Raw genomic sequence first — 144,179 nt, 5'->3', positions numbered from 1 at the left:
ATGGGGACTTTGCCACTTAACACAGGCTTTGGCCAAACCAGTGCCTTATTAATTATACTGTGACCATACCAGTGTTTTGGAACTTATTCCATGTGCAGCAGTAAGATCATCACAGGCTATTGGCATTCATATAGATTCTCACTAGTCTGATTAGACAATGCACTTCTGTAATGCACAGATCAGTCTATAAGCAATGCAAAGCAGAGAACATTCTAGCCAGACCCAAAGGATCATTTAGTTTATGATAAGAAGACTTGAGGAAATGAGATATTAAAGGATTTAAATCTCCTGCAGGGTTACTGCACAGCTGTAAACACCATCTTATTGATGAACTGAAAAGCAGCTTCTATCAATACTTTTCTATTATGAGGAGTAAAATAATGCTCATGTCCAGACACGTCCCGCTATATTACACACACTATTCCTCAGAACATCAGTAGAGTACCATACGGTGTACGTGTACATATGTAGCTAGATAGGTGCACAGCTTATTTACTTTTAATATTAACTATATAGGTGTCCACAGGAGGAAAAACTGCAAGGTACAATACAGAAAAATATAGTTCTCACAACTTATTCCATAAAGAGTAATGTTAAAAGTCACAATAAAATGATGCAGACAGCTGAGAATATTCTGATACATCCAACTACTACTTGTGATGAGAAGTAAAACATTTTGTAAAGATGTTCTTTTCTAATTCTTCACATTTGGAAGAAGACTGTCATTATCATTACCACAGGACTAATGCTACTCAAACGCATTCAGAAATGTAGCTTTGTACCACAAAGATTAATTTATAAGCACTTGGAAAATAAGCAACACCCCTTAATGAACTTAGGTGCAGAAGGAAGAATCCCACTTATTCAAATCACACCCATTATGCAGAACACTGCAATGAGATGCTGAGCACAATAAACCTTATATAGCAAGTTTAGAAGAAATGGCAAACATTACCCAACTTACACCTCACAGCAAGAAGGCAGTGTATATGTTGATAGTTCAAAAGAGTGCAGTTTTCTCCCTTCATATTCTTTAGAAAAGTGAAAAGGGCCTCAGAGTGCAAAGTAAGAACTTAAAACTGGGTGGAGGGTAGTTTTAAAGTGTGTGTAGAAGCAAGAAGAACATAAACAAAACAGTCCCTTCAAAAGGGCAGATTAGAATTTTTCAACAAATTGTCACTGAGCATAGCTTGGTTCTTAGCCTCCTAGTCATCAATAGTTCTGCTGGGGAATGTGGAAAATCCACAGTTGATGTTCTATAGTTCAGAAGAGCTGAATGTGGATACCCAATTGATGCTGCATTATTTTAACTGTTTACAATTTGCAATCCTTTTTCTGCTAGATTGTTTGGCTACAGAAGAGCAAAGTTGGTGGCTACAGGCTTGAAACTGTTTGCTACTCTGATTGTGTTAAAATAGAAGTTATGTTCTTACCATAACGTTCCATGTTAGTTGTCTTCTTCTCGCCTTCTTCTTGCTGGATGGGTTCGGAGCCGACCTCGGCTCCGACTCGGCCACTCTAAAAGCTCGAGAGTTGGTTCCACCGGCTCGAGGCTCCCCTTATATCCCACAATGCTAGGCGAGAGTTACCTCAGATCTCGTTTGTAAGCTAACCCAGCTTATATCAATAACAGTATAACTGTAAATAGAATCCACCTCTAACAGCAGGAAGAAAAGGGTGACCTACATCCTGAAATAAGAAATATGCACAAAAGCATATGACTAAGAAAGAGGTGGTAGAAAGAGAGGTCACGATCACAACTCCTCTAGGTCTGTCCAGGGCAGGGGGAAGGAGGGTGGGAAGAAGAAGAAGAAGAGAACTAACATGGAACGTTATGGTAAGAACATAACTTCTATATGTTAAGTTGTCTATCTCGCCTTCATTCTTGCTGGATGGGACCGCCCCTAGCACCTTGTCCTGGGTGGCCTAACGGAACAGACTCCTGAGAACAGTGGAACCAAAATTAGCTCTATGCCTAGAAGCTAAATCCAACTTATAATGGGAAATAAAAGTGTGAGGAGTAGCCCAAGTAGCCGCTGCACAAATGGTGTCAATAGGCAGTCTGTCTTGGAAGGCTAAAGAAGTAGCCAAAGCTCTGGTGGAATGGGCTTTAGGTTTATTAGGCAGTTTTTGGTGTCTAATCTCATAAACAAGGGTAATCAGAGACGTTAGCCATCTGGATAATGATACCTTTGAAACTGGAAGTCCTTTTCTGCGCATAGGAGACAAACAGCTGATCAGATTTTCTGAATTGTTTCGTCCTGTCCAAGTAGCACCTTAATTGACGATGAACATCCAGGCAGTGTAATTTTTGTTCAGACCTATTTGAATACTCTGGGAAAAAGACAGGGAGGGCAATGCTTTGGTTTAGATTTGATGTTGAAACCACCTTAGGCAAAAAGGACGGGTTAGTTCAGAAGGAAACTCTGTCCTTATGGAACAAAAGATAAGGAGAACGACAACTGAGTGCTTGAAGTTCTGAAATTCTTCTAGCTGATGTGATAGCCACCAGAAAGAGAGTTTTCCATGATAATAATTTCAAGGAACATGAAGCTGCAGGTTCGAAAGGGGAAAGAATCAAAGAAGCAAGAACTAAATTTAGGTCCCAAGGAGAAGGAGGATTTCTTATAGGAGGTCTGAGAAGAAAAACTCCTTTCAAAAAGGCTTTGCAAAGTTTGTGGGACATTAGGGCAGATTCAGAAATGCCCACATGAAAATTAGAAATAGCTGCCAATTGAACCTTAAGAGTAGATGGAGATGAACCTGCATGGAAGAGTTCAGCTAGAAAATCAAGGACTAGTTGGATGGAAGCGGTGAAAGGATCTATGTCCTTTCCTTGTGCCCAATATGAGAAGCGATTCCACTTACTCAAATAAATCTTTCGAGTGGAAGATTTATGGGAAGCTATCAATATATCTCTAACCGAGTGAGATAATTGAGGAAGCCTGGCTACGGTTGGAACTGGAGGAACCAAGCAGTGAGGTTCAGAGAGGGGAGGGAGCGATGAAACTGACCCGACTGGTGGATCAAAAGATCTGGAACTAGGTCCAGATGCCACGGTCGCTCCAAGAGAAAACGATGTAGAAAGGGGAACCACACTTGTCGAGGCCAGAAGGAGCAATGAGGATCAATGAGGCCTTCTGAGCGATAGCTTTCTGTATTACTTGAGAGATCAGAGTGAAAGGAGGAAATGCATACAGAAGTCCCCGGGGCCAAACTTGGACTAGAGCGTCTCTGCTGGGTTGGCCTGGTAAAGGGAATAGAGTGAAGTATTCTCTGCACTTGCTGTTTTGGGGAGTAGCAAAAAGATCGCAGCAAGGCTGACCCCACTTGAGAAATATCTCTCTCACTACAGAGTCTTTCAGAGACCACTCGTGAGGCATGAGTATAGCTCTGCTCAACTTGTCCGCAATGTGATTGGACTTCCCGGGGATGTGCGTTGCTATCAGAAAACGCTGAGAAGAAATCGCCCATTGCCACAGTCTGAGTGCTTCTCGACACAGGGGTATGATCTGGTTCCGCCTTGTTTGTTGATGTACCACACTACAGACATATTGTCTGTCTGGATTGCAATCGCTCCCAAGGGAAGAGAGTCTTGAAGGGCTTGCAACGCTAAAAGCACTGCTCTCATCTCCAGAACATTTATGTGCAAGTGGCATTCGTTTGGTTGCCATGTGCCCTGGACTGTCCTGCCCTGATAATGCCCCCACCCGATCAGGGAGGCATCCGTTGTCAGAGTAGCAACCGGAGGAGGTGGAACAAATGGTCTTCCGACAGGAGCTGGGGAAGACATCCACCACCTGAGATGCTTTTGCACGCTTGCGTGATCATAATGGTGTGAGACATTGGAAGTTCCTGGTATGACCATTGAGAAAAAGCATCCACTGAAGGATCCGCATGTGGTATCTGGCCAATGGGAGGAGAGGTATGGCGCTGCCATGATTCCCAACACCTTTAGAACTAACCTGGCTTTGGCTCTGTTGTTGTTGAGAAGAAGTGACACCAATTTGTGAATGTCTGATATCCTTTGGTTCGTTAGCGTTGCAGACATGTTTATAGTATCTAAATTTGCCTATGTAGGTAATAGTACGACAAGGCGACAAAACAGACTTTTCGCAATTTATTGAAATACCCAGTTTTTGACAAACGCGAAAAGTATAATCTCTGGCCATCAGAAGGAGATGCTTGGTGGGAGCTGTGAGAAGCCAGTCGTCCAAATATGGAAACACCTGGAATCCTTGTCGCCTCAGGTGAGAAGCTACCACTGCCATGCATTTGGTAAACACCCGGGGCAGTGGTGAGACCAAAGGGCAGGGCCCTGAATTGAAAATGACTGGTTCCCAGCCTGAAGCGGAGGAATCTTCTGGAGCGTCTGTTCATTTTTTTGTGATAGTACGCATCCTGAAGGTCTATAGAGCACATCCAGTTTCCTTTTCCCAATAGGGGAAGAATGGATTGCAGCGTGACCATCCGAAATCTTGTTTTCTTGACTGATCTGTTCAAGATACTGAGATCCAAAATTGGTCTCCAGTCCCCTGTTTTCTTTGGAACTAAAAGAACCTTGAGTAGATTCCGGATCCTTGTTGGTCTGCTGACACTGGCTGAATTGCTCTTTTGCAAGCAGTTTTGAAATTTCCAAAGCTGCTATATCCCTTTGAGCAGGTGGAACATCTGGAAGGGATTTTTGACTGATTTGGAAAACGAAGAAAGGGGATAGAATAGCCTTCGAAATGATGGACTGTACCCATTTGTCTTGAGTCAGGGATAGCCAGGCTTCTGGGTACAGTGACAATCTTCCCGACTGCCTCCGAAGATGGGCAGTCGGGCAACACCTCAGGGATGCTGAAAGGGCTTGTCAGGAAAGGCTTCCCGATTGCCCTGGTTCTATGGACCCCCTGCCCCTAGGGTGACGCCTACCATTGTTATTCCCACCTCTGCCTCTGGTAGGAAAACGACTCTGTCAGGCCAGGCTAAGTCCCTTGAGATTGTTTACGGAACCACATCTTTCCACCCTTCTGGCCTTTGGGGTAAGGCCTAGAAGGAGTCGAAAACGGACTCCGACGGCAGAAAGGGTCTTGCCATCAGTCTCGCACCTAGTCAGGGTTTCTTTCACTTGAGGACCAAGAAGAGATGATCCATCAAAGGGGAGTTCGTGAAAGACGCCTTGAAAGGTTCATAAAGTTGCATAGCCGCATCCAGGCGTGCCTACGTAAGGCTACCCCTGTTCCTGCGGCTCTGCTCGCTCCATCGGCCACATAAGAGAGGAGGCATGGAGGAGTTGGAAATGGAATTAGGATAGCCAGCTGCGTGTTCATTTTCTCTTGAAACCCGCAGCTGTAGGGTCCTTCAACATTTCACTCGCTTCCTTGATCAAGTCCCTTTGAAGACGAGTGAAATGGCACAGGTAATTCAGCTTAACGCATGGTAAATGTCGCTGAGGAGAACATCCGCTTCCGCACCTATCCATGGACCTAGATTCCTTGTTAGGTGGATGGACAGGCACTGAAGGATCAGCCAGTTCCTTCTTTGTGGCGGCAGCTACCACCATAGCATCCACAGAAACTCCTTTTGATAAAAATTGCTTGTTTGATGGAGCTGTGATGAATTTGGAGGGTCTCCTGGGAGTGGGGTCCACTGAATCAGGAGCCGCCCATGCCTTCTTAGCAACCACCTGCATGAGGGGGTCAAGGGGGACACCCAGGAGGTGGAAGGACGAGAGCCAAACGCCTCAAGATACACAGATTCGTCCTCCGAAGGGTTGAGGGCTGGCCAATTTCCCTCTGTTTAAGGATCTCCAGAATGTCTGCAAATGAGACATCTTCAGAAGGGGAACGGGGAACCCTCAGAATCATCCAGATCTGTGTCCGACGTGATAGACTCAGGTGAGTCAATGTGCTTCCTCTTGCACTTCCTCTTCCGAGGGGCTCTTCTGCCAAATCAGGAGAGGCCTCGAAGAGGATGAAATCCCAAAGGGGCTCCTGAGGAGCTGGCTCTCTGCGGTCCGGGATGAGGGAGTGAGTCGACTTACCCTGAGGCAGCATAGAGGGAGGGGCTGACGGAGCCGACTGTGGAGTAGAGCCAGGCTCTAACACACTCCGCATGACCTCGAATGCACCCCTGTCAGGCAGAGCCAGAGGTCCCCGCCCGAGGAGTTAAGGACCCCTCGGCACCGACAGTGATGGCTCGAGGCCGATGTCGGAGCCGAACTCACCAGCGCCAAGCACCGAGAGGGAGAGGGGGGTCGGACAAGGGTCCGATGCCACTCACCCCTCGAGCCGACGAGGGAGGTCCGCGCCGAGATTCCTCCACGGAAGAAAACGGAGCGACGACGGAGCCGAAGACAATTGTCTCGGCCCGGTGACCACAGTCTCGGTTCCGACGACCCGGCTCGAACTCAAAAGAGTCAAGGAGGAAAGAGTTGATGGACGGGGCAGGCACCGACTGATGAGTCGGGCTCTGTTGCATCTGGGCTAGTGCCTCGGGCTTAAGTAGTCGACTGACCTCCCTCCGCAGGTCATGCTCGGAAAGCCTCGATGACCTAGAGGAATGAGACCTTTGGCCCGTTCAGACAGCAGGGGAGATCCTGGAGCCGAATGAACGGAGCCAAGAGAAGGTGACCTAGACCTCTTTCTGGTTGTCGGCTCAAGATCTTGTCGGAGCCGACACGGGTACTCGATAACCTCGGCTCCGCCGAGCCGAGGAAGCCACAGAAACTGTGGACTGAGTCTTATCGGCTCCAGCCGGAGCCGATAAAGGCAAAGGTTGAACAACCTGAGGTCTCGGCTCAGAAGCCGGAGCCGAAGACCTCGATGCCTTAGAGGGCTTCCCTGTTGAAACTGACAGGGAATCCTCTGGTTTTAACAAGCCTCTCAGAATCAACTTGTTCTTTCTCTCCTGCAGGACCCTGGGGCTGAAGCCATGGCACACAGCACAGGAGTCCTGCAGGTGCAAAGGCCCCAGACAATAGACACAAGAAGTGTGAGCGCCTGTCAGAGACATTTTCTGACAGCACGCATCACACTTCTTGAATCCAGAGACCTTTGCTTCCTTTGACATTTTCCTAACTGACAGGTGTACACTAACACACACCCAAACACACAGTTATACCCTGTCAGAAAAAATTATTAATACTAAAAATAATAACAATTTTAGTAAAATACTAATAATTAAGCACAAAAAAGTTAAAGTAACTACACAAACACACCCTAGGGAAGGGAAGGCCAAAGGCCCAAGGGAAGAACCAACGGTTCTTTTAATAAGAAAACGGGGAAAAAATAGGGTCGGGGATAAAGATCTATATCCTACACTAATTTAGGAAGAATTAAAGTTAAAAGGGGAAAAAAAGAGTAACTTTTGTATAAAAAGCTAACACTCACCAGGAACCGGTAGAAGCAACCAACCTCGAAGCTGTAGCGGCAAACGAGATCTGAGGTAACTCTCGCCTAGCATTGTGGGATATAAGGGGAGCCTCGAGCCGGTGGAACCAACTCTCGAGCTTTTAGAGTGGCCGAGTCGGAGCCGAGGTCGGTTCCGAACCCATCCAGCAAGAATGAAGGCGAGATAGACAACTTAACATCATTCGATTGCTGAACTATGGTCAATTACTACAACTCCTGGTCTAGCACGAACCCTTCTTTTTGACCTAAGGTGACTTCCGAATCCAACATAAATCAGGTCATCAATTTACCTGTGTTCTTCCAAAATTCTCAAAGGAGAATACATGCTGCATCTTTTTGACGTACATCAGCAGCTTCAATTTTATCTGCACAGAACTTAAGATTTCAGGAAAACTAACCAACTGTTTGTATTTTTCTCCAAGAACAAATTGAGTAAACCAGTTTCTAAAGTGACCCTGGCTAAATGGTTAATTGATTGTATATCTTTTGTTATAAAGAAAGGTTTACCTTTATCCAAGCCTCCCCAAAGCACATTCCATGAGGTCTGTAGCCACTTCATCTGCCTTTTGATCAAGAGCGTCTATAGATGATATTTGCGCAGATGACACTGACTCCTCTGTTCATACATTTATTGCTCATTACAAGTTAGACATACTATATAGAAATAGGTCGGGATTTGGCTCCACTGTACTTCGGAATATCCTTCCATGAGGACCTCCTAGGTTCATCTAGACGGGGACTCTGTACCATCAGTTGAGGAACGAAAGAAAATGACAACAGATACAAAAGTTATGTACTTACCATAACGATGCATCTGTGCTGTCCATTTTCATTCTTCCTCAACTCTCCATCCTTCAACCCCCTTTTCCTCTCTTCCTAGTAAGGCCTAAGGGATGTCCTTCTGGGAACTCACGTTCCTTGTTTTGAGCTCCAGCCTTTCTGTACGTCTTTATCTTGTTTCTTCATCATATATGAAGGCATGTATATGTTAATGCTGGGGCATCAAACTCAGTCTGAGGTATAACAGGATACTGGGGCATTATGAGTAAAGGGAGGAGCTTGAAAGGTGGATTCATGACTCTAGTAATAGCGGCTGAGTTGATCCAAGACTCATCAGCTGAAGAATGAAAATGGACATCACAGCTGCATCACTGTGGTGAGTATATAACTTTTGTTTTTAACCAAAGCAGTGGGAAATGTGCCACTAGGTATATAGTTGCCTATCATTACCCATCCAAAATATGACTTAATTTTTTCAGTGCACTCCAGGCAAGTATCTGATGGTAGTAGACACCTTCCAGAATGAGTTTGCCTGATAGAGGGGAACGTACATCAGAGCAAGATGTTCCGATGTGTGTGTGAATTGTGTTACGGCATTGACTTCTTTGTCTACACAAACATGGACACAAATAGAAAAAGCAAATGGCAGACCTACAACAGGTCATAAAATCTCCTGTTTATTCAAAGATTTCTGGCAAAGCTGTAGCAATACTTTAAAGGAAAGATGTCAGTAGATGGAGGATTTCTCAAGAAGGGTACAGAGATAATAATCCTCATAGTTATAGGTTCACAGATGGTCAGGCTCATTCATGAGGGTTTTTTTTTTTTTTTGTAGTCCAAAAACTAAGCCAATGGTAATATGCATTATCCTGACAGGAATATAATAGACATTGAGGTAGTTGTCAAGCATTGTACAACACACTGGAAAAGTAGATGCCGAAAAACAAAAGAACCAGTGATAGTATATTCAGAATCCGAAGAACATTAGAGAACAGCAGAAGAAGATACAAGGTTAAGACTTTTCAGGCATTATCATCTGTCGGTCCTTATCATCTAAGTGTCCCGAGTTTCTCCATTATTGGAAACACGGCAGCACAAAAAACCTGTCAGAGCTCTCGTACTGGTTGGCAGACCTGAAATAAAAGTGAGGACTATGAATTATCCCTTTTCTCTAATGTAGGGGTGACTTGGATAAGCTTTCAGCTAAAGGGCTCTTACCCACTAGAGATAGACACGGAGAGAGATAAACTTAATAGTACAGCTTGAAAAGCTCACCCAGACTCTGCTACAACTTGCTGTGAGGGAAAGGTTAGTCTGCTTTTATTTTCTTGTGTTTTGCATTACTTTACTGTCTTCTTCTATTTTGTATATTGTGATTTGTTTTCTTTACACAATGGTTTACTTGTATTCTGCTTGTAATTGCAAATTAAAACTAGGAAAGAAACCACAGCTGTCTCGAGAGTCACAAAGAAAATATTTGTTTTCTTAAACTCAACTGTCTTTCTAGTTGCCTGCCCTTACTTTACTTTGACCACATACCTCCTTCTCTCCCCTTTCATTTGCTGTTGTGAGGAAGCACAAAATTATCATTTTGTGAAATCACTCCCCTTTAACTACTTAACTTTATTGGCCATCTCACTGTATTCCATAGAACCAGAATACAAAGTGACGACTCCCTTTCAATCTACCTTTCTCTTTTAAAATTAATGGCTCTCCACTTAGACAGCTAAAACTTAAGTCACCCACTCTTTCATATCTAATTGCTTAATGCATACTGCAGTACTTAGTATATTACTGTCTTTTTCCATCTTATGTTTAAAATCTGTAACATCTATTGCAAGACCACCAATTACTGGAGAGCCCACATTCTGCCACTCAGTAGTCATCTTGGGATTAGTGCTTCTGTTTTTTTTTCCTGGTGAGAAAAGGAGCACAAGGACATTATTTCCTGGAGACTGCTAATCATCAGAAAGCCTAATAAGTGCTTCATAAGTGACAGCTTGGAATTTGTACTTATATTTTGCTCCTAGTGACAGAAGTACATTGATTCCCGACTATTTCTGGTTGGGCAGTGAGCATCTGTGCTTGCCGTTCCTGATTTGTCTAGTTGCTATTCAAGGCATTAACCAGGAAAAGGCTACAACAAGCATACAGACCCCCTTTCATCATCTGGGACAAGACTGTCAATCATCAAAGAGGCTGTTCTCTGCTTCTCATCTTGGGACTGGTGCTAATATTTTGCTTCTGGTGAGAGAAGAAGCAAAGGAGCATTGTATCCCAGCAAAGTGAAGCTGTGGTAAGACCAAAACTAGTATTAGCCAGGCAGTAGCCATTCATGCAACTCACCCATTTTTATCATTCTTGATCAGCTAAGTCTTTGTTTTCAGTAAGTACTGCTTGATTTGTTTCTAACTTCAGACTCTCTCTCTAAATACTTCATTCTTAAATTCTCAGGGTCTCCTTATTAGTTTTAAGTGTTTGGCAGTGCCCTGTATAGACAAAGACACCTTGAGTGACATTTTTCTTGTTAAAGCACAACTGAAATTTCACCAATATCTAGTTGCACACAGGACAACTAGACTGCAGTGACAAGCACTGTCCCCAGAGTTGCAAACCAGGTACTCTTGACAGTGCAGGTCTATATTATATAAACGACGCATTAAAATAGCCACTTACCTTTGATTGACCCCTATTTCTCGAAACTGCACAACACTGAACCATCAAATCATCGATTTCTTTCCAAGGAAAAGAAATCGGTAGCCCAAATACATGCACACCACATTACAACAAACACTATTAAAGTGGGGGGCTTCGCCCCCCACACCCCTCAATGTGGAGGGCTGTGCCCCCCCCCCAACAAAATATACTAACTCCGAGATCACACTACAGTTGGGAAAAGGGCAGATTTAAAAGAACCGCCAAACAATTTCTTTGCCTTGGAAAGAAATCGATGATTTGGCTGTTCGAGTTTGTGCAGCTTTGAGAAATAGGGGTTGATCAAAGAAGAGTTGACATTTTAATGCTTTGTTCATATAATATAGACCCAACAGTGCTTCATATTCTCACTCCAACTGTCTAATCAATAGAAAAGGTCTGTTGACATGGATATGAACTTTTCCACAATCTCTGTTACCAGCTTAGTGGATATGGGCATCATAAGGCAATGAAGTAATTGCCTCATGTTTACTGACAACCATTTAATTCTCAAACAAACTTATATGGGATGTGAAATTTGTATTTAGACAATGTCACTGGAGGCAAAACTCTCACATAAAAGTACTCCTAATATCAATAAGGTTGTCAGTAGTACACATGCTGCACCCATCACATACAATTCAAAGCAGACATATAGACTCACATATGCTGAGGCTTAAATGTAACCGTCCTAAACCCCAAAGACCTAAATAAATTACACATAACAAATACCCTCAGCAGCCCCAAATGCACTCTTTCAAAACACCCCCCACATCAACATATACAGTCATATCTCAGGGACACACTACTTCTAAGTCCATAAAGCAAGCCACCACACAATCTAATTCTTTGTTCAAATATTTTTATTTGAAAAATGTTTTAAAAAACAAACAGTTAATAACTTTTACACACACTCTAACATTTGGAGACTCCACCACATTACACTCAGGTCATTGGACTACAAGTACATGTATGACTCAGTCATAGTCCATGTGGGTGTAAATAACATGCACCTCCCTAGACTATATGAAGAGAGACATCATGGAACTCTCGGAATATGTGTCCACACATTTAGACCAGTTAATACACATAGTAACCAAATAACAACAGCAACAAAAATACGAAGAAGTGAGAAGGAAGACCTCTGTTGCACCAAAACTGTAGCTTTATTAAGTTAAGCGCTTTCATCTGTATATGAAACAAGACCTCATCAGAACAAATTACATCACAACCACACTTCCTTTTATACCCTCATTAAAAATGATTAAGTTAACTGTTTAAATAATTAAAGATTTAAAGAACCAGTGTAAAAACTAGTTAAAATGTATCTATACTACATGTAATTCATGTGTAAAATCACAATCCTTCACTAACAGATCACAAAAAACAACATTTTTTTTCATCTTTAAAATACTTAAAATGCTAGTACATTCATTCAGATCTGGGAATTCAGTGGCATTAAGCCTCAATTGCCAAAGTAATTCACTAGCCTCAAGCTGTTCAGGGAACACCCTCCCTTGTGAATCATTAATGATCTCTTGCACTACCAAAAATCTAAAACTGTGGTCCCTGAATCTCTCAATGTGTCTACTCAATGCATTAGTTTTAACTGTTTTCAGAATATCAGATGTATGTTCTTAAATCCTATTCTTGAACAACCTGGCAGTCTTGCCCACATACAATGCGGGACAAGATAAACATTTAGCAATGTATACAACATTTTTAGAAACACAATTAAAGTGTGAATGAAAGTTTATCCTAAAATTGTTCATAAATGAATAAATGATTAGTCTCAAAAATATGTGGACATTGACTGCATCTGCCACATTTAAAATTGCCTAGTCTAATGTTGACTAGTGTTGAATTACTATTAATTTGACTCCTTTCCAATAAATCCTTAAAATTTAAATCTCTCCTAAACACAGAATGTGGAGTATTACCAGTCTTAGCAAATCATAATCTGAAGTTAACAAAGACCAATTCTTCCTTATTATAGCACAAATATTTGGAGTATTCAAATTATATGTGCAAATAAATGCAAAATGGCCATCCAACATATTTTTGATGGTATTGTTAAATACCACAGGTTGAACACTGTTTTCTCCATCTCTTGCTAAAATAGGTGAATCACAAAATCAATTGGCTGTATAACAGAAAGAAGAAAATCACAGCAAAATCTAGGAGATGTAGCACCCAGCAGGATAAAAGCACTCTTATCAAACTAAACAAACAACTCAGAGGACAAATAAAGTCTACCTAAGCCAAATTTTAAGTAAATTTGGCCTCCCAGGCCAAGAACAACCACAAAGCATTCTTTAGCTACGTCCATAACCACACAATTATGTGCAGAGCTCATTGTAAATGGGGGCCACATATACTGAGCCAAAAGATACAGCAAACCTACTGGCCAACAAATTCAGCTCCAACTTTACCCCCCTCTCCCCCTTCAATCTTCCCTCAGGAAATACCATCAAATATAAATCCCCCTGCTATCACTAGGGATCAGGTCCTTAACACTCACTCTAAGACCAAGAAAACTGCATCAATGGGCCTAGAAAATATCCCAGGATGCCTTCTAAATAGCATTAAACATGACCTATCATGTCCTCTGGAATTGCTATTTAACTGTAGCCTCCAAAAATGCTTTGTACCTGTTGAATGGAGAACAACAGTAGTCACCCCTCTGAACAAAGGTGGGCCATCTATCGACCCTGAAACTAAAGTCTCGTAAGTCTCACTAGTCTTGTATGCAAAGCCATGGAAGAATTATCATGGAAATGATCAATAATGATACAGTAAACATCCAGTCACTGGACCCAATCTAGTTCGGTTTCATCAAGGGCAGATCATGCCTACTGAACCTGGTGGACTTCTTTGAGAAGGTCACCAAAGCAATGGATGAGGGCAAAATGGTTCAAACTGCCTACCTTGACCTGGCCATGGCATTTGATACAAAACCCCACTCGGGCATTGTCGACAAACTTAAGAGGTTAGGTACAAACAAGTATATCACCCAGACAGCCAATTGGCTCACAGACAGGACCCAGGAAGTTAAAAATGGGGAGTCTACCTCTACAAACAGGCCAGTCACAAGGGGAGTCCACAGGGATCAGTCCTTGGACCACTCCTTTTTGGCATTTACTTCTCTGAAGTCAAAGCCAATGTCAATGGTCTCTGGCTGACTAAATTTGCAGATAATTGCAAATTAGGAGCTGTCACTGAATCCTACACCGACACAAATGATCTCCAGGAACAGCTGACTCAGACAAACAACTGATGTAAGAGCCATAGACTAAAACTAAATGCCAAGCAATGCATAATAGTATCCTTTGGGATGTCATCCACCCCCAGTAACTATCATAATGACAACACACCTCTTAGAGATGACCCAGTAGTAGGCAGGGACATGGGGGACAGACAGTAAACTAGCTTTTGACCATCACGTCTTCAGTAGTGAGAAATCATTCTATGTTGCCCAACTTATAAACAAAGGTATGGCATCTAGGTCCGAGGAAGTCACTATTCCACTGTATTTGGCATTCATCAGACCTATCATTACGTACAACGCCCTCTTTGATATGTACCTAACCAGGTATATCCAACAAATGGAACGTCCACAGAGGATCCTCACTAAAAGAATACAGGGCGTAAATAAAATGTCCTATGCAGACCGCCTGAAGGCCCAATCCATGTATTCTGTCACCTACAGGCTGTTGAAGGGAGATCTATGCCTGGCATAGAGGGCACTGTCAGACCCCACTCTGATGGACCTCCTGCATATGAGCACAACAAGCACCACCAGGATTACCCATCCTAAAGACTTAAACCTTACCTGTGACATAAACAGGACCTGCTGGAGACACAGGTATGTATCCCATAGACTACCCTGCCTCTGGAACAGGCTCCTCCATCCTGGTGATAATCTTAGTATACTGGAGAACATCCTACACCACCTCTCACAGACCATCCTTAATGAAACCATCATTCTAGGGGGCGTAAACATAGATTGGCTTACAAATCAAACTCCCCAAACTACCTCTTGTATCAACCTACATGGATTTGAGCAACTAATCAGTTTCCCTACCCATATTAGCAAGTCACACCTGCCACAGTCTCTCCTGGACTGGATTTTGGTGTCTCATCCCCAAAATAACCACAACTCCCACACTCTACCAAATTCCCTTAGTGACCACTGCCCTATCATAGTAAATAGACACACTTCCCATTTCACCAGACCTTTCAGGTTTATCACCTCCCGCAAAACCTCATCCTTTAGTCCAGACTCTTTCATAGACCAACTCTCTAATATTAACTGGTCCCATCTCACTACACTCCCCTTAGATGAGGCTGTCCACTCTGTCAACTCTACTATTCTAAACATCCTCAACTCCCTAACTCCCCTCCATACTATCAGAATCAAAGCAAACACCACTCCTTTGCTGACCAAACATACTAGAGCCTTGATAAAAAGATGCGACAAGATATGGAAATTATGGACCAAAACAAAGACCCCTTCTCTCCTACAGACTTACAAAGAATTTAGAAATCAAATAAAAAAATTATCAACAAAGACAGGATCAACTCCTATGCAAAACCTCCCACTAACCTAAAATCTAACCCTAAAAAATTGTGGAACTCAATCAATCATATACTGCATCCAGGAAACACTTCCCCTCCCGACCCATGCCCAAATAAAACTTTTGAAGAAACTGTCACTGAATTTATTAATCATTTTATTAATTCAATAACAACCATAATTAATGACCTCCCCATTAGTAAAAATACTAAAAACCTCACTTTCTCATCTTCCCCTCCTTCTCCTTCTAACTTTTTCTCTCTTACATCTGTCTCAACTAAATATATTAAATCTCTAGTCTCTAAACTCAAACCCTGCTCCCCCTCAGCTTATAACCTACCCTCTTACTTCCTACATATAGCTGCTGAACCCCTAGCCTATCCAGTATCCATCATGATCAACCAATCTATCTCTGAATCATACGTTCCATCAATATGGAAACCTTTCTACACATTACCCATACATAAAGGAGGTAACTGTTCTGATATATCAAACTTCAGACCAACTGCTATACTGTCTCCCCTCTCCAAGATTCTTGAGAAATGCATTCACAAGCAGATAATGCAATACCTTCTCCAACAGAACCTTCTAACACACACACAACATGGATTTCGTCCCAAACACAGCACTACAACTGCACTAATATCCTTCATTAATAATGTATCACTGGCCCATGACAATAATAAACTAGTCTCATGTCTGTTCCTCGACCTGTCCAAAGCCTTTGAAACTGTCTCCCATCCCCTCCTCCTAGACAAACTCTCTCACCTAAGATCCTCTCCTCCCACCATATCCTGGTTTTCCAGCTATCTCTCTAACCGCCAACAAGCTGTTAAATGGCACTCTGCTCCTTCTCCCCCCTAAGCGTCCCAATGGGTGTCCCCCAAGGATCCATACTGGGGCCACTGCTCTTCAATTTTTCACCAACCTACTTTACACTTCTTGTCCAACTCCACACTTGTACAATATGCTGATGATTCTACAGTTATCACCATTGCTGACAATCCATCTGACCTCCACTCTACTACCCAAGCATCATTCAACACCATAGAGACATGGCTTTGTGACAACAAATTAATTCTCAACCCTAAGAAAACTAAGCTCCTACTCTTCCTCCCAAAAAAAGTCATCAATCTCAAAACAACATTTTCCATCCTATCTAGCAATAACACTGTCATTACCTCTGACCCTAGCACTAAACTGCTAGGAGTCTAATAGATGATCAGCTTAAATTTGATCTCCAAATCACCACCGCTATCAAAAAGACTCACCAGAAACTTGGACTCCTTTACCGAAACAAAAGACATTTAACCAACTCAGCCAGAATAACTCTCTCCCATGCATTTCTTCTTCCCATCCTTCTTTATAGCTCTCAATTATACACAAATCTTAACACCACACTCATAACCAGACTTGAAACTACATATAATAAAGTTGCCAGATTTGCTGCAAACCAAACCTACAAATCACACCATTGCCTGTCTCTTAAACAGTTGCAGTGGCTTGAATTCCCTCATTTGCTGCTATTACAACTATTAATTATCCACTCCATCCTCTATCTACCATCTTTCTGCCCTAGCCTTCAATCAATTATAACTAAATATTCCCCAACCAGGATATTACTTACCTCAGACCAAGACTTCCTACAGATCTATAAACCCAAAACCAAATCAGGGTGTTTACTTTATAACTATAACCCTGCTACAACTTGGAACCAACTACACCTAGAAATTAGGTCCCTTAACCAAACAAATCATTTCAAACTAGCCACTCGGGAATATCTAATAAATAAATGGTCCTGCCATTGTAGTCATCCTCCCTGAAACTACCTCACCGTAGCTTGTCTCTCATCCCTCCTTTATCTTCCACTGTCTTAATATCCATCTACCTCTCTGTCCTGTTGCTTAACCTCTACATTACCTTACTACTCCATCTGTACCTATACTGTATATAACTACTTAGAAATAATGAAAACTGTTTTCCCTACATTGACATTGTACCTAAGTTTTTGTTGTAAAAATTCTGACATTGTACTCTACTGCTTTTCTGTATGATTTGTTGTAAATGCTTTTTGCAGTTTGATCTCTAACATTTGTACCCAACTGTTTTCTGTAAAATGTTATTTCTCTAATTATTTTAGCTGCCACTGCAATTTTCTTGCTGACGTTATGTAAAATGTTAATACTGATTGCGGAGCTTTTCTCCTCGGGTCTCCACTGAAAATGAGCTAATGCTCAGCTGGACTAACCCGGTTAACAAATGTAAAATAAATAATAATGAATAAATGTGAAGCAGAGTTCCTCACTAACCCAATTCAAGTGTAACTTGGACATTTGGATGAGAAACAGGAAATTCATCCCTGGCTCTGCACCTATGTCTCTAATGTAAACAAGCAACCTGTAAATGCTTCATCTCCCAAGCCCCTGCTTACACTTATCAAGAGTACCAGAACTTAGCAGAGATTTGGGATGAATGGCTAGGCCTAAAAAGGTCTTTGTGGTTGTTAGCCTAGTAAACACCTATGATGAGGACAATGTTACAGGCTGCAAGCTTTAATAACCTGAATCCATCTGTGGTGGAATATAAGATGACTAGGACAATTAAAGCATCTTTTGAGGATCTGCTTAAAATATAAGGAAGAATAATTATTTTGGGGAATCTTGAGAAGTTTATTTGATTTACTTAATTTTTGTCCACTAGACTGGAGGGTTCATTCAAATAACCCTTTCTGGTGACAGCCATGGCTAAAAAGATTACAGTGCAACTCAAACCACTTATATAATGGGTTACAAAATGTGCAGAACAGTACACTGTCAGTAAGTGCAGTATGGCTTAACTAAGCAATGTGGAACAAGGAAGGTATGAGCAGTACAAGACACAGGAATATTTCAGGAGAGCTCATACAATACAACATGCATAACCCATGCAGAATGCACAAGATCATTAGATACACATGGATAAATTACTCAATAAATACATACAGTAAAACATCTATAGCACACATATGTAAAGGCAATATTTTGAGCTTGGGAAGAAAAGATTAAGCAATCAACCAAGACAGTTTCAGAAAAGCAAGGACACCTAAAATAATTATAAATGCAAGTTTGTGGTTGCTTGGTTGAAATACAGATGACTAGATGAGCAAAAACACAAAGCCTTCTTTAGTGACAATGGTAATAAGTATCCTTTTGTTATTAGCACTAAATATCCATGGTGAATATATGCTCTTACACAGACAATGAACAGGTTTCAAACAGTGACATAAACTCCTGTTCTCTGCTTTCTTTCCAGTAAGACTGACCTCTACTTACTAGACAGAATGTCAAACAAGGGAATGGAAAATGAGCAGTTATAAGAATCAGGGATTTTACAGAAAAATGTAGAACACAAGGGTCAAATGAAAAGAAGAGACAACAGTTCAGTCAAGCATCAAAGCAAAAACAATGGTTTAACATGTAAATCAGATGATTTCGAAGCAAAAGAAATGGTTACCATAATTAAACTGTGATTTGTCACTGGGTAGAAGAAACCCCCCAAACTGAACAATGTCAAAACTTATGCACAAATAAGATCATTTTCCCTTGAGAACTTTCCCTGGTAATTAGAGACCTCAAAACCATAGCTTGCAAAGTTCTGTCGCCATGGAAACTTGATTAGTTAAAAATATCTTTGCTGCAGATCAAAGTCTTATATTTCACTATGTATGGATACACACAGATATATTCAAATAGAACAGCTCCCACATTTCACCACTACACTCTGTGAAAGACAATACTACACCACAGACAAAGTATATTTAATTTATTTCAAGTCAGAATTTCATCTTCCCACAAAACACCTCTCACATGAAAGAGGGCTTCTGCAACATCTCAGAATGTTAAACAGAGTTCTCCTTGTTGAAATATTAGACAGTATTAGTTAGGAAAATAACCTAAAAGGAATGCTATTATAGTTTATTATACTGAATGGGTAGGCACATTTGATCATATTTTATTAAATAGGTAGATCTAATAGGCATTTCATTTTTGCAAGGAGTGAGCCATGCTTATATTTGTAGTTAGGGTAGGAAATTAGGACAGATAACCATGGCAATTGCTCTGCTCACATATATGCAAACTCCTAGGCTCTACAGAGATGGTCCACTTCCTAAGAGAGACTAGAGAACTTGTAAGACTTAGGAGTTGTCGAACTATGTTCCAAGATAAAAATTCAGGTTTCTGAGATGACATATAAATGTACACAGACCACCTGGAAATTATACAGATACTCCCTATACATGGAATCTATATGCCACAGCAGTTCTACATGTAATGCAATAATTAAAGTATGCAAAGAGAATCTGTCATATTGTAGGTCCTGTGCATGCTGTATACAGAGCAGGGGACAGTAGTCAAAGCATTCAAAGCAGAACCAGAATATAAAAGAAAAATGTACATGTGTGTGTGTGTGTGTGTGTGTGTGTGTGTGTGTGTGTGTGTGTGTATAGAGGAAAATGGTGACACAGGAAGTCCAAGGACAGAGAATGAAGGGGCAGCTGCGTGGCGTAACATAAAATCCTTTGGAGAGCAAGTGTCAGGAAAAGTGCCTAAAATGCAATGAAAAAAGGAAGACTAGATATGATGTTAAGCATAGGAGTTGAGGATGCAGATTTATCAAGAGACAGCAGGTGCAGAATAGGTTCATAGGACGATACTAGACTACTGGCTCAGAAGCCCTTATAAGCCTAGCCAAGAATTTCACCTATGTTCCCACAAAGTCAGCATCTGTTTTCCCTGTGCAGCAGGGACACAAGTGGGATCCCAGGGGTATATTTTCAGTTTCCTGTTCAGTCGTCCAGGTTCCTCTTAGGGAGGGCTAGTGAGGTACTCTGCTTGACATGGAGAGAAAGTCTATTCCACAGATGGGGGAGTCATTGGGATACAAATCTATCCCGCCAACAAGTTCTATTAATGTCACACACAAGCTTGAGACCATGCGTGCGAGTTGCGTGGGTGATGTTTGATTTATGGATATGCAGCAACTCCATCAAAGCTGAGTCTCTGACGGCCTTGTATGCCAGACACAGGTCACCTCTGAGCAGTCTGTACGAGACTGAGTAGAGGGACAGGGCATTTAGCCTATCTGTATAGGATAACTGTTTGAGACCCTGGATTTTCCTGATCAGAAACCTCTGTGGTCTCTCCAACTGCTGCATGTGCTTGGCATGGTATGGTACTCGATAATGGGTATGATAAGGGAGGAGTACAGGGATGTTATGACCTCTTTTTCCTGGATGAAATACCCTTACTTATGAGGTGAGCCATGTAGAAAGCTTTCCGTACAAAGGAGGCAACATGGTGGTCAAAAGTCAGGTATCAACCGGGGTGTCCAAGTCCCTCACAACTGATAGCGTGCTTAGTACAATGTTATTAATGTGATAATTAGTGAGGGCACCATTTTCCCCAAAAGGGATAATGATGCATTTCTTGGCATTCAGTTTGAGGACATGGTTATGGCACCAGTCATTAGTTTGGTTAAGGCCCTCTCGGAAGATGTTCACATTACTAGAAGAATTTACGACAGTGCCCAGCTTGCAGTCATCTGCAAACTTGGTCAGCCACAGACCACTGGTTTTGGCTTGCACCTCAGAAAAGTATATCCCAAACAGGAGAAGCCCCAGGACCGATCCTTGGGGTATGCCACTTGTTACGGGTCTACTACTAGAGGTGCCTTCTCCTATTTTGACTGAGTAGGTTCTATCAATGAGGCAGTTAGCTACCCATCTGGTAACATATGGATTGATGCCTAGCTGGGAGAGTTTATCTATTATGCCCGAGTGGGTAATAGCGTTGAAGGCTTTAGCTAGGTCAGGGTAGTAGGTGTGCATTGTCTTGCCCTCATCCACGGCTTTGGTGACTGTTTCGAAGAAGGCAACCAAGTTTAACAGGCATGATCTCCCTTTGACAACACAAAACTGTGTGTGATCAAGCCCTTGGATGTTGTCAATGTCCTTGTTTATAAGGTCCATGATAATGCGTTCCATGGCCTTGCAAATCAGGCTAGTTAGGCTGATGGGCCTTTAAATGCCTGGGTCGGTGGACGCTCCACCTTTGTGCAGAGGGATGACTGTGGCTGTCCTCCATTCTGCTGGGATGAAGCCGATGCACAGGCTTTGGTTAAACAGAGTGCCTTGTGGTGCTGAGAGCTTTTGCCTGAGTTCATGTAGGACACAACCAGGGATGTTGTCGGGTCCCATACAGGCTGTATTTTTTATGAGTGGGCATTAATAACCTGCTCCCTGGTGATGAGGGGAGGGGGTCAGGTGCTGGAGATGTCCTGGTCTACTGATGGGGGGGTGGGGCAGGGTGGTGAAGTTTTCACTGAACTTGTCTGCCAGCAGGTTGGCTATATCTATGGCATTTGTGTATGTGGTATTCCTGACCACCAATTCAGAACAGATTTGGGAGTTACCTTTGAGATTGAAGACATATGCGAAGAAGGCCTTGTAATTGTCCTTAGTGGATGTGGCCAATTTGGACGAAGTTAGCCTTAGAGGATGTCATCAGTGACTTTATTTACTTGTTCAGACAAAGGAGAGATTGCTTCCAACTTGGCACCTGCTCCTTCTTGGTACTGGACAGCAATTTTTTTCTTTTATTATAGAGTCTGTTTATTGCTGCTGTCCACCAGACAGGTTTACTCTTCCTTGAGGAAGATGATTTGGTTCAGTTAGGTATTGCCAATCCGATTAAGTACAGGAAAGTAAGTGTGCCAACAAAGAGGTGTATCTAGATCAACAGCAGATGTGTGTGTGTGTGGGGGGTAGTGGTGGGGGCTACATGACAAAATGAAAAGCAAATAAAATATGGGTAGCACAGTAGCTGACACACTGGTGACTATATCCTGGCATGTAGTACTTTCAACATAGCACTTGTTTTAAGTTAAACTCAGGTACTTACTTTAATGGATACATTTCATTTCGGGTGGCACCAAGGTGCAGCAAGTGATATTGGTACATAACCCCTTATTTTTTAGTTCAGTTCCCAGTCTGCATGCCCTTCATCTGTGTGGATTTTGCTGAGGGCTCTGACTTATACATTCATAGTTATTCCAAAGGCAAAAAGTCTTAAGACCATTCTTGAATTGCCAGTAGCTTCCCCCAAGCAGCACCTTCTTTATCCAGGAGGGCCAATCCCAGAGTAAATTTGTGGACACCTGTCCAGTCCATCTGTTCATATTTACAGAAAGATACTGTGTTGCACTGCTTAACATATAGGGAAAGTTTATTCCAGTGGTTTACGAAGTGGTATGTTATAAAGCCGCCCCTTCACTGTGTTTTATCTATCTGTTGGTTACTAGTTAGATTCCAGGCTCTAGTATTGGTAGAAATATTGGACTTGCAGAGATCCAGGACAATCAGGTCTCTTATGTCTTGATAATCGAGAAAGATATTTCCCATCAAAAGTCTAAAGAACACAGAACAACAAATTAGAGCTTCGTGCATCTACTGGTAGCTCAGGGACTTTAGGCATGTGATCTGTTTGGAACATTTGTAGCCTTTCTTATAGCTTGATATGTTTAGTGAGATACATCCCAAAAGGGGAACTGTATTCTATAGTTCATTCTAGTTTATTTTATTTGACATTTATTTACCAGAAAAGTCTGACTGGGCTGTTTCCCATTTTCAGCAGAGGCCCAGGTAGAAAAACTTCCAAAAGCTAAGCAATGTAACAACAGTATTTTCTTACACACTGCTTCTCCTTGGATCATTGTTCTAGTAATGTCGTCAAATGTTTGCCTCCCCTCCACAAAACCACACTGATCCACATCTATCAGTTTGGCAACACATTTGCCATTCTTTTAGTTATTCTAGACAAACAATTTGCAATCATGGTTTAAAATGAAAATGGGCCTATATGAAGCTGGGTCTGATGGGTCTTTACCATCTTTAGGTATTACAGCCACCACACCTTTCTTCCAGGATGTTGGTGCTTCCTCTCCCATTAAAATATTGTTAAACAAAACCTTTCAGATCTTGACCACTTTCTTCCATCCTAGCATCCAAACCTCCATAGGAATACCATCTATTCATGGAGAATTTCCTGCAGTTTGATTGTACATCATCGTTTTTATTATCTCACTGCCTCCTTCCTGTTTTACCAGTTAATTGTTCAGCCTCACCTACCTCTACACTTGGCATACTTAAGGTAAATATTATTTATGCTTTTTCTTGATTTCCTTATTTCTCTGCTTTATAAAAATGTTCATAAAATGCCTGAGCTATCTCTAATACCGCTACAGAATCTCGGATTATTTTTCTTGTTACAGGCTCCCTACATTTAGCAACAGTCTTTCTTAACTCATGCATATTATCCAGATACTCCCTTATTTTTTCTTTAGCAATGTAGTTTGCTCTTGTTCTCTTTGATTCCCCTTATTCTGCAATACTTAAAACATTGTCAACCCCCCTAAATAATTCATTTTACTTCTACCCTATTTTTAAATTCGACTTTCATTTTATCCTACTCACTAGATATAACTTCTGAAGAAATGTCTGTCTTTCTTAACTCTCAACTAAGTTCCAATACTCACCATTAAATTCTTCTGTTTTTAACAGATGGGTGGAAACGTGCCATTGTCTTATTTCTACTTCATAATCATGCATATTTATCATAGTTATTACTGGTAAATGATTTGAAATGCTTATTGGATGTGTGTCAAAGCTTTCAATTAAAATGCACATGTTCCTGTGGAATATAACTTTTGTGTAGTCTAGCAAAGTTATTTTACCTTGGGGAATAATATATAAATTCTCTTAAGAGTTCATACTACTGAATTCATGTCTTCCATACCAAATATTTTCATAAATTTCTTCAGAAATCTATTCTGTTTTGCTTTTTTCCCTTCTAGGTTTCCCAGTTACATCCTGTTGCAAATCAAACTTTACTCTCCACCTACAAGTAATATTCCCTGTTGAAAGTGGATTATTTTTCTTAGCATTTTCTTAAGCTTCATAACAGCAGTTTTAGGTGGAATATAAATACATGCCAGCATACTACTCCTCCACTGTCAGTAGCCCCTTACTATGAAAAATCTACCATTATCTTATTTATACTCTTTTACCATTATTGGAGCTCCAATAGCACTTACTATAAGTACTCACCTTTTCCTTTGTCCCTGATACTCTGCTGAATATCCATCCTGAAATCCTCTCTCTATCAAATTCACATGCTCACTTCTTTCCAAATATCTCTCCTACAGCATTGCTATTTGCACATCTGCATTTCTTAACATAATTCAGCACTCTCATTTTTATATATGCCTGTGTAACTATTGACATGACAAAATAATACTGATAGTGCTGCCATTATGATAAGAAGTTATTACTTCCCCCTTTTATTTATGACAGCTTTTTTAAATTTCTGTTTCCAGATTTTGGGCTATATGCATCCACATATGTTTGGCAGGCTGCTCTTTTATACAGTTGCTCATTGTCATATCCATTTGAACCTATGTCACATTTCATAAGACTTTTTATTTTAATGCAAACCATCAAACAAAAAACAAAACAAAAAATCATCCCCTAGAACATCCCCATAACCCATTAAATTAAACACACAAAACTATGCACATCTTCAAATAATGAAGTTTAGCCATCCTGACAGGAAATGTCCCAAATCAAAAGCTGTAAATACAGGCATTTCCTAACCTAAAATTAAGGTTATCCATGCTAAGACGCATGTTACAGCCTCTGTTCCCACTTAAATTTATTGCCGCCTGATCTAGTCTTACCTTATTCCCCATTCCCAGATTTGAAAAACAGCTTGTATGCTTTCAGAACCTTTTAACCATCAGAATGTGGTCTGGCTTTTATTGCCTGCTCCTGTAGTCAGCTTGCCAACATGGAAACATAAAATGTATGGCTGCGCTCAGCTGCAGACTTCTCAACTCACACTGAACATTTATTTGTAAAAGGAAAACTTTTCATTACATTACACTAAAAACTTATCAGATGAAATTAAAAACCCTAATCCACACATTCATCTATGCAAAAGTAAGATTATAAGCTGTGCACTATTTCATCTCACTCCTCTTCAACAACCCAAGATTACAGCCTATTACCTTAAAAACACTCTTTTTGACATTTCTTATAACTAAAAAAAGAAAAGGTGGCACGTGTTTACTTTAGGATCTTTATCACAAAATAAATGAAAATGCTTTATTATATAACATGCAATTTATATCATGAAATGTTTTATACAAATACCATTGAGAACAAAAACTGTTTTACTTACATTTACATTTTACATTTTTCTTCTCTTCCCCATAGTGTCCTTCCAAACATTAATGACAAAGTGGGGCATATGCTTTTCAGTCCCCCACAATTTTAACAAAGTCAACAAAAGCCCAATCTTTCCACTCTTTTCTGTAGAGCAATTAATGATTTATAATCTCACATTTACTCACTAATTTCAGTGTTGCTGGTCTTCTTCCTGTTTATCTCCATCTCCCAACCCTAGACTCTGATTCAAGAACAAGGTACTCCCTGATTCTTGTAGTCAACCCCTGTACTTTTTTTTTGTCTTTCAAGAATGTTCCTATAGAACACTGAAAAAGGTTTCACGGGCAGTGTCTATGAGCTTTATTATCAGAATAATGAGACGGATAGTCATCTGTTTGATGACCCACTTTTTGTTGGACAAACGTTAGCATTTTATCCTTAGACTGCTCTGCATCAAAAATGAGTTTGATCCTCCAAGAAATAAAATTCTGAAGAAAGCTGGATATAGCAGCTTGAATCTCACACCTGCCTCTCAACATTCTCGGATTGCTGGGATACATTTGCTTCTCTTCTGCCTGCTGTAGAGTAAATAATCACTTCCCACAAGCACTTTCCTATTTACAGTTTTTAATTAATTATTTATTTAACATTTTGTTAACCAGGAAAGTCAGACTTGGAACAAAGCCAATTTTCTGCAGAGGCCCGGGGAGAAACGTTCCAGACGCATGTCTTTTAATATGTTGCCCTTCTGCCACAGTTTTTCCTGGTCACCTCTTTCTGCTCATATGGATGCATCTTTAGTAATATAGGTTTTGGCTGTTTTCTCATGGCCAGGTTTGGAACATACAAATGATGTGCCCTTTCTGTTAACAAATCTTGCTGTGGAATACAAATCCAACTGCTTATTTGTAATATCTTAAAATGAATACAGTGTGTTCCTCCTTCCAGTTTCTCTTGTACAGCAGAAATGTTCAGGTTTTCCCTGCACGTTCTGGCCTCTAACTGAACCATTTTTTTGAACTTCTCTTCTTGAGCAGTCTCACACTAAGCCAGCCTTTTCTTCATTTCAACCTCTGATTTTTGGAGTTTTATCAGTTCATTTGAATAGCTGTTAAAGCGTCTTCCATTTTTTTCCCAGCCTTTTGTTATTTGAGTCAATATACTCCTTTAATGTGTCATTTATTTTAATCAGCTCTAATGAAAATTGACTTGTTTTTTCATCTAGATTACCGGACGCCATGTCTTGCATGAAACTTGGAGCTTGAACTGCTTTTTACTGAACAGCTGCAGAATTCTTCCCAGTCAGTGTTTTCTCTTCACCTTCGCGGGTTGATTTTCTTTAAGGCTCTGTAATTTTCTTCTTTACTGATCTCCAGCCAGTAACTGAATTTACTAAAACAGGCAGAATTTCTTCACACTGGGTGAGCAGAAATTAAGCTGTTGACCAGTGGACAGCAATTTTGGAAGCCTCCCATTGCTCTAATATTTTTGGAGTGAGAGGATAAGATTGCTATGGATCTAAAGTTTGTAACATGTGTTGAAGTGCCACCTTTCTGGAGAGGGATGATAAAAGACATTTTCCAGAGGAAATGGACATGGAATTTCTGAATGGAGCTATTTATAAGGAAGAAAACTGGGTAGGTAATATCATTAGCTGCCAATTTAAATTAGTAACTTGGTAGGTTATCAGCAGAGGTGAAGCATAGTTTGAGTTTGCTGAAGAGTCATTTTATTCAGGCTGCAGGGACAGGTTTTAAGGTGAATGTAGAGTTACTGGTTTGTAGCTGCTTGGAAGGGATGGGAATTAGGGTGTGGGAATGTTTATTAGTGCAGGCTATATTGTCTCTAAAGTAAGACACACACACTACACATCACAGAGCCAGACAGTTGGGGTCAAGTCTAACAAGATGAGGCTTGTAAGACTGACAGGTTTGTAAATACACTGGTCGGTTGTAAGACTGCCATAGGAAGGAACATCACCACTGCAGTGAGCTACTCATCAGGGACAGTCAGTAGCAAAACACAAGATAGTTTAAAAAGTGTGCCTGTAAGGACCTGTTTACCACTATTCATTAAGCAAACAGGTATACTGTCACGTCCTGGGTGGGGGGGGGGGGGGCAGACAGTATTTTTTTCTTGGCTAGGACTTTCAGTAAATGATCAGCAGTCATTATTATGAGTAAGTCTGTAGTTTTTTTTTTTTTTTTTTTTTTTTTTTTTTAAGTTTTCAAACTTAGTTAAGCAAGGCTTTATCATTATCTTTGGCTGCAGATGCTAACCTAAGTTCAAGGGCTCCTTTACCTTGATCTGATACTGTTCTTCAATTATTTTTGCAATGCTTTTATTATTATCCTTAAGAAGAGGGATTTGGGATCTATTAAAATAATTTAAGGAGATTATTTTGTTGTGTAGTTTATCTATCTGTGAACCTCTAGGGTTGTTTATTTTTGAATTTCCCATGATACTTGGTTCTGGTGGAAACTGCTGACTCTATGCATTTTTCTAAATAAGTGCAGAATTCCTTACTATTGTATTAAGGCCAGGGAAGGTGCTATCATAACTGAATTTTGATATTTCATCATTGAATAGGTTGAAGTTGGCATGTTTGTAGTCCTCCTATACAGGACGGTTTTGTTGAAGAAGCTTTTGAAAGTTTAAAGGTGAAGATTACAGGTTTATGGTCAGATGTTACTGGGAAAGGAGCTATTACAGGAGTATTATGCAGGTGCCCATTTTTTTAAGAATCAAGTCAAGAATGCTGTGTCCTCTAGTAAGTTTTGTTTGATTCTATGAATTTTTGGCCATAACCTACACTGGAGATATAGTTGTCCCAGTTTACTGAAGGGTAGTTAAAGTAATCCAAAATAAGAGAGATTAAATAAAAAGGGAAATCATTTACAGCACTGAGGATTTTACATGGTCATAAAAATACAAAGAAGGTGTCCTGTAACAAGCTAATAGTTGATAACTAATCATGTGTAGAGAACTCTATAGTTCAGTAAGTTCAGTTTGTGAGCCTATAGGAATCTGTCTGGCGATAATATGTTCCTTGACAAATATGGAGACCATCAAAGGTGCCATTGGGTCTGAATGCATGAAGAGGACACAACCCAAGTATAAAGGGCATATTCTCCTTACATTTAAAACCACAAAATTCCCTCCAGATGTCACAGCAAATCACAACAATAATAAACCCAAATAATGCTGGCCCAGGCAGAGCAAGGCCCAAATGAATTCACCACCACATGGTAGTGAATTCATTTGTTCCTTGCTCCGCCTGGGTCAGCATTATTTGGGTCTCTTTACATTTAAACAGAGTTTCGTTAACTGTACAGACACTGATGTTTTCAAAATGCAGAGATGCCTTAAGATCAGTAGATTTATTGTTTAGATTTTTAGCATTAAGGACAACCACCTGAATGTCATCTGATTTTGGGACTAAAATTTTAGTTATGTTTGGAATGTCCATCAACTGGACTTTGCCTCAAAAAAGCACTATGGGGGCAGCAAGGCTTTAGCCAGTATGTAAACGCCTTCATATGAGAAGTTTAAGTCATCCTTAGTGAAGTAAACTAGACAGCCGAGGAACTCATCCCATGGTGACACATACTAGGTTCCCTTAGAATTTTACCAGCTATTTAACCAATTACTGAAACCAATGATCTTGTCTTTGTATCCAAGCATCACTCAAATTGATGGAAAGATTCCACTTAGGACTAGGGTCTTACCTGCATTTCTAACATGCAGGAAAAGTTCTGCCATGTCTCTGCAATCTAACCAGGGTTTTACACCCCAAGTCATTCACCTCCCATGTACCACTATTATGACGTAGTCATATTTGTCAACAGTTAGGGTCCATATTGCTCTTGTTAATGTCAGAGATCCTAGTGCCTGAAAGAAAACTCGCTGTGACCCTCTCCTTGTCCAGCCTTGTGAGTGACTTCCTTCAAAAACCCAAAGATGTTCCTGTGTTAAACTAATAGTTCTCCAAACTGCCCATAGAAAAAAAAAGAGGAAAAGAGACTCGGGGTGTGTGTGTGTGTGTGTGGGTATGAGCACATGTGTACACCCACAAGCTGTAACGGACTGCCATCTTATCCAGAATTTGTTCCATGCTTTAGTCTACTGCTTGCTGGCACATGCTGTAGATCCCTAAAATGAGAAATGATAGAGTGAGTATCAGAAATTGAATTAAAGAATATTTAATTTTATACCTGCACATTTTATTTTAATTCTACCCACGTGAATGCATACAAGCAGTACATGTAAACTTTAATGCATCTCTGTTATCACAGATAATATGGATAGGAGATGTATCAGAAGATAACGTATGTAGGGTACAGAAAAAATGATGCTACTGACAGACACTGGCAGCATTCTAAAGGTTATTACATGGCTTTGAGCAAGTCTGTGATCATGCATAAACTGTGACACAACATTTCATGTAAACAACCCATAACCCAGGATGGGTAACCTTCTCAAATGTTTCTTAAAAGATTTTTAAGGAGTACTCTGAAGAAAGCCAAAAGCACTAAAAAGATCCAGTTCTGGTAGAGCACCATGTAAGCTCTTACTACAGTCCCTGTGAACAGAGGTTAATTAATGGCCTGGACACCTGACAATAACAGCAGGGGAGGAGTGTCATGCCCATTCTGTGAATGGGGACGAGACAACTGGCTGTGCAGTGGAACAATCGAACAATCTCTCAGAGGAGGAGCAATGATGTAAATGCATGACCTGGGGGCACATGTTAAACACATCAAATCATTACTGGGTGGTAGTTTTTAATGTGGGTGTTCAGATGCAATCACTCATGTGGAAGGCATTCTGGGCCTACAAAGTATCATGGATTGCATATTCCCTGCCTCCCCCCCCCCATCCAGGTGTAGCATTATAACATTACAGTTATCCTCATTGCTGTGATCCAAGAGGGTAGGGAGAGTACCCCCATGGCTGCCAGAATGACAACTTCCATCCAGAAAGGTCCTGTTATGATCCCCAGTGAAATTCCAATGCAAGGAAAGGAATGTGTTGTGACTCATTGTGAGGTTTGATGGTCAGCAGACACAAGGGCAAAAGCCACATAGAAAAAAGATGCACCATCATGACCTCAGCAATTAGTGATTTAAAAGCTAAGAGGCAGGAAATAACAGCTCTTGTTCTTCTACACAGTGTGTAAGTGAACCTAAGAGACTTTTACAGTATCATTTCTGTCATTTTTGATAAAAGTGTTTAGGTACTAGAGGATTTGGCCAGATAAGAACTATGTAACCAATGCCAGCTCATCCATCCTAGCAGGTGGGAAGGTTGCCTGGTACACTATACTGGTGACCATTAGAGAAGGATCAAACACAGCAGGTAGCAAGGACTTCCAAGATGGCTGCACACTGAGTAACAGCTTAATTCTGGCTCTCCCAGTCTGAAAACAGAAACTTGGCAAAGGTAGCCAGTGGACCTAGATTTCTGGGTAAATTTCAGTAACTGGCTAGTAAGTGCACTGCCTAGATGCCAGATCCTTGGTTGGAGGAACCATAATGCTGAAATATGGACAGCATTGAAGTATCAAATGTCGAAAATGGTTTGCTGAAAAACCATTTCTTACATCTGATCCATGTGTTTGAATGGGAAAAAGGCATTCACTTGTTTGCCATTCAAACACATGGTGAATCGGCATTGTGGTTCTTAGCAGCCATACTTTTGACGTTGTGCACGTCGCACATACGGCTTTCACAAAATATAGGTAAACCACTAATAACAGTAAGCTAAGATGCACGCTTACTTATGCTATTGATAATCAGCAATATGTAATGTGATCAAGAAATATTGGCCTGTCTTAACATCTGCTCACAAAATCAAGTAACTAGTGGGAGAGAGTCCGGGCTTTGTTTACAAAAATAAAAAGAACCTCAAAAGACTGTTATGTCAGAAAGATGGGAAGGATGAAAAGTAGATCAAAGGAAGTAAGTGTTTCTCAGAAAACAAGTAAGGGTACCCATAAATGTGGTTTTTGCAAGACATGTCCCTTGATTAATACAAGTAATGTTTTTGTGCACCCGGAACTAACAGGGGATTATTGTTTCCATGGGTTGGTAAACTGCAATAGTAAAAACATTACATATGTCGCAACCTGCACACTCTGCAAGGCCTTTTATATAGGCAAGACCAATAGGATCCTAAAAGAACACATCCTTAGACATGCTTCAGATATATGAAATAAAGTAGAAAGTAATGCTCTTTTTTAGCATGTTTCCGAATTTAGTAATCATTCATTCAGATTCATGGCTCTATTGCACATCAAAGAATCTATACAAGGTGGAGATTTGTGTAACAAAACAGGAGCTGAAGAAACAAGATGGATAATGGATCTAAGGGCAGATCATCCACCAGGGCTAAATGGAGTAGTACCCTTAAAGCCCATTCTCAGAGAGCGAAGCCTTAAATATATGAGCTAGTAATGCACAAAAGCTTTACCACTTTAAAGTGATGTCATCCAGATGGGAGTGTCAGCTGCCCTTAGACTAGTTAAAAAGGGTTGATTTTATTAAGAAAACAGGATCTGAAGAAGGTTTGAATAACCAAAAGCGCTTATTCTGTTCTTGATTACACGTCAGTTTTTAAGTATTTATTTTTAATAAAGGGAAATTTTAGCTACTTTTGCCTATACTATACTACTGAGAAGGTGGCACGTTCGTCTACATTTGCAGTTGGTTCTTTTGTTTGAACTGCCTTTGGTGGAATGTTTTTTTGACTTGGTAGCAGAGAAGTTGGAAGGAACAGACTGCATTAATTTTATGAAAGCACAAAAAAGCGATTGGACTGGTATTCCACAGCAGGAGTTGTTAACTGAAAGAGCACAGCATGTGTATGCTCTAAACCTGGTTATGAGAAAGCAACCTAGACCTATAATAGTAAAGATGCAATCCTATGAGCAGAAGGAATTGATCCTGGCAAAACTGAGACAAAAGAATAAAGTGCTACAAGTGGGAGACAGAAGAGTGTTTGTGGAGAATGATTATTCAGTGTACACCAGGCAGTAAGAGGAGTAAATATATTCCATTATTTAGGGAATGTTGAAAAGCATGCATGAGATTTAAACTGCTGTATTCAGCCACCTTCAAATTGTTTTTCCTGGAAGGACAAAAATCATTTTTTGATGAAGTACATGCTAAAGAAGAAATACAAATGTTTGTCCAACAAAGGATGAGCTGTGAATCAGGAGGAGATACTGTTTTGTTTTCTCCTGGTGATAAGGACTGCAGAGAGAGTGAGTCTGTGAAATCTTTTCCACTGTTTCAGTTGCCTGAGAGAAGGAAGAAAACATAGGAATTGACTAGAAGAATCGGGAATATGTTAAAAATGAAACAGGATTTGAGAGATGGAAATAAACAGGATTAAGCTAATAACTTGGAAATCAATAACCGTGGGATGATGAAGCAATAATTATGTGTGAAACATGACAGAAGAATAACATCTGAAAATATTGGACTTCCTTGGACTTTGTTAAACTTGTGGGGGGACTTTAAAGCATATACACTGCTTCATGTTACTAATGTTCGAAGAATAAAATCAGTAACTTGGAAACAGACAAATGTGGGTTTACAAAGCAATAAATATATTTGTGAAAAAAGGGAGTACAAGAGAATTTGGAAATATCTGACTTTTGTGGACTTTGTTAAACCTGTAGCAGACTCTAAAGCATATGCCCAACATTATGTCATTAATCTTCGGAGAACTACTTTGGAGGGGGAGGAGAAGAGAGAAAGTTAACTGTAAGTAAAACAAATTTATTTTCTTTTTTTTCCCTTAATGGTAATATTTAAATGTTGCATGACTTTCTTAGCAAGGTACGAAATCAAGTTTTCTTAGTTCTTTTTTTTAATGTAAAGGCAGTGGCGGGTGGTGACTTCAAATCAAAGGGGGGCTGCAGGAGACAGCTGAATGGGTGGGGTCAATGGGAAGGGTGCGGCCAACTAGAAAGGGGAGGGGCTATGCTCAAAACCACAAAAACTAAATATACTGCCCTGGGTGCCAAACTGTCATTATGAGAGTCCAATCAAGACAAAATTAAGTGTAGAAGAATAAAAATATCTCAATGCATTGGCTGCATGACAGCTTAATATCTAGATGGAAACAAAAATGGTTGTGAGACATGAAAAAATAAATTACTTTTTTTTAAATACATTAATGCAATGCCAGTCAAAATCAAGTATAAGAAAAACAAGCAGCACTCAACTCAAACCACTTCTTGCACTGCAGTTCTAATTATAATTTATATTCAGCTTTATTAAAGTACCAAGTAACATGCTGAAAGTAGAAATCTCTGATGTCCCCACTTGTAAAAATGTTCCTTATCCAAAAAAAGACCTGCTGCCTGACATCTACTTGTTTCATGGGGAAAACATGATCAAAGTAAAAAATGAAAAGCAAACAAGAAATAAGCTCAAGATACATTGCTTAAAAGGATTACTATACAGGTTATGGACCACACGATTGGCATTCTGTTTACGGGTAAAGCCTGCAGAGATGACTGGAAGTCTCCAAGTGTAATGAGACTCTTAAAATAATGTAATCCTGTCCTTTATTACAAATACTGGCATATGCATTTCAATACCCAAGGCTTATACATTATCTAGTTAAGTATTTTCTACATGGCAACAGAAAGGCTTTCAATGTTGGCAATTCTTTAACAGTATGCTTATTAAAGCTTACTTGCATCTTGCAATCTCAGCTAAGTTACGGGTAAAGCCTGCAGAGATGACTGGATGTCTCCAAGTGTAATGAGACTCTTAAAATAATGTAATCCTGTCCTTTATTACAAATACTGGCATATGTATTTCAATACCCGGGGCTTATACATTATCTAGTTAAGTATTCTCTACATGGCAACAGAAAGGCTTTCAATGTTGGCAATTCTTTAACAGTATGCTTATTAAAGCTTACTTGCATCTTGCAATCTCAGCTAAGCTTACCTAATGGTCATTAAAGTATTGCTACTTAAACACAGAGCAACAGGCACTTTGAGTAATAAGCATAAATCAACAGTACAAAAAATATGACAGAAACCAGACCATTCTGTAAAAATCAAGGACAGATGAAAAGCCACTCTAGTACTTGTGTCTACCTTGGATGGGGGGGATACTCTGCACATTTACACTGCATAACTACTCCTTGCCTTGCTTCGACAGATCCAGAGTCACTACATGGGGGAGTGGGGTGCAACAAGTATGTCACAGTTTGAAATGTCTCTGGCTGACTTGTGATGGCCCAGACACATTTGTCATACCTCTCAACCTCAGAGCAAGAAATCTGGACAAAGCCATACAAAGAAATGGGACAAAGGCCCAAAAATAAGGACAATTTTTAAAATATTGCTCTTATAAACTTAGAAAGATAATAGAGGTCTTGCATTAGTATGAATTTTCTGAATGGTATGAAATCTGAATCTCAAATGTCTGTCATTATTTTCTAACTTCAGTCTTTAATGATCTGTCACTAATTTGCCAAAAAAACACAATTTTATGAAAAATGGACCAAAAATGTGATGTAAAAATATAAAATATCAACGCAATACAGCTAGGAACCTGTCAAAGAAGGGATACTTTAATATTAGTACTGCTAACTTGAGCAACTGACAAAATAAAATAATCTATATGCATTTCTGAAATAAAAGTAATCTAACTGATTATTACAGTTATTTCTTAATTATAAAACCTCCATGTTTTCTTCCAAAATTGCTATTTTGCGGAGGGATCATTAGGGAAAGAGCAACATTATGAGCCAAAATCAGGGACAGTTGAGAGGTTTGGCTATGCCTAATTCTATAAAGCAATTTATTTGCATGTACCTCTCAACCTGTTAATGCAATAAATCTGGACAAGGCCAAATATATTGGGGGAACATATAAACAGTACTAAAAATTGCTCTTGTATAAACTGAGACAGTTTATAGAACAGGTCTTACTTTAGCATGCATTTTTCTGAAGTTTATGAAGTCTGAAAGTCAGTGTGTCATTATTTAGTGACTTAATTCCTAAATGATTTGCCAGAAAACCACAAATTTTATGAGGAACAAACCAAAAATAAGAAGCAAAAAAATCTATTCATTCTTTGAAAATCTGGACAGTTGGGAGGTATGGTTCAGCTGGGGCTGCCAAAGTTTGCCGTCCTTCCCCCTCACAAAACCATGGTCGAATGGAGCCTCCCCCTGCAGCCATTCCAATGATCCATTACTTGGCTATTTCACTCCATTTACCATAAACACTAATGTGCATACTGATTTACTTCTATGATGATTTGAACTTTATTTGAAAGTTTTATTTTGCATTTTACAGCACAAACACTAAGACATCTGCTAAACAAACTTGGCATTAAAACTTCTCTGCCATTGAAACTCACATTCATTGAAATAACATTGAAACCCACATTCAAAGAAAATACATTTTACCCGTGGCAGATAAAGATTAATTCTGGGCTGTTTTCAAATCATAGGCCCCTTGCATATGAAACATGCATGTGCTCTTTGATACACCTTCCTATTGCTTTGAACATTTTTCCAGTAAACAATGAAACAAAACACATGCACCAATGACAAAACTGCCCAATTCAGAACATTTCCATCATAAAAGTCTACTCAAACTTCTACAGTCCACTATTATTAGTAAATATGCACAATTCTACAGTCCACCATTGCCAACTTAAATGGCTATCATTTAATGAATTCAGTTCTCACCATAGCTATCAACCTCTTAGCACAAAACACCTGGACAAACCCAGTAATGAGGGAATACAGCCCTCAAACATATTCAGTGAATTCAGTTCTTGCCATAGCTGTCAACCTTAGCACAATAAACCTGGACAAAGCCAATAACAGGGTAATACAGTCCCAAAAATAAAGACAAATTTCAAATTGCTATAATAAAAGGTTGTCTTACTATATATTTATTGCTAGAATAAAAAGTTGTTTTACTATGTATTTTCTGAAGAATATGAAGTCTGAAATTCAAATGCCTGTCAATTTTACTTCTGACGGAACAAAAACAATTTTCAGCAGAGGCCCAGGGGGAAATACTGTAGACACATGTCTTTGTAAAATGGCAGGACACCAGAGCAAATCCACACAAACACAGGGATAAGATGCAGGCTGCACACAGAAGGCACCCCAGCCAAGAATCAAACCAGAAAACCTATAGCTGTGAGGCAACAATACTGCCACTGCACCATCAAATATGTAAGGAATTAAACATTCAGAAACCTGAAGTCTGAAATTCAAACGCCTGTCAATTTTATTTAACATTTGTTAATCAGGACAGTCTGACTTGGAACAAAAAAACAATTTTCAGCAGAGGCCCAGGAAGAAATAATGCAGACATATCTTTGTAACATGGGAGGACACAAAAGCAAACCCACACAAACACAGGGAGAAGATACAGACCCCACAAAGACAGCACCCCAGCCAAGAATCAAACCTGAGAACCTGCAGCTGTGAGGCAACAATGCTACCACTGCACCATCAAATATCAAGCATTGCAATATTTACAAACCACAGATATTATGAGGAACAGATCAGATCAAATATGAGGCAAACATCTGCAATTTGTTTACAAATGGTGGTGGGTAGGGAATTCAGGTCTTTAACACCTGCATACAAGGTACAGGGTTCAAGCCTGAGGCATTCCCTACCACACCACCATTAATCTAACCACCAGTATATTGCACCTGGGGCATTTACACACACACACACACACACACACACACTCACTTACCTGTAATATATCTTGTAGCAAACCACCATAAATCCCTGTCCGAGTGCGAATACCCGCATCGCAAGATCTTCCCCCGACCAGACTGCTGACGTTGCAGTCAGACCCCAACGCATTTTCCCAGCGAGTTCCAGGACAGTCTATGCAGTTTAAAACTGCATAGACTTCTGGGAGCTCCGTTCTTCATGTTTCCCAGTCAGGACTGCTGCTGAGACAATCTGCGCATGCTCCAGACTGTCTCAGCAGCAGTCCGGACTAGTGCGCATGCGCGAAAGTCCGTGATTTTTAAAATTTTTTTTATTATTTTTATTTCTTTACTCTTTCTTTATTTTTCTTTATTTTACAGTTGAGGGGGCTGCAGTCCAGCAGTCCAATAGCACGGGCCGCCCCTGTGTAAAGGGGATACTAATAAAAAAAGATGCTTTTGTTTTTTTTCTTTCTCTCACTTCTCTCTTTTTCCTTGTTCAGTTTTAAGATATGTGGGCACTACAATGTGAGGAAAAAGAGAGCAAGAGGAAAGGTCTGGTTAAGACAGCACAACAAAAGAAACATTTATTTTATTTTTTTATTTTACATTTGTTGACCGGGCTAGTCTAGCTGGATATATGGCCATTTTCAGTAGAGGCCTGGGGAGAAAATCTCCAAGTGATAAAAATGCAGTAATAACATACATAAAGTAACAATGACATATGCAATCAAGATTATACTAACAAGGCTATACATAACAAAAGTATCAATAACAAAAAGTTGAGACATAGCTAAACACAGTCATATGCAGAATGATACATAAGGTAAGGTACATAAATCATACTTGATGTACCAAGAGGAATTAAAATTAAAGTGTCTCTTGGTTACAGTTCCTGCTTTCATTGGTAGTAGGCAGCAATTAACTGGTATACAAAGTAGAATTTAAAAGATGTTACTACAAATAAAGGTGAAAAGATTAGTCAGGATTGCTGCAAGGGCATAACCAGTGTGATTTAAGGTATCTGCTGAGTTTTTGTTTAAAGAGGGGCAAGGAAGGGAGTGATGCAAGTTCACCAGGTAGTAGGTTCCAGTTTTTATAAGCTGTGTTAGAGAATAGCGAGTCCCCTGCCAAGTTGTTGGACTTACTTATGCTCACTAGTAGTTTATTAGAATATCCTAAGGGATGGGGGAATGAGTATGAAGGGAACACCTCAACAACTCCCTGGATGATAACCTTCTGCAACAAGCTCATATGAACAAGAACAAGTGGGATGATCAGGACACTGGAGGACTGATTGTTGGTAGGCAGCAAGGATTTATTCATTCATTCGTTATTTGTTAACTGAGCAGCTGTACTTACTGGTTCGAGATAGTTTTTACTGACTACCCAAGCCATGTACCAAAAGTCTGCAAAGTTATGAAGCCAGCTTTATCACCAAACAGGGAATACTATTGCATATTATAAAAAAAAGCATATATAGTTGACAAATATGACAGAACTTGAGGTATAAACACCTGTAACTATGAACATAAATATAACAACATATTTATGATCCTGAGGTATTGGATGGGCAAAACAGTTTTAATTAAGGAAAGGATTCTTTTGAGCTAGGACACAAGATCTGAATTGCCTAGAACCTGATCTGCCAATGCACATCCAGAGTATGAATAATCTTTTCTCCCTGTTTTTTTTTTTTATGTTCATGAAAGATGACAAGGAGATCAAATGTATAGATTAATGCAAACTCAAACCACTTTAGACATAAAAAAATGATTTGTTCTCAAAGAAACCATGTTTCTATGAAATAACAAATAGGGTTAACTCATCGCAAGAGCCTGCATCTCAGATTATCTGCAACAAGAGTACCAAGCAATAAAATACAGTTATGTGAGCAAACTTACAATAACAGTAGATGTTCAAATGATCAAAGCTGCGATAGACTTTGCTATCTGGGTTAAATCCTGGGTATCCTGCCGAGAATATAACACCCAGCCAGCCTCCAAAGCTTCAGAGCACCTTCCACGTGCCCAATCTGTCAAGCATTGCGAGCTGACAAGAACTGAGTAAAACACAAGTTTGGAAGTGAAGGCTTTCAGAGCTTTCCTACCAAAACAGAGAGGGAGGCAGCACCGTGAAAGGACTAAGCTAGGAACACAAAAAATAAATGTCCACACCTTGGCATAAAAAGCACAACACAAAACAAGAGGGATGGAGGAAAGGAGGGTGGAAGGAAGTGGCTACTGCAGTGACCACTCCAACATCTATTGTTGTGGTAAATTCAACTTGCACAGCTGTACTATTTTCATCATCTGGATCATTGCTGTTGTAGCCTTAGCTATACTGGTAGATTACCCTAGCTAAATACATTTGAGAGGTGGAAGAAGAGTCCAGGAGCCCCTAGAGAATGGTCCTAGCAAAGTCTAATCTGGACCTAGAGAACGAATGTTTTGTAAAAGTATGTACAGAAGACTAAATAGCAACTTCTAGAATACTTCTAGAATCCAACCATTTCCAAACACCCACAGATGAAGCCAAGGCCCTGCTAGAGTGGGTTTTGCCCCTGTCTGGAATAGTTTTGTTATGGTGAGTATAGCAAAAGGTAATAGCCTTAGACAACCATTTGGAAATAGTCTGTTTTGACACAGGTTTCCTCTTCTTACCTTCACAAGAAATGAACTGATTCAAAAATATGAGAGTTTTATTTCTGTCAAGATAGTATCGGAGTTGTCTGTGAGCATCCCAGGTACCGAGTATCCTTTCTGTCTCATTTTTAGGTTCTGGAAAGAAAATGGAGAGATGGATAGTTTGGCTAAAAGTAAACTCAGATACCACTTTAGGCATAAAAGAAGGACTAGTTCTCATGGAAACCTTGTGCCTCTGAAAAATGAGATAGGGTTGTTCACCATAAGAGCTTGCAACTCAAGATACCCTTTTTGCAGAAGTCAAAGCAGTCAGTAAAACTGTTTTCCATGTCAAGAACGTCAATTCAACAGGTTATCAAGGATGGGCCACCAGTTTTCGCGGAGGCCTCTAATGCAAAACCTCTTTCAAAAACATTTTGACACGAGACTGCATTGAAAGAGGAGGATCCAAGGGCAGACATGCTGAAATGGCAGATAAACAAACCTTCGTAGAGAAAGAAAGGTCATAGTATAGTAACACACACATATTGTAAAACCAGAAAACAACTACCCCTGAATGGGTTAATTTGTTGGCACCAACTAGAAAATCTTTTCTATTAAAAATATAGAATCTGGTAGCTTGCTTTCTTGCCTGCATTAGTACTTTCTGCAGATCCTCAGTAAACAGGTGCCTAAATGAAATTAAGACCCAGTCATCAAGGCAGTCAGTTGAACTTGATTGGGGTCAGGGTGTATCAAAAAAGCCCTGATCTTGTGTGAGTGGATCAAATTTGTGAGGAAGTGTGTGGTAACTGCCCCTGCCTATTTCCTAAAAAAGGGACTACCATGGTTGCCTTCCCAGAAGGGAGTCAACACAAACCCAATTTAATGCTACTGTCTCCTGCAAACTTTCTTAGAGCTCAGCAAAAGTTGGAGTCCTAGCTTACATTCCAGAAGCATTTAACTTGTATCCAGTGCCTTCCAGGCAAAGGGAAGTACCTTGGATTGCTAAATCAAATCACACAAGTTATTTTGAGTGATTGCTGCTGTTTTCTGCTTTAATATGTACATTTTACTGATTTTTTTGTCAATAAAATTGCCCCTCTCTTACTATTACTGTTGTAAAATCATCTTGAAATTGCCTTCAACAAGGATTTCCAGCTAGCTGTTGGTTTGTGGTAGCAGTGCACTTGTTCATAGGTAGGTCCTAGACTATCAGCCCAAGGGCCTACGTAAGCCTAGCCAACAAGGTTCCCTGGCTTACACCACCCATGAAAGTTATTTTCCTGTGCCACTGTCGAGCAGAGACACAGAAGTGATCCCCGGGGTGTATTTCCTATTTCCCATCCACTCATCAAGATTTTTCTTGAAGAGTGCTAATGAAGAACTTTGCTTGACATAGATGGGTAGCCTGTTCCAGAGTATGGGAAGTCTCTGGGACAGGAATCTATCCCTCCAGCATGTCCTGTTTATTGTGGTGACAAGGTTTAGGTCCCTAGAGCATGTAGCTCGGAGGGATTGGGATTTCTTTAGGTGTAGCATGTCCAACAGCTCTGGGTTTGACATAGCTTTATATGTTAGGGAGAGATCACCTCAGAGTAGGTGATATGTTATGGAGTAAAGCTGGAGTTTTTAGAGGCTTTTTTTTTTTGAGACTTGTGGGTCTCTTCTACTGTGATTTTACATTAGGATGGCTCTTGACAATTCATCTTGTGGCAGAAGGTGTTTGCCTGGTCTATCTGCGTTGGGAAATACACAGAAGAACTTGTAGTGTAGTCATTTTATTGGCTAGAGGACTTGTTAGTCAGTCTTCTGTTTTTCCTGTGCTGTTATACATTTTGTGTGCTTGCATGGATTAGCAGTGCCCTGCACAGCAGTAAACACCTATTAAGCAAATTTCACCTGTAGAACGGTCCATAAAACTGTACGCCGTAAAGCAGCAATATAGAGAAAATAACTTCTGTACCGACAAGCTTACAGCATCCAGGTGGACGTCAAGTGGCAATACCTACAGTAGAATTCAGTATTGTGTAAACATTACGGTTAGTAAAATTTAGTACTGTTTATCATAATCTGGCTCAATAAAGCACCTTTATTAGTCTGCACTACAAAGCACCCTTAAAGCCCTTCTAACCCTAATACATTACCAGGGGTGGGCAAACTTTTTGATTCGTGGGCCACATTGAGTTCTAACATTTGACAAAGGGGCCGGAACAGGAGCAGATAGATGGCATGCTTTGAAAACATCACCTCATTGGGGGATAAATACACATCTTGGGATATGGAGAAAACATGTGCTTTAATTTCCAATGAAAATGAAGAAAAGCATTACAATAAAATCTCTGACTTCGAAATGAGTCTTTAAACACTGAAAACCAAATAAATGACCATTTTATTTTAAAGCACTGAAAGTTCTGTTATCCTTCAGGATATCACCATCACTCTCCTCCTGACTGTCTTTTTTTTCAAAAACGGTAGGAGATGCAGATGCACTTGTCCTGTTCCTTTTATTCAATTTGTTTCCCCGGTGCCAAAAGTCAACAACGACCAGTGTAAGGACGAAACAGTTGCAGCAAGTCAGTCTGTGAAGCGTTATATTTGATCTGCGCGCACTGTTTATTTTAACAATGTGCGTATCACGGAGACACACACATTTTAATGGGAGCAGTGTTGTTGGTCTCCTTTTTTAGCCAGCGCATCAAAGTCTGGAGTTAGTTTTGTTGTGGCGATTCTCAGGATGGATCTGAGGTGTAGGTCTGTTAACTTGGATCTGTGGCTGGCTTTGTTGATGTTCATGACGCTGAAGGTCTGTTCACACAAGATATCTAGAGTGCGCCATCTAGTGAGGAAACATCAGAATTGCAGGGGAAATAAAACATTAACAAGGTTAATTTATTAAATTTTTTCAAGTTTGGCGGGCCGAATCAAAACGTTTAACGGGCCGCATGTGGCCCCCGGGCCGTAGTTTGCCCATGCCGCCCTTGTAACTCACAAATCAAAGGTCTGGACAGTATGGATATGCAATTTCCTAACTTCTCTATAGTCAGGTTGGTGGACATAGGCATCTTGAAACAATGCCACAATTGTCTCATGTTTACTGACAACCACTTATTCCTTAATGAGGAAGACACAGTATGCAAGAGATGTACACCGGGTTGTCAAAAGCACAAACGCAGCACCTACATCACATAACATACAAACACAGACTAATGGATGATTAAGCACTTAAAAGCAATCTTCCTAAACAACAAAGATCAACTAGACTGCCTGTTGTCAAAGCTGTACCTCAGCAAGCCCAAAGGCAGTTAGGAAAAACCCTACCTAACATCACACATACTGCCACTCTCATCATAGGAAACTCCATTATAAGATATACTAATGTTCCTCTAACTAGGCTGAACAAAAAGATAAATGTTATTTGCTTATCTGGAGCCAATATTCGCCAAATCACTCTCACACTAAAGCCATTATGCCATTGGTACCAGAATCCAACAACACGCAGATCACTAAACTTCCAAAACTAAAACACCAAGGGATAGAACACCACAGCAGTGAAATAAAATTCTTTATTGAACACTTTCATCTCACTATGTGAAACTTCCTCAGAATAAATCATGAATAAAACTCATCCCATAAAAATACATCTACTGTTGTCTCTCAGTCCTTGGTGTTTTCATTACACCATAGATATCAGTATGATTCCATCATAATCCATGTAAATTCATTTGACTGAGACTAAATGACCTAAACTTCATTTGACCTAAAACTCATTTCACTGACAATAAGCACTGGGAGTCTGTAGAGCACTGTAAGGCAAGTAAAAGGTATATGCCGTCTTCCCCACTGTAGTGCGACCAAGGAGTTAGAATATACACCCCCCCCAAAGTTCAGTTTTACTGAACAGTATAAAAACAAACTTGCCATTGCATCAATGTATGTCCTGCCTAGAAATAATGTCCCTATTTTAGAACACTTTCTATCCTGGATATCAAACTATCCCTTATGAAACCATCATACTAGGAGATGTTAATATTGACTGGCTGCAGATCAATAAAGAATCACCATCTACCTCTCTCAACCTGTATGGATTCACACAGCTCATCTCTTACCCTACCCAGCTTCATAAATTTTCCTCTACTGGTTCACTTATTTTCTGGATAATAGTATCTCACCCCCAACATTACCATAATCCAACCACTCTACCAGACACATTAGGTGATCACCTACCTTTGCTAGTTCACAGAAATTCTGAACACCTGCATAAAACACAACAATATAAGGTGACCCATGATCTATCTAGCTATTCTCCTTTCTCACTAAATCACCTCCTCTCTACTATAAACTGGTCCTTTCTCTCTAATCTCACTCTCGATGAACCAGTCTTACTCTTCAACACCACCTTTCTATCCATCCTCAACTGTCTTGCCCCCACTAGAAAAACTCGCATCAAATTCAAATATGCCCCATGGCTAACGAAAACTACCCTTACACTCATGAAGACCAGAGATAAAGCTTGGAAAGGCAATAATACCTCTTCCAACCTTATCTCTTACAGGGAACTTAGAAACAAATCAATCTTGATAAAAAGAACTATTACCAATCCTCACTTAATCCCTATTGTAATCCTAAAAAATTCCGGAACTCTATCAATAAACGTCTCTCACCTGGTACTCCTACCCCACCCACACCTTATTCTGACAAGACTCCTCTGGAAATAGCAACCCTCCTTAATTAGTTCTTCATTGAAACCATTGAAAACGTAACTGTAACTAACTTCTCCACCCGCATCTCTTTCAATCCATCTACATCTTCATCCACCTCTGATTCACCTCTCTCACCCTCACTCTTATTTTCACTACCACCTGTTCCCACCTCTTATATCAAGTTGCTCTTAACTAAACTAAAACCTGGTTCACCCTCAGCTGATAACCTTCCTCCATTATTCCATAAACATGCAGCTACATCTCTAGCTTACCCCATATCTATCCTGATTAATAGATCCATAAAAGACGGCAAAGTCCCTGAAATTTGGAAGAAATTTTTGTAGTACCTCTTCATAAAAGAGGAAACTCCACTGAGCCATCCAATTTCAGACCGACTGCCATACTGTCTCCTCTCTCCAAAATACTGGAAAAGTGTATCCATAAGCAAGTACGTAATCATCTGCTACAAGAAAACCTACTCACACCAACTCAACATGGCTTCCACCCCACACACAGCACAGCTACCACTCTTGTATCCTTTACTAATAACATTGCTCAAGTCAGGGATAATAGTAAAATAGTACCAGCCCTCTTTCTGGACCTGTCAAAAGCATTCAACACTGTATCTCACACCATACTTCACCATAAACTCTCCAGCCTAGGCTTCTCAAACTCCACCACCTCCTGGTTCTGTGATTACCTCACTAACAGACACCAGGCTGTTAGATGGAACTCTTTCTACTCCCTCTTTTTAGCATTTAGGACAGGGGTCCCACAAGGATCAATACTGGGCCCTCTCCTCTTCAATGTATTTACCAATGACCTTTTCTCATCTTGCCCCAATTCAATCTTATTCAGTATGCTGATGACTCTGCTGACAACATAGAAAACCTTTAATCCCTTACACAAAACTCGCTCCACTCAGTTGAAAACTGGCTACAATCCAACCAACTCCTGCTAAACTAAACTACTACTTTTCCTACCTAATAATCTGGAACATGCAAAACAGAACTTTTCCGTAACATCCCTTAATTGAACTAAAATTTCTGTTGACACCCAAACAAAAATCCTTGGAGCAATAATTGATGATGAACTTAAATTCAATCATCACATTCAAAGCTCAATAAAAAAAAAAAACACCAAAAACTAGGTCTGCTTTACCGTCACAAAAACTTTCTTCCCTGTGCATCCAGGCCATCCCTTGACCAATCCCGGCTTCTACTATCCCTATTCTATGCTTCACCTATTCTTATCCATCTACAGAGTAACCTCGTATCCAAACTAGAAACCACATATAACAAAGTAGCCAGATTTGCTGCAAATCAACCTTACAAATCCCATCACTGCCTCTCATTAAAGGCTTTACACTGGCCTGAATTTTCCAACTTACTGCCTCAATCCCAACTCCTTATAGCCCACAATATACTAAACAATCCTAAATCCTGCCTATCCCATGCAAATTCTCTGACACTTTATACTCCTCAATGTCCACTAAGAAGTACTAATCAATACTTTCTTGAAGTTCATAAGCCAAACAAAACCTTTGGGAAAATACTCTGTCACTCACTTGCAAAAAATTGGAACACTCCCTTTTGGCCTTAGACTACTTAAAGACAAAAATGCCTTCAAGAAACAGCTTAATTTTTTTCCCTATCACATTGGATATGTTCATGCTCTAAACTAATACCCAAGAAACATTCAGGGATAACCTAACTTAACTGTATCACTTCTAGCTCTCTCTCTTACTACTAACCTACACATTTTTTTTCTGTATTATTCTATACTAGTTAGCTCATGTTACATTCAATTCCCATAATCCCTTATTACTGTCCGTTAATTTATTTATTTTCTTCCAAAGTTCACATAGCTTTATCTGTATATTTACTTACTTCATGCCTAGTACCTTGGTTCCGCAATGTATTGACCTTAGTCTTACCATATTTCTGCTTAGTTTCTTGCCATACTACGTGAAAATTTCCATATATGTATTGTATTTCTATCCATTCTATATATTCCTTTATTGCATGTTATGTAATTACTTCTGAAGTATGTATACTTAAAATGTGATCTGTTATCTTTGTTCTTACTATTTGTTTACTTAAACTTTTTTTTTTTTGGGGGGAGTTTTTCTCCTGGGGTCTCTGCTGAAAAAGGGCTTCTAAGAACCCAGACAGACTAACCCGGCTAACAAATGTAAAAAATAAATAAATAAACTTGTCTTACATTGCTCTACAGACTGCCAGTGCTCATTGTCAGTGAAATGAGTTTTAGGTCAAATTAAGTTTAGGTCATTTTATCTCAGCCAAATGAATTTCAATCATATGAAATTTAGGTCATATGAAGTAGACCCAAAAAGAGAGACATTATGGAGCTTTCAAACTGTGTGTCTCAGCCTGGTATGAGCCTACCACTGAACAGCATGCTACCATCACTGAGGATGATGCCACAATATGAGCAAAAAATTACTTATTTCAACAACTGGCTGTCTTTTTGGTGTCATTCTAAGGGAATCTAATATGTTTCAGCTTGGGAGGACATGTTTAACAGACCAACTTGTTTTGCCAAGTATGGTCTGGACGTTTATCCTCTAGGCTTTCGAATACAGGCTAAAACTATCCATCCCACAGTGCCTTTTTCTTTTTTTAGAAAATGCCAAAAATCAACTCAACCTCAAAGTGACACGGCTCAATGCCAAGAGCCTAAATAAAAATCTACACTCCCACCAAGCCTTTCTCACACTAGAGAATACAGACATCTGTGGAGTTACAGAAACATGGTTTAAAGTGGCAGAGAGCACCACTGCAGTGAAAGTTTTCAGGGCTTTCCACACTTAGATGAGCAGACAAGGGTTAAAGGTGGAGGTGTATCAATATACATCAATAACAAGCGTAAGACTAGGGTGGTCAGACAGGAAGAAATGCAGGAGCTCCTCCATGTGAAGATCACCATAGGCAAAATACCATACCATATCCTACCCAGCTATAAGCCACCCTCCATGTCCCAAGAAGCTTACAATGTGTACTCGGACCTTCTGCAGACACTTACCATCCAACCTAAAACCCTACACATGGGAAACTTTAATTGTCCCTCTATAGACTGGGAATGTTACATGACCTCATATCTATAGGCATAGAGATTCCTGGACTTCATAAATACAAACACCCTTAAACAAACTGTGAATATGCGCTCTCGAGGCTCCAACGTTCTGGACCTCCTGCTCATAAACATGGAAGAATGCCTTTCCATACCCCAAGAACCAGCTGCATATACTGAATTGCTCTCATCAATTCTGTACAACCATGTCACTGGCTGCATAGAGGCTGCTGTGCCTACCAGAAGCAAACTGTCCTGGTGGCATCTCTAATTAACAGGATATACAACAAAAGGAAAAAAATATGGCAAAAATCAGGAAAGGTAATTCCCATACAGAAAAAAAAAACTCTCTCAAACTAAATAGGCAACTAAGAGGGCTAATTAGGCCAAGCAAAACCAACTTGAGGTTAAGATAGCTTTCCAGGGGAAAGAAAACCATAAGGCCTTCTACAGCTATGTATGAACTGGTGGTTAATGGTGCCACACTCACTGACCCTGGTGATATGCAAAACTGTTAGCTGACAAATCGTTATCCCCCATCTCACTCTCAACCATCCCCAAAAAATACCCTCAAACATAACCCTTTCAACTATACTAGGGAGCATGTACTAGCTATATTCACTATAGCCAAGAACACGGCCTCAGTGGGAGCCAATAACATCTCAGGATACCGCCTGAACAGTTTAAAATATGACTTATCAGGACCCCTCGAGTCATTATTTAACTAAAGTCTTAAAACAGGTTTTGTGCTAAGTGAATGGAGGACTGCAATGGTCATCAACTTTCATAAGGGAGGACCTTCAACACATCCTTGAAACTACAGACACATTAATTTGCAAAGCTACTGTAAGAATTATCAAATAAATTATTGACAAGGACATAGCAGACCTCCAGATATAGGGTTCATCCCAGTTTGGCTTTGTTAAAGGAAGGTCATGACTACTGAATCTCCTGGACTTCTTTGAAAAGGTCACCAAGGCAATACATGAGGGGTAAATGGTGCATGCTTCTTACCTAGATCTGGTTAAAGCATTTGATAAAATACCCCACTAGAGCATTGTCAACAAACTTATGGAAGTGGGTATAAATCCCTTTTATAATATGCTGGATAACTAGCGAGCTCATTGATAAGACCCAGGAAGTTAGAATCATTGAGGCCACCTGCACAGAGAGGCCAGTCACTAGATGAGTCCCCAAGGGCTCTGTGCTAGGCCCACTCCTCTTTGGCATCTCCTTCTCAGATGTCAAAGCCAACGTGAAAGGAGTCTGGCTAACCAGCTTAACAGATGATTGCAAACTGGGAGCAGTCATTACATCCCCCCAAGATGAGAACAACCTTCAGGTAGGGCTAACACAGAAAAACGCTTGGTGGCAAAGCCAAGACTTAAAACTCAGTACCAAGAAATGCATTATATTACATTTGGGAAGTCTGCCACCTTGAGTAAATTTGTCAACAATCAAACATCCCTAAAAGTTGATTCACTAGTCAGGGATGTGGAAACTCATGTAGATAGTAACACAGCCTTCGACTAACATGTGTTAAAGGTAGTAAGAAAATCCTTCTATGTTGCTCAACATATACTCAACAGCATGGCATCTAGGTCCAGAAAGGTCAACACACCACTGTACTTAGCCCTATTGGTCATTAGTCTAGTATACACCTATGATCTTGGGGGATTGCTTTTAAGTCTTCAGAAGTACCGCTGAATGCTAGTAGAAATGGTGGAAAAGCATACAGGAACATTCCAGTCCAAGGAAAAGAAAAAGCATCTGTCTTCCAGTCCTTCTTGCATAGAGTCCTGTAATAGAATCTTGCCAGTTGTTTGTTCAGAGAGAAGGCTAAGAGGTCTACTTGAGAAACTCCCCACAGATGGATCAAATATTGGTAGAACCCTGATCTAGTCTGCATTTATGAGGGTCTGCCCTGGTCCTGCTAAGCTTGTCTGCCACTCAATTTTGTTCTGACGGAATTAGGTTCATAGATTAGATTCATAGATTAGTACTTGGATAACTGCCCTTGTGAGCTATTTGAAGCCTAGCTATTTCCACCGTGTGAGAATCAAACCCTGCACCTTGTGTTTATAAGGTAAGCACCTTAACCAGGATGCCTGTACAGTGAAACTGAGTGGTGAAGCTATATCCCAAGCTAACATGGCTAGTGTGCAAAGGGGTACAGCCTGGTTTCCCCTTGCTTGTTGATGTACCACATCACTGTGGTAGTGTCTGTAACTACTTAAAAAGGTCCTGGGGACCAAAGGTGATTCAGAGAGTTGAGTGTCTTGATCAGGGCAAGCATCTCCTTCACATTTATGTGCTTGCATCTGTCCTTGGTGTCTACACCCCCTAGACTTTTATCCCTCCTGAAACTGCTTCTAAAGCAAAGTCCAAGGCTTCTATGGTGACCGACTGCTTTGTAGCATGGAGGGAAAAGGGGAAACCTGGATTTAAGGATATCTGTTGTCTCCACCAAATTATTTATCTTCTAACGAACCCCAGCACTGGGGATTTGAAAAGATAAATGGTGTTGATGCTAGGACTAAAGAGATTTCAGACACCACTTTCTCATGTGGCGTCTTGCCAGGATTATCATGAGGCCCAGAGTCCTGAGGTATTCCCTCTCAGTGACAAAAGTATGACTGGAAAATATTGGAATCCGATCTAAATAAGGATCTGATTTTTTTCGGGTGGAAGAAAAGCTCTTTGAACCGAAATGTCTAGTTGACATCCCAGGAACACAATCATGTGTGAGGGAGTAAAGAAAGACTTTTGACTGCTCTCTTGGAATACTAACTTGTGCAAGAGATACTGGAATCCCACCTTATGTAAGAGATCCCTCATCCCAAAGGGAGTTTCCTGACACTTTGGAAAAGACTTTATAAAGATAAGCAAATCATCTAAATATGGAAAACTGTGGATACCCAGTAGCCTACAATGAGCTATAACTGGAACCAGACACTTTGTGAACATTCTTGATGCAGTGGATAGTCCATAGGTTAAGACATAGAACTGATAATGTAAGCCAAGGATACAAAACCTTAAAAAATGTCTTTAAGTCTGGATAAATAGAGATGTGATAAACATCTTATAAGTCTAGTGTTAGCAGGAAACGAAAGAGGAAGAAGAGGCTACAGGTTGTGAAATGACAATTTTGAATAAGGGCACTATCACAAACACATTTAGGAAAGAAAGGTCCAGAACTGGTCTCCAAGAATTTTCTTACTTTGGCATAAGGAACATTCTTAAATATAAACCCTTCCCCACTTGGTAAGCAAAAGCTGGATCAATCAGTCACTGGGAGAGCATATGACGAAAAACAAGTGAAAACAAGAGAGTCTGATCTGAAGGATGAGGAATGACCCCTTGGAAAGGAGGAATTTCCTCCCACTGTTATATGTAACCTTGATGAATGAAATTCAGGACGCATTTATATGAAGCAATCTATTGCCATAGAGAAAAATGGAGATTAAGACTTTCTGGAAGAAAAACTGAACCAGGGTGTGAGTAGGTCACAAAGTGTACTGAACAGTCATTCAGACATACTGGACTGTCCTTGGTTTTAGAAGGTTAGAGAATTCTTTTTGGAACTCCCTTGCCATTCCTTCCTAAATGTCGGTTTACCTCAATTCTGTTGAGACTGTTTATCTTTTTTCAGTCTAAAAAAAAGAGGAGGAGAAAGAGAATCCCTTTGACAACTTGGAAAAAGAAAGCTGGAAAATCTTAGAGATTCCCTGGACCGGCTTGCCCCTTTCATCACACTTTTTGATCACCTCTGCAGCAGAGAGGCCAAACACACTAAAATCTCGATTCAGGGGAGAATTTAAAATCTCATTTTTAACCTAAACTGGAAGGTTCTGAGAATGCAGTCATGCAAACCTCTTTAAAACAGAAACAGTGGCCATAGCCCTTGCAAGTAGTGCAAACAGAGTCAAACAAACACTATAAACAATGAACAATGACCTGTGGAAATGAATAAAGTAAGTTATTTAAAGCTCACAAGAAGAAAATGCAGATAAAACATTCCTCATACTTTTACAATTTGTCAGAACAAACTTTAACATATGAACCTAACAATTCAAAATTCTGAAAGTTGCAGAAGTATACACTTCTTTCCCATACCTCGCAATAATCTGCCCATCCTTATCAGAAAGTGTAGGATTGGAATTAACTAAGTGCTTACCAGCAGTGGGATCAATTATAGCTGCTGGGCTAGGTTTGGGAATAATGTATACACATTTAAAAGACTGAGGGATTTTATACATCCTATCTGCCTTTTTAGGGCAGCTGGGTAACAGGGAAATTGCAGGCAGTAACATCTAAAGTTGACGGAACAGTATGAACAGGCGTAGGCTTTGGAAAATCCTTCAGTAATAACTCATACTATTTTCTGAGGGACTGAGAAACCTCACATTCTACTGACACATTCTAACAGCCTCAAAGAAAAAGAAACCCTGGCAGGGATGATAAGAAACTGAATTCTCCTCCGAGTCTGAATCAGAAATCTGAGGAAAAAATCCTGTATCTGTCTCTGCATCTTCCTGTTCAGACTGAGAATCTCGAATCTCTCCAGGAAGAGAGGAATCCCCTTTCTTTGACTACAAACTACTTTACAAAAAGGATCAACAGTCTGAATTAACTCCTGAGCCAGACCTAGTAAACTACTTCTGTCTAAAAAAATTTGAGGAGGAGTAGATACATGCTTGGTTTTCTGTTTCTTTCTGACAGGAAAACTTTGGCCCACTGTGTTAGTCATGGCAGCAGCTGCTTCCCCAGAGATGTGCGTAGCATTCTGGCAAAAAAGGGAAACCTTCCCTGTTCCCTCTCTCAGGACCGATAAGATTGGCTCTCCCTTGCTTACTGAGGAGACTCCAACAATCACAGATGATGTGGCAAACCCCTGGTCCACAGTGGCTGTAGATGCTACGCTAGAGGGATCTGGGGTAAAAGGGTAAGTGGTCTGAGGTACAACAAATGGCCATAACAGAGTCACCCACCTGTGGCTGAGGAAAACTGCTAGCCTGCTGGGGTGGCAAAGGCTGTTTGCTCAATTTTTTATTTTTGTGACTGTGATTTTTGGGACCAGAACTCTGTTCTATGATCATACTGAAAATGGTGTCTCTTTCCCGGGGGAAGACAAACAGCAAATTCCAGTAAAACTACTAGTCCACAAAAGTTAAATTTTTTTTTTTATTATTATTATTATTATTATACAGAAAAAAAAACAATAACAATCACTTTAAAACACTATGCCAGCCTCACCAAGGAAAAAATAAATACAATCTCCACAAAATATTTTTTCAGTTAGTTAACACTACTTTTCAACTGACAGGAAAAAAATGAGTGCTCCATTTAAAACTATGTTACAGTCTTGAGACAGTCCATTAAACACAGCACTTTAAAATAACTTTCTTTATCAGAAAAGCAATAAAACAAAATACATTTAAGAAAATTGAAGTTGGTTCCCCAAAGGGGAACATTACAAGCTAGCCTTCGATCAAAGCCTCAGAGGAGAGTAATCTTCATCAGCAGTAAGGGTCTGAAGTGCTCCACAGACAAATTTGTCTTTTATTCAGCTCAGCTCGAACTGTCTGACAGTTTGGGTGCATGGAAGGTGTCCTAAGCTTTGGAAGCTGGCTGGCTGTTATACCCTTGGCAGGATTTAACCCATATAGCTAAGGCTACTGCAGTAGTAGTGATCAATATGATGAACATCACTGTTTTCCAAATAATGAACCATAAGTCAGCCCTGATAAACTGGTTCAAAAGGAGGAAAAGTTAATTGTTCCCCAAGACAAAGTTTATTTATTTTACATATGTTTGCCAGGACATGTCCTTTTTCGGTGGAGGTTGGGTAGAAAAGCTCTACATTGAAACAACATTCAGAAATACAATATATCAGTAGTATACATAGAACAAAGAATTTAGTCACACTGGTTAAGAACAGTTTGTACAATCAGCTATACAGAGAGCCAATTACTGGATTATTAAGTGTATATAATGCATGATGAGGTTTAAAAGTCAATAAGAAACAAAAGATTTAACATAAGTAGAGAAGCATTACATCATTATACATTTCTGTGGAAATAGAGACATCCATAGAAATGTCAAATCAATATTTCCTTAGCTTCTACAATGATGTAGTCTTGTGTAATGTTAGTGTGCAATGAGGCATATTGAACAGAATGGAAAAAAGTCAGTATGTGAAGCAAAGGTAACAACATTGTCAAAGAGAAAGATTACTCAGGAGCAGAGCAAGGACACAACGATTTGTTTAATAAGTGTTTTTTTATGGTTGTTTCAAACTGGACTAGTGACGTAATAGTTATAATGTTTTCTGGTTTAAAGTTAAGATACAAGGTAGGTGCTATGCGTCTTCTAGGTGGACACATATGAATAACTTCTTTTAGGAATAGCTTAACCAGAAATTCTGATGAAAGAGGAGGATCTACGGGAAGACGTGATGAAATGTTCAAGGGCTGAACCTTGATAAAATAATATAACAGGCCAGAATATAATAACAAACACAATTACAGCAAAAAAACCCTGAAGAGGTTCTGGTTCTTAGTGTAGCACCAACTAGCAATTCTTTTCCATTTATCAATACATGATTTCCTAGTGGCAGGTTTCTTTATCTCATTTAACACCTATTGAGCACCCTCAAATTAAAACTGAATCATGCATGGAGGTAATTGTTTTTGAAGCTGGGATGCATCAAACACCCTTTGTCTTATATGAATAGATCCATTATGTGAGGAAGCCTGTGGTAATTGCCACTGGCCTACTCAATAAAAAGGGGGAGCCAATGTTGTCTGGGCCAAAAGGGGGTCACCACAATGATTTTTGCATAGTCCTTCTGAATCTTCAGAATGACAACAGAAATCATTGTGGTGGAAAAGCATACAAGAACATCCCTGTCCAAGGGAATGAAGAGGCATCTATTTTCAAGGACTTTTTTTTTTACAAGAAATCCTGTAGTAGACTTTTTTTAGTTGTCTGGTTTGAAAGAAGGCAAACAGATTTACTTGAGGAGTTCCCCATAGCTGGATTAATTCCTTTCTCGTTCAATTGTGGGATCTGTCCTAGTGCTGCTGAGCTCGTCTGCCATAACATTTTGCTATGACAGAATGTAAGAAGCTTGGAGGGTTAAACTGTGCTGAATTGCTATCTCCCAAACTACCATACCCAGACTGCACAGGTGATAGGCTCTGGTAACCCCCCCCCCCACACACACACAAACACACACACACACACACACTTGTTTATGCATCACAACAGTGGTATTGTCTGTGATCACTTGAAATGGTCCCAGAGACAACAGATAATGAGAATTCTGAGCATGAATAAAAAAAAAAGTTATGTACTCACCATGAAGTTCCATTTTGTGTTGTCCATTTTCATTCTTCCTCAACTGATAGGTTCTGATCATAGACTTGGATCCAACTCAGCCTAGACCTCTGGAGCACCTCCCTTTACCCATAATGCCCTGCCAACTTAATGTACCTCAGATCGAGTTTGCTGCCTCTAGATGTAAAAGGGCCATCTATTACAGAAAATACCAGGGGTAGAACATAAAAAGGGAAGCTGGAGCTCAAACAAGGAACAGAGGTTCCTATACAACTCTTAGATCTGTCCAGAAGCACATAAAAAAAAAAAAAAAAAAAAAAAAAAGGAGGGGGCAGGTGGGCAGGGAGTTGAGGAAGAATGAAAATGGGTGAACATTATGGTGACTGCAATACTTTTTTATCTGATGTCATTTTCCTTCATCCCTCAACTGATGGGACAGAGTCCCCGGTTACTGTAACCCTGGTAGGCTCCTATGGTAAGATATTCCAGAGCACTGCTGTGCCAAATGCCACTCTGTTCCTGGAAATCAAATCCAATTTGAAATAAGCAATGAAAGTCCAAGCTGCAGCTGCAGAAATATCACCCCAAGTTGCAGCTGCACAAAAAACAGAGGAAATTGCTACAGATCTTGTGGAATGAGCACTAGGAGGTTTTAGTAAAGATAAACCCAATTTACCATAGACAAAGGTTATACAACCAGTCAACCATTTGGCCAAATGTAACTTTACATACTAAACTTTCTAATCTGGCAGGAGAAAATGAAACAAGTAACTAATTAGACTTCCTAAAGTCTTTGGTTCTATGAAGGTAGAAATTAAACTGTCTATGCACATCTAGCAGATGTAGCAAGTACTCTCCATTGAAAAATTTGGGAAGAAAATTGGGAAATTAATGACCTGGTTAATGACTCAGAAGACACCTTAGGGTAAAAAAGAAGGGTTAATTCTCAAAGATACCCTGTCTTTATGAAAAATTAGATAAGGAGGCTTTGAAGACAGAGCATGGAGTTCAGACACCCTTCTAGCTGACATAATAGCCACTAGGAAAATGGTTTTCCAAGATAAAAATTTTAGGTCAGCTTTGACTGAAGGTTCAAATGGAAACTGCATTTAGGCATGAAGCATTACATTTAAATATCAAGGAAAAGTAGGATCTTTTAATAGAGGTCTAAGCAAAAAAAAAAAAAAAAAAAGGTCCCTTGAGAAAGGCCTTGGATAATTTAGAAGAGGCTAATGTCACATTATTTTCACCCATGTGGAAATTAGAGATGGTAGCCAGCTGGACTATAATAGTTGAGAAACTAGCTCCTTCATTAAAGACTGAAGATAAAAACTCAAGGACCGCTGGTGCAGGCTCTGAAAAAGGACCCAGATTTCTGCTAAGGGCCCAGAAGACCAATCATTTCCATTTACTCTTGTAATTCTTTCTAGCTGAGGCCTTATGGGAAGATAACAAAATGCAATGGACCGGGAAGACAGCATGGACTGTCTAGCAATCAGTGGAACTGGAGAAACCATGCAGTGAACTTCAGTAATGTCCAGATGAGTCATGCCTGTTAGATGAGAAAAGAGGTTTGGAGTTGATCCAGAATCCAGGGTGGATGTAAAAGATGAGGCCAAAGGAATGGGAACCAAATCTGACAAGGCCAAAATGGGTCAATGAAGATAACTGTGCTTCAACCAAACTGCTTTCTGCAGAAACTTGGTGATTAGTGGCGAGGGAGGAAATCCATAAAGGAGACTGGAGGGCCAATTGTAAACTATAGCATCTCTCTGTGACGCCCCAATTTAGGGATCAAAGTAAAGAGCCTGCTGCATTTGTTGTTGAGGGGAGAGGCAAATAGATTGCAACATGGTTTGCTCCATCGATGGGATATCCTCTCCGCCACATTGACATTGGGAGACCACTCGTGAGGCATCTGAATGGACGTGCTTAGTTTGTCTGCTATCATGTTGGTTTTCAAAGGACTGTCCATTGCTATGAAGCATTAGCATTTCCTGAAATAATTATAAGGTTGATTAGGAGGGTATATGAGGGATCGGAGGTGAAAAGTAAAGTGAATGGGGTTCTTTCTGATAATTTCTGCTGGAGCAGAGGACCACGCAGGGGTGTCCTCTTTTCCCTTTGTTATTTGCATTATATTTAGAACCACTGGCAAAGAAAATAAGGGACTCAGAAATTCAAGGATATAACTGGTAAGGCAGTCAAGAAAAACTCTCTCTATTTGCAGATGATATTATTTCATACCTGACAAAATCAGAAAGGGACATTACACAGTGCTGTGGAATATTTTGAGTCAGTTTCAATTTTTTTTAGGGATCCAAAATTAATGAAGCTAAAACAAAGGGAATACCAGTAAATTATGTACCCACACAAATTGTTCAGTAACATCATTATTTATGGGGGCATGATAAAATGAAATATTTAGGAGTACGGATTAAAAATGATTCTGGTGTGGCAGCTAAGGATATGTGGGAAGAGACTAAACAAACGATAACACAAAAGCTGAGAACATGGAATCTTCTTATATGGATATGAATATTAAGATGCAACCAGTCAAAATGTTTTCAGTCTCTTTAGTCTTATACACAGGTCAGGCATATTTTTATCAACCAGAGGAGAAGCTTTGGATATCAGTTGAGAGAGTTGAAGGACTTTATCTGGCAGGGGAAGATGGCAAGAGTCAAGTGGGATAAGATGATTCTTCCTGTAGAGGCGGACTGGGATTACGCAATTTGAAGGGGTATTTCAGAACTACACAGTTAGGGCTCATATATGTAGCACAAACAGAAAACTATAATTCAAAGTGGAAAGGGATAGTGTTGAAACAGGGGAAAGCTCAAGAAACAAGGAGAGACTGGGATTTTGGATGAAGGCCTTTAAAGGAGCATCAAAATCATATAGAATATTATACCCATAAAGTAGTAGAAAGTAGTCCAAGAATTAAGACTACACGAGAATGGAGAAAGGAGATTTTGCCGATAGGGATGACTGCAATTACGGATATAGACAATAGGCAAAAGGGGGCTGGAATTTATTGGAGAAAACTGGTAAGGGGGCTGGAATGTATTGGAGGAAACAGGTAAAGGAAACAAGGTACTGGGAGCAAATAACTAGAGGGGAAGATGATAGAATGGGAAGAAATAAATAAAAATGCTGGCAGGCAGAGTTTCACAGGCACAAATCACTCACGTGATGATAAACCAAAGGTGTGTTTAATGATGAATATCCACAAGAAAAACAAAACATGAGCGCTTTCGTTAAACAAGTGTTAACTTCATCAGACACCATTAAAATATAAGACAGCCATTTATATACATATAAAAAACACTCTGACTAGGTAAGCAAAGAGAGGCAGCTAGCTAAGCAACACTGAGAAAGAACATTAATGAACCCCTTGGTGACTATGTTATAGTTGAAACTATTGCATCTTAAATACAACTAAAACTTGTAATTAAAAGATAAATTATTAGTCTCATACTTGTGTCATGAATGGTTATAAACAGAATAAAACTAAAACCAAAGTCATTTTTAAAATCTCATGCTAAATATTCACATATTCAGCCTGCCTGCCCCTGTGGGAGTGGTTACTGACTTGAAACTGTAGTTGTATTGGCCATTTTGGGTCAATTTCAAAACTCCTTCATCTTCCTCTCTTAAAACCTGGTTGCCTCTTGGTTTTGGCGTCTTTTCAGGCTTGTTGGCTGTTGGTGAAGCACCCACCAAGAGGAGAAAACGCTGAGAGAAGAAAGGAGCCAATTTTGAGACTAAGTATTTTTCCTCTGTTTATTTGCTAAGTTTTTCTGCACAGCCGCCTATTTTGAGCATTTTCTGGCTTGTTAAATTTGATTTCTGCATTAGTAACTGTATTTAGAGCACAACCTAGAGCTGTTTACTGAATTTCCTGTTTGCACTTATTTTTAAAATCGTTTTTTTCTCAAAACTTGCATTTTATCTGTCTTTGGCCTAGCACTCTTGTGTGGGGTCATTTACTGCACTGTTATAACTTGTTGATACTTGTTAACCTCTGCTATCTCTGAAAAAACAAAAAAACTAAAGAAATATAGCTTTTTTCCCACTTTTCTGAGATTTAAAAAAGTTCAGTTACAGGCTTGCTGTTCTTGAACTGTTTGTAAGTTTCTGTGAGGCCATTTTTTGCTTGGGCTAAGGGAAAGTCTCTCTGTTGATCAGTGGCAGTGAAAAACATTGAGCAGCCTGCCTGCCCTTGTGTGAGTGGTTACTGACTTGAAACTGTAGTTTTATTGGCCATTTTGGGTCAATTCCAAAACTCCTTCATCTTCCTCTCTTAAAACCCTCTTTTGCGCGGTTTTGTGTGCTTTTGTGCATAGCGTAACACCGGGCAGCGCCGCCTAATTGGGTTTAAACTATTCCTGGCTCCACAAAGTCTGCTCTTCACTTTTTCCCTTAGAACTGCTCTATCTCTCAATTTAAACACCATATTCTCATTCTAAGGCCCTTCACTGGTCCAATTAAGTAATCCTACAAGTTAGCACTATTAAACCATAAGAACTACTTACTCTTATACTCTCTACGATTACCCTGTCCTCTATTGGTCCGTCTTAAATTCAGTTTCCCTGTTACTCTAGCATGTCCAAAGGTCAGCCAATGGTTTCCTCTCCAGTCCAGCTGGTGAATCTGGGAATTTTGAGGCAATGTTACAACTGTCTCATGTACACGGACAACCCTCTCCTCCTCCAAACAGGTTCAAATATATGTGAGAGATGCAACTATTTAGCCAAACTGGAGGCTGAGCTCTCTCATCTCAAAACTGGTGTAACCAGTCAGGAGGAGAAGGTAAGCTCACACAACACAATTCCAGTATCACATAGTCCCACCACATCAGCGAACCAAACACATAAATACGCAAAAACATACTCGGAGGCTCTAAATAAAAATCTACCTAAGCAACAGAGACATCCAAAGCAGACATCCAAGCAAACGCTACCTCAAAACAAAACACACACAACACATAACCCACAAAGTCAGTGTGCCAAGCAGCCACAGCCCTTAAGGCTGTATAACACACCTGATACTCTTGTTATAGGTGACTCTATTGTCAGACACACTGACGTCCCGCTCACCAGGCTGAATAAAGAGAAGGTCACGGTGAGCTGCCTGTCGGGTGCTAGGATCCGACACATAACGCAAACACTCAGGTCACTCCAAAGCAAATACAAATATGACTCAGTCATTGTACATGCTGGTGTGAATGACCTGAGACGTACCTCCCTGGACTACATGAAAAGAGACATAGAGGAGCTCTCTGATCATGTAGCCCAGGCTGGTATGACCCTGACCTTGAGCAGCATCTTACCCTCACCTAGAATGATGCCACAGTACAAAGACAAAATGATCGATTTTAACAATTGGCTAAAATTTTGGTGTCATTCAAAGGGGATCCAGTGTCTGTCAGCCTGGGATGACATGCTCGACAAGCCACGTTACTTCGCTAGGGACGGCTTGCACCTGTTACCACTGGGCTTTCGGATATTGGCAAAGGCTCTTGCCACCCCCATAGTGCCTTTTTTAGGCAAGGCTCAAAAGTCAAACCCACCGCCATAGACAGCACAAGGAACCTAAGGGTAATGCTGCTAAACGCCAGAAGTCTTAACCTCAAGATGCACGCACTCGAAGCTCTCCTCAGTATGGAGAACAACGATATCTGTGCAGTGACAGAAACCTGGTTCAAGGCTCCAGAGAGCACCCCAGCACTACCAGGCTATACCTCGTATCATGCTTTTCGGCCCCAAAACCCGGACAGAACCACAAAAGGAGGGGGAGTTTCCATATTTATCAAGGATATCCACACCTCCAGGTTAGTGACATTGCACGAAGTATCGGAGACCATCCATGTGCAACTAACAGTGGGCAAGACTGCTTTTCAGTTTATAGCATCCTACAGACCCACCCTCTCAAAGTCAGGAATCCCATTCGGCTTTCCTGAAAACATTGGAGAACATGAAGATCTCTCCGAACACCATTATATTGGGCAACTTCAACTACCCAAACATTGACTGGGAGCACTACCCAAGCCCCAGCACCTTAGCCCAAAGATTCCTGGAAATTATAAACTCAAATGCTATGGAACAACTAGTCACCACTCCCACAAGAGGGGACAACATACTAGACCTGATCATTACCAACATGGGGACTCTATGCTCCACACCTGAAGTATATCCCTCATTGGTAAGATCAGACCATAAATTAATTTCACTGGATGTCCACATCCCGACCCCACCCCCAGCCCAGAAAACCACAGTGAAAAACTTCTCAAAAGCGAACTTCTCACTTCTCAAAACCAAAGTGGAATCCTTCAAGGCCCCAGGGCCAGTGGAAACTACAGCCCAAACTGCAGAATCCTATATAAATGCATTCTACGGACATCTCCAGGAATGCATGGATCATGCTATCCCAAACAAAACCAAGACCCAATCATCCAAAGGCAGGCGTCCAGTCTGGTGGACACCTGCCATAAATAAACTGTACAACAGAAGGAGGAAGCTACTACATGATAAAGCAAAATCCCTAATAGGGAAGGCTTCTCTGATCAGTACTAGCAAAAAATTACGATCCCTCATAAAATCCTCCAAGGCCAGCTTTGAGAGAAAAACTGCACAGGACACCAAAGACAATCATAAGGCTTTTTTCAGTTATGTTAGAAACCTGGGATGCAACTCCCAGACTTGTTCTGAGTTGATTCTAAACGACAAAAAATACACTGAACCCACAGACATCGCCAATATCCTGGCAGACAGGTTCAGTGCAAACCCCCCCCCTCCCCCCCAAAAGACCAAGTATCTATCCCGGCAGAGGGCTGCCTCCCAAACATCTCAGATGCTCAGGTGAAGGCTGCCCTCTCTAAAGCAAAAAACACTACTTTCATGGGACCAGATGGCGTCCCAGGTTGCGTCCTACATGAACTACAAGAGGAACTAATCCCTCAAATAAAACAGCTATACAATCTCAGCCTCACTACAGGATATGTGCCCATAGAATGGCATACAGCAACAGTGGTCTCACTCCACAAAGGTGGAGCCTCTACGGACCCTGGAAACTATCGCCCCACAAGCCTGACTAGCTTAGTCTGCAAGGCTATGGAGAGGATCATCATGGAGCTCATAAACAAAGACATTGGGGACCTACAGACACTAGCTCCTACCCAGGTTGGCTTTGTCAAGGGCAGATCCTGCCTTTTGAACCTGGTTGACTTCTTTGAAACAGTCACCAAAGCCATAGATGAAGGGAAGGTAGTCCACACAGCCTATCTGGACCTTGCAAAGGCATTTGACACAATACCCCACTCGGGCATCATAGATAAGCTATCCAGCTTAAATATAAACCCCTATGTCACAAGATGGGTCGCAAACTGGCTCAAAGACAGAACCCACAGAGTGAGAGTTGCTGGAGCCATGTCAGACTCGAAACCGGTCACAAGTGGCGTCCCACAGGGTTCTGTCCTGGGACCACTCTTGTTCGGTATATACTTTTCTGAGGTACAGGCAAACATGGGAGGACTATGGCTCACCAAGTTCCCAGACGACTGCAAACTGGGCGCCATAATCAACTCTCCAGCTGACACAAACATCCTTCAAAAAGGTCTCACAGAGACAGATAACTGGTGCCAGTGCCATGGTTTAAAGCTAAATGCCAAAAAATGTATAGTCATACCCTTTGGCAAAAACAATGTGCCCACAAATTACCGCATAGGCGGAAACCCATTAAGTACAGAGAAAGTTATTAGGGACCTGGGGACCCAAGTTGATAGCAATCTCTCCTTTGAAAACCACATTACCAAAGTGGTTAGAAAGACCTTCTACATAGCCCACATCATCACGAAGGGTTTCACATCTAGATCAAGAGAGGTAATTGTTCCCCTTTATTCATCCCTCATCAGGCCCATCACAGAATACAATGCCCCTTTTGGGATGTACCTTACCAGACACCTGCAGCAATTAGAAAGACCCCAAAAGTATCTCACCAAGAGGATCAAGGGTCTCAAACAGATGCCATATGCTGCTCGGTTAAAAAAACTCCAGCTCTACTCAGTTGCATACCGCCTACTTCGAGGCGATCTATGCCTGACATACAAAGCTATGTCAAATCCAGAATTAATGGACATGCTCCACCTCAGTAAATCTAAATCCCGTAGAGCCACACGCTCGAGGGACTTGAACCTCAGCACAGAAATAAATAGAACTTGCTGGAGGGACAGGTTCATAACCCAGAGGCTCCCTTCGCTCTGAAATAGAATTCCAGTTCATGTGAGGCAGAGCACCTCACTGAATCTCTTCAAGAAGAATCTCGATAAGTGGATGGGGGATTGTAGGTTTGTCCCAGGGATTACTCCCGTGTCACTATTAGACAGAGGCACAGTAAACTAAACCTTAAAAAGGGCACAGTATACTCAAATCAAGGGGTGGCGCAAGCCATACAGAATCGGGCTAGGCTTATAATTGCTCCAGGGCAGATAGCCTAGTATGAACCTATGAACCTATGAACCTATAATGCTAAAATGTTTCCCAAAGCAAAATACATACAAAAGTGCTTGTGCTTAAAAAGAAGTTATGTACCTACCATAACGTTCCATGTTAGTTGTCTTCATCTCGCCTTATTTCTTGCTTGTTGGGATCAGAGCCGATCCTCGGCTCCGACTCGGCCATCTTCTATAGTTCGAGAGCTGTTTACTGGCTCGAGGCTACCCCTTATCCCATGATGCCTAGCACTAGCTACCCAGATCTCATTTGAAATAGCTAACCCCAGCCATAGCTATGGCATGAAACCCCTCCAAACAGAGGGTTAAACCTACCTGCTATAACCTCTAAGTCAGTAGAGGAAACAAACCAGAGAACACTCAGCCAGTGAAACTTAAACTCCTCGCGGTCCAATAAGATAGGGGGATGGAGGGGGGGATGCAAGAAAGAAGGCGAGATGAAGACAACTAACATGGAACGTTATGGTAGGTGCATAACTTCTTTATGTTAAGCTGTCTATCTCACCTTTGTTTCTTGCTTGTTGGGACAGCGTCCCTAGCACCTACGATTCTGGGTGGCTCATTGAAACAGACTCTTCAGAACAGTGGAACCAAAGTTAGCTCTACTCCTGGAGACCATGTCTAACTTGTAATGAGAAATAAAGGTATGAGGATTTGCCCACGTGGCAGCAGCACAGACAGAGTCCATGGGCAACCTAGACTGGAAGGCTACAGAGGTGGCCAAAGCCCTAGTAGAATGACCTTTCGTTTTGGTAGACAATTCTTTGTTTCTTAGTTGATAGATGAAAGTAATAATGTGAGACAACCACCTGGACAGGGTCACTTTGGAGACTGGAAGACCCTGTTTGCCCCTAGCATAGGAAAGGAAAAGTTGATCCGACCTTCTGATATCCTTCGTTCTATGCAGGTAAAAACGCAATTGTCTATGAATATCCAAAAGGTGTAATTTGTATTCTGCCTTGTTTGTGTAGTTAGGGAAAAACACAGAAGGTCTATAGATTGGTTTAAATTATTTTCTGAGCAGACTTTTGGAAGGAAGGAGGGATTAGTTCTCAGAGCAACCCTGTCCTTATGAAAAACTACGTAAGGAGGACGAACACTTAGTGCTTGAAGTTCCGAGACACGTCTGGCTGAGGAAACAGCTACCAGAAAGAGAGTTTTCCAAGATAGAAACTTAAAGGAGCAGGATGCTGCCGGTTCAAAAGGGGGCATAATCAAGGAGGTTAGTACCAAATTAAGGTCCCAAGGAGGAGGGGGATCTCTCACTGGGGGCCTAAGGAGAGTAGTCCCTCTGAGAAAAGCTTTACACAACTTATGAGACATAATGTTTAGATTAGAAAAAGGATCTATGTTCCTAGCCTCTGCCCAACAAGAGAAACGTTTCCATTTGCTAGCATACGTCTTCCTAGTAGCAGATTTGTGAGAGGAGACGACAATCTCGCGCACAGCTGGGGAAATGCTGGGAAGCCTGGCTAGGGTTGGAATTGGATCAACCAAGCTGTGAGCTGGAGTGTTTGCAGGGATCAATGCAGCTCTCCTGATTGATGAATCAGCAGGTCTGGAATAGGATCCAGAGTCCAGGGCTGCTCGAGGAGGTAACAGTGCAGGAACGGAAACCAAATCTGTCGAGGCCAGTAAGGGGCAATGAGGATCATTTTTCAACCCAACAATATAGCTATCTGTATGAGTATGGGTATAAGAGGGAATGGCAGGAAGGCATAAAGAAGTCCCTGAGGCCAATTGTGGACTAGAGCGGCTCTGGGAGGGTGACCCGGAAGCGGTAAAAGGGAGAAGTAGTTGCTGCATTTGCTGTTGAAGGGGGTGGCAAACAGATCGCAGCAAGGCTGTCCCCATTTGCGGAAGATCAGATCCACAACTACCTGATTCAGAGACCACTCGTGAGGTATGCAAATAGCTCTGCTGAGCCTGTCTGCTATGATGTTGGACTTCCCAGGGATGTGCGTCTCAGTCAGAAATCGTTGGGAGGAAATCACCCACTGCCAGAGTCTGAGTGCTTCTCGACATAGGGGGTAGGACCTAGTTCCGCCCTGTTTGTTGATGTACCACACTACTGACATGCTGTCCATTTGAATTGCAATGGTCCCGGAAGGGAGGGAGTCCTGAAGTGCTTGCAACGCTAGGAGTACGGCTCTCATCTCCAAGACATTTATGTGCAGATGGTACTCATGAGACTGCCACGTGCCTTGGACTGTCCTGCCCTGATAATGCCCCCCCCCACCCTATCAGTGAGGCATCCATGGTCACTGTGGCAACCAGAGGAGGCTGGATGAATGGTCTGCCCTGAGACACTAGTGGGGAGACCATGCACCAGGAAAGGTGCCTTTTGCATGTTTCTGTAATCATGACCATGTGAGACATGGGGAGCTGTTGAAAGGACCACTGTGTGAAGAGAAGCCACCGAAGAATTCTCATGTGACAACGGGCCAGAGGTATCAGAAGAACTGCCGCTGCCATAGAACCCAGAGTTTGAAGAACCAACCTAACTTGTACCCTTTTGCATTGCATGAGGATATGAACTTGCTGCCGAATCGTGTCCACCCTATCTGACGGTAGCCTTGCGGACATACTTCTTGTATCTAAATCTGCTCCTATATAGGTAATAGACTGACAGGGCAACAAGGCAGATTTTTCGAAATTTATAGTAATGCCTAGCTGGGCACAAATTGTGATTGTATAGTCCCTGGCTTGAAGGAGTTGATGCCTGGTAGTAGCAGTAAGGAGCCAGTCATCTAGATAAGGAAACACCTGGAATCCTTGACGCCTCAGGTGAGCCCAGACTACTGCCATGCATTTGGTGAACACCCTGGGGGCTGTGGTGAGATCAAAGGGCAGAGCTCTGAACTGGTAATGACTGGCTCCCAGCCAGAAGCGAAGGAATTTCCTGGAGCGCCTGTCCATTTTGATGTGATAGTAGGCATCCTGAAGATCTATTGAGCACATCCAATTGTCCTGTCCCAAAAAGGGTAGAATGGACTGTAGCCTGACCATCCGAAACTTTGTTCTTTGAACAGACTTGTGTAGTCTGCTGAGATCCAATATTGGTCTCCAGTCCCCTGTCTTTTTTGGTACCAAAAAGAACCTTGAGTAAGTTCCGGATCCGAGTTGGTCTGCCGGGACTTCCTAGATGACTCTTTTTTTCTAGCAGTCTTGAAACTTCTATAACTGCTTGGGCCCTCAGATTGGGTGGAACATCTGGAAGGGATTTGCTTGACGGTAAGGGAGGTTGAAAGAAGGGAATTATACAGCCTCCGGATATGATTGAGTGTACCCATTTGTCTCGCGTTAGGTTTTGCCAGGCTTTTGGGTACAGTGAAAGTCTTCCCCTGACTGCCTCCAGAGATGGGCAGCCGGGCAACCCTTCAGGGATGCTGGAAGGGCTTGTCAGAGAAGGATTCTCTGCTGCCCTGGTTCTGCAGACCCCCTCTGCCCCGAGGGCGGCATCTCTCTCTAACTTAAACGAGTTCTAAGGGAAAACTACAATTACACTAAACAACAACAAACTAGTTAGCGACTATGTTGAAAAACAAACTATCAAAAAGGAAAGTACAGTTTTGTACCTACCATAAATGTAGATGTTCGAAGATCCACATTGCTGCAGTCCTAACACTTGGGTAGTCCGCTGTCCCTCGGTCGGCCCGAATATCAGAGTATAAGGCTGACGTCGGTCAAGGCGCATTTGATTGACATCAGAACGTCAGGGTACAAATGCGCATGACCGACGTCATATCCTCAGTCTTTTCTTGCCCCAGATGTCAGAAGACCCTAAAAAGAAAGGTCAAAACCCATAGACAACAACTAAACAACCAACCAGCCTAACACCAAAAACATGTACAATATATACAATATATACAAAATGCAATATACCTCAGATGGATAACCCAACCCACACAACCACCTCAAACTACAGAGGGGAAGGAGGGAGGGAGGGTAAATTGGACTGCAGCAATGTGGATCTTGAACATCTACATTTATGGTAGGTACAAAACTGTACTATGTTCTTCATCTCACATTGCTGCAGTCCTAACACTTGGGTAGAATCCCAAAGCAGAGGTAAGGGAGGATGGCTAAACTATAATGAAGCAGGAGCTGCCAAAATGCCCTGCAACACAGCAGTGGCAAAACCAGCCCTGGATTTAGAGTACAGTGGAAGGTGGTAATGCCTAGAGAAGGTATGCACTGAACTCCAAGTGGCTGCCTCCAAAATATCCTTAGTAGCCACCCCCCTCAAAAAGCTGTTGAAGTGGCAGTAGCCCTAGTGGAATGAGGCCTAATCCCAGCTGGAATCTCTTTGCCATGATGGGAATAACAGAAAGCAATGCAAAATCCAATCCACTTAGAAATAGTTTGTTTTGACACGGCCTTGCCCTGAGAGCACAAAGCAAAAGAAACTAATAACTGCTGAGATTGTCTGAACCCTTTAGTTCTGTCCAAATAATATCGCAACTGCCTGTGTACATCTAAAGTGTGCAAAATCTTTTCCTCTTTAGTTTGGGGATTTGCATAAAAAGTAGGCAAATGAATAGTTTGGTTTAGAGCCACACAAGAAACCACTTTAGGCATAAAGGAAGGATTAGTACGTAAAGATACCCTATCCTTATGGAAAAATAAGAAAGGCTCAACTGCCATAAGGGCCTGCAATTCAGAAACCCTTCTTGCAGATGTAATGGCCAACAAAAAAGCAGTCTTCCATGACAAATATTTCAACTCAGCAGTAGCTGCAGGCTCAAAAGGTTGTAGAGTGAGTTTCTCCAACACAAAATTGAGATCCCAAGCAGGAGTAGGAGCCCTTCGTGGGGGTCTTATATTCTTTGCCCCTCTAAGAAATTGCTTGAACAAAGGATGAGAAAACAATGGTGGGTCACAATCGTAGTGAGCTGAAATTGCTGCAGCATGAATCTTAATAGAAGGACAAACCTTTGTCCAATAACTCAGTAAGATATTGAAGAGCCACACTTAAATTAGGCTCAGAAACATCCAAATCCTTAGCTGTACTCCAAAATAAAAATCTCTTCCATTTATCTGCGTACACTTTCCTTGTACTAGGCCTTCTAGCTTCCAAAATCACATTCAAAACTTGTTGTGGAAGTTGAGACCCTCTATGGTTTAAAACAGAATATGCCATGCTGTTAGGTGAAGAGAGTGAAGTTTGACATTGAGCAAATGACTGTCCTCCTGGGACAACAGATGTGGAATCAAAGGCAAAGGCCATGGAGGCTTCCGTACTAGACTTCTCAGTAATGGGTACCAGTGCTGTCGAGGCCAATCTGGAGCTATCAAAATCATCCTTGGCTTGTCCTGTCTGACCTTCAGAAGTACCTTTGGGAGGAGAGGCAGAGGTGGAAAGGCATACACATGAAGATTTTTCCAACTGAAAGAAAGAGCATCCACTTTCCAAGCTGTGGGATGAAACCGCTTTGTGCAAAACTTTGGCAGCTGGTGGTTTAGTGGAGAAGCGAACAGATCTATGTCTGGAGTTCCCCAGGACACTGTCAATTTCTGAAATACATGAAGATCCAGTTTCCACTCGTGGGGATCCATGATTTGTCTGCTTAACACATCTGCTAAGGAGTTCTGTGCTCCCGGCAGAAACCTCGCCTGAAGACTTAGTTGTAAACTGAGAGCAGTCTCCCACAAAATCATTGCTTGCCTGCATAGAGGATAAGAATGTGTTCCCCCTTGCTTGTTTTGAGAGCAGTCTCCCACAAAATCATTGCTTGCCTGCATAGAGGATAAGAATGTGTTCCCCCTTGCTTGTTGATGTACCACATGACAGTTGTGTTGTCTGTTAGAATCAACACCTGCCCTGGAAGAAGTAAATCCTTGAAAGCTATTAATGCAAACTGGACTGCTAACATCTCCTTCATGTTGATATGTAGATGTTGTAGTCTGGCAGGCCACTTGTCTTGTATCCACTTTCCATTTAGATGAGCTCCCCAAGCTTTGTCTGAGGCATCTGTCGTTAAAATCTGACTCGCCTCTGGCCGGGTCACAGAGAGTCCCTTGTTTAGGTGACATTCCTGAGCCCACCACAAAAATTCCTTTAGAATGCAAGGTATTATTTGAATGACAGTGTCCAGATCCTGGCAGTGCTGTGTCCATACATTTTTGAGATACCATTGTAGCTTCCTCATATGCAGTTTGGCATTGGGAAGCACCAGAATACAAGATGCCATGAACCCTAAGGCTTGAAGGACTGTCCTTGCAGTCAGCCCAGACTGATGAGATAGTTGATGGAAGTAAAGGGATAGACTCTTTTGTTTGTCCGGGGTTAAAAGGCCATCTGGGATGCTGTATTCAGTCTCACACCCAGAAAGCACATGTCCTGAGAGGGTACTAGACTGGACTTTATTTCGTTCACAGAATACCCCAGGCATCTTAGCACTGCTATCACATATTCCAAATGATGAAGAAGCTCTTACCTTCCTTGAGCCAGAATCAGGTAGTCGTCCAAATAAGGATAGATCTGTATTCCTTTTAGCCTGAAGAAAGCTATCACTGGAGCCAGAACTTTCGTGAATACTCTGGGCAGTAGATAAGCCAAAGGGCAATGCAGAGAACTGATAGTGAGAAGTCCCAGCTCGAAAACGCAGATACTTCCTGCAACTTAGTCTGATAGGAACATGAAGGTAAGCCTCCTTGAGATCCAAAGTTACCATCCAATGATCTTTGCCCAGCAGAGGTAAAAGCTGCTGCAACGTCAACATTTTGAACTTGGGAATGTCCAGATAAGTATTGAGGATAGATAAATCCAAAATTGGTCTCCACGTGTTCCCCTTCTTTGGTACTAGGAACAGGCGAGAATAAAATCCTAGGCCCCTTTCTGGCATAGGAACCGGCTGTATGGCCCCTATTTGGAGTAACAGAGAAATTTGCTTGTGAGCCTCTATTCTTTGTTGAGGAGGAATGTCTGGCATGCCTTTGAAAGGAGGCAAGGTATGGAAATAAAACCTGTAACCGTGATGTATGATATCCAGTACCCATCTGTCTTGGGTAATCAAACTCCAATTTTCTTTGAAAAGTGCCAACCTTCCTCCCAAAGGTGCTGCCAGGCGAGAAGGTTCTGGCAGCTGAAAAGGCAGGTCATTGGGTCTGTTTACGAAAGGACTGACCCCTGCCCTCACCCGAAGACTGTGCAGGAGAACTCCCTGTTCTAGGCCTGAAAGAGCCCTGACCTCTGCCCCTGCCACGTCTAGATCTACCCCTAGACTGGGAATCATAAGAAGGATACGTCCACCCTTTAGTAGGCCAATTTCTACTAAACTTTGGAGGCTGAACCTGCAAAAAATCTTTAACAGTCTGGATAGACTTAGCCTTGTCTTCCATTTTCTTTAAAACTGCCTCAACAGGAGAACCAAACAAGACATCAGATTGCAAGGGGCATCCAAAATCCTAGTTTTAACATGGTCAGATAAATTTTGATCCCTCAGCCAGGCATGCCTGCGAAGAACTGACCCAGTGGCAGCCACCCTAGACGAGGCCTGTACAGCATCAAAACCACATTGCAAAGAATGCTTACCCACCTGTTCAGAAACATGCACTAAATCTTGTAACTCTTTACAATCAATACCTTCCGCCAGAGCATCAACCTTAGATTTCAACTGTGAAAGGAGATAATTTTGATATTTCAACATGTGAAACTGGCAATTCAAAGCTCTCATGGCTAGAGTGGAAGAAGTATAAACTTTCTTTCCCCATCTATCCAAGACCCTGGCCTCTTTATCTGCAGGAACCGGATTCTTGACAACAGAAGCCTTAACACCCTTAGGCCCCTGGCTAACAGTTTCTGGGTCTGCCCTAGGACTCTTAAAAAGATACTTATGAGCTTCAGGCACCCTGTAATACCTATCTGGTTTAACAGGAGCAGGAGGCAAGGAATCAGGATTAAGAGAAGCCTCTGCAAACACATCTTCCACCACATTCAGAACAGGAGGTATAGCCAAAGGCCTATGCTGGGGTAAAAACAAAAATTCCGTAAGCCTCTTCCTGGAATCAGAGAAATCCTGACCTTCCCATTTAAAATGCTCTCTCATGGAGTGAAGGGTCTCTGAAAAAGAAAAATCCTCAGGAGGAGAAGCAGAAGGAGTAGAATCATCCACATCAGAATCAGAATAATGAGAATACTCCTGCAAGTCTTCAGCCGAAGACTCAGACACATCCGAAGCCTGCTCATAATCCCCAACACAGGTTCCATCCTAGGCCTCTTATCAGGAGGGGGCATAGAGCCTCTAATTAAAGTAATTAAATCTTCTGCCATTTTAAGCATGTGCTTCTTGGGCACAGAACCTGAAGAACTAGGAGGGACACCCACAGAAGCAAAACTAGACCTGCCTCTAGGAGAAGCCTTGGAAGCAGAAAGAGAGGGCCTAGACACCTTAGGAAGGGAGGGAGTACAGTTATCTGAGAAGCCCCTACAGCCTGACCTGCCTCCTGGGAGGCCACATCCTGTAAAACAAAGTTTCTCCCTGGGACTCCAGAGAGGCCTCCGCCGGAACCACCGGTTCCACTGACCTCTAAAGAACCGGCGTCCGGTTCGGACGACTCCTCTAACCTAGGTTTAACTGCCTTGTCCTTGCGCTTCTTTGAGGAAGCGGCCGGAGCATCCGACGGCATATTGTAATTGCACCGCTTCCCAAAGACCAACCTGGCACAATCCAACCTTCGCTTTATAGTGCGTTTATTTAACCTAGCACAAAAGCGACACCCAACAACGTCGTGCTCAGGTCCCAAACAAGGTATACACAAATTATGGTAATCCCTATGCGGTATCTGTTTCCCACAAGAAATACAGTTATTCACTTTTTCTGACATCCGGTAAACCACTGAGGCAAGAAAACCAAAATATTCCCCAACGGGGTACTTAACCAACTCTGACTTCGGTCTGAAACTCCGAATTCGAAATATTTCAGAACGCCGAATGGCACTTGCAACACTGCTTCTGCATCGGACCATGCGGCAAAAAAGACTGAGGATATGACGTCGGTCATGCGCATTTGTACCCTGACGTTCTGATGTCAGTCAAATGCGCCTTGACCGACGTCAGCCTTATACTCTGATATTCGGGCCGACCGAGGGACAGCGGACTACCCAAGTGTTAGGACTGCAGCAATGTGAGATGAAGAACATCCCTAATCTGACAGAAAAAGTAGTACAATAAAACTTACACAAGCCTGAGCCAGTAACAACGAACCTCGCAGCTGAAGCGGCAAATGAGATCTGAGTAGCTAGCACTAGGCATCATGGGATAAGGGGTAGCCTCGAGCCAGTAAACAGCTCTCGAGCTATAGAAGATGGCCGAGTCGGAGCCGAGGATCGACTCCAATCCCAACAAGCAAGAAATGAAGGCGGGATAGACAACTTAACATCAAATGTTTTAAGATATTTTGTTCCTTTCTAGGGCTTTTAATTTCAATACAGGAGAGATGGACATCCTGTCATTTATCCCTGTTGATCTATGTGCCTGTAGTAAGATTTGCCACCTTAACACCTTTAACTCTAACTGAAGTCTCCAAGGCTTTTTGTCACTGTCTATTGCCATAAATGTGAAATTGTTGCCAGTGTTGTCTTGAATATGCCTCGCTACTACATTGTTAATATTATTCTTTCTTATGACATAGTTGTGTTCATAAATTCTGGCGTTAAGTTTCTATTCTGTTTTGCCTACATAAAATGCTAGGCATTAGTCACATGTGGCCATTTAAAAATGACTTTGGTTTTAGTTTTCTTCTATTTATAACCATTCGTGACACAAGTTTATAATCACCTGAGTGATTTGTGCCTGTGAAACTCTGCCTGCCAGCATTTTTATTTATTTAGTTTGTTTTGCTGTTTCTGTTTTTCTGAGAATGGGAAGAAACCAAGAAATTATTTGGACTGCAGGAATACCTCTCAACCATACCAAATTCCTCGGTGTTTACCATTTTTGGATTTGAAATAATAGGGTGCCACGAATTCACGAGTGGCCCTTTTAAATCCTGATTTTTTTTTTATTTTAAATTTTTATATATATGCTGACATCATCTCACATTGCCAGTATATACCTCATGGCATCACTGACATGCATCAGTAGCAGCTAGAAGCTAGAGCAGCATTAATCCTGCTGCCAACATGAAAGCTGCCCTTAAAAAATGCAAATCCTGCCATGATTGACCAGAAGCAATACAAGTGGGGGGGGGAGCAGCAAATTGCCTCATCACTTGTAACAAACAGCTTGCAATATTTAAATAACCACACACTGCTTCAACTATTACCGCAACTGCAATACTGGCACTGATTTCTGAAGCCGCGATATTGCAGTTTTGGAAGTCAATGCTAGTGCTGCATTTTAGCAATGTCACTAACTGCTTTCAGGTGTTTCAAACATTCTTAGTCACAATTCACTTTCTGCCATTTTACTTTCCTTGCCCACAACTTCAATGTCTTCATGGTTTAATGAGTTTTTATTGTGCATGTCCTGTATTAAGCTTAACTTTTCTAATAAGTATTTTGTATTATTGTTTGTTATGCTTTATATAAGAGGGGTGTATGTGTTCACAGATTTCTGGTGTATTTAATGACAATTTAAAATAGTACTTTAAAGTTTTTTTTATTTAGAACATAATTGATTTACTGAATAATTGTATAATTATTTGACTGATGGAATTGCCTTTTTGGATGGTTCACTTGGTATATAAAGAAGTTTGTGTGCATCATGTAAATTATCCTAGAAGGCGAAAAGCCAAGGTGCCAAATGCTTGTTTGGTACTATTAAATTTTCAACACCATCTGTATTTTGTTTGAACATGCATTTTACTCTGACCAGGCAGAAAAGCATTCGCCACTCCTTCCTCAGACTGATAAGAGTGGTTCTCCCATGATCAAAGATGACATATGTAAATCCTGTTCATGTTGGTTGAGGCAAGCAAACTAACTGCTGATATGGAAAAGGCTGCTTAGAAAATTTAATTTCCTTGTGTCCAATCTTTCTCCTGCTAGCCTGGTTGACATGGGCATACTGAGACAGTGCAGCAATTGCCTCATGTTTACTGACAGCCCTCTTCCCCTACCACATAATTCTTCTACTTGTGAGAAATGCATCTACATCAGTCAACTGGAATCCATGCTCTCTCATGCCACAGTCAGTACTCCTGACAAAGAGGAGACCGCCAGCACAAACAGCACACCACCCACATCACATAGCCAAGCACAACACACATCTACCTATGCAGAGGTCCTCAATAAATCTTACCTAAACAGCAGAGACCTCCAAAACACACTCACAAACATTCCACACACAACCCCCAAACATATCACACACAGCAGACAACACACCAGTGTCTCTCAATCAAAGCCCATAAGGCAAAACAATAAACCAAACATACTAGTCACTGGCAACTCAATTCCTCACCATGCTCAACAAGGAGGTGGTCATGGTCAGTTGTCTGTCTGGTGCCAGAATCCACCACATTACGCATGCACTAAAGTCTCTCCACAACAAGTACAAGTATGACTCTGCCATCGTCCATGCTGGTGTGAATGACTTGAGACGTACCTCCCTGGACTATATGAAGAGAGATCTGACTGAGCTCTCAGAGTATGTGTCCCAGGCTGGTATGACCCTAGCCCTAAGCAGCATCCTACCTTCACCAAGAATGATACCACAAAAATACAACTGACGTCAACAATTGGCTTAGTTTCTGGTGTCATTCCAAGGGGGTCCAGTATCTGTCTGCCTGGGATGACATGGTTAACAGGCCCCAATGCTTTGGCAGAGATAGCCTCCACCTGTCACCACTGGGATTCCGGATACTGGCCAATACCCTCGCCTCCCCCATTTTGCCTTTTTAGGCAATATCCCAAAGACAAATCTTTCAACATAAAAGATCTATCAAACAGCAAATTGAAGGTCATGCTGCCTAATCTGTCACCACTGGGATTCCAGATACTGGCCAATACCCTTGCCTCCCCCATTTTGCCTTTTTAGGTAATATCCCAAAGACAAATCTTCCAACATAAAAGATCTATCAAACAGCAAATTGAAGGTCATGCTGCTTAACACTAGGAACCTTAACCTGAAAATGCATTCACTGGAGGCTCTCCTTGCACTGGAAGATGCCTATGTCTGTGTAGTCACGGAAACTTGGTTTAGGGCTGCAGACAGCACCCTGCCTTACCAGGCTATACCTCTTTCCATACATTCTGACCCCAAAATAAGGTCGGGAAGACTAAGGGTGGTGGAGTGTCTAATATTCATTAAGGACAGGCACACCTACAGACTGGTTTGCCAGCATGATGCACTGGAATTACTTCAGGTGCAACAGACGGTTGGCAAGACACCCATTGAAGCTATAGCCAGCTATAGACCCCCCCCCCTCCATGACTCAGGAAACCCACTCCTCTTACCTGGATCTACTTGACTCCATCAAGGTACTCCCCAACACCCTGATCCTTGGTGACTTCAGCAACCCCATCATAGACTGGGTGAATTATTCCTGCACTAAATGCACTCACTCAATGATTCCTTGATTTCATCAATTCTAGCGTACTAGACCAGCTCGTCTCATTCCCCATAAGGGGAGATAACATTCTCGACTTGGTTCTCACCAACATGGTCGACCACTGCACCACTCCCACAGTATGCACCTCCCTGGTGAGATCAGATCATTGGACTGTCTCATTCAAAGTTTCTATAACACCCAACCCCCCCCCCCCCAGCCATAATCAAGCTAAAAAAGTTTTCAAAAGCTGACTACAACCTCCTAAGGGAGGGTATTAGCAGCTTCACACCACCACCACCCCCCTCAGAAGATGCAGGCATCTATGCTGAACAGTACGCCAATATAGTATTCAAGCACCTGTACAACTGCATGGACTCGGCCATACCCAACAGAACTAAAACCTGCTCCTCAAAGAAAACTAACCTGTTTGGTGGACATCCTCTATCAACAAGCTTTACACCAAACAGAAGAAACTGTTGTCCAAGGGTAAAAAAAGAACAAATTCCAAATTGGAAAAACTCCCTCATTAGCCAACAACAAACAAATTAGATCACTACTGAAAACCTCCAAAGTCAATTATGAATTGAAACTAACCTCCGAAACACAGGGAAACCACAAAGCCTTCTTCAGTTATGTCAGAAACCTCCATGGCAGGGCCCAGGTTTGTTCCCAATTAGTAATTAACAGTATCACTTACATTGATCCTGTTGACTTAGACAACCTGCTAGCACTCCCCTGCCCCCCCCCAAAAGGCCCTTTTGACATCCCTGATACTTGTCCCACACCTCATATCTCCATATATCATGGGTTAAAGGCCCTATCTGAGGCAAAGAACACAACTTCCATGGGACCTGATAGTATCCCAGGCTGTATTCTGCACCATCTCCAGCAAGAACTAGCTTCGCCACAGCCTAAGTACAGGCTTCATTCCAGCAGAGTGGAGAACTGCCATTGTCATCCCCTTGCACAAAGGTGGTGCCACTACTGACCCTGGTAACTATCGCTCCATTAGCTTGACAAGTCTGATCTGTAAACCCATGCAGCATATTAATATGGATCTCATAAACAAGGACATAGGCAATCTCCAAACACTTGACTCCACCCAGTTTGGATTTGTCAAGGGCAGATCCTGCCTGTTGAACCTGGTTGAGTTCTTTGAGACTGTCACCAAGGCCCTGGATGAGAGAAAGTCAGTACGTACACCTTACATTGACTTGGTCAAGGCCTTTGACACAATCCTCCACTCGGGCATCATGGAGAAGCTAACACAAATTGGCATAAATCCCTATCTCATCAGGTGGGTGGCCAACTGGCTCACAGACAGGACCCTCAAGGACAAAATAGGCCCCTCCACGTCAAACAGCAGACCTGTTACTAGCAGAGTTCCCCAGGGATCTGTCCTGGGATCCCTACTGTTTGACATCTACTTCTCAGAGATCCAGGCAAAGACAAAAGGCCTATGGCTGACCAAGTTTCTGGACAACTGTAAGTCAGGTGCTGCCAACGACTTCCCAAATGATGTTAACAAATGGTCTCACAGCAACTAATGACTGGTGCCAATGTCATAGACTCAAGCTAAACACAAAAAAATGTATCACACCATTCGGCAAAAACACAGCCCCTACTGAATACCACATCAATGGCAACCCCCTAAGCACACAACCCGTGGTGAAAGAACTGGGTACTCAGGTTGATAATCTCACATTCGACCATCATACAGTGGCAGTGGTCAGAAAAGCCTTTTAATTGGTTCATCTTATAAGTAAAGGGATTGCATCCAGAAAAAAAGGAGGTTATTACCTCTCTGTACTCCTCCCTTATTAGACCTATAATTGAGTATAACGCCCAGTTTGGTATGTACCTCTGCAAATATCTGCATTAACTGGAAAGGCCACAGAAATACCTCACAAAGACAACCCATGGCCTCCAACACTTGTCCTATGCGGACAGGCTCAAATCACTGTCACTCATACAGATTGCTCAGAGTTGATCTGTGTCTCGCCTACAAGGCAATCTCAGACCCTGCCCTACTAGAGATGCTCCATATCCATAAGTCTAACTCCTCATGCATTACCCACATGAAAGGCCTGAATTTAATATGCAACATCAACAAAACCTGCTGGAGAGACAGGTTTGTCTCCCAGAGGCTGCCCCATCTCTAGAATAGACTCCCCATACATGTCAAACAGTGTACCTCACTGACCCTCTTCAAGCGCAACCTTAATGAGTGGGTGGGAAAAAAAGAAGTTATGTCTTACCATAATGTTCCATCTGTGTTGTTGATCTTCATCCATTCATCACTGGTGGGATGTTGGTTCCATCCTTGGAACTGAGCTGGCCTTATATCAAGCTCGCGCCAGCCAAAAACGTCCGAGCTAAACTTTTACCCATAGTACCCTTCTCCCTGTTACCTCAGATCAAGTTTGCCCTTTATCAGTAAAGCAGAAGCAGTTTCTACGCGAGTGCCCTAACTCGGCACTTGGACCCAAAGTATTCCCCCGTGATGAATGAATGCACAGATGGAATGTTACGGTAAGAAAGTAAGAAATAACTTCTTTATCTGATGTTATTAATCTTCATTCCCTTCATCACTGATGAGAAAAGAGTCCCCAGCTACCTTGTGTTCCTTGGGTGGCCCTTAAGGAAGAATATTCCTGAGCACCATAGAGCCAAAGGATGCTCTTCCCCTGGAGACCAGATCCAGTTTGTAATGAGTAATAAAGCTATGAGGAGAAGCCCATGTTGCTGCTGCACAGATGTAATTCATGGAAGCTCTGGAATGGAAGGTTACAGAAGTTGCCATCGACCTGGTAGAGTGAGCATTGATTTTCTGTGGGATAGGCTTTTTCTCATGATAATAAATGTAAAGAATGCAATCTCTAAGTCATTTAGATAAGGTCACTTTAGAAACAGCATTTCCCATTTTCGGGCCAAGGAAGGAAATGAATAGTTGGTCTGATTTACGCATTGTCTTAGTCCTGTCCAGGTAAAATCTTAATTGTTTATGTACATCCAATAAATGTAGACAGTATTCCCCTTTGTTAGTAAAATCTGGGAAAAATACTGGAAGGTCAATAGTTTGATTAATGGAAAAATCCGAAATGACTTTGGGAAGAAAGGTAGGGTTTGTCTGGAGTGATACTCTGTGCTTGTGAAAGATAAGATAGGGCCGAAGAATGCATAGAGTGTGGAGCTCTGAAATATGTCTAGCTGACATGATGGCGACCAGAAAAAGAGACTTCCATGATAAGAATTTGATGTCACATTTCACTGCAGGCTCAAAGGGTGGTTGAGTCAAAGACTGAAGAACTAAAATGAGGTTCCATGGTTCAGGCTGTTTGATTGGAGGTCTGATGTGAGAAACTCCTTTTAGAAAGGTTTTGCATAACTGGTGAGTAATAAGGGGGGAGTTTCCAAAACCATTATGAAAGTTTCAAATAGCAGCTACATGAACATGTATGGCAGAGGCTACAGCTCCATTTTCGAAAAATTTTGATAAACAGTGAAGGACTACAGTAACTGGAACTGAATGGATCTAGTTTTCTTTTCTTAGATCAAATCTCTTCCATTTATCTAGAGTTTTCTGGTGGATGGTTTGTGTGAGGCCAGAACAATATCACGTACTGGAGAGAAAAATGTATCCTTCCTGGCGATTAGCAAAAGTGGAGAAACCAAGCTGTCAGCTTGAGACTGGTCAGGTTTGGGTGACTCAACCCTTGGGAATGAGAGATCATGTCTGGAGATAGATCCAGAATCCACGGTCGGCATAACAGGTGAGGCCAAAAGAAGGGGAACTATACTTTTCAAGGCCAATAAGGGGCTATGAGGATCACTTTGCTTTTCAACCGAAGCACTTTCTTCAAAAACTAGGGAATCAGAGGAATGGGGGAATAGGCATACAGAAGTCCTGTGGGCCAATCGTGGATCAGAGCATCCCTCGCGGACTCCCCCTGTGGAGGAACTAGGGCGAAGTAGCTGCTGCATTTGTGGTTTGATGGAGAGGCGAACAGGTTGCAGCAAGGCTGGCCCCAGTGGCTGAAAATGTTTGCCGCTGTGCTGGGATTGAGGAATCACTCATGAGGCAGGAGAATCCATCTGCTCAGCTTGTCCACAATCACGCTGGAAACCCCCCGGATATGCGTTGCTATCAGAAAGTGGTTGGAAGCTATTGCCCACTGCCAAATTCTCATGGCCTCTCGACACAGGGGGTAGGACTTGGTTCCTCCTTGTTTGTTGATATACCAGACTACCGACATGTTGTCTGATTGAACTGCGATTGACCCAGAAGGAAGAACAGATTGGAATGCTTGCAATCCTAAAAGCACTGCCCTCAGTTCTAGAACACTGATATGCAAGTTGGCCTCTATAGTAGACCATGTGCCTTGGACTGTCATACACTGAAAATTCCCCCCACCCTATCAGGGAAGCATTTGTGGCTATGTGGCCTTGGGTTGACAGGGCTGGAAACGGCGGCTCCAAAGTTCTGTCTCTGGCCTCATCCACCAAAGCAGATCCTGTTTACAACGATTGGTTATTAGTACCTGAAAACATAGGGGATGTTGATTTGGGAACCATTGAGATAACAGAAGCCACTTAAGTATTCACATGTGAAGTTTTGCGAGAGGCTGTATTGGTATAGAAGCTGCCATGGATCCTAGGATCTGAAGGACTTCCCATGCTAAGGTTTGTTTTGGCAGAGTATCACCCGGAGCAGAAGTCTCAGTCTTTAAAATCTGTGATGCGGGAGAGATACTAAACATGAGTGGGTGTCAAAAACTGCTCCTATGAACTCTATGGACTGGGTCGGAGTAAGACTGGACTTCTACCAATTTATTCTTATTCCCAGTAGTCTGGCTAGGGAAAGAGTGTATTTCAAGGCTGTTATCAATTGATGCTTGGTGGGGGCGGTAAGGAGCCAATTGTCCAAATATGGAAATACCTGGAATCCTTGGAGCCTGAAGTGAGCAGTGACCAATGCCATGCACTAGGCGAATACTCTGGGGGCTGTAGAGAGTCTGAACGGCAGAGCGTGAAATTAGTAGTGATTGGCTTCTAGCCAGAAGCAAGGAAGTCTCCGGCAGCATTTGTCCATTTTGATGTGGTAATACACATCATGGAGATCCATAGAGCACATCCAATTGCCATTTCCCAGGAATAGGAAAATGGACTGAACTGTGATCATCTGAATTTCATTTGGTTGACAGATTTATTTAAATTGCTGAGATCCAAAACTGGTCTCCAGTCCCCTGTCTTTTTTGGCACCAAAAGGAACCTTGAGTAGAATCTCGATCCACACTGGTCTGGTGGGACTCTTTTTGACACAGCATTTTATTTCTATAGCTGCTTCTTCCCTTTGACTGGGCGGAACATTGGGAAGTCGTGCAGGAGGTTTTGGGTAAATGTTGAGGGGAATAGTGTAGCCTCTGCTTACGATCTTCTGCACCCAACAGTTGGAAGTTATAGACCACCAGGCAACATGGTGCAGCGAGAAACATCCCCCGACTGCTTCCAGAGGAAAGCAATCTGGCCGCTCTTCAGCAGCGCTGATAGGACTGTCCAGAGAGAGAATCTCTGGGTCCCTGGCTACGTGGGCCCTCTCTGGCTTGGAAGGGGTGTCTTCTGTAAGAGTTACCCCTCTGACCCTGCGGGTATACTCGCCATGTGTGTCATGAAAAGGACCCTCAGACTTTTAGTGCCACAACTTTCCACTCCTCTGGTTCCTAGAAAAAGAGCGCTGTGGAGAGGAGCAGCATATACCTACAGCAGACAGGGTCTTGCAATCCTTTTCACACCTGGCTAGAGTTTCCTTCACTTTAGAGCTGAACAGGGAAAAAGCTTTAACTGGAGCATTCAGGAAGGAAGACTTAAAAGGGTCTGTGAAATCACAAAGGCACATCCAGGCATTAAGCCTGAACCCGCAGCTCTGGGTGCCCCTTCGGTTGCATGTAATCTTAACCTCATGGACGAGTTAGAGATGGATTCCAGGGCTCCGAGCTGCGAGGCAACTTTGTCACTTATCTCGTCAAACACCTATCCTGAGAGAGTTCAGAGATTAAGTCTTTTTGGAGCCTCGTAAAATGCGCCAAATAGTTTAAGGACCGTATAGTAAAGGTCAATGAAGCAAAGACTCATTTTCCCAATATGTCCACTGCCCGGCACTCTCTGTTGGGTGGGTGAACAGTCAGACTCTATTCGGCAAGTTCCTTTTTATTGGCTGCCACCACCACCATAGCATCAACTGGTAAACCCTTAGACCAATGTGGGCTCTCCTGGGGGGGGGGGGGTTAGGATTTTGTCTGGTCTCCTAAGGATCGGCACCACAGAATCAGGATTCTTCCAAGCTCGCTGCACCATGAGTTGAACTAACTCGTCTGCACGCGGATTCACCCAAGATTTAGATGGTTGGGCACGGAAAGTCTGCAGAAAGATGGACTCCTCAGAGGAAGGGTTGGTGGACTTCCAGTCATCCCTCTGTTTCAGCATTTCAAGGATGACACCATCAGGAGGAGACTGTGGGGACCCTTCCCCTTCATTGTAATCCGTATTCTTGGTCAGGGACTCCTCAGGGGAGTCTAGGTGCTTCCTCTTGCATGACTTCTTCCGCGGTGACTCCTCAATGGGGACTTCCGAGGAAGACCCGGAAGGACCACCCTGTGACAGAGTTTTCTGCGACTCTCGTGCCCGATGTCCCGTGGTGGTGGCTTGTGATAGCTGCAGCTCAGGGGGGAGGGGTTTCTGGGGTTCAGACGCCGGAAGAATGCTTCCTGAAACAAGTGCCCTTTCCATCACCCAGAAGGCAGGTCTGCCAGAAGAGGGATGGGAGCCTGGAACAGAGAAGGACAACCTCGGAATCAGGGTTACAACCCACTCTGCCAAACCCGCCTCAAGAAGGATACGTGCCGACAGAACCCCTTGCACCATGGAAGGAACCGTAGATATGCTTGGAACCGTACTCAGTGCCAAAGAGCCCATAGTCCAATCCTGAACTTGAGGAAGGTTCAGTTTCGAAGATACCGAAGACCAAAGGGACAGTTCCGAAGCCATAGTAAGGTCCACTACTGGTGCCAAAACAGAAAAAAGGTTCCAAAAAGGACATTGGAGCTAGAGACTTTAAAACCTGCAAGGTCAAAGGAGGAGAATATGGAGTCCTTGAAGAGACAGTCCCAGGTCCGGCAAGTGGCTGGGTCTTAGACGGAGTGGGTATCCCCCTGGCTGTCAGCAGCTTATCCAGAAGGTGCACCACATTAAGTTCTGAAAGGCTCCTGGTGGATATCCCCAACGGGGAGTCTGGTCACTCTAGGAAGGGGCTATATATCTGTCCTAAGAAGGGGTCCACCTACGGTGAGTATCGGGTCCGTGCCCTAGAGTCCAATGGTTCCGCTGTCTCTCGTTTGGAAATAGGGAGCTGTGGGGTTAATATAGGGGTAATAGGTACCATAGATGGACTTGGTGCCAAAAGGGCACTTAGTATCTGAAAGGACAAGGATGGCTGAGTCAGAAGTGGAGCTGAAGTAATAGGTACCGAAGGTATGCTTGGTGCTGAGGTGGCATTCAGTGCCGAAGAGGGTAAAGCAATTTTCAAAGCATCGAATGTCAGTGTCATGGACAATTTCGGTGCCGAAACAGGTGCCGAAGGTGACATAGCAGTTGATAGAACAGAGGTTGATGCTACAGAGATTGACCTAGGTTCCGGAGACATCCTAGGTATTTTTGATTTGGCAGGCTTGCCCAGATCACAGAAGGGTGAAGAGGGTACAGAGTGTGGTTTTTTCCTTTCTTTTCTGGGAGGGGGGGGGCTTCCTTTGCAGAAAGAACCTCTGAAAAGGGCATCTTTAGGAGGCCCTTCAGAATCAACTTGTTTTTACTCTCAAAGTACACTGACTGAATCCTTTACAAATAGAACATGGGGGCTGCACCGAGAGATGGGACACCCCCAAACAATACACACAATCGTCATGCAAGTCATTGTTAGGCATTTTCCTATTACAAGTATGACACTGCTTAAACCCAGATGTAACTTTCTTTTCAGACATAATTATGCACCCAGACACTCACAGGTTATAAGAGAAAAAGAGAGATTTGTTTTTTAAGATAAAGAGAAAGGAAGAAAGAAAGAAATACCCCAAACGGTAGGGAGAAAGGTAATGGCACCAAGACTACAAAAAGGTAAAAGAGTAAAAGGTTTAGCGATAGACCACGATAAGTAAGAAAATGGAAAAAGGAGAGAGAGAGAGACTAGTACACTCAATAAAATTCAAACAACAGTCAAAACATCAAAAAAGTTGAACTTAGCTTGAGAGCTGAAGAACGAAATAACCACACCAACTTGTAAAATAATACTAAGCTCTTCTAGCTTGGGTTTTGTAAAATTTGTGTTTGGGATTCTTGACATTGTAAGGATGAACCCTAGAGGTGGAGACTGGAAAAACCTTTTAAAGAAAAAGAGAGACACAGTGGCAGCTTAAATTGGCTGCAGTGTTTCCACCTGATTTGAATGACACTATATCAATTGTTCCTATGCTAAGAGAAAGAGCCAAATGGTTATAAAGTTTTTCTGATGATGCTTTATAAAGTTTTTTGTAATTAATTTTTTGATCAAAGGGATTTTTATATATATATTTATAGATAGTAGCACAAAACACAACCAGTAATCCACCAAAAATGCTACTGGAGTCGCAGTAATGAAACCAAATGACTTATAAGATGTGATTTAATATAGATCGCAAAATCATTAACGCACTTCACATAAATGATAAAAACACGCATTTTCGTCCCTCTCCACCAGGACTTCATCAGACAATTCTATAATCAATCTCATTCCTTTATATACTTTAATTAAAACATATCTATCCAATAAAATAATACAAACAATTAAAATTGAAATTCAAATATACCAATCTTGTTCATCTATTCATGAATATTAAACAGTACTCATACATATTCCTGAAAATAACCAGACTTGAAATCATTCAAAGACTCTTGTGAATACAGCTCCCTCAAGTGTGCAAAACCTGCAATAACATATCAAAATTTCATATGAAAAAGTTAAAAAATTAATGCATTTATTACATTTAATATATATATAAAAACTATTTAGTGTTTTATATAAATCATTTAAATGAAAATTTTAATAATTAATCATATGAATATTAAAAGATAAATAATTAAATATTTTAAATAAATTAATAATGTGAATATGTTAAAAAAGTTAAAATATAAATTATGTTTTTATGTATTTGTTCAGGGTCATCCTTACTATAACTTCTTCTCTTTCTCAAACTTTATTAGCTTTTAATTTCAATAATGGTCTGACAGAGACCATCTCATTGAGTCCAGGTTTCCTACTTGCATCCAATCTCACTTGCCACCATAGTTCCTTGTTCTCTAGGATATCTTCCCATGGACCCCCTCATATCTCGTTTGACTTGCTCAATTATAAACCATTGATACTTGGCTTCCTTACAATCAATACTATGTTTATATAATGCATTTGTCTCTTTGGACTTACTGATGTCATATATATGTTCATATATCCGTTTTTTCAAGGCCCTCTCTGTCTTGCCTATGTAGAATGATTATGATCAAAGGGATTTTTATATATATATTTATATTATTATTTTAATGCTATTATGTCCAAGCTAGAAGAACTTAGTAGTGTATTTATTTTAACATAATTTATGGCTTTATTCCTTTAACTCAGTAGGTAGGGTTATTTGATGCAGTAAATTATGATGTCATTAATTAGATGTATTTAAATGTTGAATTCAATATGGTGATTTGTATTCTGATTAAGTCTCTTTAGGAGATGAAAGCACTTAATACAAATAAAACTACTTGAATTATTCATTAGTTTTTGGTGGTTCTGATGGTTATATGTTTTATTTTTTTAAGTGAGTTTTGGTTTTAATAGTTGGTGTGGTTATTTCGTCTTTGGTTTATGCTCTCCACACTGTAACCTATCTATTTTCCACTTGGTATGGATACCTTGGATGAATTCAATCTTTTGGGCTCTGTGATAACCAAAGAGGCCAGCGCAGAGGTGAAGCAGGTGAGACATGAAGTTTCAAAACTCAAGGGTGAGTTAACCAAACTCACTGAGTTATTTACACAGAAGTAGAACTGTTCATGTAATGCCACGGGGAAGTCTATTATGGGTTCACAGACCCATTTTCATCAAAAGGGTAATAACTTGACTTGTACACAGGCATACTCCATTTCACAAAACCCCATGATGCATCTGCGGGTTTCGGTAAAAGGATTGGTCGTGTCGGTCACAATGATGGAGGTTCAGGACAGCAGCAACAAGGAAGTATAGTGGTGGGCGAACTGAGCCAGAATTTAGTTGTTTCATTTCAGGACGCCTGTTCGGGTCCACAGGGTGTGATAATTCTATGCTAGGCGGTGATGTCCATTTTGCCCAAGGTACTGTGAGAATATTAACAATAATGCTGTTGGCAACAGTAGTGGTTTATTTAATGATTTAAATGCCTCACAACAGCGTGGTGATTAGGGTTTTATTAAAACTGATGTTAACAGCAAATTTACAAGCCTTTTATCAAAACAATACAGCTTTTCAGGCAATATTAATACTGTAAGGGAACGTGCGAAAGAAAATGATATTCATGGTGCTTGTTCGTTGAAAGACTTGATCTTCCAACTTGAAGACAGACCTTTTAAACTGAAAACTTTACAGATGAACTCTGCATATTTAAATCATTGTATGTCTTTAAAAATTATACCACAGGGTTTAAGATTATTTAAATCTCCATTTGGAATAATGTACAATGGTGAAATTATTGACGATTCTGCACTGTTTTTTGATGAGATAGGGATGGATTTGTTAAAGAAGACTGTGTTTTATTATGAAAGGCAAAGGGAGGAGATGGCACAGGAAGAAGAAGATTTGGACAACAAAATTAAAACAGATTTATTATTTTTTTTCAATACAACGCATTGTATTTTAAAGTGTTGGACAAGGCGGAAAGGAGGAGTTATAACATTTTCCAAAATAAAAAAACGTAAGTTGGAGAGGGACCAGAGAAGTTACCAAAATAAAGAGGTATACCCTATAAAACAGTTTAGCAATGGTGGACAATATAACACTTCTGAAAGGCAAGATAAGGTATTCACTAGTTACAGTGATGTGGTTAGAAATGGTTAGGAGTGGAATGGTGATGATAAACAGTTCAATGAAGAAGAACAGGATTTTCCAGTAGTCAGGTGCTCGGAGAGACTAGCACAGCAATATACGGAGAAGGGAGAAGGGGGAGTACAACAAGAGCTATTATCCACAGAAGAAGAATGCATACCAAAATGGGAACAATTACAGGAAATAGTTAATTCAGAGCAGAATATAGTAAATACAAGGAAGGGTTTTACTATTTATAATTTTACAGATAGAACCATTACTGATGAATATTTCCAATTGTTTTCCAAGGGAATAAAGTTTATTCCCTCAGCTGAGGGTGATTTGGTAGACAACATTATGGCTTTGAAAATGTATACAAGAAAGTTGAATTTTGAAATAATGTTGGGTCATAAAGAGGGGGATAATATACTAGGTCCTAAAAAGAAAATTTTTTTACCTAAAAAAAAAGTGCATATATAACCCATCCCTACACCCTATAGTGGAGGCTTATGAAAAGTTGGTTTTGGAGGATATTTATAAGATTTTTATGGGTAACAAGAGTCAGGGGAACTTAACCAAGGGTGAATATGAGTTCCTGTTAGACTTGAGAAAGGATACACAAATTCGTGTCATGGCTCCAGGAAAGGGGGTGGGGTGGTGTTATATAAAAGTTTGGACTTTTTGAATGAGATTCAAAGTTTGCTATTTGATGAAACAACATACTTGGGTGTGTCTAAGAATCAAATCAATATTTCTTATTCAAGAATTGATTCATATCTTCAGGAATATTTGCTTGATGGAAGAATAGATTCAGACTTATATGAATTTTTATATAGAAAGGACCCTGTGATACCAGTATTTTTTGGAATACCTAAGATCCATAAAAATGTGTGTAAGCCCCCTTTCAGACACATTGTGGCTGCAAGGGGTTCAAAAATTCACCCCTTGGCAATTTTGATTGATTCTTGTGTACAGCATGTAGTAGATAAGACCCCACATTTAGTAAAAGACTTGTGGAAGTTCTTAGGTTTGTTAAAGAAGGAATTATGGGCAGATGAAATCATCTTTTTAACGGTGGATGTTAAGGATTTATTTACCACCATTCCTAAAGAGGATGGTCTTATATTTTTTGAACAGGTTCTATTTCAGGAATCTGAGTTAGAAAATGACATGGCCACGTTGGTCTGTGAGTTGATGAGTATTGTTTTGGATAATAATTTTTTTGTGGTTTGAGTGGGAATATTATCAACAAATAAAGGGTGTTGCCATGGGGGCAGTATGCTCGCCTGTGTATACCAACTTAGTACTTCTGGGTTGGGAGAATACTTGTGTGAGAAATTGTCCTTTCCAGGGTAATATAAAATTGTATTTACGTTATTTGGGTGATATTTTTATTCTTTGGCAAGGCCCTGAGCAAGAAATAATACAGTTTATACAATATCTGAACTCCAGTACTGAATTTCTGGAATTTACTTAGTGTGATTTGAATGGAATTAACTATTTGGATACCCATATTTCCAAAGGGGACAATGTTTTTAGGTCCAGAATATATAGAAAAAATACCTTTTGCAATGCATATCTGCACTTTGAATGTAATCATCCACTGGGACAGAAAAAAAGTATTGTTAAGGGTCAGGCTATTAGAGTAGCTGAAGATTTGGGCCCAGAGTTGGAGAAGGTTTCTAATATGTTTCAGGAGAGAAGGTGGTGAATGAAATAATCAGTGATGTGTATGGAAAATGGGGCACCCAGTATAAGCCACTTCTAGGGGTAGGTTTAATTAAGGACGACAGTCAGGACCCCTCATATGGTTGTCAGAAAAAGGAACTATGACAAAACCTGTGTTTTACAATACAACTATAATATTAGTAGAGTGAGGAAGGCATTGGAAATGAATTGGAATATTTTTATAACTAATCATGAGATATTTAATAAAGTAGGTGAAAGACCAATGTTTGTTAATAAAACAGGCAAGAATTTAAAAAATCGTTTTGGAATTAAACTAGATAGAATGTATGTGGTTTGTTCAGGAACCAGAGCATGTGTGCACAATGCCCCTATATTATTAAACAGGAAAGTATAGCTTTAAATAATAATTTGAAAAGTAAAATATTTTTCAGGAAGGGGAATTGTAGCATTACAGGTGTGATATATTTGGTGGTCTGTATGACATGCACACATTTTTATGTAGGTAAAACCGAACACATGCTAAAGAATAGGGTTTATGAACATAATAATGACATAAGAAACAAGAAATTAACCAATGCTTTATATAAACACTCCTTATCTTGTGTGGGTTTTGTAAAATTTGGGTTTGGGATTCTTGACATTGTAAGGATGAACCCTAGAGGTAGAGAATGGAAAACCCTTTTAAAGAAAAAAGGGACACAGTGCCAGCTTAAACTGGCTGCAATGTTTCCACCTAGTTTGAATGACACTATATCAATTGTGGGTTACAACGAAAATGCATTATGTTGAATGCGTTTTTGTCAACACATGTAGAGCGAACAGGCAAAACAGTGAAGTGGCTGTACAGCGAATTCTTTCCCCTGGGAAAGAAGTCACTTGACCGCTTCGTCGTTTTGCTGTGCTCTGAAGTGTAGTGTGGTCCCTTGTCCGGTATAGCTCCCAAGCGTGATTGTGCAACAGTTACTGACCTTAAGGTTAGGGTGTGGGTTAAGTGCATATGGTTTAAAATGTTTACTGTTTTTTTTATCGTTAAATGTATGTTTGGGTTATGAGCATGTGTGTATTTAGTTGTTTACTGGAGAGCCAACAGGTTATAAAGTTTTTCTGATGATACTTTATAAAGTTTTAATGTTATGTCCAAGCTAGAAGAGCTTAGTATTGTATGTATTTTAACAATGTATGGCTGTATTCCTTTAACTCAGTAGGTAGGGTTATTTGGTGAAGTGAATTATGATGTCATTAATTAGATGTATTTAAATGTTGAATTCCACATGGTGATTTGTATTCTGATGAAATTATTCATTGTTAGAGTTATTGGTGGTTCGGATGGTTATATTTTTTATTTTTTTTTTATTTTTTAAGTGAGTTTTAGCTTGAGAGCTGGCTTGAACACAGCTTTACGGCAATGCGGCAAACGAGATCTGAGGTAACAGGGAGAAGGGTACTACGGCTGAAAGCTTAGCTCGAGAGGTTTTGGCTGTCACGAGCTTGATATAAGGCTGGCTCGGTTCCGAGGACGGAACTGACATCCCATCAGTGATGAAGGGAATGATGATTAACAACATCAGATCACAAATTTGTCCCAAGGGTTCCACCTCTGTCCCTTACTGACAGGGGCGACAGATGCTGATTGAAGTTTCTTTTTGGGGATAAACTCTTGGCTAGGCTTGTAAAGGCCCCAGAGCCATTAGCCTACTAACCTCCTATGAAGAAATGAGGAGCCAGTAAGCTGTTCCTTGGCTAAACCAAGAAAAAAGCCAGAAACGTGGCTACCAATGTCAACAATAGTCATTAAAAAGGAAAGTATCAAAAAGGCAGTGGTTTCACAAAAAATAACACTCTGGCAAGCACAAACACTTGTCCCAGCTCCTAAAAATAATTTGATTATCATCAATAAAAAGTGGATTTGTCAAAAACAAACGTTTACATAGATAAGAGAAAAATAAGCACACTAGTTCAGCTGACAGAAATGTAGTGTGACAGTCTCCAATACAGCAAAACCTAGCTAAAAAGAAACAGTTATTTTATAAAAAGACTGTCTTAGTTATAAAAATAAAATGGGGAAGATTTTCTGCATGAAGGGAACTTAATCCCCCAGCTTCGGAGAAATGCTAGTCAATCATCCGTCCTTGAAAGCCCACAAGAGGAGCACTTTTCTGTAGCAGGAAAGCTATAAATGGCTTAGTGCACAGACTGCTGGTTTTCTCCTTGCTCTACTCAAGCTCCCACCAGTCCAAGTACGTGGAAAATTACCTTAAGTTTTGAAAACTGGCCCACTGTTTCATCCTAGAAAAAATATAACCCACACAGCTTCAACTATTGCAGTAATGGTCAAATGATAAACATAAACAGGTTTTGTGTTAGCGTGCATTTTATGAATAACACAAAGTCTGAAACTCAAATGTCTTTCATTATTTAGTGACATCAACTCCCAATGATTTGCCAGAAAACCACACAATTTATTAGGAACGGACTAAAATATGAGCCAAACATCTGGACATTCTCTGAAAATCTTGTCAGCTGAGTGGTAAGGAGATATGGTTCTACATGACAGGGACTACCAGCATGCCTTTTTTGAAATCTGGCTGCTCTTTTTTGATATTTGGTTCACACCAAACATGCATACTGAAAACATAAAAGCTAAGAAAAATAGAAATATATGCTGCTTTTGTGGCTTCAGGCTTAGCGAGGATATATATTAATGAATAGATATATCGTTATTCCTTTTATGTAATAGGGTACCAAATTACATTAAACTTGATTTTTTTCATTAAAATTTAAGATGGAGGTTTATCTGGCAAGGAGCACAATCTAATGTTTTTTCATACTAATTATCCCCGTAACGTTTCCTTTTGTGTGGCAATATGTCATACCATGTTGGATATACAAGTATTTAAACATAAGGAGTAAAAATTGGCAAAACAATCAGGAGTATGACTATCCTCTCTATAATGGTGAGTAGGATGTAAAGGGCTAATGTGTCATTTTCAATTCAACCATTTATTTTATAATCGTAATGTATGTCCCTTCTTACCATGTCTCATAACTCTACATTTACTGACATTACAATGAAGTAATTACTAATGTACTAGACACATATTTTTGACAACTATCATTTGACATTTATGACTGAAATAAGTGCTACCCAAATTACAGTCATCAGTACATGTGGCTAAAAATAGCTCATTTCCTACCCTTACATATGAGAAGAACAGCCCATAATAAGTGTCTCATGGCTTACTAAATCCTGTCACTTCACCAGCGAACAACATACTGAATTATACTTAGACTGACATTTAGTGCAATTACTTTTGTGATTACTCCCTTATAGGAGATGGTGTCAAGGACCTTAGCAAGGTCAACATAAGCAGTATGCATTGCCAGTCCAAGTGCTACTGTCACTTCTTTGTACTTTTCCGTTATCGGGGCAACAGCTGTAATCACCATTTGGAATGTTAGGCCGCAGTCGCAAAAATCGCACTGTTGCTGCTGATGTGTATACAAGAAATTATACTTTCCTTGCACAGTGTTACCAAATGTGTATTTTTTTAAATGAAAATATGTATGCATTCCAGCTTTTAAGCTGCCTTAATAACATTTAAAATAGAATGGTAGTCAATATCTATGTATTGTGACAATAAAATAGAGCACTGGTGTTAGGATTTCTTGTACAATGACCCAGCGTAATTCTCAACTTGCTTACCTAAAAGTCTGGATAAAGCCAAATCATTGAGGAAATTGTTCGACTACCTTTCCCATTGAATTACAGTATTATTTAAAAAGGCAACTGGCGAGGTTGGGAGGGTGGTCTAATAGTTAAGGTGTTTGCCTTACAAACACAAGGTACAGGGTTTGAGTCTCTCAGGGGATAATTGGCTAGGTTTAAATGGCTCGCAGGGGCAGTTAGCCTAATACTAATCTATAAACCTAAGTATGGTTAATTTTTTTGTTAAAAACAATTTCACTTTTTCCAACCTATTAGTCTCATCAAAGCGACATGCATTCATCACTATTAACAGAAAGAAAATTACATACTTTGTACATAATAGGCTCATGTTCTTCGGGTTTCACTGTTGCAGTCATCACATTTGGGTTATTTGCCTGCAGGTAGCCCTCAGTCAGCCTGAATACCAGAGTCGTGGGATTTCTGCATCGGATGCTGTTGCTTCTTCCATGACGTCAGGTCGTCAGGGGTATAAAAACATGTAGCCAATGCCATTACATCAGTCTTTCTTGCCATGTGGTGTCCGAAGCAGAAGCAGTTCGCAAATGCCAGTCGGCCGCCTCCTGAAATTTTCATTTTTCGAATTTCAGACCTGAAGTCTTCTAAAAGATAAGTACCCCATTAGGGATCCTTTTTTCTTGCTCTAACTGATGTCAGAAAAAATTAATAATTGTCCTGCCTGTGGAAAGCAAATAACTCACAGAGATTTTCATTCTTACTGCATCACCTGTTTAGGCCCAGACCACGACGTCCCTCGCTGTCGGTTTTGTGTCTTGTTCAATGCCCAAACTATTCGTCGTCCGGCTATTTTTTCGCTAAATTCTTTTGCTCTCGATCTCCGTATTCCGAAATGGCTTCGATAAGCCATCCGACTACCGATCTTCCGAAAAAATGTAAAGATAAAGAAAGACACAGACCGCATAGGTCCAAAACTGCCGACAGCGCTACCGTTAAGCTAGTCGCCAGTCCACCGGTACTCAGTGAGGCACTTTCACAGCCCCTGATACCCCTTCTACAGATTCGCAGGCCTCTACTGAGACCCATTCGGAGTCCGGTATGCCGCGAGATGCTTCTTTGACTATGGAACCTGCGGATGTCTCTACGCTGGATGGGTCCGGAACCGTTGTGCAGGCACCGGCGTCTGAGGGTGTATTCAGGCCTTCCGATTTTCATATTAAACCGACGACTTTGTTTCAAACCAAAAATACCGAATTTCTCAGGCCTAAAGTTCGCACTACGCCTAGGAAACAGACGACCAAAGCGCATTTTCAGGCCCACATGCCACAAAAACAAATGCTTAGAATGGCTGAAGACCTTATTACTTTAATTAGGGGAAGTCAGCCTTCCCCCTCAAAAAGACCAAGAACTGATTTTCCTTCTGATTCTTCTGATCAGGAGTCTGATGACTCTGACCATTCTGATTACCAGGACATACCCTTATCTACCTATGAGGATTCTGATGCAGAGAATTAAATTCCCTCTGCTTCTCCACAAGAAGATTTTTCTTTTGGTGAAACCCTGCATATCCTTAGAGAGCATTTCTGCTGGGAGAGCCAGGACTACTCTCAGTCCAAAAAGAGACTCAGGGAATTTTTAAACTTGCCTCAGCACAGGCCTCTAGCTATCCCTCCTGTTCTGGAAATTGTAGATGATGTCTTCTTGGAATTCAGCCTTACCCCTGATACTGTGCCTCCAGCTCGCAGGAAACCTGACAGGTACTATAGAGTACCTGACTCCCACAAATTCCTCTTTAAAAATCCTGCTGCGGATCCAGAGACCATTTCCCAGGGACCTAAAGACATTAAGGCTACAACAGCCAAAAATCCAACCCCTTTGGACAGGGATTCTAGGGCTTTACACAGATGGGGTAAAGAAGGCATACACCTCTGCTACTCTTGCCATCAGGGCTTTAAATTGCCAGTTTCATATGTTCAAGTATCAGCAACATATTATGGAACTAATTAAACAGAAAATTATGTTGATTCCTGATTGCGCAGAACATAAAGATTTACTACAGTTAATGCAGTCTGCTAAACAAGTTGGTAAACATACTTTGCAATGTGGTTTTGATGCCTTAGAAGCATCTTGCAGGGCTGCTGTCACTGGGTTTGTTCTTAGAAGGCATGCTTGGCTTAAGGAACAAACTTGCCAGACCATGTCAAAGCAAAATTACTAGATGCACCATTAAACCAAGAGTCTCTATTTGGCAATAATAGTCCTCAAAAGGATGGAGGAAAAAGCTAAATCTATGCAAACTGTTAAAGATTTCTTACAAGTACAGCCACCAAGATTCAGAAGGCATTGTCCTTAAAAAAATTGGTCTTTTCCAGTCCCTCCCAGGCCTTCTCAGCCCAAACCCAGGGGCAGCAGACCACGGAGACTACAGTCTTAGGGTATGCACAGATCTAAGCAATGGAGTGCACCCACATCCAACAGGGAGTATTAAGCTGCCATCCTATGGTAAAATCTCACAATGACTTATCCTTAACTCTTCCAAGCCTTGCCCAAGTACTTGAACCTTTAGGAGGGAAACTTGCCCTGCATGCCAAAAACTGGGAGTACATTACGGGACTTAAACATTGTTTCCAGGGATACAGATTCCACTTCCAGTCACTCCCAACCCCAAGCGAATGGCCAGACCTCCTCCAAACCAGTGGGCAGAGGCCCAAAAGCAAGTACTTTCTCTTCTCAGTATCAAGGCTATTCAACCTGTTCCAGAAGAACAAAAGGGACAAGGCTTTTATTCCAGACTGTTTCTGGTACCTAGAAAAGAAAACTCTTGGTGTCCTATCCTGGATCTGTCTATTCTCAACACCTTTCTGGTGGTTCCAAAATTCAAAATGCTTACTCTCCAACAGCAGCTTCCTATGCTAGCCAAGGACTCCTGGCTAGCAACCCTAGACTTAAAAGAAGCTTATCTGCACATCCCCATAAGGGAATCTTGCAGGAAATTCCTACGTTTCAGAGCAGGCTCTATTCATTATCAGTTCTCTGCACTTCCCTTTGGCTTATCTACTGCGCCCAGGGTATTCACAAAATGCCTAGCTCCAGCCATTGCATACTGCAGGCAGAGAATGATTCAAATTTACCCATACTTAGACGACTGTCTGATTCAGGGGGACAGTCAGTAATTGCTACTAAAGCACCTGACATTTGTAAAGAGACTTCTAACTTCACTGGGGTACACCATCAATGAAAAGAAATCACAGCTGGTACCCAGCCAACAGATTGTATTTCTGGGAGCAAGCTTTAACACAACTTCCCAGATGCCATTTCTCACTCCAGAAAAACAAATTTATTTGACAAGCTACTTCAATCTACTGGCCACCAAAGCCCAGCCATCTGCAAGAAAAATACTGCAAGCCCTAGGGTTCATGTTCTCTGGCATTCTGATTCCATATGCAAGACTGCATATGAGGAAACTTCAATGGTACTTAAAAAGTCTCTGGTGTCAACATTCTCAGGATCTGGAAACAACAATTCCTATCATTCCTTGCCTAAGGACAGAGTTCCTTTGGTAGGCAGAGGCCTGCTACCACAATAAGGAACTCCCTTTCACTCAACTCCCTGCCGCCCAAACCCTAACAACAGACGCATCAGACTATTCGTGGGGGGCTCACACGGCAGGACAATGCATTCAAGGCAAATGGAGCCCAAAGCAAATGCACCTGCATATCAATCAAAAAGAAATGTTAGCTGTACAGAATGCTCTGACAGCCTTCAAAGGCCTTATTCTTCCAGGACAACTACTGGTAAAGACAGACAACACCACAGTTACGTGGTACATAAACAAGCAGGGGGGGAACCCATTCCTACCCACTCTGCAGATTAGCCATGGCTCTGTGGAACACAGCCTTGAACAACCAAGTGCACCTGCAAGCTTAATTCCTGCCAGGCAAACTAAATTCATTGGCAGACGACTTAAGCAGAATTCTCATGGACCCACATGAATGGAAACTGGAACTCAAAATATTCAAGCTTTTGAGGAACAGATGGGGGGCACCAGAAGTGGACCTCTTTGCTTCCCCCTCACAACTATCAATTGAGCAAATACTGCACCAGAAGTCCCTACAGCCAAGCTTAGAAAGTGGATGTCCTGTCATTTACCTGGGAAAGCCTCTCTTACTTAACAGAAATGCTCCACAAAGGCTTATCCTTCTCTTCAATTAAGATTCATGCCTCTGTCATCTCAGCTCATTATAATACAGAGCCACACCTTTTCTCTCATCCTCTGGTCAAACAGTTCCTGAGAGGAGCCAAAAATTTAAGACCCTCCAGGAGAGCTCCCACTCCTGCCTGGGGCCTTAACGTTGTATTGGAAAAGCTCACGCTTCCGCCCTTTGAACCTGCTGCCACAGCAGAGTTAAAATTCCTCTCATGGAAAACAGCTTTACTTCTAGCCATCAATTCAGCAAGAAGAGTATCTGAATTGCAGTCCCTTATGGCCGTGGAACCCTTCATTATCTTCCATGCGGACAGGGTTTTCCTCAGGACTAACCCATTACTTATGCCCAAGGTAGTATCTAGTGTGGCTTAAAACCAATCCATTAATTTGCCAACTTCTTTCCCTAATCCTCAGAATAAAGGGGAAAGGATCCTGCACTCTCTGGACGTGCATAAGCAGCTCAGGTCCTATCTGGACAGGACTAAGCCTTTCACAGAATCTGACCAGCTGCTTGTCAGCTTTGCTGCAGGGGCAGAGGGCAAGGCCATTTCAAAGCAAACCATTTCTAAATGGCTAGCACACTGCATCCATTTCTGCTACAAACACCATAGAAAACCTACCCCAAAGGGGAACAGAACACATTCCACTAGGGCTGCATCAACCTCTACAGCATTTCTCAGGGGAGTCCCTACCAGGGACATTCTGAAAGCTGCAACCTGGAGCTCTGTATACACTTTCACCAAGCATTACCACTTGCCTAATTTTTCTAAATCCAGAGCTGGATTTGCCACAGCAGTCTTACAGGGCCCAACTGACAGCCCTAATGCTTCTTAACTAGCTCCACCCTTCCTCAGTTTTGGGAATCAACCCAAATGTGATGACTGCAACAGTGAAACACGAAGAACATACTACAGTTGTGTACACTTACCATAAATGTAGATGTTCGAGTGTATTCACTGTTGCAGTCCTGGTTACCCTCCCTCCAGCCCCCCCGACTTCTCTTTACTTCTACCTATCTTTTTTTGTTTGGCATATCTTATATCATGTGTAATTGCTTTTTGCTGGGGGTATTCCATACCATGTAATTGGTTCCTATTTTGCGGGCACCTGACATCTGGGGCAAGAAAAACTGATGTAATGGCATCGGCTGCATGTTATATACCCCTGACAACCTGACGTCATGGGAGAAGCGACAGCATCCAACGCAGAAATTCCATGACTCTGGTATTCAGGCCGACTGAGGGCTACCTGCAGGCAGATAACCCAAATGTGATGACTGCAACAGTAAATACACTTGAACATCTACATTTATGGTAAGTGTACACAACTGTACTATATCTGTCAAGCTCTTTGCTCGAGAAACAAGTACAGAGACAAATGTAACCAGATGAGAAAGGCTGCAATCAGGTACCACTGGCTACTGTGCAGTGGAATCCTCCCAAGATGCCTTTTTAAAATAATACTCTAATTCAATGGGAAAATTAGTAGAACAGCAAGTTTTATGTCATTTTACATTTTCAAAAGAATAATTACAAAACTGGCCTGTGGGGGTGGGGTTACTGTTGTAAAACAATGCCGAGATCCGTACTTTACTGGAGTAAATAAGTTCAAACAGATTCATAAGAAGGAAATGATAATGTGTAGTATCACTGACTGATCATGATTTCCGTTCTTTCTATAAAAAAAAAAAAAAAAAATTAAAAACTTTTACCAGAGAAAAACAAGTAAAATCAGAACCAGCAGATATGTAACAGTAGTTACTTCTCCATGTATATATCGTGCCACGACTGTTGCCCCGTTAATGGAAAAATACCCTACAAAGTATGCTACAGGATTCAGAAGGCAAGATCACCCTTTAATAAACCCATAATATTTCCATGTCCAGCAGTAGCAAATGTTCTTCTACCATCTGGGATAAGTTTTCTTATGGGTTACTCTATGACTGTACATAAAATGCTGATCTGTCTCAAGATTCGTAAATTATTTTGGTCTATTGCAATCCCAGCTGTCAGAAGTGGTACCAGCAAAGCCTCACAAAACTTCAGGGGTGTGTTCAAATGCTGCCATTAAGTTTAACATGAATGATGGGGTACTGCCTGTGTTTTCCCAATTCCATATAGGAAACAATGTTTGTTGCTTGGTTCTATGAAAATGGAAGTCGTGTAATTCTGAAAATTACAAAACTATATGAGTTGGCCCATCTACTCTAATGGCACTGCTAATGCCTGCAGGTGTTAGGACGGTCTGACAAATAAAATTCTCCAAGGCCACCAATCAACCTCCCCTAACCCGTAATGCACTATGGTACAAAGACTCTGCAGATCTATACTATGGTGCATAAAGGCAGTAAACACTTAGTGTTATGGAGAAAGGACAGCTTCAACACCAACTTTGCTAGAAGCAGAAGAAAGTAGGTCGGTAAGTTATGGAGGATGGACCAATTTTTCCAGATCAATCATTATGGTAAATACATAATTTACACATTTGATAAGAGGAGCTCCCTCTTCTGTACTAGCAAAAGAGAGTTCAAAGCAAACCCTTCTTGCTGATCCTCCCTATGGGAATATGCCTCTAATAACTGTGGCTCCAAAAACAACCTGAACATCACACCCCACTAAAATACTGAGTATGGAGTAGACATCATCCAGAACTCCATTTCAGCAGTGTCAGTGACAACAGCTTTAGTAAAATGATTCTTTGGTACTGTAGCAAGGCACTTGTATTTATGATAATGAACAAACAGATAGCCATCTAAGGAATGGTTTGAAAATTTCTGTTCAGGCTTTCTTTTAGAAAAAATGAATCAAATAATTAGTTATCTCTGCAAACAGCTTTCATAGTATTTATTTAATTTATTAATTGCGTTTGTTTACTGGAATAGTCTGGCAGAAAGCTACCCCTTTTCAGTGAAGGGCCAGGAAGGAAAATTCAGGGAAAAATTACATTACATAAAGAACACGATAAACAGAGTATCGTTAATTGACAAAATCCCATAAAGACCTATTAAACATTTGGAAACAGATTTCGTAGAAGGAGAGAAAAGGAGGAAATGGAGGATTAGTATTAAAAGGTGAGAGAAAATGTTCTTCTCAGTGTAAAATCTCAATTGATAATACATATCCATACAATGGAGGAGATCCTCTTCCTGATTAGTGTACTGTGCGAAGATCACAAGATGATGATGAATTGACTAATTAAGGTTAATCTTCAAGGCCACTTTTGGCATAAAACGGATGAGAGTAGAAGGTGAGCCTATATTTATAAAACATACAGTTTTGTAGTTAACTTCCATAACAGGAGATGTTCGGAAATATCACTGTTGCAGAAATTCTTACCGATGGAACATATTCCACCAGAGATACCATACATCTGAACAGTCTCCAAAGCTTCAGGCACCTTCCTTGCATAGTGTGCGACTACCCTTATCATGAGTGGATATACCAGTATAAGAAGGGTGTACTGATACACTAAAACTCAAAGCTTTCTTGCCCCTAGAATGGGAGGCTGGAGCCTAATGCTCCAAGTCAAGTCTTGATACTCCACCCCAGTCAAGGGAAAGCTTACTCCGGAAGATGGAAGGAGGGGAGTGTATTAGCACTGCAAATCTGATACATTCAAACCCTGTGGTCATTGCAGTATTTGTAATAGGGTTAATAATTTATCAGGAACTTTAATTAATAAGAAATTATTTGATTCTAGATATTACTTCAACTGCAGATCAACAGGGGTGGTTTATATTTTGGGATGTTCATGTTCTGATATTAAGTGGTATATAGGTCAGACAAAACGGATGGTGAAAATTTGAGTTTTGGAGCATCTTAGAGATATAAGAAATAAAAATGAATTGAGTCCTGTAGCCAACCATTTTCATGTGATACATGGGGGTTCAGATAGTGGTTTAATTTTTTCAGTTTTTGCACAACCTTTTTTGCCTCGAGGGGGTGATTATATTGGTAAGTTACTAGAGTTAGAAACCAGAATAATATTTAAATTTCAGACTTTAAGGCCTAATGGCTTAAATCAAGAAGATGGTATGTAGCACATTTTCAGGGTCATGACAGTTTAGTACAATGTATTTAGTAAAAGGTATTTAAAGTAGAATGATTTTTATAATATTTTGTATGGATTTTGTGTGGATTTATATATTTGATGTTTTGTATTTATTGTAATTCTTTATATGAATTGTGATATGTGTATATATATATATATATATATATATATATATATATATATATATATATATATATATTTATTTATTTATTTATATATATTAGGTAGACTTTATATATTTTATATATTTATATATATTAGGTAGACTTTTTTTAAATGAAGAAAGTTTATGTAAAATTGCATTATTAATATTTAATCAATTAATTGGATCATGTTAAGTGGCTGCTTGTATTTGAATATTTAAGGCAGCTATAATTATGTTATTGTGATCCTTGAAGGTGAATTGCCGAGGTGCCAGATCAATGTTGCTGCATTAAAATAGATGTTGCTGCTGGTTGCTGGTGTATTTCGTGTTTGACATTTATAAAATTCATGACAAATCTCATGTAGAAAGTAAGGTGCTTGTGTGCTAATTACAGCTGTGTGTTGTCTAAGTGGGAATACAAGGATAACTGAATGGAGTGAATGATCCTAAACAGATGTTGTGAGCAGTTGTAAGAACTTACATTAAGCAAAGATTATGTGAGTAAGTTGTGAAGTTTGATGCACTAGAGTCTGTCATAATAGGGACACAGTAAGAGTGTTACTAATAAAAGAGTGATGCAGCTCAGATTAGGTAATGCAGCTGGATTAGAAGCAATGACGTTTGGCTGATGAGAGGAGGTGGGCCTTTATTTATTTATTTTACATTTGTTAACCGGGCTAGTCTGACTGGATATATTTCCATTTTCAGCAGAGGCCCGGGGAGAAAAGCTCCACATATGGACATAAGAGATTTATAATGAGTACAAATAACAAGTTACAAATAACAAGTTACAGACTTGTAACACTTCAACCAATGCATCTTGATTACAAAAAGAAGGCAACTGGAAAAACTAAAATACATTCTATAAAACATCAATACAACTTCTAGAACCTGATAAATAATAAGAGAGACCAGGGAAAAGAACTAAAACATTGAAACCTAAAACTAGATTACAAAGAAGTACACTACCTAGACTATCTAAATACTATCATCTTTAGCATAATTACATATTGTAGCATGAGAAGAGAGAGTAAAGGGACAGGAGTTAGCAAAAAAAAAGCAGTAGAAGGGCAGTGTAGAGTTGATAAAGATATAAGCTTCCTGGGAATAGGGTCAGAGACACAAGGAATAGGATTTGTGAGGAGAAGGAGGCAAGGTGGTGAAAGGCCAGTTAAGGGGGGGGGGGCTAAAGTTTTGATGAGGTGTCTTTTATTTGTGGGGGAATACTTTCTTTGAGTTTTGGAACTATTATAAAGAAGCAGTGATCTGTACAATGGAATTCAGTTTTGGTGTTGGGGGTTGCATTGTGGGGAAAGAGTGACTGTGGTTTCTAAGACTGTGACAGGAAGACTGTAATCTACTAGAGGAGAAAAAGTCGGGTTGACTACAAGTTCAAATAGTTTGGGTCTTGGGAAGTCAACCCTATTTTGTGATTTTGCTTTTTCAAAGTTGTTCATTTTTAGGTGAGTGAGTAATAAATGCGCAAATCTTACTGGCTACTGTTTGAATCTGTGAAGTTTGTTTTCAATGCTAAGGCTATGAGGGGGAAGTCATATTGAAGTAGGAAACCTATGGCTGTCCTGGAAGTTTTAGCAAGAAAGGGGGAAATCGTATTCACCCAAAAGAGGAGAGAGTTTAACCTTTTTTCCATGTATAGTTGAGGTGGAGGGAAAAGTTAAGGGAAAGGGTCAAGCTAAATGCCAAGAGATTTAAAGAGGGCCTTACTGAGACAGACACCTGGTGTCAACGTCATGGCCTCAAGCTAAATGCCAAAAAATGCATAGTCATCCCATTTGGGAAAAACAAACACCCACAAACACCACATAGGTGGCAGCCCCCTTAATACAGAAGAGGTAATAAGAGATCTGGGGACCCAGGTAGATAGTAATCTCTCCTTTGATAATCATATTGCCAAAGTAGTTAGGAAATCCTTCTATGTGGCCCATCTAATTACTAAAGGGTTCGCATCTAGAAATAAAGAGGTTACAGTGCCCCTCTACTCATTAGACTCATCATAGAGTACAATGCCCCATTTGGGATGTACCGCACAAGACGCTTCCAACAGCTGGAAAGACCACAAAAGTACCTCACCAAGAGGATTACTGGTCTCAAACATATGTCCTATGCAGCCCGAATGAAAAAACTCTGGCTGTACTCACTGGCATATCGCTTACTCAGAGGTGATCTCTGCCTGACTTACAAAGCCATGTCCAACTCAGAATTGATGGACATGCTCCACCTAAAGAAATACAAGTCACTGCGAGCCACTCGCTCTAGTGAGCTAAACCTCGCCACAACAATAAATAGAACATACTGGAGGGATAGATTCCTGTCACAAAGACTCCTCATGCTTTGGAACAAAATTCCAAATTACATCAGGCAGAGCCCCTCACTAACACTCTTCAAGAGAACCACAAACAAATAAGTCCAACTTCTGAAAGGTGGGTAGATAGAGATAGGTGCCTCCCAAACCAAACACCAAATGCAACAAAGTCTTGAAATTAAAATTTAAAAGACTTTAATAATAGAAAATCAACGTGCGTGCTTTTGTTTAATAAAATCTAAACTTCATCAGACAACTGAATAAAAACCATGCATGGTTTAAATAGTGCATACTCTTGCATTATTGGATAAAAAATCCTGACATCATCAACAAAAGTTTAACCCTTATGTCCCAAGAAATGTTAATAACAATGAATTAAACAATAGTTTAAAAAATGTATATATGCATATGCATATACACATACACTTAATGGTAATTTGAACTTTCATTATTAACTGAAATTTAATCACTTGTCCACAATTTTATTTCTTTCTAAAGCTTTACGAGGTGATTTCATTTATGCCTGGCCACTTATGTGCTCTCAGCAAAATCTGCCATCTCAATTCTTTTATTCTAAATACAGACCCCATGGTCTCTTGTCATCCATGTCTACGTGGTCAATAGCCATGAAAGAAAAATCATGGTCAGTATTAATGTTGATGTGCCTGGCTAAGGCATTATTAGAATTGTTCTTTCTGATAGCATATATGTGCTCGTAAATCCTCTGGCTAAATTTCCTCTCTGTTTTGCCTATGTAAAACACAGGACGTAGGTTACACTTAGCCAGGTATACAAGTGCTTTGGAAGAGCAATTATATTTGCCTTTAATTTTATATTTTACAGCATTAATTTCAAAAGAATTTCCCATCTTTACTTTATAACACCAATGGCAGGAACCACATTTAAAAGTGCCTGGATGTTGGTAATTAACCGGCTGATGTCTACTCTTTAAAAGATCTTTTAGGTTCCTGCCTTTTCTGTATGTTAAACAAGGTCTATCTCCTACACAAACCTTGATATCTACATCCTCCATGAGAATGTCCCAGTTTTTCTGGAAAATCATCTTCAAAACATTTGAGTCTGCGTTATAAGTAGTTGTAAGGGATCTTAAAAAAGTTTCTCTATTACTGTTGTGCATATAATAATCTGAAGAAAAATTATGTGTGGAAGTGGAAACTAAAACTTCTTTTCCTTGGTGATTAATATCTTGCCTTATCGGTGGATTGGTAATCAAGCCTGGTGATATACTATTAGATAAATTACTTTGAGAAACAGGCTGATGTTCATCAACCAAAGAAAAGCCCACTATAGGTTTAAAATGTCCAGACTGTCTTTTCCTAGTCACTTCTTCATATATTCTAATAATTAAATCTGTTGGATACGCTCTCTTCAAAAACATCTTTTTGAAATTAATGCAATCCAACTCAAAATCTTCGTCTCTTGATACCATCCGAGCTGCTCTTACCATTTGGCCTTTAAAAACTGACCTTTTCTGGTGCTCAGGATGGGAACTACTGTAATGAAGAAATGAGTTGGAATATGTCTTTTTCTATGAATAGTAGTAGCATACATACTATTGCCCAAGTCCTTAAAAAAGGTGAAATTCCAAGTAATCCATATATTGGCTGTATACTACCCAAGTGAAGTGTAGGAAAGTAGTAGTAGTATTAATATAACGTAAAAAAGAATCTAACTGTTCCTGGGGGCCTCCCCATATCAAACCAATATCATCTTGGTATCTATGGTACATTTTGATGTAAGGATAGTATAAAGACTTAAATACAAACTTTTTCTCCCAGTGTGCCATAACTGCATTAGCAAATGCCCCCCACCCCCCACCCCCACCCCATGCTGAACCCATGGCAACACCAGTCTGTTGAAGGTAATATTTACCATCAAATGAGAAAAAGTTATTTAACAATACGATTTCCAACAGCTCTAAGATGAGGTTAATTTTCTCTTCATGAATTCTATATTCTAACAAAATTTCATTAACCCAATCCAAACCAACTGTCTGTGGGATTAACTGTATACACGTCCTTTACATCAACTGTAACCAGTAGGTCATTTGACAAAAACTTTTTTCAAGCAGTTTGCCTAGAGTGGGAAGAATAGAGATTGGCCTGTACTGAGTTGTTGTAGTGGAGTTATACTGTTTTGAGATTGGGCTGATAATGGCTTATTGTCCATATACCTGGCATGACATTCTGCAAGGTGGTTGCAAGGAAGGCTGTTAGTTTTTATTTGAAGCAGTACAGGTTCTAAGTCTCTTGACTTGTTTAAAGTAATATTGAGGAATGTAAAGAGATGATTCTGAGGGAAATGGGGGGAGGCAGTGCGATTGTTTCATAGGGTGGGTGGATTGCAGGATATAGAGAGGAAACCAGTGGAAGAAAATACAGGAGCTGCTGCTGATGGATTATTTTGAATATCACTTCCTATGAGCTGATTCACTTCTTTAAAGATCTGTTTTGGTGATTTAACTAAGGCTGTTTGAAATGTTTTCATATCCTGGCTTTTGTGTTATCACATTGCTTGTTTAGATAGGTTTCCGAGTTGGATATATTGTTGACTATTGTCATGGAAGGGTTTGTTTTCCATGCCTGCCATGCATCATCTCTAAGTTCTGAAATTGATTTCAATTCACAAATTGCCCAATAATTTCTATCAAGTCCTCAATGGCTGTGTGTGGAAGCAGCAGGGTGGAGTGGCTGTGGTTTATTCACCTATAAATAAATATATTGTTTGGCTATCCTGAACGGTATAGCTCCGTTTGAAGTGTTCCTGCTTGTCATTTTTGCACTGGAAACTGCCTTAAGACTGAACTGTTTAACTATTAGCTAGATAACCACAGTAAGATAAGATAATATCTTCATCCCTATTATTTCAAATGTTGTACCTTAGTTAACAAAGTGTTAAATGGAGATAACTTTATGTATGACTGCTTGACAACCATAAAACAAAAACACTACTGTACTATCCCATTTTGTTTAGAAAATACTTTAACTAATTTGCACTGCCCAAGTTAGATTCAGCCATACATTTATATCTCTTCAATGCTAGCTTAAATGTAAAAAGAATACTTTTGTTAACACCTGCTGCCCTGTGAATGTGATATATGATTCCTGAAGTCTTTTTTGGCCAGTGACTTATGTTTTTTTCTGATTTAATCTCATCCCCAGGTACTATCCCCTTCAAACTAAATCCTGAAAGGCTTGCAATACTAGAAGGACACCACCTTGCAGAGTTCCAAACTGAAAGTTTATTTTGAATAGTCCCACTACAAAATAAAGTTTGCTAAAGTTAATACATTTAAATTCACTCTAGTGTATTATTATATGCTGAACTGGGTCTACAGCACTAATAGGCTGTCCTTACATTTAGCGAGCCAGCTACCTCCAAGCTGCCCTGGCTCAGAGTCCGCCACTCCCAGTACCCATACCCAACTCTCCTTTAGCTTCCAACCGGTTGCTACATCACTTATCCATGCACCAATCAAAAAAATTACAACCCACCACACTAACAGCTGATCTTCTCCCTACTGAGTATCTACAAAAAGCTGCAGATGCCATAGCATATCCCATCTCCATACTAATTAATCGAACCATAGCAGAAGCCACCATCCCCTCCATCTGGAAAATATCCCATGTGATACCACTCCACAAAGACGGCAGCTCCACTGAACTGTCTAATTTCAGACCAATAGCTATAGTGTCAGCACTGGCTAAAAATCATGGAAAAATGTATCCATAGGCAACTGCTACACCACTTAATTCAGAACAATCTCTTGGCAAACTCTCAGCATGGCATCAGGCCTCATCACAGCACAATTTCAGCCCTCCTAGCCTTCTCTAACACCATAAACTATAACCATAACAACAATAAATTATCCTCAGCCCTCTTCTTGGATCTCCCCAAGGCTTTTGATATAGTTAATCACCAGCTACTAATCCACACACTGAAAACAATTTGCTTAGATAATAAAGCTCTACAGTGGTTCCAATCTTATCTTAGTGTCAGACAACAGGCCATCCTATGGCAGAACAAACTATCTAACCTCCTACCTCATACCCTGCGAGTCCCCCAGGGTTCTACACTAAGACCTCTTCTGTTTTCCATTTTTATTAATGACCCCTACACGGTCATCCTAAATGCTAACTGTATTCAATATGCAGATTACTCCACTCTGATTTGCTCTGCTACATCCCATTCAGATCTGTGAACGTCAATCCAGAAAACTTTTAACATAGTTGAAAACTGGCTTTCTCATCATCGCCTGATCTTAAAACCCAATAAAACAAAGTTGCTACTTTTCTCACCTACTCGTAGATCCATTGCATTATCCTTTTCTATAAAATATAACAATGGCACCACAATCTCCCCAGACACCTATACAAAACTCCTAGGCGTTGTCGTAGATAATAATCTTAAATTTGATATGCATGTCAACCAAACTATCAAAACCATCAATAAAAAACTTGAGTCACTATATAAGATTAAATCCTTCCTAACTCCACTAGCTAAAACTGCCACTGCATGCTTTCATCTACTCTCAACTCTTCTCTACGCATCTCCTTTACTCACCAACTTAAGCAAATCTGATCTTAAACTCTTTAGCTGCTACAATCACATTGCCAGATTTGCCACCGAGATGCCCATCATCCTGTATTAACAAACAATCTTGGGTGGTTAGAACTGCCCAGCCTAATTCAGTACAACCAGCTTATACTGGCACATAAGTATTTAACCAATCTGACAACAAACCTGCACTTAAAAACATTATCTTTATTTTATTTAACATTTGTTAACCAAGAAAGTCCAACTTGGAACAAAGCCAATTTTCAGCGGGGGCCAGGGGAGAAAGGCTCCAGATGCATGTCTTTGTACCGCTACAACAATCTCAGGCCTCTTCGCTCTTCCAATAGATTGCTACTTCAAACTGTCAAAACTAATAATTCAGCTGGTGTCTCTCTGTTTGCCAACTCTGTAGAACTTGAAACTCTCTCCCCGCTGACATCACCCTAGAATCCATCCTGAGACAATCTGAGAAAAGACTCCAACAGTATTTAAAACTAAACTGGCTATGTCCTTCTACTAAGCCTGACTAGCTCTCTCCTTACGATGGTGTCTAATACTTTTATTACAATTCAAATGTGTTGCAAATTCTAGGTCTTTTACCTTGTGAATTACTAAACTTTGGAAATTGTATAACTTGCTTATATAAAGAGTCAATAAACAGTGTTTAACATGAACCATGTAATCTCTTTCTGTTTGTATCGTGGAGCTTTTCTCCCCGGGCCTCTGCTGAAAATGGACGTATTCAGTCGGACTATCCCAGTCAACAAATGTAAAATAAAACAAATAAAAATAAATATTCTAATTATTCCCTGGATTTACATTTACTGAAAAGATGTCCTCAGCTACAGCCATTGGTTACTAACTTGGGAAGCTAAGTCTCTGTACTCACAAATGACGTGTAGTATGGTGACTATCCAGAGGATGGCCATGAGACAAATTTTGTGAGTCACTGATTAGAAGCTACAGAATTTATTTATTTATTTATTTATTTCAGTTTGATTACCGGGGAAGTCCACTAGGCCAAGAAGTGCCCATTTTCAGTGGAGGCCCGGGGAGAAAAGCTCCAAGAACAGTATAATACAATATAGGTTATAGAATAAAAGCTCCAAGAACAGTATAATACAATATAGGTTACAAAATGCAAATAAAGATTACAAAGTAAAAAATACATACAATCTAGTTTGTAAAAACAAGTAGGGATAATACATTTGAGAATTGCAGAGAACTTGATGGCAGATTTTTATTTATTTTTTTTTTTTAATCAATATTTATATGCTTACAGTCACTTAAAGTCTGTTAGTTGTAGTTATTTTGAGAAATTAGAATAAGTATGAGAGTATAGTGGAGTAGGAGTAGGAGTGCTTAGTTAGGAGTCCCTATGGAATTTAAGGGGGGTGAAAGCAGGAGCATTTCCATTTGGAGGATAGGTGAAGAAAAAGTTGAGTTTTGTAGGATTCAGTGTTGGGTATAGTCCTAAGTGAAGTAGGCAGAGAGTTACATTTTTTACCTAGTGAAAAGGAGAGTAAAAGCTGGCCAGCTGGTCGTTTTGGTTTACTAATGGAGATTAGGTTTTGGTTTTCGGATCTCGGTGATCTGTTAGGGATGTATGGAGGAAGGATGTCCTTTAAGGCTGGGCATTTATTAGGGGAGAATATTAGTTTGTGAGCGGTGGTTAGTTGTAGATAGTCTAGGTGATTAGGGAGTTCTAGCCAGTTCAGAGAACGAAGGCTGTGGCAATGGTGACTTGATGTTTTGGATTTGGTGACAAATTTAGAGATCTTATTATAGCAAGCTTCGAGCTTAGAGGTGTTGGTAGCAGACAAGTTGGTTAGGAGAGGGGCTCCGTATAGAAGGGAAGGTAGGAGGAAGGATGTTGCCAGGGTATGCCTAGTGGAGTTTGAAAGGAAATGATTGTTCCTATATAGCATACCTAGCTTTTGGTGGGGTTTCTTTATGTTATGTTGTATGTGAAGATCAAATTTGAAGTGTTCGTCTATGGTGATGCCAAGGAGTTTTGCAGAGGGGACCACTTCAACGGCAGTGTTAGTTTGGCTGAGAACATTGAAAGTGTTTTTGTCCACAGAGGAAACTTTGGAGGGGCAAAGAGCCTGATGCACTTGTTGCGAGGGGAGTCGAATAGATTGCAGCAGGGCTGACCCCATTTATGGAAAATCATGTTTACTGATTGATTGAGAGACCATTCGTGAGGCATCAAGATAGTTCTGCTGAGCTTGTCTGCTAGAACCTTGGCTTTCCCCTGGTACATGCTCTGCTATAAGAAAGCGGTTTGAGGAGATCACCCACTGCCAAACTCTCATTGCTTCTTGGCAATGGGGTAAGATCTGGTCCCCCCCCCTTTCTTGTTGATGTACCAGATAATGACATATTGTCTACTTGGATAGCAACTGCCTCTAGAGGAAGACAGTTCTGAAAGGTCTGCAACACTAAAAGGACGATTCTCATTTCTAAGAAATTTATATGCAATTTGGTCTCTTCTGGGTATCATGTACCTTTAACAGTCTGTCCCAAGAAATGCCCCCCACCCCAGTTGGGAGGCATCCATGGTCAATGCGGTGTTTGGGGAGGAAGTATAAAGGGACTTCCTTAATTTGGCGGGAGGCTTAGAGGTGAAAGAGCGGTCAAGGGACCGTTTCTTACAATGATCCCACTCCCTATGCCTGACCTGGTCCCTGCACCCAGACTTCTTGGCAGGAGTGTGAGTCCCAGAAGTGGAGGGGAGGGAAGGAGAAGTCTCAGAGGAAGGGGCCAAAAGATCCTTCAAAATCAGTTTGTTCCTTCTGTTGATAAGCACACGGTTGAAACTCGCGCAAATCGAACAGGAGGAAGCCAGGTGGGCTACTCCCAAGCACACCAAGCACAGAGTGTGAGCATCAGATGGAGGGATCTTATGTTTACACTTCAGCTATGGAAACAAGACACACACACACACACACACACACACACACACACACACACTACCAGAATAAAAGACAAGAAAGGAAGAGAAGGAAAAAGGAGCCCCCCCCCCCCAAAAAAAAAGCTACCATTGTACAAAATGCTGCTAAATAACCCTGGAGGAGCTCAGGATACTGTGAGGCATGCTGTTCAAACAAGTGGCAAACTAGATCTGGGGAAAGAGTGAGAGGAGAGCAGGGCATTATGAGTAGGGGAGGACCTCGGATTTTGGCTCCAATGCTGGAGTATACGGCCAAGTCGGATCTATGCCGGATCAGAGTCTCATAGGTTGAAGACCAAATGAAAAACAATAACTTCAGGTTTCCTTGTATTTTGTCACTGATATTGGTCCCCGACTGACAATTCTTCTTGGGTGTTTGCCTTTTATTAGGCAGCACCCCCCCCCCAGTTTGTTTTACTTTTATAAAGGAGTATAGGGTTTAGAAGGGAAGAACCTGGGGACCTCAAAAATTCTAGATATGCCCTGCATTTATTTACCCCTCTCATCTCACTGCTTGAGGATCTTTATAGCAGAAAGTCCACATAAAACCACAAAGGGGACAACTCAAAATTTCTGATTTTAACTCATCTGAAAACTTGTGATTATGTAGTCATACAAATCTTCTCAACATTTTAAATGCAGCAGAAGCCTTAGAAACACTATCAGCACAATCTACACACTTTTTATGGTATATTTAGACACTTGAGACATATTAAAGACAATATGATTCACATGAGACCCACCTTCAGTAGTCAGGAAGTAGAAAAGTCATTCAAGCCATTGGCATGTCTTAGTATTAACTTCCACACATAGCCCTGGTAATTAAGGATTCTTAAGGCTAGAGTGAAGGAAGAACATCTCTTACCCCATCCAGCCACTTGCCCTTTATCCCCAGGCATTCAATTGGGGTATACAAGAATCTGATAGCAGTAGAAGCCATGGACATGATAGCAGCAGGATCTGCATTAAGATGAGAATAACGACACTGATTAGATAGAGAAACTACGGAGTCTGTCTGTCTTCTTTGGTACAGAGGACTAGGAGTAAGGAGCATTACAGGAGGCTTTAAAAGCATCCTTCAATGCTGGTAAAATGGGAAGAATGGGTGAAGTATTAAGGGCTTCTTCTTCAAGCAAATCATGATATCTGCCAGACTCAAGGGCAACATCTAACTGTTCACAAGAAACCACATACATTAGTTTGGGTAACAGAACAGTCAGGTGAAAAAATAGAAATAAAGACACCTTATTGAAATTTTAAGTAATTTATCCAGTTAAGTAGGTAGATGGATGACTATACTTGTTCTAAGCTAATTCTAACTTACTAGAACAAAAAAACTCATCCATCTACCTACTTAACTGAATAAACCACTTGAAAGTAGCTAAAGTGATTTTATCTGGATTAATCCTTTGTACTCTGTTTCTTTTTTGTCTTGTTACCCTCTAGGTCACAGGTGGAATACCAGATCTGACTCAAGTTATCTAGATTATCTCTGCTTCCTTAGATGAACATGATTTGAAGGTGGCATTGGCACCCAGATTTTACTAAATGCAATAAACTCCTGGCTAAGGTAAGAACATTATTCTTTCAAACAGAAACCATCTCTTTGTTTTCTGCATCATTAACATGGTTGCTTTTTCCTAGGGACATCCCTAAAGGAAAACTTGTCACGGGGCAGCATATTTATTTATTTATTTTATTTTACATTTGTTAACCGGGATAGTCTATCTGGATGCATGTCCATTTTCAGTGGAGGCCTAGGGAGAAAAGCTCCAAAGAGACAATTTATAAGACATACAGACATTGATTAAAAACATTTTTCAACTAGGTCCACTAAGAATTTCTAGATGAGAACACAAATTCAGTGTCATGCTATAGATAGGTACATTTATCATTAGGTTTGTAAACAGCAGTAAAACAAGCAAATTAACACAAATATACTCTAATTCTTTTGTTGTGGTGAACAAGTTTATGCAGTTGAGTCAAAAGATTATTTATTAAGGCAAGAGTTGCATTAGTATAGGAGTGTGACTGGAGTTAGTCTGGTGTGGAGTAGGGACAAAGCAATTTGTTGTTTAGCTGACTTTTGATAGACCTTTTAAAATTGGGTAGGGAAGATTCAAGAGTTATAGATGTGGGGATTGTTGTGGTGAACAAGTTTATGCAGTTGAGTCAAAAGATTATTTATTAAGGCAAGAGTTGCATTAGTATAGGAGTGTGACTGGAGTTAGTCTGGTGTGGAGTAGGGACAAAGCAATTTGTTGTTTAGCTGACTTTTGATAGACCTTTTAAAATTGGGTAGGGAAGATTCAAGAGTTATAGATGTGGGGAGGGAGTTCCAGATATTGGATATGTAAGAATAGTACAGGGAGTCACCAGCATGGTTGTGGCTTCTAGTAAATGTTAACAATAACTTGTCTGTGGAACAGAGTTGCCTAGGACAGGAGTATTGTTGGATTATGTTACTTAGTGAAGGTGTTTTATGTGGTTGGGAGAGCAGCTTGTGAGTGACGATAAATTGATTATAGATTAGCAAATCTGGCAGTTCAAGTCAGCCCAGTTCCTTTAGGTTGTGACAGTGATGGGTTCTGAAAGAGCGGTTATTAGCAAATTTGGCTATCTGGTTATAGCAGGAGGTCATTTATTGGTTTCTGTTTTGGATAGACTGGTCAAGATTGGAGATGCATACATTAGTGTTGAGAGAAGGTGGGTACGAGCAATTGTGGATCTAGTGTTATGGGTCAGGAAGGATTTGTGTTTGTACAGACTACCTAGCTTTTTGTTTGTATTTTTAATAGCTAGGTTAATGTGTATATCAAATTTTAACTTGTTATCAATGATCATATCATCCTAAGCCAGAGATCTCTCTCCCTGGCCACCTCATGAAGACCTTGCTCAGGTGTCTCCTGCACCTAAAATGGATGATTCTCCCATTCCCATGCTAAACAATGGGACATCTGCAGAGGACATGTCTGACCTCCAGTGCATAGTGGCTGGCAAGACTACACAAGAGGGATTTGCGGAAATAGGTAAGTGGTCTGATGAACCAGTAGTAGTCACTGCAGAGTTACCCACTGTCAGCTGAGGCATAAAAAGAGCCTGCCCTGAAGGCAAAGACTCATGTTTTAACTGCTTTTCATCTTTTTTTAGGTATGGTGGGAGAAGTAGTAGAAGGACGGGGTTAGTATCCATTTTGTAGTCGAAGGCGGAAGCTTACGGCCGTAAACTATGCTGGAAGGAGTTGGTTGGAAGTTTACGCTGTCAATTAGTTAACACAAACAGCACACAACCCCTCCAGCAGTTTTTAAATCCCCCACACAAAGTTTACAGATGCAGCACACAAAAAATTCCCCGACTAAACAGATACTTTCCTTAAACTTCACTGCCCAATAAAGATGTAATAAAATGCATTGTCAAAGTAAATATACACGTTCACACAACAGTCCATTTTTCCTTTTAAAATATACTTTACGACAGTCAAAAAAACACCAAAACTCCTGAAAATAAACAGAGTAAGCACAATGTCACAAAATGATACTATTAGCCAAAAAAGCAAATTGTATGCAGATAACAGAAATTGATGAACATTTGCAGACACTCCTGAGATGCCAGCATCCTTAAAGAGATATACCGCAATTGTGACAGAAATAAAATAAAAAAACTCAAAATATTATTATTTTAAGTCTGGAAGGGTTTTCCCCAAAAGGGATCTTATCTGTCTGACAGGAAGCATTGGATTACTGCTTTTCCAGATAATCCTCAGAGCTGCATCTGCATGAGGTGGCAAAACATACTGAAGATTTTAGTCACTCTGGCTGTTTTTACACTTCCCTCCAAACTGGCTTAGCCTATAGGCAGTCAGAGTTACTTTGTGGGAAGTGGTTTGAAGCTGACCAGTTGCTGTATCCTTAGATACAATCTATAAACTACTGCAGCAGTGAGAACATAGGCATAGACCTAATACACACAAAGCACCACACAGCTCCAGGGGAAACTTTTTTTTTTAGTCTGGAAACAAACATTGAAGGAAAACTTTAAAGGGAGAGGATAGGAGAAAAAACATTTGCAACAGCAATCCTAACACAGAAAAATAGCACAATATCAAAAACATCCAAAGAAGAAAACAGCTTCACAGCACCAAATTGTAAAGTTTAGTAACTAACATATACCAAGACAAAGCTTTCGGACAAAGTCCTTCATTAGTGTTACAAAATTACTTTCACATGTATACAATTTATATCATCCAAAAGACATCAAATTACACAACCTAACCTATCAAAGCATAATTAGTTAATCATCATTAAATCATACTATAAAATTTGTTTAAAAACACATACATATATATTCATTTTCATAAAAAGTATATACATAAAATCCATATAAAACATGTATATCATGATTTTATACATTGCTGTCTGTTTTAAAATTGGTTTAAGAGAAATTTGTTTATTAATTCCTGGTGGAGAATCTGCATGAAGATGAATAATCTAGGCATATTCCTTAGTTTCAAGCCTAGTATCAATATCACCCCTTCTCAAACTGGGTTCCATAACCTCTCTAAACCTAAATAGAAAGCTATGTGCAGATCCATTGTCATTAATATGCTTAGCCAATGCATTTGTCAATACACCTCTCCAGATGTCTGATTTATGCTCAATAATTCTATTTTTAAGTTTTCGGGCAGATTTTCCCACATAAAATGATGCACACGATTTACATGTGGCTAAATATACTACTAATGATTACATGTTGCTAAACATTTAAAATAAAACTTTTTCATAGTTACAGGATGGGTAAATACACTGGAAGAACAAATATCACAGCAACAAAAACAATTAAAACATGAAAATGTGCCCTTTCTATTTGAAGCAGAAGATGTTTTCTTATTTAAAGAAAAATCCTTGTAGCATAGACGTTGTTTAAGGTTGCTATAATTCTTATATGTAAATAGGGGTTTCTCAGCAACAATATGGTTAAGACCAAGTAAAGCTCTTAGTATACCCAGTTCTTTCTTATAATATCCTCAACTGGCATGTCATAATATATCTCAAGTGTCCAGATGCATAATTATTTCTTTCCCTGTTGGATCTATAGCCATCATTCGAAAAATATGGTTGGACTTCCTTCCATCTCTGCCCCATCTTCTTCTCTAATGTGAGTTAGTTGGGTTACATCATACGCTCTCACTAAATTCATGAGTCATAGCTATCATCTGTCTAGTACATATATTATCATCAGTATTGAGTCTATTAACTCTCATATACTGAATTTTTACTACCCCATTAAAAATATGTCCAGCATGCATACTCTTTCTGTGCAAATATTTATTAGTATGCACCTCTTTTTATGTATGCTAGTATGTATATGTTGCCCTTCCAAATGAGTTCTAACATCCAAATAATTTATATCCATCCTAGAAAATTTCATTTCAAAACTCAAAAAGTTTGTTGTTTGATTCAAATAACACACAAAATTAAGTATATCTTCATTACCATGCCACACAATAAAAACATAATCTACAAAACGTTTGTGGAAAAGAATATTAGATTTATACATATTCTTATTCTCATCAAAACAAAGGCATCTTCCCAATTTCCAAGGGCAAGGTTAGCATATGTATTGGCCACTGTACTACCCATAGCTACACCCAGTTGTTGATGGTATATCTGTTTGTTAAAAAGAAACATATTATTCCCCAAACTTATCACCAGTAATTCACAAATAGTTTCAACCTGTGTAGCTGTAAAATTACTACATTTACATAGAATCTGTCTTATACTATTTATCCCATACTCACTGGGAATAAAAGTAAACAAAGCGTTGCAAAAAGAATAAGTGTCTGAGTATTCTCCTCGTACCACTGATGCAACAGAGTAAGAAAATGACCAGTATCCTTAATAAAACTCTGTACAACACAAAGAAAATCTTTCAAAACACTCTGTAGGTAAGCTGAAATGGGTTCTGTGATCCATCCTCTGCCCAAAACAATAGGTTTGGTAGGAGGCCTAAATAAAAATTTGTGTATTTTGGGCAGTCCATACAGGACTGGGATGGTTGGGTTGGATACTGTTAGAAAGTTAAAAATATCTATCGTTATATCATTACTAATTTGTAATTCATAAATATTAATGTTAACTTTACTAATAATCGTACTAACATCAGTATCCTGGATAAGTTTAAAAGTTTGTATATCCATTAATAATTCATCCATGGCACTAATATAGTCAATGGAGTTCATAATCACTATACAGCCACCCTTACCTGCTTCCTTAATTATAATATATTTGACTGTAGGTCATGCAATGCTTGAATTTCATGTGCAGATAAATTATACATTTTTAAAAATGCATTGTCATTATATAATTAACGTATCTGTTTGTCCCCTATATCATGAAATACTGCAAGTATGGGATCATTAATAGATATAAAAGTACTTGGCTTTCCAGCCCTACTGAAGTATCACCTAAATTATCTTTAAAAATCAGCTTCAGTCTCAAATTATGAACAAACATTTTCAATTCAGTTAAATCATCTATAACACTACTAATGTCAAAAACACTCATCTCCCATAGGGTTTTGGAAAACCATGCCTGACATTGAAGAGCATCAAACAAGATCTGATGAGATTTAGGAATGCAGAGTATTGTAGGAAGGGAGTTGGAGCTTCTCAGCCAAGATTCTTAAGTGTCAGCCATGAATCTAATCAGATCCGATAAAACACAGGCTAAGTCACGCAAAAAAAGACATCGGATCATGGAATAAAGTAATAAGCCTTTCTTTTTTTATGGAGGTTAAGTACCTTCATCCTTAAAGAGACATTCTGATGGAGTGGGATGTTAGGTAAGGAATGATGGTGGGGCAAGCTGAGTTTCAAAAAAAAAAAAAAAACTTGTACACTCTGAATGACACTGTACTTATCCACTCCATTAGCTCTGACAGATATCCATGTGGACAGATGGAGGAACAGACAGTTATCACCACTGTCTAAAGAGCGGGTGAATTGGACAAGGCCTTTGGACTTTTGTTTGTCCACATGATGATGAGCTGTGGCTCCCATGAGTTTGCCAAGGGCCCTGTCCTTTAGGCCCATGGCCATGCTAACAAGCTGCCCTGGTTACCGGGTTTCATTTAACTTTGGTATTGGGTTTACGACGTGTAATGCATCTAAATTACTTCTGGTGCTGGCTGTTCTGCATGACAATAAAAAGATAACTGACTTTAATAATTGGCTTAGTTTCTAGTGTCTTTTCAGGAGGATTCAATATTTGTCAGCATTGGAGAACATGGTTAACAAACCATGTTGCTCTGCGAAGGATAGTCTACACCTCTCTTCCTCCCTTGTCCTTTCAAATATTGGTGCTAAAACTTGATCCACCCCTTAGGGCTTTTTTTTTTTTTTTTTTTTAGAGGATGTCAAATTGACAAACCTACTGGCATGTCATCACAATGAACAAAACATACTGGAGGGATAGGTTCCTGACCCAGAGACTCCCCAGACTGCCTCTTTGGCCCTCTTCAAAAGGAACCTTGACAATTGGATGGGAGATAGGAAATTCACCAGGGGGATCACGTCAGTCGTCCTGCTAGACAGGGGTCCAGGGAAGTAAACATTGTGGGAAGATATAGCCAGGGAATTGTTACGGCTAGGCATGTATAGGCCCTAGGGCCGATAGCCTAGTACCAACCTATGAACCATAGCAATGAAACCCAGAGAAACCGAAAGGTGTTACTGCTCAATACTAAGAACCTAAACAAGAAACTTCACACCCTACAAGCTCTCCTCACTCTGGAGAATGGGGCTATCTGTGCTGTTAACAAGACTTGGTTTAAAAAAATACTCCAACAATGCAAAGCTACAATGCCTTCCAAACATTTAGACCATCAGCTGCATAGACAGGAAAAAAAGTGGGGGATTCTCAATCTATATCGGTCACATACTTAACTCTAGGTTGGTTAAACATGACAATGCATTGGAATTTATCCACATGGAAATCACAGCAGACAAAGTCCCATATCTTAGGTATATATGTGTGTGTGTGTGTGTGTGTGTGTGTGTGTGTGTGTGTGTGTGTGTGTGTGTGTGTGTGTCACCCTATATGTCCCTGGAATCCCATAACTCATCCCTAGGCATACTGGAGATATTCATCATTAAACCAAATAACCTATCCATGAGAGATTAACTACCCCTCAATGTACTGGGAAACGCACACTGCCTCACACTCACAGGCACAATGATTCCTGGACTTTATCACAAATACCCTTAACCAGATAGTGTGCAAACCCACCAGTGGTTCGAACATACTAGACCTGGTACTTATCAATACAGGGGATCGCTGCCCCCCAGTGTCACATCCTCACTGGTGAGGTCAGACCGCGATGCTCCCTCCTTCAAAATAAAAATCAACTCAGTAACCCCAGTAAACTCTGTAACAGTCAGGAACTTTTCAAAAGCAAACTTCATCCTGTTAACAATAGTTTGTCAAAATTAACTGTCCTTCCCAATCTCAAAGTGCACAGCAACATATGCAAAATAGTCCACACAGACCATATATAGCCATGTAAATTGCTGTATAGAAGCTGCTGTACCTAGAAGAAGCCCAAAGCAAACCTCACTGGTGGAATCCTAACTTTAATAGGGTATATAACAAGAGGCAAAAATTCATGGCTAAACTCCGGAAGACCAACTCCCATAATGATAGGAGATCTCTAATTAAATGAAACACGAAACAAGATGATCAAGTCCAACAAGGTCAATAAGCTAAAGACAGCCACACAGGCTAAAGACAATCACAAGGCCTTCTACAGCTATTTCCAAAAACTCCAAGGCAGCACACATCAGTGTGCTGAATTAGAAGTTATGTACTCACCATAACGTTCCATCTGAGTAGGTGTATTCATTTGTCTGCAACCTGTGGGTTATGGATCCGATATCGGATCCGAACCGGCATGGTTTTCCAGCTATGGATCCAAGCTCTCAGCTCCTCCCCTCACCCATAATGCCCTGCTCTACCCTCATGACCTCAGATCGAGTTTGCCAACAGCAAGAACACCCTGAAAAGGGTAACACATAATATGCAGGAAACTGAAAGGCCAGGGGGATAGGAGGGCGGGATGGTTGCAGACAAATGAATACACCTACTCAGATGGAACGTTATGGTGAGTACATAACTTCTAAATCTGAAGTAGGAGATTCATTTGTCTGCAACCTGTGGGACAGAGTCCCCAGCTACCTGAATCTTGGGCGCCATCATGGAAGGATATTCCGGAGCACCATGGAGCCAAAGGATGCTCTATCCCTAGATGCAAGATCCAACTTATAGTGGGAGATAAAAGTATGAGATGAAGCCCACGTGGCTGCTGCACAAATATCATCTAGAGGAATCCTAGCCTTGAAGGCTGCCGAGGTAGATACTGACCGGGTTGAATGGGCATGAACACCCTCCGGTGCGGGCCTTCCTGAAGCTTGATAAGCCAATAAGATGCACTGTGAAATCCAGCGGGACAGAGAAACTTTAGAAATTGGCTTGCCCAAATTAAATCTTGCAAAGGAAATAAACAACTGGTCGGATTGCCTATGACCAGCCGTCCTGTTTAGATAAAATCTAAGTTGCCTGTGAACATCTAATGAGTGAAGCTTATATTCACCTTTGTTTTCATATTTAGGAAGAAAACAGGGAGGTTAATAGATTGATTGATGTTTGCTTCAGAAGCGACTTTAGGAAGAAAGGACGGGTTGGTCCTGAGGTAGACACGGTCCGGATGAAATACCAAGTAAGGAGGTTTAGCTGATAATGCTTGAAGCTCTGAAACTCTCTTGGCCGATGTAATGGCTACCAAAAAGGCTGTCTTGTAAGACAAGAATTTGAGATCCACCGTAGCAGCTGGTTCGAAGGCGGTCAAGGCCTGTAGAACCAAAGAGAGGTCCCAAGGAGGAACCGCTTGTTTTACCGGGGCCTGAGAAGAAAAGTACCTTTAAGGAAAATTTTACACAATTTGGCTGACATAAGAGGATTAGAGTCATGGCCAATGTGATAATGAGAAATTGCCGCCAGTTGTACTTTGACTGTGGAACTGCTGGCACCATCGTTAAAAAGAGTGGTTAGAAAGTCAAGCACTAATGGGAGAGGAACCGTGAAGGGATTCAGGCCTTGCCGCTCCGCCACAAAGAAAACCGTTTCCACTTGCTGCGGTAGACCTTCCTAGTGGACGGTTTATGAGCTGCCACCAGAATTGCCTTAACAGGTGACGAAATACCGGGAGTCCTGATCAAGAGTGGAACTGGAGCAGCCAAGCGGTCAGCTTCAGGTTGTCCAGATTCGGAGGAGGTATGCAGGATGGATGGGATATCAGATCCGAATGGGATCTAGAATCCAAGGAGGATTCACCGAGTGAGACCTTAGGAAGGGGAACCAGATCTGTCGAGGCCAAACGGAGCAATGAGAATCATTCTGCAACCCACCCGAGAGGCTTTCTGAAGAACTTGGAGCATCAGAGGCAAGGGTGGATAAGCATACAGAAGACCGGGTGGCCAAGCATGCACCAGAGCGTCTCTTGGGGAACCTCCAGGAGGAGGTATCAGAGCGAAAAAACTGTCGCACTTGGTGTTTGAGGGAGAGGCAAAAAGATCGCATGAAGGAGTTCCCCACCGTGCGAATATGCGTTCCGCTACTTGACAATTGAGAGACCACTCGTAAGGGGTCAGAATGGTGCGACTGAGCTTGTCCGCTAGGAAGTTGGACCGACCCGGAATGTGCGTTGCTATTAGAAAGCGGTTGGTGGAGATTGCCCATTCCCAAACTCTCATGGCTTCTCGACAAAGAGGGTAAGACCTTGTTTCCCCTTGCTTGTTGATGTACCAGACCACAGACATGTTGTCCGATTGAATCGCAATTGTTCCCAAGGGAAGAAAGTCCTGAAGTGCTAGCAACGCTAAGAGCACTGCTCTCATCTCTAGAATGTTGATATGCAGTAAGGTCTCTGAATCGTTCCACGTGCCTTGGACGGTCCAGCCCGCAAAATGCCCCCCCCACCCGAGGCGGGAGGCATCCGTGGTCACCGTGGCGAGAGGGGGAGAAGCACAAAATGGGCGGCCCCTGTGGAGATCTGGGGAGTGAAGCCACCACAAGAGGGACCGCTTGCAAGCCTTGCTGATCGCAATGGGATGATGCATGGGGAGAGCAAGGTATGACCACTGTACTAAGAGAGTCCACTGAAGGATGCGCATATTGAGCCTGGCAAGAGGAAGAAGTGCTATAGCAGATGCCATGGACCCTAGAGCCCTCAGGACCAACTCCGCCGGAACAGAACTTGAGTGGAGAATGGCCCGCACCTGGAGCTGCAGATTTTGAACTCTGTCCGCAGTGAGGAAGGCTCATAAACTCCTTGTGTCTAGCCTGGCCCCTATAAAATCTAAGAGCTGTGTGGGCGCCAGGTTGGATTTCTTTGTATTTATTGTAATGCCCAGAAAAGGAGCAAGATGGAGAAAGGAGTCTCCGGCCAATGAAAGTAGATGCCTTGTTGGGGCGGTAAGAAGCCAGTCGTCCAGGTAGGGAAAGACCTGCACCCCCTGAAGCCTCAGGTGGGCCGCTACCACTGCTAATACTTTGGTGAACACCCTGGGGGCTGTGGTGAGACCAAAGGGAAGGACCCGGAACTGGTAGTGACTGGCTCCCAGCCGGAAGCGGAGGAACCTCCTGGAGCGCCTGTCCATCAGGATGTGGTAGTACGCGTCCTTGAGGTCTATCGAGCACATCCAGTGATTTTCTCCCAGAAGGGGGAGAATAGATTGCAGAGTGACCATTCGGAATTTTTCTTTGGGGACTGCCAGATTCAAGAGAGAGAGGTCTAGGATTGGTCTTAGTTCCCCCGTCTTCTTTGGCACTAAAAAGAACCTGGAGTAGAACCCTGATCCGATCTGGTCTGGGGGGACGGGCTGGATGGCTCTTTTCTTTAGCAGATGGCCAATTTCTGCCAAAGCGGCCTCCCGTTGACCGGGTGGGACGTCTGGGAGGGACTTCAACTTTGGAAGGTGAAGGAAAGGGATGCGATATCCTCTGGATATGATTTGGAGAACCCAGCGGTCTGATGTTATGGACTCCCATGCCGCTAGGTGCCCCGAAAAACGTCCCCCGACTGCCTCCAGAGTGGAGCAGTCGGGCAATTCCTCAGGGTTGCTGCGCGGGCCGTTCAGAGAAAGGTTCCCTGGACCCGAAGTTTCTGGCAGCCCCTCTGCCTCTAGGGCGGCGTCCTCCCTGTCCTCCTCTGCCACGGAAGGACTGGTTGTCCGGAGCAGGCTGGGACTGCTGCGACTTCCGGAACCACATCTTCTTCTGACCCTTTTGGTTCCTAGAGTAGGGCCTCTGGGGTGCAGAGAAGCGGATTCCGACGGCAGACAGCGTCTTCCCGTCCTTCTCGCTCTGGGTCAACGTTTCGCGAACGGTTTTGCCAAAGAGAGCAGAACCATCAAAGGGGGCGTTCGCAAATGACGCTTTGAAGGGCTCAGAAAAATCGCAGTGACGTCTAGTGACTAGGCCTGCCCCCGCAGCTCTAGCGGCGCCTTCCGTAGCGTGGGAGAGTAGCCGCATAGAGGTATTAGTAACTGACCTAAGAGTGGCCATACGGGTGGAGTGCAGAACCCTGTCCTCCTCCGACATGGACTCTGGGGGAGATGCAGCATATTCTTTAATGAGATCTCGCTGCATCCTAATGACATGTGCCAAGTAGTTCAGCGCCCTTACCGAGAAGGTCGCTGAACTAAACATCCGCTTCCCAAGCGGTCCATCATCCGAGACTCCTTGCTCGGGGGATGGACTGAGGGACTCTCCTGAGCAAGTTCCCTCTTGGTGGCCGCCGCCGTCAACATGGCATCTACCGGAGGCCCCTTACTCCAATGGGCACGGTCGGACGGTGGGCTAAGGATCCTATCGGGCCTCTTAGGAATTGGCTCCACGGTGTCCAGTTCCTTCCACGCCCTGGTGGTAATGAGGTCCACCAGGGGGTCGGCAGGGGACACCCAAGAGGTAGACGGGCCCGCTTCAAATGCCTCCAAGAACACGGACTCGTCCGAGGAAGACTTGGGGGCAGACCACCCCCCCCCTTATACGGAGCATTTCCATGATGTCTCCAAATGAGACATCCTCGGGGGGTGACCGTGGGGAGCCTTCCCCTTCCTCCAAGTCCGTGTCTTCCGTGAGAGACTCGGGGGAGTCAATGTGCCTCCTTTTGCACGTATGCTTGCGAGGGACATCCTCTGGGGGGCTGTCAGAGGACTCCTCGCAAGCAGCAACTTGTTCCATTGGAGCAACTTGGGGCACAGAAGCGGGCTGTCCCAAGGGCCGGATGGTGGAAGCCTGGCCCAGTGCAGAGGGAGCGCGGGACGGAGCCGGAACAAGTGCCGGGGGTCCGGAGACCCTCAACAGGGCCCTCTCCACTACATCAAACGCCAAAGGGGAGCCGACCTCGACCAAAGGATCCGACAATCGGCTCCCCCTCGGATCCGAAGAGTGGATCGGAGCCGGCGCCGAAGCGCTCGGATCCGAAGGGACAGTGCGCTCCGACACAGACGGCGCCGAAGGAGCACTGATCCCCCGGATCCGAGGCTCGGATCCAGGCTCCGAGAGGTCGGATCCGATGCACTCGAGGGCATGGTCGGATCCGAAGTACCAAGTACTATCGGCGCCGACCCACCCCCCGGCTCCGAAGCTGCTCGGCTCCAGCTGCTCTGAACCCGGATAGCGGGTCGGAGAAGGAGCAATAGGTTTGAAAAAGGGTGTTGAGCTCCCCCCCAGAGGGGGGGGGGAGGCAAGAGCACTCCCATCTGCATCTGGGCCTGGATGAACCTTCTCATCATCCGGTCCAGATCAGCATCCGAAAGGCTATACGTAGATCTCGACGAGGCTACCGAGGTAGGCCTGGAGTGCCTCCTCGATAGCCTCGACGGAGATCGGGTCTCCTCCTCCTCAGGTCCCGGTGAAAAGCACACTGGAGACCGGAGCCGAGAAGGAGGAGACCGAGCCGACAACGGAGCCGGGGGAGAAGCCCGCTTGGCTGGCGGGGCCGAAACAGAGGTCTCGGCCCGCCGCTTGTGGTGCTTCTCCCTCCGGTCCTTTTTCCTAGCATCCCTCTCCTCCGAACCAGAAACGGGAGGTTGAGTCCCAGGAGGAGGAGGGGGTGCCACGGAGGGAAGAACCGAAGGCACGGTTACTCCCGAAGGAGCGGAGGTCGGAGCCGAGTCCGGCGGTAAGAGGCCCGCCAAAACAAGCTTGGACCTCCGCTCCTTCAGAGCCCTGGGGTTGAACCCTGCACAAATGGAGCATCCAGATGTGAGGTGTTCAACCCCCAGGCATCTAACACACCGAGTGTGGCCATCAGCTGGTGAAAGCTTATGGCCACACTCGGAGCATTTAGAAAATATAGATTTGGGCTGTTCAGCCATCCCAATCTATAAAGAAGTTACTAAACTAAAGTAACTAAACAATATACACACACAGGCCCAACACACACACACTACACCAACAGCGAGGGGAGGGAAATAATTTTAGATTAACTCTAAAAGTAAAAATATCAAAGGGGAAACCTACACTTTCACACAAAAAATCAATAAAAAACTTCAAAATTCTAATATTAACTGTAGAAAACTAGCACTTAGCTTGAGAGCTTTAGAAACCAATCCAGTCACCATGCGCGGCAAACGAGATCTGAGGTCATGAGGGTAGAGCAGGGCATTATGGGTGAGGGATGGAGCTGAGAGCTTGGATCCATAGCTGGAAAACCATGCCGGTTCGGATCCGATATCGGATCCATAACCCACAGGTTGCAGACAAATGAATCTCCTACTTCAGATCTAGTAGTTAATGGTGCCACCTTCAAGGAGCACAGGAACATAGCACATTTGCTGGCTGATAGATTTAGCTCAAACTTCAACCCCCCCACTCCCCCTACCTTCCCCCATGAAATATTGACTAGCATAACCCCATTCCCCAACTATTAACATGAAGCAGGTTTTAGCAGCTCTCACTAAGGCCAAAAACACAGCTTCAGTGGACCCCAACGTCACAGGATGCCTCTTAAATAGCTTGAAACATGACCTATCAGGACCCCTTGAGTCAATTTTAACTACAGTCTCAAAACAGTCTTTGTACCATGAGAATGGAGGACTGCAATGGTTATCCCACTTCCCAAGGGTGGGCCATCAACTGACCCCAAAAACTACAGATCTATTAATCTGACTAGTCAAATATACAAAGCTATAGAATGAATTATCATACAAATGATCAACAAAGATACAGGCAGCAGTCAGACACTGGACCAACCCAGTTTGGCTTTTTCAAGGGACTGTTATGACTACTAAACCTGGTGGTCGGTCACCAAGGCAATGGATGAGGGGAAAATGGTGCATTCGACCTGGCTAGGGCATTCCATACAATATGTAGTTGGAAAGGCTCACTGAACTGGGCATAAATCCCCTATGTAATTCACTTGATTGCCAGCTGGCTCACAGACTGGACCGATGAAGTCATGAATAGTGAGACCATCTCCACTAACAGACCGGTCACCACCAGGGTACCTCACGGCTGCATGCTGGGACCACTCCTATCTGGTATCTACTTCCAAGCTTACACATGACTGCAAATTGGGGGTTATCACAGATTTCCCACATGACATAAATATCTTACAAGAGAGTCTAACATAAACAGATGACTAGTGCCACGAAATGTATTATAGTACCTTTTGTGAAAACTGCCACTAACTCCAATTACTCCATCAATAAGACACCCCTAAGAGTTGACTCTCTAGTCAGGGACATGGCAAAATATGCAGACAGTAGTCTGGCCTTTGACCAAGATGTGGAAAAGGTAGTAAGAAAGTAATTCTATGTCATCCAATTTATACGTAAGGGTATGTCATCCAGGCCCAAAGAAGTCATAGTGTCATTTTATTCGACCCTTACCAGATACATCACTGAATATAATGGCTCCTTTGGCATTTACCAAACCAGATATAGACAACAGTTGAAATGCTTACAAAGGCTTCTTACCAAGAGAATCCAGGGTATAATCACCTTGTTCTACATGGATTGTCTACAAGCACTCTCTCTATACTCAGTCTCCTACAGGTTTCCCATCAAGAGGTGATCTACTCCTGGCATGCAAGGTATCCTCAGATCCAGTTCTGACAGACTTTTTGCACATCCACAAAACTGACAGCATCAGAACCACTAGATCCAAGGATTTAAATTTTGCTTGTGAGAGAGATTTTATATTATATATACATACATATACACACACATGTTGGAGAGACAGATATACATCTCAGAGGACCCCCATGCCCTGGACCAAGCACCCCATCCATGTGAAGTAGAGTCCATCCCTAACCTTATTAAAGTGTAGCCTTCACCAATGGATAGGAAATCGAAAATTCACCTCTGGTCTGGCTCCCATGTCTCTGATAAACAGTAATGCCCAACTAACATACCCCCCACCACATAACCTTTAAAAACTTTCTAACATACCCCTCCTTATAAATGTCCATGATGCAGAGAGATGCAATTGTGTTGTGTTGCACGGCTAGGCTTACAAAGGCCCTGGTTGTCATTAGGAGAACTGGGCTGGTTGAAAGTTTACACCCACAGCAGTGGCAGTTTCCCCTCCTTCTCTATATTTTCTAGTTGTACCTTAATTTCTGAACCAGATATATAGGTGTTTTGGAAGGGTACTTCCATAAAGCTCAAATTGGTGAAGTCTATGAGATGAAGGCATGCATGCAGGTGTATGGCAATGCCAGATTCTGCAGTTCTGGTTGAATATTCCGTAACAGTATATAGAACTTGTTTCACAAGTCTGGCTGTACTAAAGGCAGCTGTAGACTAGAAAAGAAATTTAAATTTTTGGGGGCCTATTCAGCAACCTCACAATTATATGCTGTGTCAAAATGTTGATGTTATGCTTGAAATCCACCACATAAGTAACACAATTCTATTCCAGCATAGCAAAGCTGGTGTGTGTGTGTATACCCAGTCCCCAACACATCCGTCCTTCTGGACTAAGCATTTAATAATCTATTACAGTGTAGTTTTAAATGCATCTAATTAAACTCACATTTACCATGTTATTTCACAGGTACAAGTACTCTTTTACTGCACTTTCAAATGCACTGTTGCCTGGTATGCACCTTTGCACTTTAAAGTGAAACTTAAGTACTTAACTTAAACTGAAGCAACACAGAAATTGAAATCATATCTCATGCTAAACTATTATGTATTACCATTGACAATAAACTTAACATTTGAACACCATACTGGTAATGTCATTAAAAAACCCACTCCAAATTAGGAGTCCTATACAGACAAACATTTCATGGACATCACCACTAAAAAAGCTCTCGCCAACATTTACTTGCTCCCCTCCCTATTACAAGGTGCCTCCATTTTTACTAACCTGCACTCATCTCTACAAAATAGCTTGTCTTGCTACCATAAAATCGCCAGATTTGCCACAGACAGCTCATACCGCTCACATCACTGACAACCTTTAAAAGAATTAAACTGGCTGCAATTTCCGCATCACCTTAACCTCATTTAACTATTCATAGCACATAAAATTGTCTACAATCCAAACGACTATCTTGCCCTTAAGAACATTTTAATACCCTATAGCCCCACCAGAACCCTTTGCTCTGAAAATAAACAACTCATAACTGTTCATGTACCAAACAAAACATCCAGACACTGCCTTCACTCATACACTGTCGCTAAACTATGGAACTCACTTCCAACCAGCATAAACACCATTTGCTGCTTCAACAAATTTAAACTTACCCTATAAGACCTACCTACTAAATACTACAAATAGATAAACATTCTACTCTCTTTGAGCCCGCCTCTATTTTACCCTAATCTTTACAGAGAAAAAAGCAGTAGGAAAGTCTTTTCGATCTATAAGTTACTTTAAACAGCTCTGTTCTTACTATACATCTCACTAACCTTAACTTATCATTCTAATCCCTAACCCCTTTAAAACTACCCCACTAGTGATTTTTCTTTCCCTTTCTTAATTCTTTCTATCTAACACTATCCCTCTAGTGATCTTTTTCTTTCTTAACTTTCAATCTATTTCAATATTTAAAAAAAAAGTGCGCGTGTATCTCTCTCTCTCTCTATATATATATATATATATATATATACATACATATATATTGTACTGCTTTGTACTATGATTTCAGTAAATTGCTTTTCTCCCCATGCCTCTGTTGAAAATGGGCTCCTGTCCCAGTCGGACATTCCCAGTCAACAAATGTCAATCAATCAATAAATAATGTAAATAAATTAAACAGCCTGACAACAACCAGTTAGGGTAGCATGAGTCATTATAACCATTACACTTTTAATGGTTTCCTACATTGTGTAAAACTCACCCTAAAATGAGTTATGCTTCATCAAATTTTATAAATCAAGGGATGAATCTGACATGATGGTTAAGGTTTTAACCTCCTAGATATAACATACAGGGTTTGGTTCTGACCTTGGTTACTGTCTAGGTTTAAAATGGCCCTTCACGGCAGTTAGCCTAGTAGTCTATGACCCTATAAAATTAATACATGCATAAACCGTGTATACTGTGTTCACTATTGCACTACAGTGGAGAAAAAGTTAAAAAAAGCACTGCAATTGGTCACAAACTCACTTCATACGAGTCAATATGGTTTTGAAAAAAAAAAACAGTAATATAATCACAGAAAAGACACTCAAAGTGCCCTCATAAGATTTCAAGTACGCAATACATAAATGGTAGCAAATGATCTGAGCTGAAGTTGCAGTTTGCATATCTGTACATTTGTGACCAATCTGCAACTGGGTATAACATAGGGGTCAGGGTTTTGGCACTCCGCAACTAATCTTTTGTAGAAAAAAGGCTTTAACACAGTTATATTCCTTCATGTGAGAGCAGACATGCAGCTTGTAACAAAATGGCATACTCTGGCCACGGATCCTAAACTTAAGTGCATCTACCATCTAGAAGTGTTACCTTCAACAGGTAGGGTGCTACTGCTTACAATTAAATTATATCTCATTATAAAAATGTGGAATCACCCCCCTCACCCTCATTCCTGTATCAGTACTTCCTTACCATATTTAAAGTACCTAGCAAGGGTCATGCCTCTGCCAAGACTGTGGGATCACACATTTGGTCTTGGTATCCTTCGTCTACAGGCTCTGTTATGTCTACCATACTAGTGTACACAGTGATGTATTCTGCAGCTGGACAGCATTATCAAAATGGAAACTATTTTGAGGTGTTAACGGTATCTAGTCAAATAAACTTATTTAAAAGTTATGTAATTAACATGACTTGACATTTGTGTTGTCCTTTTTCATTCTTCCTCACCACTGGGTCTAGAATCCAATCCTTGGATCCGACTCAGCCACATTATTCAAGACTTCTGATCCATGTCTCATGCCCCTCCCTTAACCCATAACACCCTAGGGCACCCCCAACTCCTCAGACTGAGTTTGCTGTGTTAACTGTCATACATCTAACCTCAATAGCCTAGAGATTCTAGAAGCAAAGGTAGTAAGCACCATGTTGCCTGAAGAGGCTCAAACCAGGAACCTGAAGGTTCCTATGTTATCTAGAAAATATTCCAGGAACATTGGAAGGGGGATGGAAGTGGGGGAAGGTGAGGAAGTATGAAAATGGACAATACAGATGCCAAGTTATGATAAGTACATAACATTTAATCTGATGTTGTCCTTTTCATTCTTTGTCACCACTGGGACAGAGTCCCCATCTACATAGCCCTTGGGTGACTTTCATGGAAGGATATGCCAGAGCACTGTTGAACCAAAGGAAGCTCTGCTTCTAGAGATAATGTCTAGTTTGTAATATGTAACAAAGCTACAGGTTATCCACTGTGGCGACCCCTAACCGGGAAAAGCCGAAAGAAGAAGAACAAAGGTACATACCATGGATCAAGTGGCTGCAGAGCAAATATATCAATTAAAGATCTGGAAAAAAGGTGACTGAAGTTGACATGGCTTTAGTAGAATTGGCTCTAAGTGTATGAGGCAAATCTAAGCCTCCTTGGTGATATATCAATGAAATACAATTTGTAATCCATTTAGCTAGGGTGATCTTTGAAACTGCTTGTCCCAGGTGACTGGAGGAAAAGGACACAAAAAGCTGATCAGATTGTCTATGTTGTTTTGTTCTGTGAAGATAAGAGCATACTAGGATAATAGGAGATTACTAGGCTATTGACCCAGAAGTCATTTTAAGCCTAGCTGTTTCATCCCAATGTAATACCATGAAAATACTAGTCAACACCCAATATTGCATTCACTGATGATTGCCCATGTCCAGGAGGGTAGTGGGCACTCTCCCTGGTAAGAACTTATAGTTCCCCATCCACTCATCCAGGTTTCTCTTGAACAGTGTCATAGAGGTGCTCTGTTTCACATGAATTTGTAGCCTATTCCAAAGCCACGGCAGTCACTAGGAGATAAATCTGTCCCTCCAGCATGTCCTGTTTAAGTTGCAGGCCATATTTAGGTTTCTGGAACGGGTAGCCCTAGCCCCATTTGATTTACTGATATGCAGCAAGTTCATTAGGTTTGGATCTTGGATTGCTCTGTAGGCCAGTCATAAGTCTCCCCTAAGAAATCTATACGACACGGAATATAGTGACAGGGACTTTAGTTGGTCTGTGTAAGGCACATGTTGCTCCAGACGCTTTGTATGGTACATGCCAAACAGGGTGTTATATAGCCAATTACGGGCCTGATTAGTGCTGAGTACAGAGGGGTTAGAAGCTAGTTTGCTCTCGAGGCGATGCCTTTACTAATAAAGTGTGCTATTTAGAAAGCCTTCCTTATTACAGTGGGCACATGGTGGTCAAAGTTAAGTTTGCAGTCAACTTGTGATCCCAGTTCCATTATCGCTTCGCGGGTGCTTAGGGTATTGTTGTTGATTTGATAGTGTGAAGGGACATTGTGCAAAAGGGAATGATGGCGCATTTCTTTGAATTCAGTTTGAGACCGTGACTAATACACCAGTCGTTGGTCTGAATGACACCCTCCTGGAGTATACTGACAACATTTGGGATTCAACAAACCTGGTCAGCTACAACCCCTTAGTTTTAACTTGAGCTTCTGAGATGTATAAACCAAACCGTAGGGAGCCCAGCACTGACCCCTGTGGCACCCCACTGGTAACAGGTCTGCTGGTTGATGTGGAGTCACCCACTTTAATAGTGTGTGTGTCCAGTCTGTGAGCCAGTTGGCAACCCATCTTACCACAAAGGGGTTTACATTCAGTTTGCTAAGTTTAATGGTAATCCCTGCATGTGGGATTGTGTCAAAAGCCTTTGCCAAGTCAAGGCATGCTGCGTGCACAGATTTGCCCTCGGCAATGGCCCTGGTAACACTTTCAAAGAAGTCCACCAGATTTAACAGGCAGGATCATAGGAAGTTATTAGGCTATTGGCCCTGAGGCCCTTATAAGCCTAGCCAAGAGTTTAGCCCATGTTTAGACAAGTCAGCACCTAAACCCCTGTCCAGCAGGGACAGAGGTAGAATTCCAGGGGTGTGCAGGGGCAGGGCCTTTAACCTATCTGTGTAGGGTAGATGTTTGAGGCCCTGGATTTTCCTAGTGAGAAACCTCTGTGGTCTCACCACCTGCTGCATGCGTTTTGCGAGGTACATGCCAAAGGGGGGATTGTACTCAATAAATAGAAGTTATGTACCTACCATAATGTTCCATGTTAGTTGTCTTCTTCTCGCCTTCTTTCTTGCTGGATGGGTTCGGAGCCGATTCTCGGCTCAAACTCGGCCACTCTAAAAGCTCGAGAGTTAGTTCCACTGGCTCAAGGCTCCCCTTTTATCCCACAATGCTAGGCGGTAATACCTCAGATCTCGTTTGTAAGCTAGGCCCAGCCAGGAAAAAATCCAGAAACACTGGAAGGGGGAACCCACCTCTATAAAGTGACAGAAAGAAGGTGACCTAAAACCTGATGAGGGAATATATACATATTACAGTATATACATATATACAAATAGAGGTGGTAAGAAAAAAGGTCACAATCAAACTCCTCTAGGCCTGTCCAGGCTAGGGGGAAGGAGGGGAGAAGAAGGCGAGAAGAAGACAACTAACATGGAACGTTATGGTAGGTACATAACTTCTATATGTTAAGTTGTCTATCTCGCCTTCATTCTTGCTGGATGGGACCGCGTCCCTAGCACCTTGTCCCGGGTGGCCTATCGGAACAGACTCTTGAGTACAGTGGAACCAAAGTTGGCTCTGTGTCTAGAAGCTAAATCCAACTTATAGTGAGAAATGAAAGTATGGGGAGTAGCCCAAGTAGCTGCAGCACAAATCGTATCAATAGGCAGCCTGTCTTGGAAAGCTATGGAAGTAGCCAAAGCTCTAGTTGAATGAGCCTTAGGTTTGTTTGGTAACTGTTGATGCCTGATCTCATATACAAAAGAAATCAAAGATGTAAGCCATCTGGAGAGAGATACTTTCAAAACTGGAAGGCCCTTTCTGCCTTCTGCATAAGAAAAGTACAGTTTTGTACCTACCATAAATGTAGATGTTCGAAGATCCACATTGCTGCAGTCCTTACTTATGGGTAGTCCGCTGTCCTCAGTCGGCCCGAATACCAAAGTATTAGGCTGACGTCGGTCATGGGCGCCTAGATCTGACATCAGAGCGTCAGGGTATAAAGGCACATGACCGACGTCATATCCTCAGTCTTTTCTTGCCCCAGATGTCAGAAGGCCAAACCAGAAAGGCCACAGCCAAAAACAGAATACCTCCCAAAAACATGCCCAACAACAACCATCACCTAAAGCATAGCACCAAGTCTAACTACAGTGGGGAAGGAGGGAGGGTATTGACTGCAGCAATGTGGATCTTCGAACATCTACATTTATGGTAGGTACAAAACTGTACTATGTTCTTCATCTCACATTGCTGCAGTCCTTACTTATGGGTAGAATCCCAAAGCAACGGGAAAAGGGAGGATGGTAAAAATCATAAAGCATTAGGGGCCGCTAAAATGCCCTGTAAAATTGCAGTAGCAAATCCAGCCCTAGACTTAGAGTAAAGAGGAAGGTGGTAATGTTTAGAAAAGGTATGCACTGAACTCCAAGTAGCTGCCTCCAAAATGTCTTTTGTAGCTACCCCCCTTAGAAAGGCCGTAGAAGTAGCAGTAGCCCTAGTGGAATGAGGCCTGATTCCAGCAGGAATCTCCTTACCATGATGGGAATAACAGAAAGAAATACAAAACCCAATCCATTTAGAAATAGTTTGTTTTGAAACAGGTTTACCCTGTGAACCCAAAGCAAAAGAAACAAACAATTGCTGAGACTGTCTGAACTCCTTGGTTCTGCTCAAATAATAACGCAACTGCCTGTGAATATCCAAAGTATGCAAAAGTTTCTCCCCTTTATTTTGGGGATTTGCATAAAAAGTAGGCAAATGAATAGTTTGATTTAAGGCCACACTAGAAACCACCTTAGGCATAAAGGAAGGATTAGTACGCAAAGATACCCTATCCTTATGAAAAATCAGGAAAGGCTCCACTGCCATGAGGGCCTGTAATTCAGAAACCCTTCTTGCAGAGGTAATGGCCAACAAAAAAGCAGTTTTCCATGATAAATACTTTAACTCGGCAGTAGCTGCAGGCTCAAAAGGTTGTAGAGTAAGTTTTTCCAACACAAAATTGAGATCCCAAGCAGGAGTAGGAGCTCTACGTGGGGGTCTTATATTCTTTGCCCCTCTAAGAAATTGCTTAAACCAAGGATGAGAAAATAAAGGAGGGTCACAATCATAGTGAGCAGAAATGGCTGCAGCATGGACCTTTATTGAGGAGAAAGACAAACCCTTGTCCAATAACTCAGTAAGATATTGAAGAGCAACACTTAAATCAGGTTTGGAGACATCAAAGTCCTTTCCTTTGCTCCAAATAAAAAATCTCCTCCATTTATCAGCGAACACTTTCCTGGTACTAGGCCTCCTGGCCTCCAAAATAACATTCAAAACTTGTTGTGGAAGCTGAGACCCTCCAGAGTCTAAAACAGAATATGCCAGGCTGTTAGATGTAGAGACTGAATCTTGACATTGAGGAAGTGACTGTCCTCTTGTGACAAAAGGTGCGGAATCAAAGGCAGAGGCCATGGAGGTTCTCGTACTAAACTCCTCAGTAGTGGGTACCAGTGTTGTCGAGGCCAATCCGGTGCTATCAAAGTCATGGTTGGCTTGTCTTGTCTGGCCTTCAAGAGTACCTTGGGAAGAAGAGGCAGAGGTGGAAAGGCATATACATGCAGATTGTTCCAACTGAATGATAGAGCGTCCACCTTCCAAGCTGTGTGATGAAACATTTTTGTGCAAAACTTTGGCAACTGGTAATTTAGTGGAGAAGCGAACAGATCTATGTCTGGAGTTCCCCATAACACTGTCAACTGTTGAAATATATGAGGATCCAATTTCCACTCGTGAGGATCCACTATTTGTCTGCTCAATACATCTGCTAAGGAGTTCTGTGCTCCTGGTAGAAACCTTGCCTGAAGATTGAGGTGTAGATTGAGAGCAGTTTCCCACAGAATCATCGCTTGCCTGCAAAGAGGGTAAGAATGGGTGCCCCCCTGCTTGTTGATGTACCACATGACAGTAGTGTTGTCTGTTTGAATCAACACCTGCCCTGGGTGAAGTAAATCTTTGAAAGCCATCAATGCAAACTGGACTGCTAACATTTCCTTCAAGTTGATATGCAAATGTTGGAGTTTGACAGGCCACGTGTTTTGCACCCATTTTCCATTGAGGTGTGCTCCCCAAGCCTTGTCCGAGGCATCTGTCGTTAGAATCTGACTCGCCTCTGGCCGGGTCACAGAGAGTCCCTTGTTTAGGTGACATTCCTGAGCCCACCACAAAAACTCCTTCCGAATGCAAGGTATTATCTGAATGACAGCCGGTAAGTAACTGAGGCAAGAAAAAACAAAAATATTCCCCAACGGGGTACTTAGCCCAACTTGGTATCGGTCTGAAACTCCGAAAACGAAAAATTTCAGAACGCCGAACGGCACTTGCAACGCTGCTTCTGCATCGGACCATGCGGCAAAAAAGACTGAGGATATGACGTCGGTCATGCGCCTTTATACCCTGACGCTCTGATGTCAGATCTAGGCGCCCATGACCGACGTCAGCCTAATACTTTGGTATTCGGGCCGACCGAGGACAGCGGACTACCCATAAGTAAGGACTGCAGCAATGTGAGATGAAGAACATCAAACAGTTGGTCAGACTTTCTGATTTGTTTGGTCCTGTCTAAGTAATACCTTAATTGTCGATGAACATCTAGCCAATGTAATTTTTGTTCTGACCTGTTGGAATAGTTAGGAAAAAACACAGGAAGGTCAATGTTTTGATTTAGGTTTGCCGGAGAGGCTACTTTGGGTAAGAAGGATGGGTTGGTACGTAAGGATACCCTATCCTTATGAAACAAAAGGTAAGGGGATCGACTACAGAGTGCATGAAGTTCAGAGACTCTTCTAGCCGAAGTAATGGCCACCAAAAAGAGTGTTTTCCAGGATAGCAATTTCATCGAACACGAAGCCGCAGGTTCGAAAGGGGGAAGAATCAAAGATGTGAGAACCAAGTTAAGGTCCCAAGAAGGAGGAGGATTCCTAATAGGAGGCTTGAGAAGAAAAACTCCCTTCAAAAAGGCTTTGCAAAGTTTGTGAGACATGACGGCAGACTCTGAGATTCCAACATGAAAGTTAGATATAGCTGCCAATTGGACCTTAAGTGTAGAAGGAGACGAACCTGAGTGGAAAAGTTCGGCTAAGAAATCAAGGACTGACTGAATAGAAGCAGTGAAAGGGTCTATTGTCCCTTCCCTGCGCCCAATAGGAAAAACGTTTCTACTTACTAAGATAAATCTTCCGAGTGGAGGTTTTATGAGAAGCTATTAAAATATCTCGAACTGAGTGAGATATTAGAGGAAGCCTGGCTAGGGTTGGAATTGGAGGAACCATGCAGTGAGGTTCAGAGAGGGGAGGGAGCGATGTAACTGACCCGACTGATGGATCAAAAGATCTGGAACTGGGTCCAGATGCCAGGGTTGCTCCAACAGAAAACGGTGTAGAAAAGGGAACCAAACCTGTCGAGGCCAGTATGGTGCAATGAGGATCATGGAAGCTTTCTGAGCGATGGCTTTCTGTATCAATTGAGAAATCAGTGGGAAGGGAGGAAAGGCATACAGAAGTCCCCGGGGCCAATCTTGGACTAGAGCGTCTCTGCTGGGATGGCCTGGTTGGGGAAAGAGAGTGAAATAATTTTCGCACTTGCTGTTTTGGGGAGTAGCAAAAAGGTTGCAGCAAGGCTGGCCCCATTTTAGAAAAACTTTCTCCAACACTGAATTTTTCAGAGACCACTCGTGAGGCATGAGAATAGCTCTGCTCAATTTGTCCACAATGACATTGGACTTCCCGGGAATGTGCGTTGCTATCAGAAACCGCTGAGAAGAACTCGCCCATTGCCACAGTCTGAGTGCCTCTCGACATAGGGGGTAGGATCTGGCTCCGCCTTGTTTGTTGATATACCACACTACAGACATGTTGTCCGTCTGAATTGCTATCGTTCCTATCGGAAGAGAGTCTTGAAGGGCCTGCAATGCTAAAAGCACTGCTCTCATCTCTAGAACATTTATATGCAAGTGGCGTCAGAAGGTTGCCATATGCCCTGGACCGTCCTGCCCTGATAATGCCCCCCCCACCCTATCAGGGAGGCGTCCGTTGTCAGAGTAGCAACCGGAGGGGGAGGAACAAAGGGTCTTCCTAAGAAGAGCTGGGGGGATGTAATCCACCAAAAAAGGTGATTCCTGCATGCTTGAGTTATCACAATGGTGTGGGACATCGGAAGTTGTTGGTATGACCATTGTGTGAAGAGCATCCATTGTAAGATTCTCATATGAAATCTGGCTAATAGAAGAAGAGGGATAGCAGCCGCCATTATCCCCAGTACTTTCAGGACCAGTCGGGCTTTGATTTTGTTGCTGTGGAGGAGAAGAGAGACTTGTTTGTGTATGTCTGCTATCCTCTGGTCTGTGAATCTGGCTGACATGCTGACTGTGTCTAGATTTGCGCCTATGAAGGTAATAGCACGACAAGGCGACAAAACAGACTTTTCGCAATTTATTGAGATACCTAGCTTTCGACATGTGCGAAAAGTGTAGTCTCTGGCAAGTAGCAGAAGATGCTTGGTGGGGGCTGTAAGGAGCCAGTCGTCTAAGTATGGAAACACCTGGAATCCTTGACGTCTCAGATGAGAGGCGACCACTGCCATGCATTTGGTAAACACCCGGGGGGCTGTGGTGAGTCCAAAGGGCAGGGCTCTGAATTGAAAATGACTGGTTCCCAACCTGAAGTGGAGAAATCTCCCGGAGCGTCTGTTCATTTTTATATGATAGTACGCATCCTGGAGGTCTATAGAGCACATCCAGTTGTCCTTCCCCAATAGGGGTAGGATGGACTGCAGCGTGACCATCCGAAATTTTGTTTTCTTGACAGACTTGTTCAAGTTGCTGAGATCCAAAATGGGTCTCCAGTCCCCTGTTCTCTTTGGAACCAAAAAGAATTTGGAGTAGATTCCGGATCCTTGCTGGTCTGCTGGAACTGGTTGAATGGCTCTTTTTGCAAGCAACTTTGAGATTTCTAACTCTGCTTGCTCCCTTTGAGCGGGTGGAACATTTGGAAGGGACTTTTTTGATTGTTTTGGAATGCGAAAGAATAGGATGGAATAGCCTTCGGAAATGATAGACTGTACCCACTTGTCTTGAGTTAGGGATCGCCAGGCTTCTGGGTACAGTGATAATCTTCCCCAGACTGCCTCCGAAGGTGGACAGTCGGGCAACACCTCAGGGATGTTGAAAGGGCTTGTCAGAAAAGGTTTCTCGATTGCCCTGGTTCTGCGGACCCCCCCTGCCTCTAGGGCGGCGTCTACCATTATTGTTCCCCCCTCTGCCTCTAGAAGGGAACCGACTCTGTGCATCAGGCAAAGCTCCTTGAGATTGTTTGCGGAACCACATCTTTCCCCCCTTCTGGCCCTTGGGGTAAGGCCTAGAAGGAGTAGAAAAACGGACTCCGACGGCAGAGAGAGTTTTGCCATCAGTCTCGCACCTTGTCAGGGTTTCTTTCACTTGAGGACCAAAAAGAGACGATCCGTCAAACGGGGAGTTAGTGAAAGACGTCCTGAAAGGGTCCGCAAAATTGCATAGCCGCATCCAGGCATGCCGGCGTAAGGCCACACCTGTACCTGCGGCTCTGCTCGCTCCATCAGCCGCATATGAAAGGAGGCGCATGGAGGAGTTAGCTATCGAATTGAGGGTAGCCAGCTGAGAGTTCATCTTATCCTGAAAACCCGCAGCTGTTGGATCCTTTAACATCTCACTCGCTTCCTTGATCAAGTCTCTCTGAAGACGAGTGAAATGACAGAGGTAGTTCAGCGAACGCATCGAAAAGGTCGCTGACGAGAACATCCGCTTCCCGTACCTGTCCATAGACCTAGATTCCTTGTTAGGAGGATGGACAGGCACTGAAGGATCAGCTAGTTCCTTTTTGGTGGCAGCAGCCACCACCATAGCATCCACAGAAACTCCTTTAGTCAAAAATTGTTTGTCTGCTGGGGCCGTAATAAACTTTGAAGGTCTCCTGGGGGTGGGGTCCACAGAGTCAGGAGCCGTCCAGGCCTTTTTTGCTACCACCTGCATGAGGGGGTCAAAGGGAGGGGACACCCAGGAGGTGGAAGGGCGAGAGCCGAACGCCTCAAGATACACAGATTCATCCTTTGAACGGTTGAGGGCTGGTCAATTCCCCCTCTGTTTTAAGATCTCCAGGATGTCTGCAAAGGAGACATCTTTAGAGGGGGAACGGGGGGAACCTTCAGAATCCTCTAAATCCGTGTCAGAGGTGACAGACTCAGGTGAGTCTATGTGCTTCCTCTTGCACTTTCTCTTCCTAGGGAGCTCTCCTGCCAATTCAGGAGAGGCCTCAGGAGAGGAGGAGATCCCCACTGGGGACTCTTGAGGAGCTGGCTCTCTGCGATCCGGGATGAGGGATTGAGTAGAAATTACCTGAGGCACCGTGGAGGGAGGGGCGGACGGAGCCGACTGTGGAGTTGAACCAGGTCCCAACACACTCCGCATGACCTCGAAAGCACCCCTGTCAGGCAGAGCCAGAGGTCTCCGCTCCGAAAAGCTGAAAACCTCCCTCGGCACCGACAGTGATGGCTCCGAGGCCGATGTCGGAGCCGAACTCACCAACGCCGAAGCACCGAGAGGGAGAGCGGGGTCGGACAAGGGTCCGATGCCACTCACCCCCTCGGAGCCGACGAGGGAAGTCCGGCGCCGAGATTCCTCCAATGAAGAAATCGGAGCAGACGACGGCGCCGAAGACAATTGTATCGGCTCCGACGCTGCCACAGTCTCGGGTCCGAAACGCCCCGGCTCCGAACTCAAAGGAGTCGGAGGAGGAACATTTTGAGTAATAGGGTTAAGCATCGACTGATGAGTCGGGCTCTGAAGCATTTGGGCCAGTGCCTCGGACTTGAGAAGTCGACTCACCACCCTCTGAAGGTCATGATCTGAAAGTCTCGACGACCTAGAGGAGTGAGACCTATGGCTCCGTTCAGACAGCAAGGGAGATGCTGGAGCCGAATGAACGGAGCCAAGAGACGGTGACCTAGACCTTTTCCTAGTTGTCGGTTCTGATAACCTTATCGGAGCCAACTCAGTGATTTCTAATACCTCGGCTCCGGCTGGAGCCGAGGAAACAGAAGAAATACGTGTTTCAGCCTCATTGGCTCTGGCCGGAGCCGATGCTGTAGCAGACTTCGAAGCCCTAGGTGTTGACTCAGAAGCTGGAGCCGACGACCTGGTAGGCTTGGAGGGTTTGCCCGAAGATAGAGTCGGGGGACCCTCAGGCTTCAATAAGCCTCGTAAGATAAGCTTATTTTTCCTTTCCTGCAGGACTCTAGGGCTGAAGCCATGGCAGACAGCACAAGAGTCCTGCAGGTGCAAAGGTCCCAGGCAGTACACGCAAGAAGTGTGACCGTCTGTCAGAGACATCTTCTGACAGCACGAGTCACACTTCTTAAAGCCTGAGACCTTTGAATCCTTAGACATTACTAAAGATATAAAGTGTAATCACCCACACAGACACAAACACACCGATTACACTATCCAATAAAAAATTAAATTAAACTAATAAATTTAGTTTTAATGTCTATTTTTTTGATCCCTACAAAAAACACACACATACACTTCACTACTAGTAAGGGGATGGAAGGGCCCGAAGGCCTAAGGAAAGAACTCCTAAGTTCTTGAGGTAAAAAGGGTGGAGAAACTGGAGGGAATGGATAAAAAAACTATTTAACTTTGGAAAATATCAATAAAAAACTAAGTTAAAGGGGTTTAAAATAAGTTTTAGATTGCGCTAAACAAACTAACCTGAAGCCGGTTGGAACAACACACCTCGATCGCTGTAGCGGCAAACGAGATCTGGGGTATTACCGCCTAGCATTGCGGGATAAAAGGGGAGCCTCGAGCCGGTGGAACTAACTCTCGAGCTTTTAGAGTGGCCGAGTCGGAGCCGAGGATCGGCTCCGAACCCTAGCGAGATAGACAACTTAACATCTGGCCTTATAAGGAAAAAATACAGTGATGCTATGACCTCTTAGTCCCTGGATGAGATGCCCTTACTTATGAGGTGGGCCATGTAGAAAGCCTTCTGTACAACTGAAGCAACATGGTGGTCAAAAGTCAGGTTGCTATCAACCTGGGTGCCCAAATCCCTCATGACTGATTGCATGCTTAGGACGTTGTTATTAATGTGATATGTGGGGAGATAACTCTCCCCAAAGGGGTTAATGATTTATTTTTGTCATTCAACTTGAAGCCATGTTTCTGGCACCAGTCATTTTGGGGAGACTCTCTTGGAGGATGTCCACATTACTTGGGGAATTGATGACTGCTCCCAGCTTGCAGTCATCTGCAAACTTGGTCAGCCATAACACACTGGTTTTGGCATGCACCTCAGAGAAATATATCCTGAATAACAGAGGCCCCAAGACCGATCCCTGGGGTACGTCACTTGTTACAGGTCAACTGCTTGAGGTGCCTTCCCTTATTTTGATTAGGTGGGTTCTATCAGTGATCCAGTTTGCTACCCATCTGGTAACATATGGATTGATGCCTAGTTGAGAGAGTTTATCTATCATGTCAGAGTGGGGAATAGTGTTGAAGGCTTTGGCCAGGTCAACATAGGCGGTGTGCAACGTCTTCCCCTCGTCCAAGGCTTTGGTGACTGTCTCAAAGAAATCAACCAGATTTAACAGACATGAACTCCCCTTGACAAAGCCAAACTATGTGAGTTTGAGTGTTTGGAGGTTGCCAATTGCCCTGTTAATGAGGTCCATGATAATCGATTCCATGGTCTTGCATATCAGGCTAGTTAGGCTGATGGGTCTATAATTTCCTTGATCAGTGGATGCTCCACCTTTGTGTAAAAAGATGACAGTGGATGTCCTCCACTCGGCTGGGACAAAGCTGGTACTCAGGCTTTGGCTGAATAGGGTGCCTAATGGTGCTGCGAGTTCATGTAGGATGCAGCCAGGGATGTTATCAGGTCCCATGGTGACTGTATTTTTTGCCTTTGTGACGGCAGTGATGACCTGTTCCCTACAGATAAGGGGAGGACAGCCTGTTACTGGGATGTCCTGATTTATGCAAACCTGGTCAGCCACAACCCCTTAGTTTTAACCTGAGCTTTTGAGATGTATATACCAAACCGTAGGGAGCCCAGCACTGACCCCTGTGGCACCCCGCTGGTAACAGGTCTGCTGGTTGATGTGGAGTCACCCACTTTACGGTCTGTTCCCTGATTGGGGGGACAGAGGGATGAAGTTTTCGCTGAATCTGTCAGCCAGTAGGTTGTCTATATCTACAGCATTTGTGTATGTAGCATCCTTGACTACCAGTTCTGAACAGATCTAGGTGCTTCCTTTGAGACTACGGACACTGAACTGTGAAGAAGGCCTTATGACTGTCTCTAGTAGATATAGCCAATTTGGACTAGAAGTTGGCTTTAGATGATTTCACTAGTGCTCTTATTTGCTTGTTCAGGCTAAAGAGAGATTGCCTCCAACTGGGCACTTGCTCCTTCTTGTTCCTGGACAGCAATTTTTTCCTTTAGTTACATAGTTTATTTATTGCAGATGTCTACCAGACAGGTTTACTCTTCCTTCCGGCGGATGATTTTTGTCCTGTCGGGTATTCCTGATTCCATGCATCTATATAAATGCTCTTATAATACTTTGATGTAGATTTGGACATTGGTGCCAGTTCCTACAGAGGGGGAGGGGGCTGTAAAGTTGTTTATACCATCCCTCAGAAGGTTTTAATCAGCTTTGGGAGTCAGGGGAGATGGTAACTTTGAAAGTGACAACTTTATGGCTGGATCTTACCAGGGAGGATGATACTGTAGGGTTTTTGCAGTGGTTATTCATGTTGATTAATACCAAGTTCAAGATATTATCACCTCTTGTGGGGGTATCAACTAGCTGTTCCAAGACATTTGCATTGATAAAATTGAGGAATCTCTTGGGCATTTGTGTTTTGGCATGAGTAGTTTTTCCAATCTATGGTTGGGTATTTAAAGTTGCCCAAGATCAAGGTAAAGGGTTGAATATTGATAGATTCGAAGAGGTCCAGATAGGTGGAGTGGGCATCTTGAATCAAATCTGGGGGCCTGTAGCTAGCTATGATTTGAATAGGGGTCTTGTCAACAGTTAACTGCACCTGGAGTGTCCCCTGCGCATCATACTGTTTCCCAGCCTGGAGATGTGTGTGTCTGACATATATTGATACTCCACGTCCTTTGGATTTGCTGCCCACAGTTTGGGATCTGAATGTATGATGGGATGAGTAACCAGGTAAGTTTGGGGTGTTCTCTGCAGCTTTGAACCAGGTTTCTGCGAATGTACAAATGCCAGCATCTTCCCGGGTTAAGAATGCTTGTAATGAGTGCAGTTTCATGTTTAGACTCCTAGCGTTTAGCAGCATGACCTTTAATTTGCATTTTGTTGAAATTTTTATGTTGGTAGTATCAACCTCATGACTGCCCCAATGAATCTGAACTGGGTAGGATCCAGTGTTTGGGGGTCGTCTAGGTCTT

This window comes from Protopterus annectens, chromosome 9.part0 (assembly GCF_019279795.1).
Source record: "Protopterus annectens isolate FY-2018-M chromosome 9.part0, PAN1.0, whole genome shotgun sequence".
NCBI classification, from domain to species: domain Eukaryota; kingdom Metazoa; phylum Chordata; order Ceratodontiformes; family Protopteridae; genus Protopterus; species Protopterus annectens.
Note: the sequence above shows the minus strand (reverse complement) of the source record.